Source organism: Alligator mississippiensis, chromosome 5, assembly GCF_030867095.1.
Source record: "Alligator mississippiensis isolate rAllMis1 chromosome 5, rAllMis1, whole genome shotgun sequence".
Lineage (NCBI taxonomy): Eukaryota > Metazoa > Chordata > Crocodylia > Alligatoridae > Alligator > Alligator mississippiensis.
The window spans coordinates 70,151,212-70,295,390 of NC_081828.1; the positions used below are offsets into that span (position 1 = coordinate 70,151,212).

General features: G+C 42.1%; 1 non-coding gene across 1 annotated transcript; it reads left to right on the forward strand.

The window, feature by feature from the left end:
• The first annotated feature begins 99,107 nt into the window (after nucleotides 1-99,107).
• TRNAE-CUC (transfer RNA glutamic acid (anticodon CUC)) lies at nucleotides 99,108-99,179 on the forward strand. The gene has a single exon. It is a non-coding gene; the product is annotated as a tRNA-Glu (tRNA).
• The last annotated feature ends 45,000 nt before the right edge of the window (nucleotides 99,180-144,179 follow it).

Consider the following 144,179-nt stretch of genomic DNA (forward strand, 5'->3'; position numbering starts at 1 on the left):
AATCCTTTGTCTAATGGCAAATTCCTTACTGGTGTGTACTTTGATGATGATGATGAAAGGAAGTGCCTTTTATCATATTATAATACCCTGCACATCTAGAGCAGTGAAAGCTAACCTGTATGGGTTGTAATTATAATAGATTTTTTCCCTCTTGATTGTGTATGCATTAGAGTCAGATTAGAATATAATATCTGTCTGATTTGGGCTTTTTTTGTACATTATGAAAGGAGGAAGGTCAAACGTACCCAATAACATTTCCTCTGTGAAAAGAATATACCACTATTTGGTAATTACTTCAATGAAATAATGGTGTGGGTGTAAAATCATAACAAAAACTTTTAAAGCCTAACATAACTTCCACAGTAATGGCTCTTATCAATGGTGGCTTACAGTAAGTATCAAAATGACCTGACTTGTGGTTTGTGGTGTGGAATAAGGTCAGCTGATAATGAAGATTATAGCCTGCCTGAAAGGGTTCCTTCTTTTAACAAAATTAATAATTCCTTTAAATGAAAATAATCTTGTGAAGAGGATGGGTAGTTTATTGCATATAGATGCATAATGGAATTTGAAAGAAGATGTGGCAGTTAGCCCCACAATTCAAATTCTTTGAATTGTATATTTGGCTAGAATAATTAAGGTTCTTTGTATAGTGGACTGTGAAATCCAGTAAGATAGTGTGACAGACCATGGGTTTTGCTGTGATGGCTCTGTGCTAATTGTGTTCTATGTTAACAGTGTTCATGCATCTATAGTATTGTGTGACTCAGTTAATCTCATTGGATTGTGCACAGAGAATTACGGGTTGAATGCAACATCTGGCTAGCTGCAGGACAAGACAAGATGGCTTTTTATTATCAAGGTGCCAACCTCTTCAGGAACCACCTGGAGGAAAAATTTCTAAACAACTGCACCACCAAACCTACACTACTCCTGGACTGAACACCTGGGCTCATTTATCAACTTCCACCACAGGTTTAACATCCATCACCCATTGATTAAACTTTCTCTGGAACACTCTCACACTAATATCGCCTTTCTAGATGCCACAGTCCACAACCAGGATGGCACCCTACAAATACTTACATACAGAACCCCAAAGTCCACAAGAACAGCAGCCACCCCAAGCACACCAAAAAAATTATTATCTACAGCTAGAATCTCTGGTACCACTGCATCTGCCCAGAGGAGAACACTTACAATGCCCCCCAGACCAGCCTAAAATCTGTCTTTATACAGCATGGACACCCATGTAGAGAAATAGACAGTGCAGCCCTGCCCCATATCCATACCAGTGCCAGGACATGTGGCCCCAGCCTTGTGTGTGTGGGTGGGCCTCCAAGAGCCACTTGGGTGGTGTGATGGGCGAGGGGGAAGGGGCAGAGGTGGCATTGGGGGTGGGTGATGGGCAGGGGGGAATTGTGGCATCAGGGTCTATGTCTGTATGTGATGGGCTAGGGGTGGCAGGGGGGTGTGAGAGAGAGAGAGAGGGATGGGGGGGGGGAGGCACTAGGTGAGGCCAGCCTTGAAAGGAAGGGGCTTGTCTAGCCCGTTCTCTGAGCCCCAGTAAAGGAGGAAGGGCATGGGGATCATTGGGCTTGGGCACAGGTGCAGGGAGCAGAACAGCAAGAGCTTGCACTGCTCAGAGCTACAAAACTGTGGGTTGGACACCTGCAGCTGAGCCTCTGTCCTGGTGCAGGGAGGGAGCTGCTGCTGGGAAGGAGCAAATAAGGGGGAAGGCAGGGGCCGGAGGTCAGGAGTGAGGGGCACTGGCAGGGCTGTGGGGGCTGTAGGTTGGGAGTAAGGGGCAAGGGCATGGGTAGGGAAGGGCACTGACATATCAGCGCATAGCAGCACCACAAAGAAGCTTTGGGGACAGCTGCAGCTGGACCTGGATCCTGCTGTGTGAAGAGGGTAGGGGAAGGTCTGATTTCCTATGAGGAAAAACCCAAAAGCAAACACCAAAATATATAGATATTCAGAATGTATTTTATTATAATGACTGCGGCACTGGTAGGCTCCCAAATTGCATTAAAATTGTAAATATATCAATAAAACATTGTGCTCAACTGATAATATATAGTGATGTTTCATTCTAATTGTGGAAAAATACAGATTTGGTGGTTTTTAATTAGAGAATTGGTTGGAGTTTTTTTTTTTTTAATCAGAGAATTTGTGATTTTTAAACAGAGAAAACTAGGTAAGCAAGTAGGGGGACCTGGGCACAGGAGCCTGCCCAGGGCCAGAACCAGGGACCCACCTGGAGGGCAGATAAGGTGGCTGACTTCCTGGCCACTCAGGGCCCGGAGGATGTGCTCCAAGAGTTTTAAGCAGGCCACTGAAATGACCACATCTTCCAGGTGATAGCTGCACAGATGACAGAGCAGGGGCACTGGAAGACATAGCAGCAGTACCACACAAAAGCTAACTGTACAGCCACAGCCCACTGGCAGCTGGCCCAGAGGTGCAGGCAACTCTGCTGTAATTTCTGTGCCACAGCCCAGGCAGCTGTGCAGTCCCCATCCAGGTCTGGCAGTCACGGAGCCATGGGGCCATAAGTCCAAGGGGGCAGATGCTGTTGCAGGTGTGCAGCAGGTCACAGCCAGGCAGAAGCCCCTGATACCAGACTGCTGCAGTGGGTAGAGGATGCAGGGGCTGCTCTAGGCTGGGCTCCTGCTGCTGCAGTCCAGTTGGCACAGGGGGCTAGCATCTCCAGATACCAACTGGCAGGGCCTCAGAAAGTTCTGAGTGCAAGTAGTCCTGAGTTGCGTGGTAGGGCAGTTTTTTATACTGTTGGGGCTAGTGCAGGTGCTGGCCTTGGCCTCCAGCTCCCCCTGGCTGAAGATCTGGGAGGAGCTGTGCAGAGTCAATTTGCCCCAAGCAGCACAATTAGCCCCACACTAAAGTACACATTTAGGCTGCATCCAGATGTGTGTGGATGCTTGGTTAGCCGGGGACAACTAGCAGTGGTACATCTTGTGCTGCCCCTAGTTGTCCCCACGGAACACCTGTGCCATGTGCGCTCTGGTGCGTGGTGAGTCACCCAGGGGTCAAAAAACCCCTCTGCACTGCTCCCTTGCAGCATGGAGAACAATGGAATATGCGATATGTGGCACCGCAGACATGTCTGTGGCACTGCATACCGCATGGCCATGCTCATTTGGATGTGGCCTTAGGCACGTGTGCTGAGCCACAAATCTGCGGCACAAATTTGTGCTGCTGCTATTTGAGTTGCTGCCAGCATGTATGCCTGCATGTGTGGATGTGCCTTGTGGGGCAAATGGCTGTATGCACCCCTGTTGTCTCTTGTATTTCCAGTTTTAGCTCCAGAGGACTTGCCAGGTGCTGAAGATCCTCAACACTTATTGACTTTAGTGATTGGGAAAGGTCATCAAAAATGGAGCCTAAATTTAGAAAGCACTTAAGTTTATACTTAAATTCCATTTAGCAAGTAGAGCTGGAAGGGACCTCAAGGAGTCATCTAGTCCAATCCCTGCTCAAGGCAGGATTACTCTCATCTAAACTATCCTGGTCAACTTGTTTGTCTAACTTGCGTGTTGCGTGTACCGACTTCGAAGGATAGAGATCCCACAACCCATCTAGGTAATCTATTACAATGCTTAATGACATACATAATTAGACAGTTCTTTCCAATATCCAATCTAAATTTCCTTTATTAGAATGTAAGACTATTGGTTCTTGCCCTGTTCTCTGTAGCCAGAGAAAATAGTTTATCACCATCTTTTTGATACTTTCAGGTATTTGAATATTGTTATCAAATGCCAAACAGGGTCTACAAGTCTGATCCAAATGCAATTATAGTTAATGTCCTCCCACTGATTTTAATGCATGTTCAATAAGGACTTAGACATAGAGGACAAAAAATAGAAGAATATAGTCTGTAAAGACATAAATGGCACTAACTATTCAATTATATTAAATAATAATAGTGAAAAGGATACCAGAGCATTTCATCTTTATTTGATTTTTATCTTCTTTGTTCAACTTTTATTTGGTAACTTTTATACCGAAAGGTCCTAGCTTAGAATTTTCTACCTATTTAATGCCTGGTTAAGCACCATTTAATCACTTGGCACTGGCAAAATGTGTTCCCATTAGTCAGATATTATTCTTTTAACTCTACCAAATGAATAGCAGATATTACCACTCACTGTCATTAAGTTAAAAGACACCCTGGGAGATGTCCCAATAAATGTTTGAATGGTTGTGCTCTAAGTATGTGCCATTTACTGTATATTACTAATGATACAGAAAAAACCTGTATCTATCCATTGACAAAAGTACAGAAGTTTTAAATGTATTTTTTAGGCATTTGAGAGTCTACTGATACTGAACTACAGAACAGTATGTTAAATATGACCTGACACTTTTTTCAGTAATTTGAGTAAGATCAAATAAGATAGGTCCCGTATCTTATTCTATCAAGGCAAACATGATTTATGATTTCTATACCTTTACCTGAGCCCACAGAAAAAGAAAATGGTATATGCTTGGCAATTTTTTAAAAACTTGTAATCTTACTGTGACAGATTGACTTTAATCTGTTAATAATTCATGTTTCAGATAGACTTGAATTAATGTTAAGAGAATTATCAGAATAGCTGAACCATGTCTCTTTAAACTCCAGATGCTGGGACAGAGCAGGAAGAAAGTTGGTTACCTCCAACTAGGGCAATTTATTTACAAAAGTATGGTCCTTAGGTTAGAACCAAAGATCAGATGCTCTTGGGGTAAAGAACAGCAATTTATTTGAAAATATGTGTAAAAGTATAAAGAAAAACAAAACCAAGATCCAAATATGGTTGCTTAGAAGAAAAATTATTGCAATAAAGAGTGGCCAGGAAAATATGCAATTGGCATGAACAGAGTTAGAGTCTATAGACATATGTATGTTGCTGCTTTTGGGCTGATAGTTAACTATGCTTATCAAAGAGCCAAAAATGTGTAATTCTTTAATGGAAAGTACCTCTTTAGGAGTTTCTCTGAAATACTACCTGACCAAGGTAAAAGAAAAACATGTGAGCCGACGAGGAAATATGCTCTTTTAACAGATTAAGTCATGAGCCTGTGCCCTTTGAAGTCCATGAAAATGTTCCTTTTAACCTTAATGCTGTAAACTCAGACTTTAAAGCAGCTGCGAAGAGTTTAATATGTGCTATGGAATGCATATATTTTGTTTATTTTTACATAAAATGATCTTTCTAAATTATCTTAATTTGATTACAACTTGGTTGATTTACACTGTTGGAGTATTTCATACAGACCATTTAGACACTATTTAGTATTTCATACAGACCATTTACAAACTTGCAGCCTGTAAGAAACATAGTTCATAGATTCATAGATTCATAGATGTTAGGATCGGAAGGGACCTCACTAGATCATCGAGTCCGACCCCCTGCATAAGCAGGAAAGAGTGCTGGGTCTAGATGACCCCAGCTAGATGCCTATCTAACCTCCTCTTGAAGACCCCCAGGGTAGGGGAGAGCACCACCTCCCTTGGGAGCCCGTTCCAGACCTTGGCCCCTCGAACTGTGAAGAAGTTCTTCCTAATGTCCAATGTAAATCTGCTCTCTGCTAGCTTGTGGCCATTGTTTCTTGTAACCCCTGGGGGCGCCTTGGTGAATAAATACTCACCAATTCCCTTCTGTGCCCCTGTGATGAACTTATAGGCAGCCACAAGGTCGCCTCTCAACCTTCTCTTGCGGAGCCTGAAAAGGTCCAGTTTCTCTAGTCTCTCCTCGTAGGACTTGGTCTGCAGGCCCTTAACCATATAGAAGGGGGTCTGAACTCTTCCAGCCAAAATAAGTTCCTCCCAGTAAAATCTGTTGCAAACTTAGCTGGAACACTATTGGTGAAAAACTCTTGCTCAGTTAAACTCCCACTTGGCTAAATTCTGAAGAGCCTCAATAAAGTTATACTCACTTTTTGTGATCTTTCCCTGAATAGTAACTTCAGGATTAGGATTGTTTTGTCTTAGAATGAGTTCACTGGCTATACTGATTTTAGTAATATTTGGAGGTTTAATTCAATACTAGGAAACAAGTGGGTTCATTTCTCATGTGTTTTTTAAGAAAATGCTCTAATTTCCAAAAAGAAATTTATTATTTAAAAAAAAATCTGGAAATAATTCTTTTTTCGCATCTGTTCTGATGTCCTGGTTGACAAAAACCTGAGAACATCAGAATAAAAGTCAGTTTCAGCACGAGGTAATGTAATCCAATACCACTTTTCTTTGTACCAGTCATGACCAGTAAGTTCAAAAACACATCTGTGAAGGTTTTTGTACACTTGACTTAAACGTAAAGGTTAATGTAGAAGCAATCACATAGCACTGGTTAAGCTGCTTCTTGTCAAATCACATATAACTAATGAGTTTTTGACTACAAGTCAGGTTATTTAAATCACCAGATTCTTACTGTATTTATTCAATATGAGTAAGTACCTAGATAAAAATACCTACACTATGGTATTTGCTTGCTTGAGGCAAAATAAATGAGGCTTTTTTCTTTTCGGCTGGAAAAAGAACCCCCAAAATAAGCAATGCTAATAAAATTAGACAAAACCAAACCTGATAACTAACTAAAGAACAAACAAAAATAATAAGAAAAACCCATACTCTAGAAGAAGGTATATTTTAACTTCTATATGCTAAATATTTGGCATTACTGGCTTTTTTCAAAGTTTTAAATATAATCAAAGAATATCCACAAATTGCTTCCCAGAGATTTTTTTATTTTGCAACTTTTTCTCTGAAAAAAGGAGCCAGGTTAGATTTGTATCACAGCATATAATACATTTTAGACTAAAAATTGATTTTTTTTTAATTTAAAAAATGCAAACACACTCTATTTTTTCAAATATTGGGGGAATGAAAATATTTCTGCATTTTTACAGGTATAAATTTTCCAAGAAGGTACAATGAAGAGCTTAAGCAAAAGAAATTATGTGCTGATCAATTTCAGGATGTTATGAAGCAACGTTGGAAATTAGGTGTCATTCCTCATAATTTTATTTTAGAAATCTAGTATAGCCATTCTATGTTTTCCCCCAATACACTTAAAGGAACCATTACGAGAAAAATATTCCTTTTAAGAAAAGGAAGTGATTTTTTTTATGACTTTCACAAGTGCCAAATGCTTATACTTAACTCTTTACAAATATCTCCATATTACTACAGATATCACATATTTTTTCATTTTAGCTCAATCTCTAAGCACTGTAAAGAACTACTGAATAAGAACTTTGAAAAAAAAATTACACTGTTGAAACATTTCAAATCAGGTAAATTACAAAGACTAAGATGGAAAGTGGAAAATGATCAGTGGTTAGGAAGAAAACTAGAAAATAGCAGTATAAAGACATAGTATATTAAACCCTTAGGCTACTCACCTTATTTATGCAACAAAGAATGTCTACAGAATAAGAAACCAGTTCAACAAACAGAGGTATGACTAAGAGATAGGTATGAATTACTAGTTTTGTATTCCTCTCACATCTTCTCTTTCCCCAGAGCAGACAAAATGAAAGAAAAAACCCTCCTGAGCTTTCTTGCCCACTCATCCCTCTCAAATCTAGTGCTCAATGTTATAATAGTTATATTTTAGCCTCAAGCAGCATAAGGTACTGCTCTTAGGTGACCCCTTCCAAATTAAATCACATACTCATAATACATTTACTTTTCTTGTTTTTTTCTAGAAGGGACTGGAGGGAAGGTCCTTCGTAACTAATAAAAGTCTAGAACTTCCTTTTTGTTCCCATCAAACTCCTGGAGACAGAATGATCTTGTAGGCCAGGTCTGCAGGTCTGGGGATTTGGACTCTAGTTCTAGGGTCATAGACTTCCTGTTTGAGTTTATACATATGGGACCCATTTTTCAAAAATGAGTTGTAATTTCAGCATTTCCAATTTTTGGGATAATGAACTTGAAGCACTCTTTTGACAATCTGGCCTTTAAATTCTCTATACCTCAGGTTCCATCTACAAAGTGATGAGAAAGGTGTAACATACTCCCTTGAAAGAGAGTCTCCAACTGGGATGTTGTGAAACTCAGTGTTTATCAAGTGATTTGAGATCCTCAGATGGAAGATACTATGACAATGCAAAGTATTACCATTAGAGTCAGTGATTAAAAAGTCCCAGTAAGATAGGTCAGCAGCAAAGGTGGATCCAGAAGAGGTGCACTGGTGTGGTTGCGCCCACCATCCAGACCACATTCCAGGAGCAACAGCTGGAGGTTTTTCTAAAATCCCTGAATCAGGTAAGAATACTCCGCTTCCTTTTCCTCTGTGCTCAGTGACATATTCCCTCTCTTCCTTTTATTTCCCACCACCCCTGCCACTGCCGCTACTGTCCCCATTATCTCTGGCTGCCTTGGGGGTCAGAGAAACTCCAGAGCTCCTTTTCCCCCACTCCAGATGGACAGTATGGGGACCCAGGCTCAGCCTGGGACAACAGCAGCAGTAGCAATGAGCAGGTTTCTCTGCCCTGTGTGATTCCTTTGGGTTTTCTCCACAAGCCTGGGAGCAGGCTTAGGGAGGGGGAATTTGCCTATTGCCCTACTGCCATTGCTGCTGCTTTCTCCAGCTGAGCCCAGCTCTGCCTATTATCCATCTGGAGTGGGGCAGGAGTGACTCTGAAGCCCCCTCTGCCCCTGAGGATGCTGGCGGCAGTGGCCAGGAATGGGAAGGGAGAAGAAAAGATGTGTTACTGAGCACCAAAGGGAGGGAGGTGGGGACCTGATTCAGGAACTTAAATATAATTCCTGGCTGCTGCTCCTGCAGCATGGTCTGCCCTTCTTAGTGTTGTAGGGGGGAGGGGGAGCAGAGCTAAGACCAGGAGTGCAGCCAACCTGGCAGCACTGGTTGCTGCTTCCACGCTCCAGTCCCCCATTATAAAATCCTGGATTTGCCCACAGTCAACACAAGCTAAGAGTAGCAGAAGAACAAACAGTCTAGCAAGTGTAGTACTCTTTCACTAAAATCCTTTTGTGTGCTTTATTATGTATTATTAACATTGGGTCTGATCCTAATAAATACACATAGCACCTATTCAGTTTCTTGGGGATACATTCTTGCCCAATGTCTGTAGAACTGAGACTTTCACAAATGTTATATTGAAGTTAATGGAAAAAAGGTATTCTATATTCTTCCTTTTAAGTTACATTATTTTATTCAATTTGTAGTTATACCTTCAAATATTATTTTCTGGCCAGCTGTTTTGCAGTCTTAAAAAGGAAGAGTTAAAATTTAAGTAAACCAGTCAATGATGGGGAATGTCAGCTCTGTGCAGAGAGCCCATGTCTCATATTGGACTAAGGTAGTTGAAGCCTTGAGCAGGACATAAATGGCACACAGGCTTTGTTCACAAGGGCAAAAAGAATACATGTACAAGCTAGGCCTTAGGATCATAGAGTCATAGAAAATTAGGATTGAAAGGCACCTCAGGAGGTCTTCTAGTCCAAACCCCTGCTCAAAGCAGGACTATCCTCAACCGTGTCATCCCAGCCTTGATCTTGTAAACACTTATGCAGCTGCTTGTGAGAGTGTGAGTAGTTGCACTGATTATTCTATAGAAACATATTTGGTAGTCTTTATTTTGCACAAGCAATAATGCCAGGTATCATGTATTCTGCTAACAATTTCTGCTTCTTTCCACGATACAAAAATATTGGAATAGTTGTGAGCACTACTGAGGGTGGAGGGAAGGGATCTTGTACATAACATTTGCATTTAACAACCTTCCTTTTGTCAAATTATCTTTCCTGCCTTGAAATTAATAGTAGTGTGGTTTGCTCATGGTGCATATCTGTAATTTGGTAATGACAGAAACATATGCTATGTCTGATGAACCTGAGAGTGAGACGAGGTGGGAGCAAATTTGCTAAAAGGCTTATTCCAGTTGACAATCTGCCCCTTGTGATGATAATAATGCTTCAAGTATTTCGATAGAAATCAAAATATAGCCAGAAGTAAGTCATAGACATTGCAGGGGAAACTGTAGACTCTGCTGTTTTAATATCCCTGGAGCTGATGAAGCAACATTGCAGCTTTTAGTAGAGAAGATAGCACCATCCCCGTAAGGCAGGAACTCTTAAAACAACATTCAGCATCTGGGAATGTATAGTGATTCAAGCCAAGAGTTTCGAGGGCAAAATGAACCTAATTTAAAGACTGATCCAAAGACTAGTGATGCCTACTGGTTCCTGTTGACCTTAGTAGGCTTGAGATCAAGATTGTACTGTGACTTACTTCTCAGCTTAGTTTTGTGTCTTGTGAAAAATTCTTGAATTTCTTTGACCCAACGTAGCAGCTTGATCCTGCAGTCAACACACAGGCAAAACACCTGGTAAAATGTAGTGAATGGGAGTTTTAACTGGGATTAAGAGATTTAAATGGCGTGGATTTAAAGCCTTATACTTTTCCTATAAGGACAAGTGAATTTCAGGCTCTTTGGGTGTGTCTACACATGCAATTAAAAAGCCTAAATTTTCTTCGCAGAAAATTCAAACTTATTAAAGTGCTTCAGGTTGCATATCTACATGTATGCTTCTGTCAGGAGAAAATTGAGCCTGACAGGAGCATCCCAGTCCAGGGCTGCTCCTGCTCTGCTCTGCCATGCTGCAGCAGCCAGGGGACACTCCAGGCTACCCTTGGTGCCAGGCTCAGGGCTGACAAGGGGCACAGGGGTGGTCCCAATCCCCACATGGGTGGCAGGCATTATCCCCACTGAGGAGGAACAGCTCTCCTGTCTATGTGGAAATCGTGTTTCAACCTGAGCTCCACATGGCTGGGATGCAGCAGTCCCAGCTGCTGGGACAGCTGTGCTGGCCACATCTGGATCAGGTTGGGACCCAATCACCACATGACAGGGATACAGCAGTCTTGGCTGCCAGCATAGCTCTCTTAGCCACAAGGGGATCAGGATGAGTTCCAATCCCCACGTGGTAGGGAGATAGCTGCCCCTGCAGTAGCTAATGAGTTGCTGACTCAGTACTGATGGGCGTTTCCATAAGTGTACTTTAATGAGTATTAGCCTATTTTAATGTGCATGAAAGCATTATAAAAAAAAATGCGCTTTTGCTAATGTGCATTAAAATAGGCTAATGCATATTTTTCTAGTACTTTACAATGAAGGGCACATCTACACAGGTGCTTTAAAGCATCACTAAAAAAAGCACTTTTTAGCTAATGCACATTAAAATAAGCTAATGTGCATTAAGCATCATTTAAAAACCATGGGCACTTTTACACATGCTATCTGCACTCATGTATAGGTGCCCTATGCTCTTTGGTTAATGTGCATTAAGGCAGCTAATGCGCATTTTTCTAGTACCTCACAAGGGAGGTACTAGATTTAATGTGCATGCACTAAGGCCTGTTAATGCACATGTAGATGCACCCACAGGGCATTTTTACACATGCATGTGCTGCAGTACCAGGTGGTCTAAAAAGCTCCTGGCACTACAACAGTTGTATAAGTGGCAAAATATGCTTCAGCATGCAGAAAATGGTGGCAGTCCACTTTTGAACTAAAGCACATTGAGGGTGTTTTAGTTCAAAAGTGGACCGGTGCCATTTTCTCTCTGCTGCCGTGCATTTCGCCACTTCTACACCTTTAAGCGATGCAGCACAGTGTGTGTCAGCTTGTATGCAGAGCAGACTCGATTAATTGAGTCTCCTCCAATGCGCCAGATCTCCAGTGTGTTGCAGCGTGAAAAAGTATTTGTATAAATGTCCAGAGGTGCTACATTTAATACACGTTACCTAAAGCACGTTAATGAATGTGTAGATGTGCCTTGTATTTCCTTGTACTAGCAAATGGTGGATTAGCCTAATTTACTGCACAGTAAATCCCACGCACATGTAGATGGTGACACTTTACTGTGCATTAGATTAGTCTAATGCTCAGTAAAGCATCTCATGTAGACGTTCCCTTTGATTATTGCAGTCCGCCTCATCTTACTGATAAAGAAGGGTATAGCCCTTGAGCTAAAGGACTTGGATAGGGATGCTTAACATGGCCCCAAAGTGGGCTTTTTCATTTTGTGCCTAAGTCTCTGCCTAAGAGTGAAAGGGGCTATTATTATAAGGGAAATATTCTTGTCCTAAATATGGCAATGGCTTGTATTTACTTAGATATCAGTGTCAACAGAGTCACCTGCTTTTCTAGCATCTCACTTGTGGGACTTCGAGTACTTTTGGCTAGTACTCTGGAGGGATAAATTCCATTCCCTTTCTAACCCAACAGCAAATCCTGCTCCCAAACTTATTTCCCTGAAATATGCTACATGCAGCAAAGTTTGGAAAAAAGAATAAAGGAAAAGGTCATGAGACAAGATATCAGTTACATTTTTTTAGTGATATGCTGAGTGTGAAAGAAGCACTCAGCAAATCTATATTGTTTAGGTTCTGTGCACCAATAAACATATAGTTTAACTAAGTATTTTTCTCTTTCAGCCAGAAATCTGGAAAGTCCTAGGGTCACCTAAACTAAAAATACTCAGTCTTATGTATAATGGATGAAACTCTTCAAGTTGTTGCTTCTGGCAATATTTATAATCCATCTTTAGCTTTTCCATTTAAACCCACATTTTATTAACACCTTTATCACTAACTACTACACTTCTTTTAAATTCAGATTCAAACAAAAATTGCAAGACAAGCACTTGTACCACAGTCTTGAATACAGGCAAAAGTGGAGTATACACTGATAGCCCATTTAAACTTTTAAAGCAGCCTTATTCAGCCCAATGAACCTTGCTACCTTGCTATTCATTCTAAAGGAGTGAATTCTCCCTCTGATGCAATGTCCCTGAAAGACAGCATCAGTCAGGTGCATATACCAATGAAGGATGAGACCCTAAATATCAATAAACACCCTTTTGACTGAGGACACAACATGATCAGGAAGAATGTCCACATTGGAGTTTGAATTTCATAGAATCTTGTCATATCTGCTAAGTTGTAGTTTGAGGAAAGAAAACCAACCAGCTAAGGTAATTAAGAGGCTCCTTACAATCTACTCCATCTTAATTGACAAATGTATTACAGTTCTTGAGTACAACTAAGGATAGCTAATGCAGCAGGTACAGTTAGTTGATTTAAGGATCTGGCACAACAACTGATCAGACAGAAGACTGTAAGCTTAACATATAACATGATGGAACTGGAAAAGAAAAGCTCTTCATGGAAAAATACAGGAGTCTTCAGGTAATTGAGAAGATACATTTTGGCATCTTTGCATAAGGCAAATGAAAATAGAATTTCTAATTATCCTTCCCTAGCTCTCTTGATAGGGCAGCTAATTGACAAATATTAGATGTGAAACATCCTTCCTCAAATTGATTCTCCACATGCAAGCCTTTTTTGAGGGCCCAAGACTTAAACACTGCATTTGGACTAATGTAAGGAGCATGTGTGCCACCCAGGGATCATGCGCGTAGTCCTCTGTTTTTGGTTCCCAGAACCATTCTGAAGTGACTTAATTACACCCATCAGATTATGGCATGCATGGAGCAGGTGTGCCCTGCTTCCCAAGACTGCTTCCTCAGTGGTGAATCTTACTTTGACAGTACACCCATTATTTTTGCTGCTTTGTACTGAGATTAATATTTTAAAACATATTGATTTACATACCTTTTGCTGATTTGGTCAAGAATCTCCTTCAATAATTTCATTCTATGTTGTACCCTCTTCCTTTATCTTTCTTTGTATGCCTGTCCTTCAGTATCTGGGGAAGGAACCACATTTACGTCTGTCGGTCTAAAGAGCTCTTAGCACATTGTGTACTGGAACAGAGCATGCTTGCCCTTAAAGAAAGGCTACAGGCCCAGCAGGAGAATCTTGAGACTTGCAGCCAGTTCTATATAACACCATTAATGAACAGCAAAAGATAATGGCATAAACAAACCCAAGTCACAATTCAATCATTTTGAATCGCTGCTTTTAAAATCATCATTAAAATAATCTTGATCCTTTGCATACTCTGCCCCCTCAAACAGCAGCATGTTATTTTTCTTAATAAGTTTCTTCCCTTATATTCAGATGGTGTTCAACTGTGCCCCTGTCTTGTACTATTAATTCCTCTTTTTTTCCTTTACAGTTCAGTTATCCCTATAACACTTTTGGATGGACTTTCTATCTTGCCTTCCCTTTCCTGAGGTGCCTGTCCTACAAGGAGCTGTAAGGCCCCAAGAGTTCTCATATTTCTTGTAATAAAGAGCTGTGGACATCAGGCACATTGATATCTTGACCTGCTGGTCTTGTTCATAGAACATTAACAAGATCCCTCAGGTAAAAACATGGTGGTTTACAGTTTTATGACTATAAAATAGGATCCCATTTTGTTTTAAAAGTTGCAGCAATTTTTCAAAGTATTCTCACTTTATTGTTTGTGAGTTATGAGTCTGTTTCTTTCATCCCTTGAGTGTGAGCCCACAGTTTTGAGAAGCATCTTTTCTTTCTCCAAAAATTATCTTAATTTCTGAAAGACTCTCTTGTAAGAGGCAGTCTAAATGTATTCACCTTTCCCTTTCCCATCATTTTCCTTCTATTTAAGGAATTACATTATTTTCTTTCTTTGAAAAGGGCTTTGTGTGTTTTATACTATTATGTTCTCTCTTGGTTTGGGGAGCCTGTAGTGTTTTGGATGCTTAGTATCAGGTCTTCACTGCTCAGCCCACAGACATAATAAATATGATGTTAAGTCTCTCTCTAACAAAGTGAGCCAAATGCGCTGCTCTTATTAAGAATACAGTGATGAAAACTCATGTAATTTACTTCTTCTACTGCAGCTTGTTAAGAGAAATGGAAAACTGATTTTGCAGTCTGAAGAGGTACCTAGACAATATAATATCATGTGTCTCATTGATAAAACACAATAAGATATATTTCATTGATACAACATCCCAGTCTCATTTTTAATAAGCAAACAGCTCATGGTATTATTCCACACAGTTCTTTCTGAGATCAAAGTATTGGCAAACTCTTTTTAAAAACCCTGACTGTTGGATACATTCTCCTTCATTTCTCCACAGCACATATAGCATTTAGGACTAATTATCACAGTTTCTTTTAGAAACTATTGCTTCGAAACTGGAAACAGAATAATTTAAATTCCACCATAGCTACTACATGACAATGATTTCTTTAAGCCAGTAGGCAACAGCATGTCTTCAGCAGTTCAGAATCGTTCTGTATCTCCAAGGAGAATGACCCCAACTCAGCATGACAGAAATCTCACTGCGAGTTTGTGAGAGTCAATGCACTAAGCAGGGAGCTTGGCATGTCAAGCTAATATTCTGGTGAAATCTACTTGTTAGAAAGTATTGTTTTCTTTGTAAAGGGATAGAAATTTTCAGGATGTATATACAGTCATGATGCTCATGTATCTCTATATTTAACACAAATACACAGGAAAAAGCCCGAGGACCTGAAAAGCTTGGAAACTATAATTTGGGAAATTAGTTCAAGTTAATGAATTACAATTTCAAAAACTCAAGGGATTTTAAAGAGAATATTTTAGCTGAAGTGAAACCAATTTGGGCTGCTGCAGCAGTCAAAACTTCAAAAAGTGAACTTGGCATAACCTGATGGTTGTGTAAGTAATTTCTGAGTAAAATATATTAGAATTTTTTATTCCCCTCCTCCTTTCAGAGAATACTCTCTCCACTCCATTTTCCCCTTATTTTGGGTGGATTTTCTATCTATCCCCTTAATGATCCTTCATTCATAGTCTCTTCTCAGCAGAAAAGCAATCAAATGTTGTTCATTTTTTCACCAGCCTTTCCAACCCATGATGTTCAAGTTTTGAAATTAATCAGTCTGAATATACCATTCTGAAATACATACATAGTTGTGTACAAAGATGGACCACAGCTAAAAACACTTACGGCATGATAAAAAATAACCCCAGAAAATACATATGGCCTTGCAAATATTAGATCTTGATCCTCAGTACAATAATGTATAGATTAGCACATACAACTACCATATTTACTTAAAAAGAAGACAATCCTGATTATAAGATGACTCCCCAATACTTAGATTTTATATATGGGAAATTTATAAATTAGTTATAATTTTTCAGGTATAGATTATTGGAGTTTACCTTGAATGTATCCCCCTCCCATGGCACGGAAAATAAAAACAGGTGGTGGGTGGGAGGAGGAGGTCAGGTAGACCTTTGCTTTCTGCTTCCCCTCAACTTTTTGCCCTGACAGCTTCTTTCTCCTTTCCTTACTGTCAGAACCTGCTCTCCCTGACCACATGGAAGTAAGGAGCAATTCAAAAACAATAATCTTGAAATTAAACGTGGCTGTAGCACTTAGTTTATTCAGAATTGATGCACATTACCTTTTTTGCACCTGCGGCAAGTTTTAGCACAGGTACTTCATAAATACAATTTTAAGCAGCACTTTGACTCTTACTTATTATATGTAGTAAAGACTTTTTGCCCTATGTATATATAGGTATAGATATATATATGTCTTTTTTCTTGTATGTATATATGTGTATATATCTATAACTCTACCAACCTGTCTTGTGACTGATATGGTTCACTTGATGGTCTAATACCCACCTTTACAGTTATACTATACTCGTTCCCATTACAATAACTGCCCCACATATCCATGCTTCTGCATGCCTATTACCATCACCAAAATGAAGTGGAGCAGCTAGCAACAGAGGAGAGAAAAGAAGGAAAGATAAGTGGAACAAGTAACTTTGAGACTGAGGAGAGTGAAGGGAAAGAGGAGAGAATGATACAGGAAGAAGAAGTGAGGCTAGAGGAAGAGAAAGGTGAAAGAGCCAAATTGGGAAAAGAAAGAAAGAAATCCCATGCTGTGAATCTTAGAAAGAAGGTAGACAAAGAGAGAGAGGGGGAGGGAGATGGGTTGATGAAAAGCGCACCCGTGGTAATATGGTCTGGGTCCAATGAAGAGAGGATAGGGAGTGGTGGGGAAAGGTGTGGGGGAGAGGAAATGAAAACCTTTCTTAAATGTTAAAGCAATAAAACAACTGGAAAAGACTACAGGGACATGAGAAGGGGGCAGGTTAGAGCAGCAGCATAGAAGATTTGTAAAGTGGTAGAGATGTGAAATTTAAGTGGAGAAGCATGACTTCATGTATTGCAGCTATAAATGTCTTAAGTATGTTATTGAGGAAGAGGTGGGATAAGATTATGCCACTGTTGAGTGGTGTCAAAGTGGATATATATTAACAGGAGTGTAGAATCCCATGGGAGAGGGACTACCATCTGTAAAGAGATGGGGATGGGGACCATTGTGGTGGGTGGGATCAAACAAAGTGGCTTGAATCACAATTCTGCTCAAGAATGAGGAAGTGGAAGTGTGGCAAGAGCAAGTGATTGTGGAAGGGAGACTGCAATGGATGGCAGTGAAGTTTGAAAAGGAAGGGTTAGAGATTTTTAATATATATGCACTGGCTGAAAGAGAAGGAAGGATCATCCTATTTAAGACATTGGAGTGTTATGTAGGCAGAGTTAGGCAGCAAATTCTGTTGGGGGATTTCAATTGCATTCTTAAGGAAAAGGATAAGAGAGGGGATTGGGGAGAGCTAGACATCTCATCAAAAATACTGATTAATGTAATAAAAGAAGGAAGTCTAAAGGATGTATGGGGTGTTTAGAAGGTGATTATAAGGTTGGAAACAAATGGGAGACAGGTGCTGAGGAATGATTTTATATTAATGACAAATGGGCTAGGGATTGGAAAAAAGGAGATCTTAGATGTGACTTTCAGTGATCACTGGAGGTTGAGAATGGGACTGAGTGTAGATAAAAGTGAAGGTAGGGGAAAAGACATATGGAAGTTAAAGGTTCCATTTTTACAAGATGAGGAGGCCTGTCAAGAATATTTGGATCAGTATAAAGAATGGAGAATGCTGAAGAGATACTACAAAAGTGTCTGGGAGTGGTGGACATTGATCAAGAGAAGAACAAGATAATTTTTCAGAAATTGGTTGAAGAGAAGTGAGGAAGAGGTTGGAAGAGTTAGAACAACTACAGCCAAGGAAGCAGGAATTGTTAAAGGAGGCAGTAAGATGAGTATGAGTGAAAGAACTGGAAGACATAAAAATGGAACTGGAAGAAGAATGGTTCAAAAAGAAAATGGATGATAAAATCTTTCTGACCAGAGCACCTTGGGTGGAGAAGGGGGAAGGATGGTGCAAGTATTTTTCAGTGGAACTGAGGAAAGAAGGAAAGAATTGAAAGCAGTGAGAACTGAAGAAAGAATCTGAATAGAAGAGAGTGCAAAGGTGTCAGATGCCATGGCAGCATTTTATAGAGTTGTACAAAAGAAGAGGAGTAGATAGTGGAAAAATGAAGGTGTTCCTTGAGGGGATAAAGAAGGAATAGAAGATGGAAATAAACAAAAATTGGAGGAGAAGTTAAGTATGAGAGAGGTAGAGGACTACTTAAAAACTTTCAAGAGAGGGGAGGCGCTGGTAAGAGATGAACTTCTGGTGGAATTCTATGAAAAAATTTGCAATGTCTAGGGACAGAGATAATGGAGACATTCTGGGAAATAATGGAGGATGGGGAGATAGGGGAAGATTTTGCAGAAGGTGAAGTAATATTGATATTCAAGAAGGGAAAGGAAGACATATTAGGCAACTGGAGGTCAATAACCCTTTTATTTTAGTTGTATGCAAATTGATGACAAAAGTATTGGCCAAAAGAATGAATGACTGTTTAATATATGTGATACAAAAAGGACAAATGTGTCGTTCTTGAGAGAAGAATATACCAGACCCTATGGTTAATGGAAGATGCCATATCTGATACAGAAGAGAGGAAAAGAATCATGGTAATAATGAATTTAGACTTGGAAAAAAACTTATGATAGGGTTGAACATGATTTCGTGTTTGAAGTATTGCAGAGGATGGGGTTTCCAGTGAAGATGATCAGGTGAGTCAAAGTTCTATACAGTAAAGCAGAAAGCTGAGTACTGGTAAATAATTACTTTAGCGAAGCCTTCCCCTTACAAAGAGGGGTAAGACAGGGATGCTTGCTGTTCTCCTATCATTTTGTGTGCATGATGGAGCCATTGGCTCAGAGATTATAATGATAAACTGATAATTGCTGTGAAGATACCAGGAAGAAGAGAAGTTAAACAGACATTATACATGAATGATGTGAACATAGTGGCTCAGGACAATGTATTAGTCGAGAGTGTATTGATGCATACTTAGGATTATAGTGAAGTGTCAGAAGCGATATTAAATAAGATGAAAAGTACATTGATGGGTATGAGGAATTGGGAGATTTTACAGAAGTTTGGGCTGCAGGTAGTAGAGAGTGTAATCAAGATCTTGGGAATCTTAATAGATGCAGAAGGGAAAGGAACAAAGGCATGGGAAAAATTAGAGTTGAGTAAAACACATATTGGGAACATGGAGTGGTAGAAGGTTATCTTTCAACTGTCAAGTGGCTGGGGTGAAAACAGTGCTTTGGCTGATCATCCTTTTTACAGGAGTGGTGTATTCATCATCATGGCAACAGATTAGCAGGGTACAGAGGGAGATGTATATTTTTTGGTGGAGAAGTAAAAAAGAAAGGGTAGCTAGAACACAGCTAAAACTAGGGAATTAGGAGCTTGGGGAATTGGAAAGCTTTGTGTATACTTACTTTATATTTATGTTCTGTAAAGAGATAACAGAGGGGGCAAAAAAGATGGCACATTTCTGACATTACTTGGCAGGAAGAATGCTAAGAAGATGGGGCATGTACAGAAGAGAATTGAAAAAACAATAGGTGTGGCAGCCACCAGCCCAGTATGTGAAGATGGAGAGCTTTGCAAGGGTAAATAAACTTGAGAGAGTGGGATTAGAGTGTTTAAAAGACCATAAGAAGGTGATTAATATGATATGAAAGAAAGATAATATAATATAACAGTAGTTGGGGATCTGACAGAAAGACAGATGGAAAATGTGTGGAAAGAAATGACAGATAATAGAGTGAAAGGAAAACATATAGGTTTCATAAGGATGATTATATGGAATATTCTTCCTAGGAGGGGTATTTAGCATAAATGGGGCTTGGTAAGATTGGTGGTGTGCCCAGGAGATGGACGTGAAGCTGAAGAATCAGTACAGCATGTATTTTGGGACTGCCCTTTTGTGTAAGGGGTATGGTACAGAGTGCATCATTTTTTAGGGCAATCTATATGAACTATGACTTAACATGTGAAATGGTGTTGTATAGGTTAACTCCCAAAGGACTGGAGACACGGAGACTGAGAACCATACTACTTTGTGCAACAATAGCGATATGGAAGGTGAGAAAACTACTGTTGGTCAAGGGACTGGCTTTCACCAAAAGAAAATGTTTGGAGTTGGTAATTTATGAATTGAAATACTCTGTAGATTAAGATGCAGAGAAGATGGGAAAAGAGAAGGCAGAGAAGAGATGGAAGAAAGAAGAAAGGTGGTGTTTATTTCAAAAGGACAAAGGGACCGAGTGAAAGTTGTTTCTTCCTCAGTTGGGGGTGGTTTGTGAGAGGTTAGCATGTTAATAGTGAAAAGGAGTGTAAGAAGAATATGATATTGTTGTAGGGCATATGTTATTAAGGTTTTTTTTGTGTTAATGTAGTTTCTTTTAGTTGTTTTGTATTAAAAAATGTTCTCATCAGTATATAAAATGTAGCAATTTTGACACAAAAGGGAGGGTGTCAGGGCTAGCTCTGGGCCTCTCAGTGATATCCTGGTATTGCAGTAGCTCTAGGTCTGGTGCCAGTACCCTGAAGAGGGAACATCCACTCGTTTATTTTTTAAGGGTCACAAAAAGGTTCCCATCTGCATGTTTGCTCAATATAATGCTGGCTGCATTTAATCAACTTCATAGTTTGTTTCCATTGCTGAGCACATGCTGCTTTTGGCAGCAGTTTGATAGACAATGTATTTAGTGAGATTCCATTGTATAGGATTATAAAACAAGGGGGCTTGTTTCCCTGTGACAATTGGGGGAAAAAAACCTCATCTTGCATTCAGATAAATATGCTAGTTCCCCAAGCAGTATTGTCCAACCGGAGGCCTGTGGTCCCCTGCAGCTACCTCTTCCATGGCTGGGTTGCTAGTGAGAGTCCAGAAGGATGTGCTGTTTGCTCATCACTGCGGGGGAAAAGGCCATACACCCCTATGGCTGGTGTGGTGGGGCATGAAGAGTGCCTGCCCACAGGCAGCCTGCACAGTGGGGAGGCACATGCTGCCAGTGGTGCCCATGCTACTTGAAGGAGGGCATCCTTGGGAGGGGGTGGTGCCCCCACAGTATATGGCCCATGTGGTTTATAGCCCAGTGGCCACATGGTGGCACTGTGTTGTAGGCCTCTAGGTGACATATCCCTTGGCCTGCTTGGTAGATGTACATAAAAGTTAAGTCATCTGAGTAGTGGTTCAGCAAAGAACATATTGCTGCACATGCCCAATAAGTTAAAAGAACCAGAAGATTCCAGAAAGGATGAACTTTGTACCTTAACGAGGAACTGACCCACTTTAGAGGTCTGGGCATGCACAGTTAGTCATCAGATGTTCGTGCCAAAACTAGTATAGAGCTACTGTGTATTTAATACCTTTTTTCTGAGGTGATCAAAGTTATGACTGGAGTGGCTGATGATTGACAGGAGAGTGACAGCAACTCTGGCGGAGTGATTGGTTAAGTGATTGACAGAGGTGGTGTGATTGGAACCTATAAAAAGAGCTTGCACCTTTCACAGTGAGTCTGGGTGTATGCACACTTTGGTTCATTGTGTGTGTGAGGGGTGTGAGTGTAAGGCGAGTGGGGTTTGATTGTGTTAGTATTGTGGTTGTGTTTGTAAGGAGCTTGGATCTGCATGAGTTTTGCATGGAACTCCAAGGACAGAGTTGATTGTGGAGTGTGTATGTCCATCTGGGTGGAGCAAGACTCCCCAGTAACACAAGCATAGGAGCCAATGTAGTAGACCAGTGCCAGTACCAAGTGCCCATTACCCCCCTTGGATGCGTGATGGAGCAGCTTCAGTGCTCCATCACTTTAAGAGCTGGAGCAGGCAGCTGGCAGGTGCCTGATTATGGCATTTTAATACCCAGCTCTCAAGGCTGACGCAGCAGTTTGTTGCTAGCCAGCATGGGAGGAACATCACCCTGCTGAGCTACTACTCCAGGAACATCTTGGAGGTAAGGGAAGGGGCTATGGGGAAGGAGGAGGCCCCTGGCTCTGGGCATGACTGAAAACTGCACCCTGCTGGGGTGGGAGGCCTGGTGGGACAGCCAGTGGTGGGGCAGTGCCACTTAAATGCTGGGATCACAAACTTCCCCAGTGAAAGGTGGGTACGGGTGCCTAAACTCCAGCCCCCACCTTCAAGTGTGTTGCCATTGGGTTTAGGGGGACCAGGCTTGCATGCCAAGATGCACCTGAGCCCATGCAGGTGTAAGACCCAGGAGTTGGGTTCAGGCATGCTCAGAGAGGAGCACCTGAGCCTGTAGGGGTAGAAGACCCTGACCCCCCATGTAGGGGTGGAGAGTTGGCCTGAGAAAGAGGCAAATTGGCCCTGGTTAGAGGTGAGGGGAATAGTTGGTCCAGAGTTGAATAATTGCCCAGATCTGTGGAAATGAGGGCCATGGGAGAGGCCCAAATGGCTGCGCCAGAACTGGCCAAGGCATGCAGAGCAAAGTCTGATGGTCCTAAGGGGTCACTCAAGGGAGCAGGGTGGTATGAATGTGACTCCGGAGTGAATGATAGAGACCCTGTGAGAGAGGGCGGAGAGCAAGAGGCCCAAGTGAGAGGGGGGTGGGGTGTGTGGCCCACGAGGGCAGTGTGAGACATCCAACTGTGTGCCCAGTTTGGCCCGGCCTTGAACCGGAGATTTAACATACAGTGAGACATCTGTGATGCATGGGACATGTATAAGGAGAGGTTGGAGCATGTATGTACCACCCATGTTACAGCTGGGCACTCAAAGGACAGCCTCCCTCCTAATTAACATCTTAATTAAATTACAACGAGGCATGGCAGGAGAGTGAGGTGGGTGGTTTGCCCAAAGACAGGAGGTGGGCCGATATTGAGATTGGGCCTGGGAGTTTGCTCCTGTCACAGGATGGTAAAATATCACCCTCCCTTTTCAAAAAGGAGATGGAGTACCCAAGGAGGGGGAAAAGCTCCTGGGGAAGTATGATGTTTTGACAGAGCTCACTGTGAATACAGTGCTTGAGGGTTTGTTCCAGTTAAGCTGTTTGTACCAGCAACACTACCATCTTTGCAAGTGGGCAGAGGGTCTGCTCTCTGCAGATTCTTTTCTGTTTCTGTTTTTTCTCCCACCATTGTAACATAGCTCTTGTTGTTCTTGTCTGTTGTTATCATAATACAGTCCAGTATTTTTCATAAATAAATGAGCCTGCCTGTGTTGTACTAATTAATTTAGCATTGAGGTAGATCCAGGCTGTAGGTTTTGGCCTTAACGAGAGTAAGCCACTGCCATTAAATATCTTTTTCTGTGCTGAGCTTTGGAGGGGTAATGCCCTCAACTTTGCATAATTAACAAAATAAGTGTTTAGCCTAAAGGCTTTACTGAACTGGGGTGTGCTGGCTGGATCATTGGAATTTTTCTTATTGACTTTAATGATCTCAGAATTAGGTAGTAGGACAGTATTAAGGGCTGGAAAAATGGGCCTTGATTTGTACAGGTAAATCCAGTTTTCATCCAAATTGCACATGCAATTTGAGAGAATGCTTCAGAAAAGGTGTCCCTTAAACTATCATTTGCTTAACAGCATGCAATAGGATGACAATCAGCTACTTTATTTCATGTGCATGATAATCCAAAATATGCATCTTCTTGAATTACTGTTATGTAAATGAAAAGGATTGGAATTGTTATAACAGCAATGTCTGAGGATCTCAAAACACTTTACAACTGCTAATTAAATCCTCAGCATCTCTATGAAGTAGATAACTAGCAGTAAAGACGGAGAAACTCCTCATACATGTTCTTCCTTCTGCAGCTGATTTGCTCTGATTAAAACTACCTCCACAGGAAAAAGAAAGAAAAATCTTTCTAGATAATCATTTAGACTGTCATACAAAATAAGTAATAAAATTCTACCTACTTGCACCAAATTCAAATCTCTATTGATGACATGGTTAATTTTTAATGATTTTTCTCAAGAACTAGCCTAACTTTTTAAAACTAAAGCTGATATTAGTTCATGACTGAATGACATCAATTGAAATGTACTTTTTTCTTCAAGGTGATTGATGTAATTTTCTATTAAAGTGACCTTTGCTAGAAATGTTTTGACTGTAATGATTTCCTGTCCTTTTTGCTCAGCAATCAGAACAGCAGAACTGGCATAAGCCTGTTTCAGCTACTTGATGTTAATGTGTAAAGGGAAGCGAGCTGTAAAGTATGCATGTCTGTATGACAATGAGGGCTGTGAGTACAGGTGAGTTCCAATGTTAGATTGCTGTAGTAACTTAAAGTCACATCCTGTGGAGTGCTTCCACTGAGCTGAATGTGATAAAGACGACTCAGAACCTTGCAGGATCGAGACATCAGGTTGAACATACAGTGGGGTTGCTATTTAAGCTTATCACATTGAATTTCTGAGCAGGAGCTTGTGAAGAATTGCACTTATAATATGGAAACAGCACAACTCAGAAACAGTCATATATGCTGAATGTTCATACTAGCTGGACACTAGTAGAAATAATTATACTAGCTGGACACTTTCTAGAAATAAATTTTATCGTTTACAAACTTTATTGGGTCTTCCTTTCATATAGTGATTCCATAATGAGTCAGCTGAGCCATCACAGATGCAAGAAATATCAAAGGAATCAAAACTCATGGCAGAGGTGATATCTTTTACATTATAAGATCAACTAGATATTTGCAAAAACAAAAATTATTTATTTGCAAGCTTTTGGGCACAGGCACCCTTCAGTCAGGCATAGGAGATTGCAAAGATTGTAAAAGTTCTCCTAGGTAGAAATGAAAATTCATATTTCACAAGAGAGCTGAAGGTGTGGTAAAGTCTCCTGTTTGGAACAGTTCATTTTGTGCAGATTAAGCTCAAAGAAAAGGGGGAAAGTCTTTTAACCTCAAAGTTGTTTGGTGGTAAGCAGGATGTAGAATCATATTTTCTTCTGGATACCTGACACATGGAAGATATCGAATTCTGCTGGTTTTTAAAATGAAAACTTCATATTTTTAAAAGACTGAAGCAAAATTAACCACCAGAAACCTGAGACCCTGCTCTTGCCTTTGTACGAGCTAATTTGCATTCGAACAGAGCACAGAGCTTCCTCTCCACAAGTGAGATTTCTGCCCAGAAGAGCATTCCATCTTTCTACTCTTCTGTGAAATATGAAACATCATAACCAGAAGGAAATATAATTCTACATCCTGCTTACCACCAGAAAACTTTGAGGTAAAGAAGACTTTTCCAACTTTTCTCCGAGCCTAATCTGCACAAAATGAACTGTTCCAAACAGGAGGCTTTATCACACTTTTAGCTCTCTTATGAAATAGGAATTTTCATTTCTTCCTAGGAGAACTTTTACAATCTTTGCAATCACTTGTGCCCGATGAAGGGTGCCTGTGCCTGAAAGCTTGCAAATAAAGAAAAGGTTTTTTGCAAATATCTAGCTGGTCTAATAAAAGATATCACCTCTGCTATGAGATTTTATTCCTTTTGCCTCTAGACCAATATGGCTACAACCTGGATACCTGAGAAATGTCAAAGGTTGCATTAAACTTCTAAAATCTATGATATCAGAGCGTGTTGCATTTTGGGAAAGAAGGGGAAGGGAAATTAATTATTAAAAAGATAAGGTCAAAACTCTGTTCTATGTAGGATGATAGCATCACCTACTGTATTAAAATGTATAATAAATTTATGATTACCCTAGTTTTCACTATAAAGAAGAAACCCACCTTTAAAATGTAAGACCATGTTTATCATCATCTTGTTTCAAGATGGTGGTGAGGGTAGAAAAAAATAGGCCCTTATAACACTCTTTAAATAATGAAGTCCTTATTAACACCGACCCCCCCAGATATTATTTTTCTTATTATTCTTAGTAAATAAATCTGAAATACAGAATGGAAGAGACATGATAAGATCTGGTCAGAAAATAAGATTGTATTTACAAGCCATCCTACTACCAGGATTTATTCCATATACCATATGGCTTATCTAATTAGGAAGAACACTTCTATTCTTCTATCTTTTAATCTTTTAAGCCAGATATAATACTTTAAGTTCCGTTGCACATATTATCATATTTGTCAGTTGTGCCTGATTTTATATCAGAATTCTTCCTGTCTTCCTTAGCATGTTTAAGTCCTCTTGTAAAAGGCTAGGATTAGAAAAATAGATTCCTAAAATAATTTTTGTCTTTTGAATTACATTGGAACGCTCCTTAAAAATTCTTCCTTGATTCTAACTCTCTTTAATTTATTATTTTGAGGCTACAGTTCTCTATTTTAGAAACTGCTCCTAAGTTTGGCTTCTGCCCCTAATTTAGAGTTGCTGTCTCCAACCTCCTACGGTTTCCAGAAGATGCATCTATGACATATAATTATTGCTGTGCTTGGGTATTTTGACTTAAACTGGAATTACCTTAAGAGTAGATATGTTATCATATTACTACTTATTTGTTTCCTAATATATTTGCTAGAGTAGAGATACTTTTAAAGTCTTTTAGGTACATATTTTATATAGTAGTCCAGATTCTTTTCATTTTTTTATATGCCAGTCACCTTGTTGATTTCAACTGGGCTATTTAACATGAAGAATTAGTACAGGATTTGACCCAGAATTTCAGTCTTTACCTCTCTATGCTTCTGTGCTAGTAGACCCCAATAGTGCAAAATAGTAATTATGTGAAAATATTGTAACCTGGTTATAGCTTGGCTTTATGTGGGGGTTTTAGAGAGAAAACTGTTAAAGGGATTATTTTGCTCAAATCCACACAGAGTTGGAAAAGTGAGAGGCTAGGCCAACCCTGATCTCTTGTCTCTTTTGTTACTGAGCAGACTGAGTGTAACCGTGGTAGAAAATCATTCAATACTTCCTCACCCACTAGGCTCATTCAGGAAGGATTCATAAATCTTCATACTTTTCTCAATGGTGGTAATGGTTTTCCACCACAGTGGGCGCATCTACACATGAAATTAATTTTACACAATAAACTCTAGCTCAGTTTGTGCTGGGGTTTATTGCTCCCAGGTGCACCATTTGTATGTGCACCCAGGACCACAGCACACTGAGCTGCGGTAGTGCAGCCCCAGCTGGCAGGTAGCACAGGAAGTCAGCTGCCAGCCCAGAGCTGCTCCCCAAAGCTCAAAGTGCTGCAGAGGGGCTGGCTAGGGGATGAGGGTGCTATAGTGCAGGGCTAACTGGCAGGTAGCCCCTGAACTGAAGCACCCTTATGCCCCAGCCACCCACATCAATGTCTACATGTGAGGTGATGCAGAGTAAAAAAACTCTGCAGCAGTATAGTACTTGAATTTAGTTTACTTCAGCCTTATAGCACTGCATGTACAGTTTGTGCTGGAGTTTATTGCTTCTGGGCATGGTGTTTACATGTGCTCCCAGGACTGCCGCATGTTGAGCCCAGGGCTGCTGCTGCTCAATGTGCTGCAGAGAGTCTGGCTGTGGCCTTATTATCTTGAGGCTGCAGTTCTCTGTTTTAGAAACTGTTTCTAACTTTGGTGTCTGCCCCTAATTCAGGGTTGCTGTCTCCAACCTCTTATGGTTTCAAAAGGATGCATCTATTTCATAATTATTGCTGCGCCAGTGTCAAGTAGAATGAAGGTGCTTCAGTGTGGGGTTAACCGGCTGGCAGCCCCAAACTGAAGCACCCGCATGCCCCAGCCAGCCACTGTATATACATGTGTTGCAGCAGAGTAAATAACTGTTGTAGTACTGTATTTGTGTTGGGCAATACTATCCCATAGTGGAGTTAATTAGTTTAATCTGGCTGAATAGCACTGCTTGTGTAGATAGTGATGCTTTACTGCCAAGCTATTTAGGCAACTTGGCAGTAAGCGTCTTGTGTAGATGTACATACACAGTTGTAGACAAGCATATCAATGGTAAACTTCAGCATCAAAGGACTGAGGATGGCTTACATCTGTAGAGCAGGGCCTGGAATTTTTTATATGCTTTCTTTGCCCTGATCCTGTGAGAGTGTGAGTGACTTCAATCCCTATTTAGCTATGTAGACTAAAGAGTTCAGATCATGTCCCAGGAGATGTTTACATCCATATATATGCAAGCTGCTGAGAATTGATGGCACCTTCCAGAAATAAGTTTAGCTTTTTCATAGAGCTAGTAATGCATTTCTGTTTGCCTTTTTTCCCTTTTTCAGAATACTGTTATTATGTAACAAATGGATACATCAAGTAATAACTGTTTACTATGTGACCGGCCTGCCACCCTTCCATTAAGGAGCACTTTCTGCACAAGTCACCCCATTGATTTCAGTGGAATTATTTGTGTAAGTACAATTGAATGTTGAGAAAGGTGGCAGAGCAGCCTTCTAATTTGGCCACAATTCTGAGTTGGAAATAATTGTGGTGTCTCAAATTACGGTTTAATGCAGGATCAAGTGAAAGGATAAGAAAGAGGCAGTACACAAAACTTCTGTTTGTACTCAAACATTTTTCCAGTTAGCAAAACTGAACAAACAGAACAGAGACACAAAAAAAGAGCCCCCCTCCCCTCCCCCCCCCAAAAAAATCCGGCTAAACAAACAGAAAAACAACCCAGAGTTGGGCAGGGGGAAAGAGATTGCAGAAAAAAATCATGGAACTTTCAGCCCCATGACTGAATATGATCAATAGTGAAAGTTTTTTCTATCTTGAGATCTCCTCTGTAAGGTGAAGCAACCCCACCCGTACTATTTTTTTATTTATGAATTCATAACAATGTCAGACATCCTTGGAATCAACTTATTTTTTAATAACAAAAAGTCCAGCCTGTCCTCTTTGAACTACCTCTGTACATTGGCTTATCAATAAATCATTCAAATGATCTTAGTCATCCACTGCAAAGCCGAGAAGCTTAGCTTTGTCTTCACTGACAAATCTGCTTCGAAAGTTACCTATTCATGGATATATGAATATTTATACCGATGACATTTTCAGAGTTCCTTTGGCCCTAACTCCTTAAAGCAGAATTGTATTTCTATTGAAGTAAAGGTAAAATTGGTCTCTTTCAGTTTAGCATTCACAATGATTGCCACTTATAATTTGATGCTTATTTAGAAAGGCAGAATCAAGGATTTTTTTATTTATTTGTACACCTGTGCCCAAATTAAAACTTTAGAGAGGTTTTCCAAAAATGACAAAAAGCCTACCAAACAACCCCCCCACCCCCAACTCCATGTAACTTCATCCCCACTCTATCAATCCTGGCTAAATTCAAAAGACTTATTACACAGACGTATATTCCTTTATGTCTTAAAGGCGATCAAACTCTGTTCTGGTGAACTCCAAGTGGGAACAAGTTTAACAAGGAGTCCTCAAGTGCCAAACACCTCCTGGTGTTTAACTTTAGATGAAATAACATTTCATCTAGAGTTACACCGAAGTCAAATATTACCTTCATGGAAGATCAAGCATATTTGTCAGTGCTACCACGCAGAGCATAGAATAGGTAATGGGTCAGATTCTCAGCTGGTAAAAAGTTACACCACTGGGCCTATATCAATTGGCACAACTGGAATGCACTCATTAAGGAGCTCCCTTGTTGTCTACTGGTTTAAAGCGGGGGGGGGGCTGAGAATGAGACATTTTTATTCAAAGAGTGTCTCTACCATGGCTCACTTGGACTTCTCAAGTTCTCCATCAGGGAAAAAGTTTGCAATAAGACCTGCTTCCCCCCAGAGTTGTTGCAGCAAGGCTTAATTGATTGAATGTTTGTAAAGCACATGGAAATCCAGAGATGAATGGCACTAAGGCAGTGTGCAACATCTTCTGAATGAAATCGTCTTCAAAAGAAATATGTAGCAAGCAGTGTTCCCAATGTGTTATCCATTCTCTGCAGCATCTTGAAAGTCTATGCTCAGGGTCATCTTCAAAAGCTGCATTTGTGAGTAAGCATGAAACAGATTTTCCATGCTATTGTCCAAAGTACTTAACTCTCTACATGGTGAGGGGGGAGGGGGAAGGGGAGGCAAGTGGTTTTGATTTGTACATATATTACATTTGCCTTAGCAATTTGTTTAAAAGGGGATTATACTGTTTAAATAAGGCAACATGTAATCTATATTAGACTTTGTAATCTTTTTATTATATCATTTTAAAATATTACAGATATACTATTTTATCGTGTGTGTGTGTCATATATGTATATATATTTCAGCAAAATACCTGCAAATAATGCAGTGGCTGAAATTGATGGGATTATCTAGCGTCACAGCCCCTGCTGCGTGAACTCCCTCAAAAGAAGTCTTTGTTTCCATAGGCAACAGAGCTACTGTGGCACTATGGATCAAACACATCCGGATTTACTTTCATGCCCCCGAGGTAAACAGTTGCCTGCTGCACTACATAAATACTGAAAGAAAAACTCTCTTGGTAAAAGACCTGACCAGCATGAACTGAGGGTAACTACAGGCTGCTCTGAAAAGCTGAGCTCAAGCAGCTCAGTGATAAAGGTTCCCTAGGAGAGTGCTACATCCACTGCCATTTTTGCCATTTCTGTCATTTAGTGCTGTAACTTTTCGTCTGGTGTTCACAGTTTTTATATCAGCTTGGAGACATGATAGAAAATCATTAATATGATCACTTCTTCCCACGACTATCTCCAATGAGAACATCTTTTTTTCAGGAAAGAAAAGGATGTCCTGTTATATCAGTGTTTGAATGGAGGATTTTGAAACATTTCAGCATCTAGCTATTTGATTAAGCACCCCATAAAACCATTATGGCTGAATCTAGAACAGGACTTAGATGCCTTGCCTGCAGAGTAAAATCTAAAGTCCTGAGCTAGGCTCCCTGTATGATACATGGGAGAGCCTGCATCTCATGGGTGCATCCCAACAAGCACACACATGTGGTTCGTGGAGCCTCAGGCCCATTTGAGGTGCTGCAAACTGCACGTGATGCATGTACATCCATTTGCTGCACTGCTAATTTGCAGCACTGGCTTTTTTGCCACTGGGAGATCTTGGTGGCAAAAAAGTCCACCACTAAGAAAAGCAGTGTGGTGCATGCGGCAGCAGTGTGTGCCCCCTGAAAGGGAGCCTGGCTGGTGAGAGCCATGCTTTGGCTGCTAGCCCAGCTCTGAGCAGCTGGCTTGGTGCCACTGCTTCCCTGGGAAGCCCTCAGGACCTCAGGTAAGGCTGCTGGGGTTAGCACAGGTGCTGGCCCCAGCCTCCCTTACCCCACCTGGGTCAATTTGCCATGCATCAGAGTGTGTGTGCAGGGGTGTGCCCAGGGACAAATAGCAGTGGCAAAAATATGTGCCACTGCTATTTGTCCCATGGGAAACATGTGCCCCTACACATGTACACTTGTCAGGATGTGCCCCACAAAGGCAATCAAAAAGCCCATATGTCTTTTAGAGTTAGTGAATAGGAGACAATAAAAGCAGGGCTGTCTCTGAACTCCTGCATCTCCCTAGAGCTAAATGCCCAGTTTAGGGCTCCAAGAGAGATGCCTCCACCCATTTGGGATTCAGAGCCTGGATTCAATTTATGAGGGCACCTGCAAATATTGTTTTTTTTAAAGAAGAGGGCTCATTTTTTAAAACAGAGTTGGAAAGAGGAGTTGCTGATGTTGCCTGCATTATAGTGCAGAGTGTTTAGAGAGCTTACCCAGGAAATGAGAAGCCTATGGTCAGGTCCCTCTTCAGTGTAACAGGAACCTAGATGTTCCTCAAAAGAGTGCTATACCAGCCAGGATATAGTCTACTCTGATGTGCTAGTGTATGAGGAAGGAGGCACATTCCACCCCTCCTTTTGACATTGGGACTCCATGCATCCAAGAATGAAAGATTCACGAGGCCAGGAGGAAAGGAAGCAAAGAGGAACCTTGACCCATATTTTAGTGGTAAGGACACACAGCTAGAAAGAGGTAGCCTTGGGTCCTGGTCCATGTTCCCAGGACTGTTTACTTGAAAATAGTTTGTGAATAAGAAAAAAAGAAGAAATAATCCTGAGAACAGGAACCAGTATCCAGGTTCCTGCTATAAGGAACCTGGCTATAAAGCTGTGCTCTTTCCTGTTGTCTCTTTCTGGCCCCATGAATCTTGTACACAGTGGGCCTAGAGGATGGGCAGTTTGGGTGCCTATATGTGTGCAGGGAGGCTGCTCCAATGCACTGTAATTACAGAGTCTGAGCAGACTTGATTAATTGAGTTTGCTGGAGCATGCTAATTGCGGTGCTCCAGCAGACTCCAGAGTCATGTGTATCAGTGTCCCTGTACTGAAAAATGGTGGTGGGGTGCTTTAACTAAAGCTTGTTGTACATAGAATGAGTCTTAGTTAAGGCACCCCTACTGCCATTTTTCAGCAGGGGAATGCTGGTATACATGACACTCTAGGTGCTTTAATTAGGGCAGCTCTTGGAGCCACTCTAATTAAAGGCCCTTCCCCTCCACCCCCCACACTCGTGGAGCATGTCTATAAATGCCCAATATTACCTGGTAGCTAGGGCAGCTTTCTAGGTGGGAAGGTATAAGCTGAGAAGCGTATTGGACCAAGAAATTCCAGGTGCTAGAACCTCTGGGTGTTTATACATGTGCTCCAAGAGTTGGGAGGTGGGGGGTGCTTTAGTTAGAGTGGCTCTGAGAGCTTCTCTAATTAAAGTGCTTGGAGCATCTCCTGTATCAGTGTCTCCACGTTGAAAAATGGTGGCTGGGGTGCCTTAACAAAAGCTTGTTCAATGAGCTCTAGTTTAAGCATCCCCACTGCCATTTTTGAGTGTGGGGACATTGATACACGAGATGATGGAGTCTGCTGAAGCACAGTAATTATGATTAATCAAGTTAACCAAGCCTGGTAATTGCGATTAATTGATTAATCGAATCTGCTCCAACATGCTGCAATTACAGTGTGTCGGAGCAGCCTTGCTGCTTGTCTATAGGCACCCTCGAGTTCTATTTTTTCCTCTCCTGAAACTAGCTGTCAGTGCTATGTCTTGTGCTGTCTGGTTGGTTTGTGTTAGGCATGTTGTTTCAGTTGTATGGACACAGGTTTCCAAACAAGTTTGGGGACAGATTTTTAAAAGTACAGTCTGTCTGAAAAATCAGATCTGCTGTTTAGGCTACCAAACTGTTGAGCTCTTTTAAATCTTAACACTTATTATGGTACCTCCGTGGGAACTGCACTCCTCTGAAAATCTGGCTCCAATCCTAGCTGTTAGCCCTCCTAAAATTCCTATTGCATCTATGTTTGCAGTGGCAAGAGAATTCACTATAGGCTCAGATTTTGATTACTCTGATTTGAGACTACAAATAAACTGTATATATTAAGAGAAGGGTATGAATTGTGACTCTTATTTGAAAACATCCCCTTCAGGTTCAACCAAAAAGAAAATAAATTCAAACAATGCATTATAAGTGTATGCACAGGAACAATGACCTTTGAATAAAAAACACGGTTGTCTTATGATTGTTATTATACAAGAAATATGAACTCTGCAGATTGTAGGGAAATGTTGACTTCTGACAAGTTAAATTTGAATTTGCTGAGTTTGCTTATTCATCCGATTAAAAATATGTCATTCTGCACAATCTATGTTTATAGTATTTTGCATTTTCTATTTATCTTGCTTATGGTTATGTTCACTTTATGTTAGATTTTCACAGGTGCAAGCCACAGAGGTACCACATGCTCCAGTGATTCAGTACAGCAAAGCCTAATCCTGAGTTAAGTACACAAAATTATGCAGCTGTTGCCATAAGAATCTTATTGATTGATTGATTTTTAATGGCCCCATTGCCAGAGTACCTGAACATTTCACCCCTGCTAAAAATAATCAAAAACATCAGACAACATCTGTCTCCTAAATATTAAAGTGTGGTAAAATAAATATACAGCCAACTGGTGAAAATATTCTGTGCTTTCTTGGATACTTAGAAAATTCAGAGCTCACAGTTTGTCCTGAACCTTGTAAAGAACCTCTTTAATTAGAGTGAAGTTACAGATTAAACTTAGGCCATAGTAAATCTGTGGAATCTTAAGAAGTATTAAAGTTAGAATGCACCGTGGTCAGTTGTATTTAATAGTATTCCTTGCCTGTACAGTTCTGACTTATCACTAGAGGGCTGGTGAGCAGGGGCATGGCTAAGAGCTAGGGTATGTGGGGTATATTCCTGCTTGGGGTAGGTAAGGGGCTAGGAGTAATGCATCCTGGGGTGCTGGAGCAAAGATCAAGATGACTCAAAAAGTTGTCTTTCTGAACAGTTCTTCAGGTAACTGAGTTTATACTACACTGGTCCTGGATGTGAAATTCTAGACTAAGCAACATGCTACAACCGCCATGAAAACAGCATCGATGCCATTCTAAAGACATTCGAGCTGCAATTTCTATAAGACTAACTTCTTTTCAAAATACCTTCTGGTGATGTCTACACATGCTAGTAAGGCAAAATGATAAACTCCAGCACAGTTCGTGCTGGAGTTTATTGCTCCCTGGCACCATGTTTACACAGCAGGTCAGCCTGACAACCTGGGGCTGCTGAATGTGCTGCAGAAGTGGCTGGCTGGGGCAAGAAGGTGCAGAGCTAGCTGGTAGGCAGCCTCATGCCCCAGCCTTGTGCCTGAAGCACCCTCGTGCCCCAGCTAGCTGCATCATCATTTACATGCATGGTGCTGTGCAGTAAAACACTCTGTAACAGAACAGTACTTGTATTTACAAGTACTACCCTGCTGTAGTGTTAAGTAGTTTCCTGAACCCTAATAGGGCTTTACTGTGGAGCTAATTAGTCTACTCTGCAGTAAAGGCCTCATGTAGATGCACCCTCTGGGCACATCTACATGAGACGCTTACTGTGCAGTAGCCTAATAACAGTGTGCAGTAGTGTGCTGGGCAAAAAAACATGATAATATGTTACTGTGCAGTAGTATTAAGCTACTGAGCAGTAACCAACCATCACTAAAAACCTGTGCGCCAGCACTACTGTTCAGTAGTCTGAGTTACTGCACATTGATTTAATACCTGGTTAACCAAGCACTAAACTGAATTCCCCATAACTATGGTGCATTAATGAACATGTAGATGCTTCCTTTGAGTAGTAAGAAGCACCCCTTTCTGCTTTTATGGAACACTGATGGAAAGCAAGGTGGAAGGAGTTATCCTTTTTTTCAGGAGGACCCATTAAACTAATTAAAATGATCCTATGTCTGGAAAAAGGGGAAGGAAGAAATCAGCTAGGTGAAAAGCAGAAACTACATATTAAAGCAGAAACCCACAGATAATTTCTGATTAATAGAGTTCATTGCAATGTGAGTCTGGTATCCTAGTTTATTCTACCTCTTTTAAATAGTATTAAAGCATTTCAAGGTCAGGAATGACATACTGGTAATGATGAGCCAGAGGCAGGCTTATGTTAAACTTGTCCTCAATGGTCAGGTTAATCTTTTCATTTATGTTTTCTCCATAAATAAATACATAAAAAGACATTACCTGTGTCACAGAAGTAATCTTTGTTTTTTTTAAATACCCTGCATAGTCTATTTTTCTTAGAAGAACTTGACCCCTACATTAAAACTATAAAATGTATTGGATGTGCTGCAACCACCTTATGTCAAGTACTCTGTTTAACAAAAGTTAAAACCCTGGTTACATAGGTTTCAGATTCTCTGGGTATAAAAGTTGTAGAAGGAATAATAAATTGAATCCATTTCTCTGCCCTTTACAATTAATCCAAAGTTAAACATTATTTTTTCTTCAGCTTGATGGATGCAAAGACAAAAGTTAATGAATCAGCCTAATTATAAGTATGTAATACATCAAGGAAATGGAAGCCCTATATAAATACACAATTTTACTGGGCAGTCCTTATTCAGTCCTGTGGAATACAGAAAGCAGTTGGGCACCTTTAATTCTTTATAAAGTTTGGAATGGTTTAGGCAAGCATAAAAAACTGCAGAAATGTCTTTGTGTGATTTTTGCATATATTACCATATTTACTCAAAAGAAGATGAAGCTTTTTTCCCCTCAATCAGCTTGTGAGAAAAAAACCCTCATCTTATATTTGCATACAAGAAAACCTCATTAAACACATTGTCTACCATTAAACTATAATTCAAAATTATTGAAATCATATTTGTGGGAGTCCAGTAGGAAAAATAATGCTGAAGGCAATCAGCATGGCTTCATAGCAACTAGATCCTGCCTAACTAATCTTGTTTCTTTTTATGACCAGGTCACAAAATGCTTAGATGCAGGAGTTGAGGTAGATGTCATCTACCTGGATTTTAAAAAGGCCTTTAATACAGTGTTGCATCCCATTCTTATAAATAAATTAGGCAGTTTTGGCGTAGATTACTACACAATCAGGTGGGCAGAGAATTGGCTTATGGGGTGTGCACAGTGTGTGGTGGTAGATGGGTCATTGTTGAACTAGAAAAATGTGAGCAGTGGACTTCCTCAAGATCTGGTCCTTGGACCAGTGCTGTTCAATATCTTCATCAGTGACTTGGATGAGGGTGTGGAAAGCACTCTGTCCAAATTTGTGGACAACACCAAATTATGGGGAAAAGTAAACTCTGGAGGGCAGGGAGCAGATTTAGGTGGATTTGGACAGGTTGGGAATGCGGGCAGAACAGAATAGGATGCAGTTTAACAAGGATAAGTGCAAAGTGGTATATCTAGGGAGAAAGAATCACCAACACACCTACAGGCTGGGAGGTGACCTTCTGAGGAGCACAGCAGCAGAAAGGGATCTCGGAGTTATAGCTGACTTCAAAATGAACATGAGTCGTCAATGTGACAAAGTGATAAGTAAAAGCCAACTGCACTTTTTCATGCATTAGAAGGTGCATCATGAGCAGGTCTAAGGAGGTGATACTTCCCCTCTTTGTGGCATTGGTAAGACCACAGCTGGAGTACTGCTTCCAGTTCTGGGCACTGCACTTCAAGAGGGATATGGATAACCTTGAGAGGGTTTAGAGGAGGGCTACTCGTATGGTTATGGACCTACAGGTAAGATCCTACGAGGAGAGATTGAAGGACCTGAATCTCTTCAGCCTCTGCAAAAAAAGGCTGAGAGGGGATCTTGTAGCCATCTACAAAGTCATCAGGGTGGGCAGCAAGAAAAAGGGGATACTCTGTTTACCAGGGCACCCCTTGTGGTCACTAGGAACAACGGCCATAAACTGATGGAGAGCAGATTTAGATTCGACATTAGGAAAAATTTCTTTACAGTGAGGGTTGCCAAAATCTGGAATGGGCTTCCAAGACAGGTGGTGCTCTACCCTAACTTGGAGGTCTTTCAGAGGAGACTAGACAAGCACCTAGTTGGGGTCTCCTGACGCCAGCGCTCTTTCCTGCTCAGGGCAGAGGATTGGATTCGATGACCTACTGAGGTCCCTTCCAACCCTAAAAATCTATGAAATCTATTAAGTCTAAAAACTGTTGCCAAAACCAGCATGTGTTCAGTAATGGAAACCAGATATAAATTTATTAAATGTAACCACCACTAAGCATGACTATATATCACATAGCCCACACTGAGCAAACATACTGATGGGAACCTATTTTTTTTTTTTTGGCAAAAATATTTTTTATTTTATATAGATGTCACTGTACCTCTAACAACCTGTCAAGTGACCACTGTGGTTCACTTGGTAGATCAAAACATACTTTGACAGTTAAATTATTTTAGTCCCATTACATAGTTTGCCCAATGCACCCACACACCTATCACCATTCCAGTACTATTACTCATTGTTCTTTCAGAGGGTTTGCCTCTGAAAAAGTCTCTGCCAGTCTCCTCTCCACTGTATGAGGTCTGCCATTTCTTTCCATCATCCTCTTCTGTCTTCCTGTAGTACCAGTACATTTCACTCAGCCTCATTTTAATACAGTCCTTGACTGTGGGGTCCAAGTGTCTGTTTATGAGCAGGTTCCTGGTTTTCTACAGTGCAGACCTGAAGCAGGAGATGAACTGCTTGAAGCATGCTGTTGGGGCCCCTTGCTATTTGGTCAAGTGCCCATAAAGGACTGCTTCTCTGGTCAGGGTTTTGAAGCCTGTCACCACCAGGAGGAGTGCACAGACTTTCTTCCACATCTTTCTGTCATATGGGCAGTTCTAGAAGAGGTGGTTGATTGTTTCTGCCTGCCCTGTCTCAAGCAGTTAGATGTACCTCTCTGCCCTGTGCTGTTTTTTCATGCCCATACAGGAAGTGTTGCATAGGCTGCCTGCCAATTAAGGTCTCTCTGCTCCTTCTGCAGGCCCTTGTGGAAGATTTGCTCACATACAGCCTGGCAGCTGTCACCAGGTAGAAAGTCCATGGGTGATATGATGTTTCTTGCCCTTACCACCTCCCATATCTTGCAGTCATTCACCAGGGTCACTAGGGTAGCATTGTGAAGCTTGTATTTCTTCCAGAAGTTTTCCAGGACCTTGTAGAACCATAGGACCCCATGGTCCACAGTCTCCCATTGGTTATTGTATACACCTGCCACTATCGCAGCAGTTTCCCTGCAAAATACTTGACAAAACTGGCTGTTTTGGCTCTTTGGATTCTGTGAATGACTTGCTCTGAAGGGGGGTGGGGGCAGGAAGCAGGCAGGGAGGGAACTAGGGTAGTGCGTAGAAGTACTGGTAGTAGCACCAACTTCATCAGTGCCATGCTGCCTCCTCACCATTGGCAGGCAGCATGATGGCCATAGCCCCAGTTTCTATCTGACCTTAGCCTCCATCTTTTTTCATGGCCTCTGCCCTGTCAGCTCTGATGGGAACCTACCATGAAATTAGGTTAAAGTCAAGCTGTCTGAATAAGGTATATGGTAGTGCAGTGCTCCTGATCAGTAACTCTTTTTAAAGTCATGGTGAGCCTCTACATTGCATATATTTCTACTACTTCAGTCCCATAGCTGAGCTGCACCTTTCTTTCCCATTTTCAATGATTCCTGTTTCTTCACAAGCCTTACGTGTCTGGCAAACCTCACCAAAAAGGCCCCAGATAGTTCACCCAGAATCCCCCTGTCACCCCCTCTATTACCCTGTTGCATATGATTAATATGGCCTTACCCTCTATGAGGCAGACCCGGATCACGTTGCCCTGAACCTCATCGGCATATAAATTTTTGGAGTATCCCAGGATTCATAACAAGAACACCTACCTCCAGTCATGAATCAGAAGCTAATTAGCACACGGAGCCTATATGGCAAGGTTTTCTGGAGTACACAGACATACTGAACAGTGCTGAGCTGTGGGGTCACCATGGCTTGAAATGCTGTTGACTCTGCTGGCGTTCAGCCCAATGAACTACATAGTAAATCATGAGCCTGTTGGCTTTGGACTAACATAATTCATGGTGGCCATTTCTATGTGAGATGTTGACATTGTAATAGCTTGTTACTACTACGCATCACATGGTCTCAAATGTAGTGTAATGCTACTGTGCAGTAATAATGAGCTACTGTGCAGTCAGTCTCACATAAGAGTCATTCAGCAATACCACTACTCAGTAGCTCCAGTTACTGCACAATTATTTATGACTTGTGCATCCAAGTACTAAATGATTGCTCAGTAACAACTGTGTAGCCAGCATCTCATGTACATGCAGTCAGTTTGTATTTTATATAAGTAGATACAAAAGTGCTCCTTAAAAGTGTGTTTAGGAAGTACCTGTGTTAGAACTTGCAGCAGTTTAAAAAATGGCAAAATGCATCAATTCTGGATGTAATAAATCCATAGATACTATATGCAAATCACTACAGGTATTTTTTTAAGGTCAGCATTTCCAAATTTGCTCTTCTGTGTGTCCATGGAGAGGAGATTCTGACAGTAAGGATGGGGGAATGGGGCCACAGAGGGGAAGAAGTTGGAGGGAGTTAGAGGACAAGAGGATCCTTGACCCCCTAGTTTTATTTTCCCTGCTGTAGCAGTGGGAAGGGGACAAATTCAATGAGAACATCCCATAATTAGATTGTATACCTGTAAAATTACAATAAATGAATATATTTTCCCTATGTAGAATCTAATTATTAGGGGGGTCATTTTATATTCAGGGTTGTGTTATATTTGAATAAAAGAGGTGTTTCATAATGATCTATGTGATTTAGACTATTACAATATTAAATTTCAGCCAACTACTTTATGCTTATTCTGTCCAAAGAGATTTTCTAAAAGGTTATGATACAGTCTGACCAGTTGCATGGCATTGTTCATCGTATCACTATTCACTGAAAATGCACTCATTATAGACAACCTAAAAATCACATATTTCTTTCTGTGTGACATTGACAATGTAAACAAATGCATTTTTATAACTACATAGCATTGTTCTATTATCTTATGGTATCTCAGCTCTAATTTTAAAAGAAAATTGTGCATTTTTATCAGTTTTATTGTTTTCATAATTTTTACACTTAAAGCCTGTTTTAATCTTTTAATGAGTTCTGAAAAGTTATTGTGTGATGGAGCATTCCAAGCAATGATTTCCAAAAGTGTTACTCAGTGCAAAAAAAAATATTAGAGAGGGAAAGGAAAGGAGAGAGAGCAGGGACTGCAGATTATTAGGGCAACTTGCATGCATATTAGTGAAGTGACAGTCATGTCACACATCTGCACTCTGATATGCTACTGCCAGTTTATGGTATGCTACACCCTAAGTGGCATGGTGAGTGACATGTTGTCACTCACTTCAGTGACATGCAATGCAGTATGCCCTGAAGTATTAAAGCCTTCTCAGTAACTAGATGAACAATTTAATTTTGCTGTGTTTATGCTGCACGTTCCCAAAAAAAAAGACAAGAACTGCACTTAGAGCATACAAGATAAGACTCTCACTGTTTCTATAACAAGTGGCCTTTATTCTAGCCCAGTAAACATACCATGAATATCTTTTCAGTACACTATGTTCCCCTTTCTTATTTGGAAAGCCATATCTGAGATACTGAAACTAAATAGGGGAGATAATGAAATTCTGTCAGTTGGAATTGTATATACATAACTTAGCACTTCATCTGCAGGCAGTTCTGTGGAGGTAACTTCAGGTTTCTCAGCTTGTTCACCAAGTTGTTTGCTTTGGTCCAGCTGTCAAAAAGGTAAACTATGCAATGTATACTGGTGGCTTATGTTTGCTGGTTATTCCTACTGTCGGAAAGAAGTCAGGGTGACTAAAATAGTCTTTAGCACAAGCCACAAGCTGGGAGCTAAATTCTGAAATGGTCAATCCAATGAGTTTGCTGGAAAGAAATTCCTTGTAGCTATGCTTCCAGTTTTTACAGGTCTTTTTCCAAGATAAGCATGCGTGTTATTTTATGTCATTAAACAGCAAAGCAAAGTATTTCTAACCCACTCAAGTAAACTACTTCTAACCCAAGAAATCAAGAGAGTCTCCATGCCATTGCAAAGATCTTATCTCCCCTCTTTTTAGAATCCTTAGTATTAGAGACCCTCTTACTCCATTCTTTGTTCCCTAGGCCTGCTTCTCTTTCAGCAGCACTCCATACCTCAGCAGTCATTATTAGTTGTTATTGTATTAACATAGATTCCTCTTTTCATTCATTCATTAACAAGGATAGGTAGTGGGTGTGACTATGTGTTCATTAGTGTGCTTTTTCTACTGCACATTAAATTTAGTACCTCTAATGTGAGTTATTAACTAAATGTGCATTAGCCTGCCCTAATGTGCAGTAACCAAAGTGCATGTTTTTTATAGTGACGCTTAATGTGCAGTAGCCTAATTTCACTGTGCCTTAGCATATTAGCACAGTTTTTGCCATGACTCTCTAATGTGCAGTAAAATAGGCTACTGGGAGCATCTACATGAGACGTGTTAATGCGTATTAGCCTAAGTTAGTGTACATTATGGGTGTGTGTCTACATGTGTTTGCCCTCAATACACATTAATTTAGGCTAATCACACCAAAATTTGATACCTGCAAATGCAGCTATCAAATTTTAGGCGTGATTAGTTAATAGATGTTAAAGGAACATCCAAGGGCTTAGGTGCTGGGCACTTGCCCTGGGGCACTGCCCACTAGCCGCTCTGCCCCCCTCAAACAATGACCCTGTGCAACACTCATGCTAATGAGTGACTGCATTAGTAATTGCTACTAAAAGATAAATAGTTGTAATTTTAGCTATAGTCATTTGATGCTTCAACATTAACAGCATTTCAGCCAGAATCCCATTCCTAGCAGGCAAGCTAGCTTAATCTTAAAACACTGCTTAACTTAAGTTGGAGACATTTGCAAATGGATGGGAGTTGGGTTAAAATGAGTTATTGATTCAGCTAACAATGAAAGCCTTTCAATGGTGGTTATGTTTGTTCAAAACATATTGCTTTGGGCTATTGGTGTCCAGCCCTACATTGGGACAGGCTTACTGGAGCTGAAGGCCCTTTTAGAAGCCATGTATAAGACTGAGAGAAGAGAACTCCGGTTGCAGTTCAGGGAGGGAGAGGGATTTGTAACTTCTGAGCTGCTCTGATATGCCTGTCTATAGGTATGTCTACATTTCAGTCTGAAGGTTTGTATTGTGGCTCATGTAGAAAGATGCAAACTAAAGCAAAAGAGTTGTTATTGGTACCCAAATTAGTGCCAGGATGTTTCCACAAGCAGCCCTTCATAGAATTGCAATGTGGATTCACTTTGGGTGGGTCTACAAAAGACACTAAATGCACAGGAGACTAAAATTCTCCTGAGCATTACCGCGTCACAGCAAAAGCGATGCTAAGGCACTAATGTGCAGTACAATTAATCTACTGCACATCAAATATCACAGAAAGACCATGTGCCAGTTCTACTGTACAGTAGTGCTGGTTACTGTGCGTTTAGCTTGTTTACCTCATATTAGAGGTACTAAACTTAATGTGCACTAACAGTGGTGCATTAATGCACATGTAGATGCGCCCCATGGGATTTCCCATTCAGTGTGGATTTTCAGAATATGTCTAACTTGAAGCATGTCACAAGTTTAATTAAGCTGGGACTACTGGTATGTTTAAAGCATGGATTCCCAATGGGGGTGCTGCATCTTTGCCCACTGCTCCTCTTCCTTCCCTACCCAGTGGCCCCTGTGTGAAATAGTATGTACAGGCTCATCCCTGTCCAGCTGCTCCTCTGACCCAGTTTGTTTTAGACATGGGGTACCATTCAATTCACAAGTTATAGAGGGGTGCCTGGAGTCTAAAACAGATTGAGAACCAGTGGCTTAAAGTCACTTGGCCAGATGCACAAGGACTCATACTCAATGAGTCATTTACTTCCAAATATTTCTTCTTGCATGCACCTACTGTCTTTTCCTCAGCTGTGTTAAATGCATTGCACTTCACTATAATGGTGCTGTGAAATGTTTATGGCTTCTTTTCTACTTATTCTGTTGTACAGAAGATACGGGTTTGTTACATCAGCGGATGACTATAGCTCTTCAGTCCTGGACTACATGTGTTTGTATGCTGCAATGCATGAATGACAAGGAATAACACACATTTGTAGATTGAAAATATTTTATTTGATGCTTAGTATAAGGAATAGCTGAAAGGGACTTAAACAGAAGCACTTATTTTGCCATCTTCCCTAAACATCACACTGGAAGTATTTATAATAACAGTGCCTGACTGTGACCCCTCAATTTGGGAACCATCAAGGAGGAGAATCTCCCTTGAAGCCAAGAGCTTCCAGAAAGAGTGTGGGTGATGCTAATACTATTGACTGCTTGCAGTTGCTAAAAAAAACCCAACCCCTACCCTCCCTCCCCCCCAAAAAACCCAAAAAACCTCAAACCCCAGTGCTTTACTTTAAACTCAGCATGCTCCAGCACAGAGCCCAGCACATACCCAGAGAGGCAGTGCCTTAGCTGGACCCAGCTAGCCCAATGTTTGTATAATTCAGCCACTTTAGTGGGCTTTTTTGGCACTTCTATCTAATACTTGATTGAATCAGCTTTAGCTAAAAGTGCCAAAAAGCCCCACTGAAGTGCCCGATCTATATAGACTTTGTGGAGTTGGGTCAAAGTAATGGGTTGCTTCTTTTGGTAAAGCGTGTTATATGCCTGAAACATCCTACCCTTCTATTATGATAGATCCTCATTCTGCATTCAGAAATATCCTAAATCCTTCTTGTCTTGTGAGAATCAAATGGAAATGGAATGAATAAAATAAAATGTCTGTTCCAGCTCTTGCCTCAGGGTCTTTTTTTGTACCTTCCTTTATGTCTGTTCAGCATCCCCTCCTGCAATCTGATCCATGCAAATGAGGCCCTCATGGGGCACTAATAAATTCAGAGGGACACTGAGTGGGAATACAGGTACATCACATTGATCAGGTTGCAGCACTGGTGTTTATGTCCCTCTCATGCACTCATTCATCCAGAAAACAATTCTCCATGTGTATAGAGTAGACCCCCCAAAATGCTTTTGAGCTTTGTAAATAACCATCTGTAAAATACCACCCTTTATGAATGTCCAAAACTTCTGACATCGTATATGCTTATTTCTGAAATATATTGACTTGATTTGTTTATTTCTGGTACAGTTAATGGTGAAGATAAATGGGTCTTATAATGGACAACTATCTTCCCTCTTAACGTTGGAGAAAATAGATTTTATCCATAATAGAAACACATCAATAAGTACAGATTAGTCTGTTCCCTGCCCCATACATGTGACTTTCATATTGGGATATAAACAAGTGCAATATGGGGAAACAGCTTTTTATATTGACAGCTAAGTGTATAAAATTCACTTTCTAACATCGTATTTCTTTGCTTGGGAGAGAATAATATTATTGCCTTAATTTTTTTCCCCAAACCTTATTATACTTCACGTCCCTTTTCTCTGCATTCAGTTTATTTATCCTTGACAGAAATTCTCCCTATCCTGGGGGATTATGGTAGCCTAACTTGACTCTCTTTTCATTTCTTTTAATGTCAACATGTTTCATCTCTCTGTGAGGAGAAGAGGAAAAAAACTACCTGAAGAGTTGGGATAGATTAGTAGCATTTTAAATACTAAAAGTTTAACTTCTTTAAAACAAGTCACTAACTGTTTTGTTGTTGTTGTTAAAGGTATTTGAAATAAAATGAACACTTTCTTTTTCTGTCTTATTTTTTAAAGGACCAAACATCAAGAAACTATCCTTCTTCTGCCTTGAATAATATTTCATGCATTGAATATTATCATTACAACTTAGTAAGGTAAAAAAAAACACACAGCAGGATTGTGTAGGCGATGTGAGCATCAGGCTCTGGCAGAAACAATTTGAAAGCATAAGGGTAGGTATGTGGAACCAGTAGTATTAGGATGTGAAATGGTTCCTGCATATAATGAATAATTTATTCAGTAGGGTATATATGTCAACTGACTTGGTTCATTAGTTATGCTTTCTTTTGGCTGACCAAACGTTTTCTGATCACAAAAGGAAATCAAATCATTCCTTAATTTGTTAAAATATATTTAAACTATTGGTCTTTCAAATTTGAAATAAAAACTTCACATGTTTTAAATATATTTTATTTCTTTTCAGCTGCTGACTTTTTGATCTGGAGGTATCCAAGCTGTGTATTACAGGTAAGAGATTCAACTTGGTCTATCTATTTTACAATTGTACAAACTACTGTATCACTTTTTCAATGACACTGTGTTATTTAACTTGAAGCAGCTATATCATTTGGAAGCCTATTGTCAGTCCTATTTTTCTGTGTCACAAGATAACATCCTTTTTAATAAAACACTACCATAATTGTCCTTTTACATAGCCAAAACTACAATATTAGAATACAAATTTTCTAGCTCTCTATTCTTTTATATGGCCCACATCCATATTGTTCAAGAAGTAAATATTGTTTTGATGTCAGATAATATCCTCACTAGAAAGGGAAGATATAGGGATTGATTCATAGAACTGTTGAGTGCTTACAACTGCAGGAAAAGACAATGCAAGTGCTTGTCAGTTTTGTAAATACAGGCTTAAAAGAGTGCGACCATGGTCACATAGACATCTTTATTAGAGGTGGGATTAGATCACAGGTCCATTAAGAGACAGCATTTTTACCCATTCCAGCACAACCTTTTTCACAAGAGTGTTTCTGCTAGTGCTCAAGGAAATAAGATTTAAGTTAGGTGCATCTTCTCAAATTCCATCTATGGTCTGTTGAGACTGAGCCGTCCCAAATAGCCCAAAACTGCCATTCACCATCTGCCAATTTCCCTTGAATATGAAGTGAGGCTTTGGTGGAATCAATTTTCTCTGAAATTTCTTGTGTAATTCTGCCAAGGACCCTGGGCCTCACTAAAAAATGCCCAGTTGGAAGCGTATTCACAGCAACAGTAGATTAACAGTGTTTAGACATTGTGATGATGTGTACTATGGCGATCTTCAATATGAAACACAGTTGAGTATGGACCTAGAGGGATTCTTAGCAATCCTTATGACAGTTGGATTTGAAAGTAGAATGCATTACTGATGAACATGCTCTCCAGCAAACCATCCACTAAGATGAAAAACCTGCTAGCCTGACCTGTTGGGATGTCCACATATTAGGGGATGGGCCTCTGAATAAAAGAACTACTGTGAACTTTTGACCCAAACTTAAAACGAACAAAACACTTTAAGAAAAAAACAACTACTTTTTGGAGAGGAAATACTAGTACTAACTTTTTGGGAGGAAACATTCTTTGTCCCAGTTTTGCATGAAAGAATTCACAGACAAGCCCATAAACTGGATTTGACACTGTTTTCACTCTGCTCTGGCTAGTCCTACACACAGGGTGTATCAACACATGCAATTAATGCACCTGAATTTTCTTTGCAGAAAATTCAGGCTCATTAAAGTGCTCCTGGGGGCATGTCTACATGTGCTCCCATCAGAAGCAAATTTGCTCCCTACAGGAGAAGTTCAGTTCAGGGCTGCTTCTGTGCCCCTGCCTTGCTATACCTCCCTGCAGCAGCCAGGGGACTCCCCCAGACTGACAGAGAGCACAGGGGTCAAGCTTGGGCTCTGGGGAGTGGGAGAAAGCTGTGGGTGGAGGACATCTTCCAGCAGTGCAGAGCTTTGGATCACAGCCCAGCTCAGGGTGGGCTTGGGGTGATGCCCTGTGGCCAAGTGTGGGGGTAAGCAGTTTTGGGACCAGTGGGAGACAGTGGTGGGGGATGGGGGGAAGCAGTGTCAGGACCATGGGGGAGATGTGTGTGTTTGTGTTGGGGAACAGCTTCCCCCCAGGTCCCAGCGCTGCTTCTCCCCCCACATTTTCCTCCCCCTGCTCCCAGTGTTGCTTTGTCTCCTGTGTCTCTACCCCCTACCCCTGGCCCAGTATGATACTTTGCTCCCTGCATATCTCCCCCGCCAGTCCCAGCTCTGCTTCTCTCCCTGTGTCTGCCCCTCAAATCTTCCCCTCCTCCCCCACCCATTCTGATGCTGCTTCCTCCCCTGCACCCTGCATTTCCCCACACAGTTCTGGTGCTTCTTCGCCCCTGTGTCTGCCCCCCTTGTCCCTGGTACTGCTTCTTCCCCCACATCTTCTCCCAGGTCACAATGCTGCTCCCCCTCTCTTGTCTCCCCTGGTCCCCATCACTGCTTCCCCCATGTGACTCTCTTCCAATCCCGGTGCTGCTTCTCCTCATGCCAGTCCCACTTGGCCCAATAGCATTCCTGCACAAGTCCCTAGCTGCCCATGGCAGTAGCATGCAGGGCCATCCCCATCTGGGCACATAAGATGCAGCTGTCTGCACTCCCACCTGAGTCTCTGGCCACATGTGGTGGTAGCGTGTGGGGCCAGTCCAGTCTGACCCCATAGCACATGGCTCCCCACACTCCTGGCCCCCTTTTCCCCAATGGGAGTCCCTGGCCCCCATTGGGGCATTCAAGTAAGTGGGGGCCTTACTTGAATTCCCATGCTCACAGGCAGGGAGGGCTGGGAACAGCCATGGGGCTCTTATCTCTAGCCCCTCTAGCCTCAGGGTGGGGACAGGTCAGTCCAGGCTGGGGTGGAGTAGGCACTCTGGGAAGTCTGAGGATCCCCCCCACACAATCCCACCCCCCACTATAACCCCACAACCCCCACACACTCCTTCTCCCTTCTGCCTCCTCCACCATACCCCCAAACACACCCACACCCTCCCGTGGCCCCCACATACACTCCCACACCACACATACCCATACACACCCCAAACCCTCCCACACATCCCCACCAACCATATATCCCACAACCATACCCCTTCATACCCACCCCCCTACCCTGCCCTACACACCCTACCAACCATACCCACAACCACCTGTCACAACCCAAAGTTGTGGATTTTGTTTGTGTGTGCGCTTCGGCACCGCTAAATTATTTCCCGCCAATTTGTCGCTTTCTTTGCACGGTAGAGTTCTCTGCTGCAAGAGAGAACTCTGGTGCAACGGGGGATTTCCCGCCAGATTACAGCTTCTTTGCAGTGTGCATCTCTTTTGCATCGTAGTGATACACGCTGTAAAGAAGTTCCCGCCATTTGTATTAGGATTCGTGCCACGTTATTGGCCCATTCCTAATGTAGGCACACGTGGCGGCTAGCGATTGGCTTGCTAGCCATACAAAAGGCTTGGGTAGTTTCCGCCCAAGTCGGAGGAGGGAGGATGAGAGAGATTCTGTGTGAAGATCTCCAAGCGCTGCGGACCCTTGCGGACCCAACGCGCCTCCCCTAAGCAGGCAATAGAGGCAATAGAACCGAACCTACGGAGCTTTCACTTCTCGCCTCTCCCCGTCGCCGAGCACAATCCTAGACGTATCCCTTTCCTGTAACTTCGGACCCGCGGAGCCTAAGTAACTCTGGGGAAACTTTTCGAACCCAACTTAACCTGACCCACGGAGCCTAGCAAACTCCGTGGGAGCAATCGATTTGTCAGAGTCCTCCAACGAGGATTCAAGCGGGAGCTGTGCCTGGAAACCTGTCCAGCCTACACCAATACCATCTTTGGGTGTAAGTAAACAATCTTTTCAATTAACCATTACGCCTCCGTAACTAATTCTAACTCGCATGTGCTAAACCGCCCCGCGGTTCTCTCCAGCCCCGTGTGCCCGGGCTGCTGGCCACAGCCCGTGTGCAACGAAGACGGGTCCGGTATGACCCCGGTTCGCCCCCGGCTTGCCCATGGCGGCCAGAATGGGATCGGAATCACTGCCGCACATGGCGACGAGGGCGGGATCGGGGCCCAGCCCGCACACCACCCACACATCCAATTCCTAAACACACACCTCTACCCTCCTTCCACAATATACAAGAGTAAGATTTCTTTTTGAGCTATTATGCAATCACCTCTAGATATGCTATGCAAACACATATAGTTTCATAGTTGGTAGGGTTGGAAGGGGCCTGAGCAGATCATCAAGTCCGACCCCCTGCCATGGCAGGAAAGAGTACTGGGGTCAAACGACCCCGGCGACATGTTCATCCAGCCTCCTCTTAAAGACCCCCAGGGTGGAAGCCAGCACCACTTCTCTTGAAAGTTGGTTCCAGATCCTAGCCACTCTGACTGTGAAGTAGCGCCTCCTGATGCCTAGTCTGAATCTACCCTCTGCCAGCTTGTGACCATTATTTCTAGTCACTCTTGGTAGTGCTTAGGGAAATAGGGACTCCTCCAATGCTTGCTGGTCCCCTCTGACTAGTTTGTAAATGGCTACTAGATCCCCCCTCAGCCTTCTCTTGTGGAGGCTGAACAGGTTAAGGTCCCTTAGCCTCTCCTCATAGGGCCTGTCCTGCTGCCCCCTGATCATGTGAGTGGCCCTCCTCTGGACTCTTTCCATGTTGTCCACATCCCTCCTGAAGTGTGGCGCCCAGAACTGGATGCAGTACTCCAACTGCGACCTGACCAGTGTCGCATAGAGGGGGAGGATCACCTCCTTGGACCTGCTTGAGATGTATATGTGGATGCATGACAAGGTATGGTTGGCCTTCCTGACCGCGTCCCCACACTGTCAGCCCATGTTCATTTTGGCATCAATAATGACTCCAAGATCCTTTTCTGCCTCTGCACTGACGAGACAGGAGTTCCCCAGCCTGTAGGTATGCTGCTGGTTCTTCCCCCCCAGGTGCAGTACCTTGCACTTGTCAGTGTTGAAACCCATCCTGTTCTCATCCGCCCACCCCTGTAACCTGTCTAGGTCTGATTGTAGCCTATTCCTCCCTTCTAGCATGCCCACTTCCCCTCACATCTTAGTGTCATCTGCGAATTTGAACAGGGTGCATTTTACCCCCTCGATCAAGTCGCTGATGAAGATGTTGAGCAGTGCAGGCCCGAGGACCGAGCCCTGCAGAACCCCACTGCCCACATCCCTCCAGGCTGAATAGGACCCGTCTACCACCACTCTCTGGGTGTGGCCCTCCAGCCAGTTAGTGACCCAATTGACTGTGTAGGTGTCAACGCCACAGTCTCCTAATTTTTAAATGAGAATGGGGTGAGAGACAGTGTTGAAGGCCTTCCTAAAGTCCAGAAATACTATGTCCACTGCTACACCTGCATCTAAGGATTTTGTGGCCTGGTCATAGAAGGCCACCAAGTTGGTCTGACAGGACCTGCCTCTAATGAACCCATGTTGGTTGCCCTTAAGCATAATCTCCCCTGCTGGCCCCTCACAGACATGTGCCAGGATAATTCTCATATATATCATGAAAAAATATTAAAAAAAAAAATTATAGTAGATGTTTGATTTTTTTAGTATATGATTTGTTTTTTTTTCTGGTTTCAAGATGGCAGCCTTCCCCGTCAAAAGGAGTACTTCTGGGACAAGGGGAGGGACTTCCAGTGGCAAAGGCCAGGGGTTAGGGGCAGGATTTCTGGTCCCAAGGTGGTGACCAGGGGGTAGGGCACTTGTCAAGGATTGGGGCTACCTTTGTGGCCCTCGATAGCACACCAAAAACTCATTAAGCAGCCCTCCAATGAGAATAATTGCCCACCCCTGTCACAGATGGACCTTTTATGGCTGGCAGAGTCAGACTGTGCCCTTAGATTTTGTGAAATCTCATGGAAAGCTATTGGTTTATATGGGTAAAAATATACATCAATTTAGTCTTTGAGCAGGGATTCTGGTTTTCTCTGATAAAAAAAATCCCCAATTTTCAGATTTAAAAAAGTAACCTAAAATCCACATTTTTCTGTTATTAAAATGAAACACCAGTAATATATAGATTATTAATGAACAATTCTTACAATGCCATTCTTAGTGCCTTTTTTCCCAGCTTTGAACTATATTTTTGTGCTATTTAAAAATTTGCCATTGTTAAAAAATTATACAAAACAACTGCAAACTGCTGGAATCACACATTTAATTTTCCAATATTCTAGTCCACCACCGCAGCCCTTTGTTGATGTTTCTTGTCAGGTAATATTTGTGATTACTTTATTCTATGTGCTATACTGCAGCTAAGAAAAGTGCATATCAAAAGATACACTTTTCTCTTTCTGCACATGGAGCAAGGAGTACACATAGGAAAAACTGCTCATTGCTAACTTTTTATAAGATTTCTAGTGGTACCATAAATATAGAAACCATGAATAATATGGAGGCAAGGAGCAGAAAGTAAAGGGACCTGCGGAAGGGTATGGTGGTATCCAAAAGCTAGTTTATGGCCTTCTCAACTGTACAGTTGGTCCAATAGAATCCCACAAAGGTCCTTGCCTCTTGCATTTTTTCTCTACCATTAGGGCTACAACATCATTCCAACACTACCATAATCATTAGGGGACGAGTTTTCCAGGTAAAATTATCTCTGTGAAATCAATGAGAGTTTTTCTCTTGAGAAAAGGCTATGGAATCAAGTCTTAAGCCTGTGAAAGAACTGTACATATTCAGCTATTCACATATCACAGCAATAAAGTTAAGCAGATGCAGAAGCACACAGACTCTTCAAGTAAATTTAGAATCTTGTGGTTTATTTCTGATACTTCAGTAATCAGAATATGATCCCAAAATGAAAAAATGTAGCAGGAAATATTTCCCCATCTATTAACTTCTGTTTTTCTTGGTAAAACATTGTTATTTGTGGTGTTTATATAATTATGTTCTGGTGTAACTCAAGTATGTAATGACATTTCTCCAATGAAAGCATTTAAATAACTCAGGAAATTGCTTTACTGTTCTGTTTCCTGACTTAAAAACCATTTTGTCATGTTCATTTTATTATTCAATCTGTCTGAACTCATCTAGACAGATTCCACACTATATAGAGCAAAATAAAATATTTACCAGATAATTGCCTCATATGTTTAATTGTACATAAATGTATGCTATATAGAATGCAGCCTCATATGTAGAAAAAATGCATTTTATAAAATATGGATTCCCAGCCTTTAAGCAGTTTTTAAATAGTATTAAACACAGAAAGCTTGCTAACTGAGATAACACCACAGTGTGGTTAGAAAAAGAAATAAAGGAATCTCATTAAAATAAGAGATAGTTACAGAATATTAATTAAAGGCACACAAAAATGAAAACATTTTTATTTTTGTTATAAAACTAACAAAGCAAAATGAACCTAGTGTTCTGCCCTTCCTCGTGAATGAGTTTTTGAGGGTTTTTTTTTAAGACAACACAAAAGTCCTATTTTTTTTTTTTAATAGATTAATGAAATAAAATAATCTGATACAGGAACAAAATTTTCCAGAAAGAAAAAGGGCAGTTTACTAAACCTGTTGCAAGATAGGTGCTTTCTTTAACAAAGACAGAGCTTTTTGAAAAAAGAGATGGGTAAATATGATTTATTTTGATTCAAACCTGTTCCAATTTAGTAAGATTAAAAGAGCAAGTCCAAGATGAACATCACAGGTAGACTTTGGGTTTTTAATCTGCTTGATTCTGAAGCTATTTTTGACAGTGAAGAGGGTTCCTCATAAAATATTTCTAAAAATAAAATAGGAAACTTTGCTAATTTCAGTACTTTTATTTTTCTCCAAATAAGTCAGTGGAAAACATAGGACATTTAAGCCAGTCTAGTTTGAACCTCATCTTTACTGCAACAATAATTTAATTTTTAGTTTATAGCTTCAACTATAGTTGAAATTGAGGGAAGCAGATTGTACAGGAGGAGGTTAAACCCAGTAAATGACAAACCTCTATGCTGGATTACTGCCATTTGCACTGATATTGATGGTGTAGGCATCAGGGCAGAATTTAGCTTTAAATCTATATTTTATCAAGTAAGTAATGGATTTTATCCAACAGGGGTTTCCCATGTTACATACTGTAACACAGACCCATTAGGTTGTGATTCCTATCTCTGTAGATAACTTCCATTGGAAAAGATATTTTTACATTTGAAAACAATAAAAGAAAAGCAGTAAAAGGAAAATTTAAAATGAATCCTGATCCATGACAACTGTTTGATTGGCAGTAAGACATATTTGTAAAGACTTTTTCCTAAAGCACTTACTATGTAATTAAGGCCATTTTTTTGCCTACAAAAGAACAAAACACCAATTGTTTACAGTTAGAAATCTGGTAAAAAACCTGTAGAATTTTTGCTTTCAGTTAAGCAGAGGTTTTGGGACAAATGCTTTACTGTTTTTAAGACATTTTACAGAAAGGAGACTATGTACTTTTCTACAGTTTCATTAAAACATCCCCTCAATTCCCATCTGAAATAAAGGCACCATCAAGCTCTGTCAGAGCAGTCCAAGAAGGAGTAATCCTTCTAACCTCCCTGGCCAGAGATGGAACTGGCAATCAAAAAACAACTTCTACAAAAGACAGCTGGAGTGAAGGTGGTTTTATAGGTGTGAGTTGAGGGAAAGTGCGGGAAGAGCAATATGAAGAATAAGAGTAGTAAGAGGCAGCCATCGATCCTTCTGGGTCACGGTATATGTGTAAAAGGTTACCGGGACCTTGGATGCATATGCCTATGCAGGAGTATAGAGTAGTGGAGGCTGCCCAGACCTTCCATCTGCCCTTCAGACCATTGAGACAGATTTCAGAGGCCAGACCAAGTCCAGATGTTCAATGCCTTAATGGATGTAGTTATATGCATGTTCAAGAACTGAACCCAACTGCCCCACATGCTGGACAACAATTCTACCACTGAACCACAACAGCAGATTATAATATGGATAGCAAGATTGCTAAATAGGGAAAATAGGTACTAGTGATAGAGAGAAAGGAAATAATGGTCCTTTGGACTTTAAGAAAGAGTCTCTGTACTAGCAGGGAACTCAGAGGACTGGGTGAGTCTGGGTTCATTGCCTTTCTGCCTTGCTTCTCAACCTTTGCTTGAGAAATGATGTTTCTGAAGGCAAAGGGGTCAATCTGGGAAAACCCTAGATTAAGGAAAGCCAAAAGGCTGTGAATATAACTCCCTGGCTTTATGATTCTAAGCTTTATGTTACCTTATCCCACAAAGGTGGGGGAGTGGGCATGTAGAAGCTAACTTTAGTCCCAAGTCAGTCCACATTAATGCGCATAAGCATGTGCATGTGTAGACACGTGCCTAAATTATCTTAATGTGCATTAGGCTAATGTGCATTAAGTTTAGGCACCCATGAAAGCACATGTAGACATGCCAATTTTGTTCTTATTATATATGCTAGTACAATGTGCCTCATATTAATATTTTGAATACAGAAGGGGTTTTCAGATTTTTTTAACTAGTAATAGTCCAAGATTATCCTAATAAGTAGAAGTTTCATCATTTAATAATGGTTTCCTGAAACGCCATAGTTCCAAAAAGTAATCCTGAAGACTAATTCAGAACTCAGAATCTTAGAAGGTATTTAGTATAGAGAGTCTCTTTTGGGATTCTTTCATTGCAAGTTGATAATTTTGTAGATAATGGTAATTATTTCCTGTTAGAGAATTGTAGTAAATGCCATTGAAAGTAAAGGCAAGGTTCTTTGGTTAATGTGATATCTTTTATTAGACCAATTGAAAGTAAATGCACTTCTTCTGACTCCCAAATAATGTGCCATGGCTAAAATATTGTGTTTTGTTTAAATATTGTGTTTGTAGGTGTAGCTGCATGTGCGTTTTACTGGGAGTTGAATAATTAGCTCTGCAGTGAAGGGTCACCATCTGCATGTGCACCCATATTAGGGCTTAGTAAATTAATTAACTCAGCTGTAGGATAGTACTATCCAGGGCAAGTACCATAGTTTCATAGTTTCATAGTAGCTAGGGTCAGGAAGGACCTGAACAGATCATCTAGCCTGACCCCCTGCCACAGGCAGGAATGAATGCTGGGTTCACAAGACCCCAGACAGGTGATCATCCAACCTCCTCTTTAATTTGCCCAAGGTAGGGGCGAGGACCACCTCCCTGGGAAGTTGGTGCCAGATTTTGGCCACCCTAACTGTAAAATATTGCCATCTGACCTCCAACATAAACCTATTCTCCATCAGCTTATGACCATTGTGCCTTGTCACGCCAGGTGGTGCTGGGGAGAAAAGAGCTCTGCTTATTTGCTGTTGATCCCCCCTGATGAGCTTGTAGGCAGCCACCATGTCCCCCCTCAGCCTGCTCTTGCTGAGGCTGAACAGGTTCAGGTCCTTCAGTCTCTCCTCGTAGGGCCTGTCCTTCTGCCCTCTCACCAAGTGGGTGGCCCTCCTCTGAACCCTCTCCAGGCTGGCTGCATCCCTTTTGAAGTGCGGCACCCAGTATTGGACTCAGTACTCCAACTGCTGCCTGACCAAAGTCGCATAGAGGGGAAGTATCACCTCTCTGGACCGGCTTGAGATGCACCTTTGGATGCATGACAAGGTACGGCTGGCCTTGCTGGCTGTGGTCTGGCATTGTCGGCTCATGTTCATCTTGGAGTCAATAATGACTCCAAGATCCCTCTCCGCCTCTGTGCTTTCAAGAAGGGAATTCCCCGGCCTGTATGCATGCTGTGGATTCCTTCTCCCAAGGTGCAGCACCCTGCATTTGTCTACATTGAACCCCATCCTATTCTCGTCTGCCCACTTTTGTAGTCTGTCTAAATCTAGTTGCAGCCTCTCTCTCCCTTCAAGTGTGTCCACCTCGCCCCACATCTTAATGTCATCAGCAAACTTGGACAGCGTGCTTTCCACCCCCTCGTCCAAGTTGCTGATGAAGATGTTAAACAGTGCGGGCCCGAGGACCGAGCCCTGGGGTACCCCACTGCTCACATCTCGCCAGGTTGAGTACAACCCATCCGCCACTATTGTTTGGGTGTGCCCCATCAGCCAATTTTTTACCCATCCAACTGTGCAGACATCAATGCCGCAGTCACTTAATTTATTGATGAGGATGGGGTGAGAGACAGTGTCAAAGGCCTTCTTAAAGTCTAGAAAGACTATGTCCATGGCGACACCATCATCCAAGGATTTAGTTACTTGGTCATAAAAGGCAATCAGGTTGGTCAGGTAGGACCTACCTTTGAACCCATGCTGATTGCCCCTGAGCATGATCTCCCCTGCTGGCCCCCCACAGATGTGCTCCTTGATGATCCTCTCCAAGAGCTTCCCAAGCACAGAGGTGAGGCTTACAGGCCTATAATTACTTGGGTCCTCCTTCCTCCCCTTTTTAAAAATAGGGACCACATTAGCCAGTTTCCAATCCCCCGGCACCTGGCTGATGATCACAAATGCTCATAGAGCCGGGCCAAAGGCTCTGCGTTGACCCCTGCCAGCTCCCTCAACACCCTTGGGTGGAGGGCATCTGGACCTGCAGATTTAAAAATGTCTAGCCCTTTCAGAAGATCCCGAACTACATCTGCGCTGACTGAAGGCTTGATAGAGCTATCCCCAAGATTGTCCCTACCTCTGGTAGGTGGGATATCCTGGTCCCTGTTCAGGAAAACAGAGGCAAAGAAACTGTTAAAAATATCAGCTTTCTTGTCTGGCGTGGCCACCAGATTACTGTTTGTGTCTTGCAGGCGCCCTACATTGCCTGGTGCCCTCTTCTTGCTCCCAATGTACTTGAAAAATAACTTTTTGTTGTCTTTAATCCTGGATGCTAGCCTGAGTTCCATCTCTGCCTTGGCCTTCCTAATAGCCCTCCTACGCTGCCTGGCTGAGGAGGAGTACTCTTCCTTGGTGATAATTCCTCCCTTCCACTGGTTGTATGCCTCCCTTTTAGTCCTCAGGCATTGCTGAATGCCCTTTCTGAGCCAAGGGGGTTTCTGAGCACTCTTACCTCCCTTGCTTTTCTCAGGGACTGTTATCCTTTGGGCCTGGACGATTGCCCCCTTAAGGTACAGTGGAGTAATTTATGCTGTCACAGTGCATGTGTAGATGGTGATTGGGGCTGGCTGGGGCTTGGGGGTGCTATAGTGGAGGGGCTGCCTGCCAGCTAGCCCTGGACTGTAGTATTGTCATGCTCCAGTCAGCTCCTCTGCTGCCTGACACTGCCACCTGGAGGCCTGGGCTGAAGCCCTGGGCCCCCTGCCAGCCCAGGGCTGCTCCACTCCAGCTCGAACAGTTGTGGTCCTGTGTGCACATGTAAATGCCATTCCTAGGGAAAATAAACTCTGGCATGAACTGCACCAGAGTTTATTTCTTCATCCTAATTGCATGTATAAATGCACCAATAGCATCTAATTAACTATTGATCAAATAAACAAAAAGTGTACATTGTTACTTTACTTAATTTTAAAAAATGTAGGAAATGAATCAACGCTAATTTTCCATGTCCTAGTCCTATCTGAGTGAAAAATGAATAAATCCTACCCATACAATACACCTGGCATATATTTATTACAACAGTCTCTAGATGCAATTTCCATTTAGATGTGTTCTTTCACAGACTGTATTAAAAAAAGTTAAGGTGAAGAGAGGATCAAGATTAGATCTTTCACAGATGAAACTGAAAAAAAAAAAATAATGGCACCCTGTTATATACTCAAAGCCATAAGGAAATAGCCCCAACTTTTATAGGTGTTGTACAAAAGGTGCCAGTGGCCATTGATGAATTTATCTGGGCTCAGTTTCTGCAATATGCATGCCTGAGGCTTTTATGATTATCTTCAACTATGCTGTAACCAAACTTGTTAGAATACTGTTCACTTTTGGGGCATAATGTTAAGATCCATTTTTAAGGACACAGAGCACATAGTCACCTTGTGGGTTATGAGAGAGGGATTTTGAAGTCCTTGATGTTAGTAACTAAATCTATGAAACTGAATCTATATCCATCCAGGAAAAAGAGTTGGAAGAACTATAACCTCTTTTATTTCTACCCATCTGGGGGTCAAAATGCCAAATTAGAGATATGTGTATAAGACTGTCAGTGATTCTGACATTGAGGTTCAGTATGGACACTGCATTTCCCCCTTAAAAATGTAATTTGATCCCTTCTTTCAAAATATTAACACTATTTTGCAAGGTTTGATAGATCTTGCGTGCACAATCAGTGACAGCTAAATCTACCAAATTCAAAGACAAGCATTGACTGCCATGGACTACTGGGGATTATACAGCAGTTTATTTTAGATGAAGCATCTTCTATCACAATAAGGAACTGTGTCATCTTCAGGGATCCTGGTTTTCTCTGATAAAAAAAAATCCTCAATTTTTGGATTAAAAAAAAGTAACGCAAAATCCACATTTTTCCATGATTAAAATGAAACACCACTAATCTATCTATCTATCTATCTATCTATCTATCTATCTATCTATCTATTGGGGATTTTTTTTATCAGAGAAAACCAGGATCCCTGGTCATCTTGCATCCAGCAAATAGCTGAAAGCTTTTAGAAATGCTTTTCAGATCCTTAAGTTCTCAGTGGGTCTTTGGAGACATAGAGCCATTAATATGATCCCATTGTACTTAGTTAAGTCTGGGATAATGTCAGCCTATTCATTAAGTATCCAGGTTGTATCTGTATTGTTCTAGAGGCAAAAGGAATCAGAACTTGGGGTTAAAGTGACATCTTTTATTAGACCAACTAGAGTTGTGCAAAAAAAATTCTTTAATTGCAGGCTTTTGTGCACAAGCACCCTTCTTCAGGCATAGAAGAAAAGATTGTAAAAGTTCTCCTTGGTAGAAATGAAAGTTTGTATTTTATAGGAGAATTGAAGATGTAAAATCTCCTGCTTGGAGCTGTTCATTTTATATGCAGATTTGGCTCAGAGAAAAGTTGGAATAGTCTGTTTACCTCGAAGTTGTTTGGTGGTAAGCAGGGTGTAGTAATATTTCCTTCTGGTTATGGTGTTTCATATTGCACAGAGGAGTAAGAAGATGTAATGCTCTTCTGGGCAGACATTTCTTATGTGATAAGGTGTCCCTGAGCTCTGTGATGAGGCTCTGTGGTGATGCAAATAACCTGGAACAAAAGCAGTAGCATGGTCTCAGGCTTCAGGTGGTCAAACTTGCTTTCTCCTTGTAAAATGATGAAGATTTCATGTTAAAAATCGGCTAAAATTTGATATCTTCCATGTGCCAGGTATCCATATTGTAGCCATATTGATCTAGAGGCAAAAGGAATCAGAATGCGTGGTAGAAGTGATATCTTTTATTACACCCTGCTTACCACCAAACAACTTTGAGGTAAACAGACAACTTAGACCCAAATCTGCATATAAAATGAACTGCTCCAAACAAGAGATTTTACTACAACTTCAACTCTCCTATGAAATATGAACTTCCATTTCTACCTAGGAGAACTTTTACAATCTTTTCTCCTATGCCTGAAGAAGGGTGTTTGTACCCAAAAGCTTTCAATTAAATATTTTTTCCCCCGATTCATTAAGAAGAAACAGCATTGGAATAATGTCTCAGTTTCTCTTCCTGTTGACTGCTGACCAGGCTGGCGACTATGCCTCCTGTTCTCTGCGTCACTTCATTTGATTTATGAAACTTGCATGTGCTCAAGATCAAGCCTCTGAATAGAAGGAAGATTTAAAGACAAAGATGTAACATAAACCAGCAGGAATGCTGCACTGAGAATCTGCATAGTTTTAACAAATGGTTAATGTGTACTTCAACGTGGATCAGAACAAATGTGCAAAGACCAATTTTATTTTTTCTTTGTGTAAGCTGCTGCACAAATAGGAGGTTTGTGTTATAGCACTGAAAGGAGAACTTAGCCCTCTGTAGACCCTCTAAGGACAAACATCATAACAGAGAGATGACTTAAAGATAGACATTAGGGTCCCACTCCCTACACCTTACGTCATCCACTTTGGAATATCCTTATGAGAATTGCTTTGATAATAGTAACCCATATTTCATTTATGGAAGGCACTGAGTATTTGAGATACAATGAAACTGCTGAGGCATGAAGTTGTCAATGGATTATGATAATGTTGCTCCAATAACAGCAAGTCCAACCTGAATGCAATGGCTTAACTACTTTAAAAGATTTATGTTGATTTACCCAACCTACCTGTCAACTCACTCAGCTGTGAAACAATTATAATTATATATTTGAAATCTCTGACTCCAAAATTTATCAATATTTTTTGAGTACTATCCTATTCAGGTTACATTTTATAGAAGTTACTAATCATCCTCCTGAGCACGTGCCTCTATCAACAGATAGAGCTCCAGAGAAAGTACTTCATGATGGAGAAAAGAAGGGTTTCCCCCTGTGTGGAAACTACTTTGCTGTCCAATACAGGCTTATGCAATACTTGATACAAAATGACGCATATAGCCAATAAACCTAGTGTAACCACAAGGTAGATATACTATATTGCTTGGAGTATGAAGGTCTCTTATCTGTACTCTACACAGGAATGAGGTATGGCTGTTTCCACGGTATGAAGTATGCTGCTGCATTTTATGTAGGCTTCCAGCATACCCGAGGGCTATTTCAGGCAGCCAGGTATGAACTAGGGGAGAGAACATGTGTTGTGTTTCATCTCCTAGGCTTAACTTCATTTGTCCAGTCGGAGGGAGGTGCCATTACTGTAGTTCTACCACCCCATCTCCCTCCAAACCCCAAATGCTGTATTGTATCTATGCTCAACAAGTATGGTCTGACAGGTATGTTTTATTGATGCCATAAAACATCCATTTTTGTAGAGTTAAATGTTAAAAAATACATAAATAATATAAAAGTAAGCTTTGACATTCACTTTGGATCTGAGGTCAAATGTATGCCAAATTTCACCTCTGAGAGAATGCCAACAACTGAATTTGTCCTCAATGATGTCCAAAGTACACAGATGGGCTGTACTCACCATCTCTTAAACTAGAGAGCCTGACTCCAGAAACTGAAGTGAGAATCAGGCAGTTTTGCATTGGTTTTATTAAACAACAAGATGATCGAGATTCCATCACACAGACATAGGCTACCATTTAGGATGAGAGATTAATAAAAGCTTTTCATAAATCTATAAAGAGAAACTGGAGTCAAAGCCAAATCAAAACACCAGCTCTCTTGCAAATTAGAAGCCAAATCCTAATCTATTTGAGAGTTATGTTTTTTTGTTATTTTCCAAATAGGGTCCTTGTGAGCTTTGACAGCATTGGGAATTAGTATTTCCCCTCCCGGCTCCTGCCAACATATTTCCTTTTCCTAAATGTATTTACAAACTTTCTATGAACCCTATACTGAGAATGTTAAAATCTATACCTTCCCTATAATTGAATGTAGTATGTACATGTGATATCATTTTTATTTCTAAAGTAAAAGTTATACTTATTTACTAGGAAATAGTCTTTTCCTGTCTTTTCTCCATTAGGGACCTCAAGCTCATTAATCTGATGCAAACTAAATTGGAATGCTTCTAACTTTATATTCATTATCCTTGATATTTAGAATTTAATATTGAACTTGTATTTTGCATTAATTCAATATATGCTATAAAATATACAATGCCTATTGCTGGCGAACGTGTTAGCTGCACTAGTATGCATCTTCTCCATATAGTGTTGTATCAGTTATTTGCAGGTCATCCAGTCCTTCAGATAGGGTTGGTCTAGGGGGAAAGGAAGGGAGTGGAGGACCAGCTTTAAATTCTGAGTAAAACACTGATACCTGAGGTTGTTTAGGAAATATGCTAAATTCAGATGATGAGAAATTGATTTAGCTCAGACTATATTCTGGAGGAAATACTGAGAAATTCCCATATATGCTGCTTGTCAGGGGAGGGGAAGAGCTGGCTCCGCGCTGCCGCACACACTTCTAAGGAGAAGGGGCAGATGCATGGGTGCAATGGGCCTTGGCCCTGATCCTGGGCCTGGCTCAGCTCTCCCTGCATGGTCCCAGCGCCTTGTACCCCACTGCCCTGGCCATGCACCTCCTGGGACATGGGGTTGCGCCTCTCAAAGAGCAGCAGGCACAGGAAGCGCATCCCCAGGGCAGCACAGGATGAGCAGCTGCCATTCCCTGCTGCCTTGCTTCCCTGTCCCGGGTGCCTCTCTGGCCTGGCAGGTGCAGCCCAGTATGGGTGGGAACAGCAGGGCTGCACGGAGAGGCTACGAGCTCCCTCCTGCACTGGGTCATGCCTGCCAGGCTGGAGAGGCACCTGGGGAAGGGAAACAGGTCAGAGCCAGGAGCAGCGAGCAGCCGGCATTCCCTACTGCCCTGCTTCCTTCCCCTGGGTGCCTCTCCAGGCCACCCCATGCTGCCTTGGTGATGCACCCCCTACATGTATTGCTGCTTGCAGCGCAGAGCTCACAGCCTCTCCACACAGCAGTTATCGTATTGTGTAATTACTGTATGAATTCATTGTGGTTTGTGGGGCAGTAGAGTGAGGCTGGTATGTATCCCTATTAATAACATGTAATAAGGGATTTGCTTTATATGAATTTGCTTTATACGAGGTTTTTTTGGAACATAACCCTCACATAAAGAGAGACCCGAGCATAATCAGGACATTGAGTGACTCCATTGCTCCTTCTACTTACACAGATTAACCTCTTCCCCCTCCTTCTGCAGGCTATTCTTTCCCTGCAGTTTGAAGTATGTTCTCAATGGGAGGAGGGCAGTATTTCTTTAACTTTGTGAGATAATTTAATGCTCACAAAGCTGAGGGACTAAATAACATTGGGCTTAAGGGGAGCAAGCAGGAAGGTTAAGGAACCTGGAGAAGTAGTGCTCTCATTGATCCTGCCCATGGAAGGCAAGGGCCCAGGCAGGCACTGTCATATCCTTGAAGTAAATGCATGGCTGAGATAGTGTTGTTGACACGAAGGCTTCACATTCTTCAACAATATGCAGATGTTCTGTGGAGAATAGCTGCTATCAAGATATGGCATCCGTTTGATCATAACAGGAAAGAGCATCTTTGGCCTCTGTCTGGCTGACTGAGTAAGGACAACTTTAAGCTAGGTTCCATGAAGGATGGTGAACAGAACCCTTCAGCAGCAGAGCAAACAGTTCAGAGGCGGAAGGACTGGGAGGAGCAACTCAAGTCTTGGAAATGGCTAGAGAGCCATAAGACAGCAACAAGCAATACAAAAGGGAAGTGAGTAGGTCAAAATTCAAAATACATCCGAAGTATGCATACCAATGTGAGAAGTATGGGGAATAAACAAAATAAGCTGGAAGCTGTGGCCTGTGAAAAGAGTTATGACCTGACTGGTATCATAGACACCTGGTGGGATAGTTCTTATGACTAAAATGTAAGAATTGAGGGTTTCACTTTGTTTCAGAAGGACAGGGTTGGCAGAAAAATTGATGTCACCTTGCATGCCAAAAACATGTATTTTTTTCCCTGTTTCAGGAGAAAGAAGATAGGAGAGTAGATTACATCTGGGTGAAGATAAAAGGTTGAAGATGCAGCACTGACATAATCATGAGGATTTATTATAGGCCACCAAATTCAGGAAGAGGAGGTGGATGAGACATTCTTCAAAGAGATGACAAATTTATCCAAAAAGTTATGGGGTGCTGCTGATGGGAGACTTCAATTTTCTAGACATCTGTTATAAAATGTCTGTTACACAGGTTACAGGTTCCTATGAACCCAAGGAGGAGAATCCAGGGAACTACATCAGTCATCCTCAGCTCAGTCCCCAGAAAAATCATAGAGCAGGTCCTCAAAGGATCTATTTGTAAGTACTTGGAGGAGAAGGTGGTGGTTAGGAACAGTTAGCATGGATTCACCAAGGGCAAGTCATGCATGACCAACCTGACTGCCTTTTATGATGAGATAACTGGCTCTGCATGTGGGAAAAGCAGTGAATATGATATACCTTGACCTGTGCAAGGCTTTTGATACTATCTCCCACAACATTCTTGCAAGCAAGCTGAGGAAGTATGGGTTGAATGAATGGACTGTAATGTGGAGAGAAAGCTGTCTGGATCATCAGACTCAACAGGTAGTAATCAATGTCTAGCTGGCATCAGTATTACGTAGAGTGTCCCAGGGGTCAGTCCTGGGGCCAGTTTTGTTCAATATCTTCATTAATGATCTGGAAGATGAAATGGGTCGCACACTCAGCAAGTTTGCAAGGGATATAATAGATACACTGGAGAGTAGGGCTAGAATTCAGAGTGACCTAGACAAATCAGAGGATTGGGCCAAAAGAAATCTCACGAGGTTCAACAAAGACAAGTGTAAAGTCCTGTATTTAAGACGGAACAATCTCATGCACTGATGCAGGCTGGGGACTGAGTGGCTGGGAAGCAGCTCTGCAGAAAAGGGCCTGGGGGTTACAGTGGACAGTAAGATGAATGAATGAGCAGTATGCCCTTGTAGCCAAGAAGGCTAACAGCATACTGGGCTGCATTAGTAGGACCTTTGCCAGCTGATTGAGGTAAGTAATTTTTCCACTCTATTCTGCACTGGTGAGGCCATATCTGAAGTACGGTGTTCAGTTTTGGGCCCCCCACTATAGAAAGGATGTGGACAAGTTGGAGAGAGTCCAGTGGAGGGCAACAAAAATGGTGAGGTGGCCGGGGCACATGAGTGATGAGGGGAGGCTGAGGGAACTGGGTTTATTTAGTCTGCAGAAGAGAAAACTGAGGGGGAATTCGATAGCAGCCTTTAACTACCTGAAGGGTGGTTCCAAAGAGGATGGAACTAGACTGTTCTCAGGGATGACAGATGACAGAAGAAGGAGCAATGATCTCAAGCTGCAGCAAGGGAGGTTTAAATTGGATATTAGGAAAAACTCTCACTAGGAGGGTGGTGAAGCACTGGGACAAGTTACTTGGTGGTGGAAAGTTTTCAAGGTTTGGCTTGACAAAGCCCTGGCTGGAATGATCTAGTTTGGGATGGTCCTGCTTTGAGCAGGAGGTCGGAATAGATGACCTCCTGAGATCCCTTCCAACTAGGCTCAACTGTTGAACTCAGACTGGTGGGGTGGGTGAGGCCTCATGGGAGTGTAGGCTGTGGGGGGAGGGTTTGCGGCTGGCCAAGAGCAGGGGGGGTTTGCAGCCTACCTGTTCCCAGCTGGAGTACCTGGCTGGTTGCAACCCCCTCCCCTGCTCCTGGCCAGCTGCAAACCCCATCCCACTGTCAGCTGGCTGCAACCCCCCCACCCCTGCTCCCATGCGGTGCTCCACCTGCCCCATTAGTCTGAATTCACCAGCCACACCTGCTTCCAACCCTAATTTTCTATGATTCTAAAAGTGATACAAGCAAACATAAAAAGTTAAGTTGGTTCTCAACTTGAGCAAAGGACAGCTTTCTGTTCCAGAAGCTTGAGGTTACAACTAGGGGATCATCTATCTTGGATCTTGTCTTGACCAATAAGAAAGAACTGGTAAAGGATGTGTGAAGGGGATGGGCAATTTGGAATCACAGTATGAGAGAATTCCAGATTCTGACAGGGAAAGCATGAGGTCAGCAAAACTAGGATATTAGATTTGCAAAAAGTCAGATTTCATGTGACTCAAGGAGTTAATAGGCATGGTGCTATGGGAAGAGAGACTGAAGGATAAAAACACCCAGGAGAGCTGGGAGCTTGGAAAGGGCGCAGTATTGGAAGCCTAACAAGAATCCATTCTGACATAGTGGAAGCACAAGGAGAGGCCATTGTGGCTGCGTAAGGAACTTCTAGGATGCCTCAAATATAAAAGAATAGTGTACAGGCAATGGAAAAAATGAGCAGGTCACTGAGGAAACTTACCAGGGAGTAACACGAGCCGGCAGGGACAAAATCAGGAAGACAAAGATAAAGAGTGAGCTGCATTTGATGGGTGAGGTTAAAGACAACAACAGAAGTTCTATAAGTATGTAGATCAGAAAAGAAAGACCAAGGAATCTGGGGGTTTATTGTTAACTAGACAGGGGGAACTCTTAATAGAAGATACGAATAAGACAATGCTACTCAATAAGGCTACTACTTTGTCTCCTCCTTCACAAAAAAATTTAAGCTGCAGCTAGAGACCTAATAAGGATTATTTGGATCAGGAAGGGGCCAAGCTGAGGGATGAAATAAGGAAAGAGACAGTCAGAAAGCAGGGTGTAGCAGGGCACTAAGATGTGCCTGCTTCTTAAGGCTGAAGAAGCCTGGCCAGGGAGAGGGGCAGGCTAAGCAGAGCTCCCCAGCTGCAGGTTGTCAGGGTAACCTGCTAAACCCTGGTGCATTAAATCAATTGGTCACACCTGCTGACATCACCTGAATGGCAGGAGGCAGGGTTCTGGGAGATATAAGCCCAGGCTGCAACTAGCAGATACACTCTTTTTCTGGCAATGGATGGGGGAAGGAGCTCCTGCCTGTTGAAGCTAGTTGAGGCCTTGTGCTTCCTGCCTAGCTCCCAGTACTTCCTGCTCTGTTATCAAGGTGCTACATGACTACAGGGAGTCTCCTCAATACCTGGGAAGTTACTGGAACATATCCTAAGGAAGGGTGTTGTGTCAGGACTGGCTGTAGTTTTACTAAGAGGATAGCAAATGAAATTGTATTGGATGGTTTGGACAGGGATGGTTTTGCCTCAGGCAGGTTGGACTAGATGACCTATGGAGGTCTCTTCCAGCCCTACTTCTGTATAATTCTGTGACTTTTCTTCACATAAGTCTGAAAATAAATTACAACCCTGACTTCATTACTTTTTGCTAATACTCCTGGTTACCACTTGAATAGATATTATAGGTTGTGGTAAGCCATAGGTTTTTGTGCATTTACTTTGTTTCCTTCTTGTTTTGTAAATCCTGAACAGTGTTCAGTGATTGCAATTTTATTCTAGTCTTTATAATTATTTCAATTTTCATATCATGCCTACTACTCTACTGTAAAATTCAAGGGCCTAACAGTAACAGCTACTTCATTCCTATAAATAGAATGTGTTCCATGGTAAGACATTTCTAGTCCAATGAAAAAAAATATTAGAAATGGCTTTGCGCACGAAGTGGAGAGTTTTCTTCTGGCAGGTTTTGGAGCCATAGGTGTGGCCCTACATACCTTGCCTGGCTCAGGATCTAGTATAACCCTCCTTTGTTCACTTGCCTTACATTCTCTCTAATAAAAACAAGGCTTGGAAGGGAGGCTGCCTGTGGGCTGAATCTGCAAAAGTCTCCATGGGACCTGTCCTGGACCCTCTTCATCTTGGCTTGGCCCTTAAACCGAGAAGGGCCTACTAGTCTTGCCTATGCCACTGCAGGGTACCTGCAGCCTTAAAGGCAACCTGTGTGGCTCCATTCCTTCCTCTACACCACACCTTTCATCACACTTCTTCACAGTAAGGGTTGCCAGAATCTGGAATGGGCTTATAAGGGGGGTGGTGCTTTCCCTTACCTTAAGAGAAGACTGAACAAGCACCTAGCTGGGGTCATCTGACCCCAGAGCTCTTTCCTGCCCAGGTCAGGAGGTTGGACTTGATGACCTACTGAGGTCCCTCTGACCCTAACGTCTATGAACTCCAAGCCTTGTGGGTGTTTATCTCATTGATGTCACTCATTTACACTCTCAGCCCCTTTGGGCCCTTGAACCTCCCGGTCCCTTTACTTAGCCTCTTCCTGAGCTCTTGGGCCCCTGGTCCCACACACTCTCTGGGCCCATGGACCTTTAAGTCTGGCTTTCAGCCCCCCTCTGGGCTCGGGGACCCTCTGGTCTGGCTCAGCCCCTTCTCCCCCAGGCTCATGGATGCTTTGGTCTGGCTTGGCCTCCCCTGGGCTCATGGACCCTCTGGTCTGGGTCTCTAAGTGGACCTTAAGCCTGACCAAGCAGAACTCACAGCTGAACCCTGGTGCATTAAATCAAAGGACTTGCATCTTCAGTCAGTTCAGGAGCCCTGCTGCTCTACTGTCTGGAGTCCCTCCTTTTGTAGCTGCCTTGGCAAGACTGCCTAAACAATACAGACTCTGGGCTTATAGCTCAAGCCTGAGCCCTCTTCCAGTCAGGTGAGTGTCTCATTAACCCCTTTCATCAGCTGCAACCTACAAGCAGCCACACTGGCTGCTTGCTCCCTTAAAGGAGCACACACACTCCTGTGCCCTGCTATAATTCTAAGGAGCATCAGCTTTAGTCTCCCTATTTGTACCTGCAATTTTGTTGCAAATGGAACTTTGTATGTAGCTGATGTAGTTAGCTAACTGTCCCATAAGTACATGCCAGTAGTGCTTGCCAGTGCAAATTAAGGACTTTTTGTGAATAAAGTATTGCAGGTGCGTGTAGAGATGGCTTTTAAAATGTAGCCCCAGGTATTAATCTAAAAGTTTTGAGACATGGGTAAAGGATGATGTCAGGGTAAGGCAATTATCTTTAATCTCAATTGTGACCTACAGCATGTAGAACTTTAACCCAGTTATGCAGGGGAATAAAGCTGTTTCACTGACCCAATAGACTGTCTCATCCCAATTCACTTATATTCTACAATTCTTAATTAACAAGAAAGAACTTCCCTAATGCTACTTTTTTCCTGTTAGTTTTTGATATTGCTTATATTCAACAGTTTGCAAACAGAAATTTAGATTAGTGACTTAGGGAATGTTTGTGTTAACATTTGTTTTTTAATGTGGACGTCCCAAATGACTTTGCTACTCACACTCTAAAACACGAAAACTCATTTTTCAGAGAAAATTCATATTACTGGATGTGCATTCTGATTTTAAGATGTTTCACACATCTTTGAATTAAAGGCTAAGCAAAAAACCCTAATTTTAACTCAGGAAATGACTTTTTATTTAAAAGAGTACTGTTTATATAGTGATACAACAGCATTGTATCAAAGAGAGGCATATTTTGCTAGGAGCACTTTTTCAAAAATGTTTCCAAAGCAATCCTGTTGACTTTAATGATTGTTAAATATTTAGAATTTTAATGTATAAAACCAAATAGAATAATGCATGAAAGCAATAAATAAATAATTAGACAAATAGAAATGGTAGATGGCTAAATAGTGGAGCTTTTACTTAAAGAGCAACTGATTGGCTTGGACAAAAATTTTGGTTCCTTTGAAAATAAAGATGAGTTAAGGCATTTGCTTGGCTTGCATTATATAATCGTCAATGATGGCTCAAAGAAGAAGAGTTTACTGAATCTAAAAATATCTCCAGTTTATATATTGTTTTTCATCAGTAGATCTCCATGCACTATACAGAGATGGTAACTAACATAAATTCACCCTCCCTTGTCAGAGACAGGACGATACAAAGTAACTTGTATAGACTTGCAGGTAAAACAGTCTACCTGAATCAGTATGCAGAGCTGTCCCTAGGGGTGTGTGGGCCCTGGGGTATATCAGCCTGTGTGGGGCTGAGGCAGAGGGGAAGGTGGCGAGCAGCTGGACAGTGGGGTAGGGGGGAGGGTGGCACTGTCCACAGGGCCCCCCAAAGCACAGGGCCCAGGGTAGCTGCCCAACTTGACCACCCCTAGGGACGGCCCTGCCAGTATATCTGACGGCCTTGCTACAAATTAAAGCTGGGTAGAAACCAGCTATAGAGTTGTTACACAATTTCAAGCACTAACTTTGTAGTTGGTTGGTTCCTTTTTTGGCTGGGTAGTGCTTTTTATGGTGTGATAATTACTTTGCATATATGGCTGATCTAAATTTATTGTACAGTTAATTGCATAACATATATAATGCATAATAGGGACTTTAATGGTAGACTGGGGCCTTAATGAGACAGCATAAAGTGAAGAGGGGATTTCCCTCTTTGAGTGGGGTGGCCCAATGGCCTAGGCACACACCTGGGGAATAGAGATCTGGACTCTAGATACTTCTCACCCTGATGGTATTTTGAATCCAGACCTCCCAGTTCTCAGGACAGGGGCCTAAACGCTACATAAGGCATGTAAGGCTGAGGTCATTGTCCATCCCCTCATGTTGAAAGTGGCCCACTTAGGAGGCAAAAGTGAAACATTTATGATGGCTGGTTCTGCAGAGTGGGTATTGGCTGTGGAGGAAGGGGCCACTGTATTCCAGTCCCTGTTCGCAGTGCTGTTTTACATAATTTTACCCTATGAGTATTAAATGTAATCTGAGAGAACTTTGAACCCAGGTCCCCATGTCCTAGAAAAATACTTTAAAACAGTCAGGTGCAGGATAAAGGGTGTGTTGTGGCAGCACCTTCCCCACTCCCATTTATGTTTCTTCTTTAACTTAGGGTTTAGGAACATATGTAAAGGTTGAGAGTTCTGTCATCGAACTGGATTGTGACAGAGTGTAAAAGGAGTTAGATGGCTCTTTTGCAAGGGTGTCAAACTTGCTTGGCCCGCTGGGAGACTGCAGGGCTCTTCATGGGCTGGTTCCAGATCCATCTCCAATAGTGGGCCAACAGGTGGTGGCATTATGTGAGTAGGGACATGGTGAGCAGTGCTGTGTCAGGTCAGGGGGCCACAGGGATTAACACAGTTGGAACTTGCTATGACATTACCCAGATGCATTTCCAACAGGGCTCTATATCCTGGAATTTGTCAACCTCCTTGCTTCTACTTGTCCCACTCCAAATTCTCTTAAGGAGTCTCACAGGACATATAAGAAATCTGGGCATATTAGCAAAATTTTGTGCAGGGAGGAAGAAGACTATGTTAAATGACTCAGATGCTTAAATACTAGGCAAGTACCATGTTATAGTTGCATTTATTCAGGGAATTATGCAAGGGGCGTAATTGGCCTCTTGTATAACTTTTGGACCGCCATGATTGAAACATCATTTCAACACTACCAAAACATGGAAGATAAAATCTGCTACTTACAATGAAGCATGCAGTCATTCCAATAAAACACATCACTCAGAAAAATCCTTGCCTCTCACATTAAGTTGCAACAATCAGTTACATCATAAAATAAATGTAATTTTAATAGCAATTTTAGAGAATTTTAAACACACAAATACTACAGTTTTTTGAAAGAGCATATAGGAGAAATGTGAGAAGCTGATGAAATAAGGCCATCACTTACAATATGATTATATTGGGGGAGAAAGCATTAGGGACGGGAATTATAAATGGAAAGGCAATTAAATGCTTGACTCTGGCTTGCTAATGACTGGGTCTCAAGTTACCTATGGGAGTGCTGGACTTCAGAGGTTACAGTGTTCTCTCTTTACTTAGGGAAGTGTTGTCTCAATGTTATCTTGGACATACTACTCTGAAACATGTTTCCTAGTTAAGGGGATGGTCTGCAGCAAGCCTAAACCAAATATGCTGGAGGCAGGTGAGGAACTCAAATATCTGGCTAATTCAGAGACTTCAGTTTCACCATGTTTATAAGGAGTTTTTTAGATTTCTAGAGAGCTGATGCTTATCAAAACTAATTGTCATTTTTAAAGGGCTTTTTCTTTTCGGTTAACTTGTTCTCATTTTGGATGATTCTCCCTGTTATGACAAACAGCTGATCTTCATTTTCTGAGCACAGATTTGACTAAAAGCAAACAGAATATAAGGACGACAGGAAGATGGATTGGATGATAAGTCTTTCTTCAGTAATGTGTATAATTCTAGGTTACCATGGCCTGTGGATAGCAAATCTGACCCACATCTTCCATTTTTTTACTTAACCTCCATCAACTTTGTAATATAGCTTCTCATGTTTGTCATATGAATTAGTAATTAATTCTATCCTATTCCTCATGTTAATATGTTCATTGAAAATGACATAGAAGGAAGGGCATTTAGATCTACAGAGAATTAATTAGTATGTAATTTTCAGTATATCATCTAGTGTTAATTAGCAGTTAAACCATCTTCTTGTGCATGACCTGCTGATTTAAATACAGTGTTCTGTTACAGTGACCCTGGGGGAAAATAACTTGAAAGGGTATTCTCTTCTTGAAAATGGAACTTTGTACATCAGCTTTCTTAATGCTCCATGGTTTTTTAGTATCAGATTTTTTTCTCTGCCTTTTCACAGTAGCAGCTTCTATATATCAAATCAAGCAAACAGTAACAGTAGTACTAATCAGATAACATAATGTTATAAATGTGAATTTCAGAGCAAGCTATACATAAGAATGGCATATCACCAATAAATCTGCCTAAGAACATAACAGGCCATGTTCTTACCTGAAATGAACTGATGCTGCGTATACCTAGGGTGACCATGTGTCTGGGGTTAACTGGGATGGTCCCAGATGGACTACTGAGTATTATATTGGGCATCCTGGAAACACAGGGGTATGAGGTTCAGTCTGACCAGGAGTCAGAATGAGGTGGAGCCTCTTGCAGGTGAGTGAGCAGGAAGGCACTGCTGCCTGCCTGGAATGCAGTGCCACCCCTGATGACTTGAGAGCATGTCCCAGATTTTCAGGATTTCCATGTAGTCAGCCTAGTTATGCCTCAAAGACTTCTAGATCTAGAAGGCAGGGGTATTATAATCTCTTTAACGATTTAATGTGGCAATTTCAGGGATTCCTTTGGTTATTGATTATCTAGAATACAGGGCCTGGGCTCAATGGCTCAGGAGGTCCATTCCAGTCCTATGTTCTCTTGGAGCTCTGGAGGCACGCTTTATCTTTTGCCTTTAATTGTCCTAGGTGACTGTTTATTCTACTTCCCATCTACTTAATAAAGAAAGTAATTCTGCCTATTTCTCTAATATCTCCAAAATTTTTATTTGCCCATGTAGAAATAATGCTAACTTTGCTAATAATGCTAATGTTAACTTTTCCCTTGATGTTTACCTTTAAGATTATTCAAATCTGGTATCTTCTTTGTTGCCTCACGTTGAGTACATTCTTCCTCTGGCCTTATGGAAATAATATTTCAGTGAAGCAGTAATTTAACAGGTTGCTATGTATTAGTCTGGGCTGGTTTACATTTGCTTATATGCCAGGACATTATGTCTGCTTACAGATGAAAAAAAATAATAAAACAAAAAACAAAAAAAACCCCAAAAGGTGCTTTACTTTAAACTCAGCATGCCCCCATGCTGAGCCCAGCACATGCCCACAAGAAGCATCACATTAGTTGGAACTGACTTGCCCAGTGTCTGTATAGATTGGGCGCTTCAGCAAGGTGTTTTTTGATATTTTTATCTAATAGCTGAATCAGTTGGCTATTAAAGTGCCAAAAAGCCCTGCTGAAACACCTGATCTATACAGACGCCGTGGAGCCAGGTTGAAGTAATGTGCTGCCTCTTCCAGTAAAGTGTGGTGGTGGATGTTGTTTGGGGAGTTTTTTTGGTTTCGTTTTGTTTTGTTTTTTCCATGGCTATCAGCAGCCTATGAGACAAAACATACTGAACAGTATTTCTAAATGTTTTCATTAACTTCCTTGGGGTGAGGAAATATAACAACAAATCAAGATTGCTGTATGACTAAAAGAGGAAATACAATAACTTATACATAGATTTTGCTTGGGACACTTTAATTGCCCTCTCACCTATGAGGTTTGTGAGTCAAGGACCTTCTTAACCAGGATTTTTTGCTGAACCTGGAGGGTTTTGATGAAGAAGACATCTTAGCAGAAAATTAAGATGCAAGACTGCCTCAGCTATATCTAACAGTATGCTGTGACTGTTCCTGCTTTTCCTGGTGTATGCTGTGTTTGAATATGCAAATTTACTGAATGCCCAGCAAATGATCCTGATAATATGGCATTTTGATCATTCTGGATGTCTAGGACTAGTTATGCAGAAGGCAGGGTAGATATGCATTGTTTATACAGTAACTAAATCAGAGATTAGTCAGTGGCTTAGTTCATCAGGTGCTAAGCCATTGCTTACAAAACTGTGTGTAGACAAAACGGGGGCCGTAAATTGAAGCAGTGGGTTTTAAAAAACACTGCTTCAATTTAGGGCTGATTAAACCTCCATGTTGTGCACTCACCCTGCTGACTTGTCTGCCTCTCTGGCAGGGAGGGGAGGGCGAGCTGCCAGCGGGCAGAGCAGTCCTTTTTGCTGTGGAGGGCTGGGGCTGGTGCTTCCATCTGTGGTAGCGGTGCCCCACCCCAGGCAGCAGCTGGTTCAGGTGGTCCCAGAGGACATCGCAGCTGCAGAGGGAAACACTGGACAGGCAGGCTCAGGGCAGGGGGGGAATCAGGCTCACTGATTTTGGGTGGAGCCTGCTCTCCCAGGCTGCTGCCAGGCTGCCTGCAGGGCTTCTTTCAGAGCCATGGAGGTGCTTTTAGAGCCTGGTGCTTCACTCTGTGGCTATAGGGGCAGCAAACTAAAACTCCTTGGAGGAGTTTTAGCTTGCTGTGCCCCAAGTCATTTAAGGCGCATTATGCCGCTGAATTTCCTACAGTGGCTGGAATTAATGCACAATATGCCTCCGAGGCATGCAAACACTGACACCATTAAAGCAGTGCAAAAGCATTTAGCCAACTTTAAAGTGTTGTGCACACATGCCTGTCATTTCATCTACACACGGCCTTATTGAAACCAGAGGAATAAGGTACAAACCTATTCAGACTTCTGCCTGACTTCAGACTAACATGGTTAACTACCTTTCTTAGAACCAGTTAATACACTGATCTCACCAATCCTTTTCTTTTGATAGTTTCAAATAAAACTAGGTAGACTTGTTGAGACAAACAGCCTTTTTCTATTACTAAAATTCCTTGTTTTTCCTTTAAACTGAGTGAGCAATTTGCAGTGAACACTGACTGAACGAATTTAGCTTCTTTCTGCTTGTGTATTGTGTGAGCAGATTGCAATTTCTTCTAACATATTTTAATTTAGTCAACAATCTGTTTTTAACTCTGTGGTTGGATTGCAAATGTGAATTCAGTACCTAGATTCTTGGTTATTTATTACTGGTCTCTTCTCTAATGTTTAAACTCTGGATATCTGTATTAGAATTTAGAATTTTAATATAAACTATCCTCTAGAGTATTTCTAAGCTGGGGACCATTCTAAATCTTCTCAGGCTACTCAAAAATCAGGACTTGGGTCTCCCTACAGTACATATAGTTTTCAGGGGAGAGCAGGTAAAGCTTTGGAACTGGGTTTGTGTTTAGCTGTAAACACATTGTTGGATATTGAGATTTGAAGGCAAAAGATCGCAACATTCTTCGAGCTAGTAACATGAAAATTTTGCTCCTACTTCTGGTAGGTTCATAAACTTGAGCTAGATTCAAACTAGATCTGAAAAAATAGGTCTCTCTCTGTTTAAGACCAAGTGCCAATTTAAATTCAAATTATAGGTCTTAAGTTCAAAGTCCTGCAATATTCACTGGGTTTTGATTTGAAATTTTGGTTATCCAAATATATTTATTAGAAGTCAGCATTCTAAGCAGGGGAGAATCCTTTTAAATACTGTGTACCAATGCTAGATGTACTCACATTTATGAGGGCTGCTGCCTTTGGAGCAAAGGCAGCTAAAAGCATGCACTTGTATAATCCTCGGCTTGGTAAGGTGTCTAAGAGAGTACTTCAGAGAAAGCCATCTTAAGGCAGGGTTTGAGATGGTAGGTTCTTCTGGAGGGAATTTGTGTTATCATAAAATGCTGTTTAAACATGAAAATGAACTGGGTAGCTGTATCTTTATTTGTAGTTTAGAACTTTAATATGAATGAGCCTCTGGAGTATTTCTGAAGTTGGGGCCTGCATTCTCGGGTAAATGAAAAACCAGGCTGCAGTCCTATCTACAGTACATATTTAAATGTATGCATTGTAGGAATGTACAAAGTGGGCCCTATTCAATTTGGATTTGGCCTGAATTGGGGACAGTGATTCAATTTTTTGATTCAGATCACTGTCCCTAATGTGATTTGGCCAAATCCAAATCTGAAGATTTGATGCTGATTCAGAGAATCAGCGATTTGAACATAGACACAGCTTTAAAAGATTTTTCTACATAACTTGAGGTAGCAGGCACGGCTCGTGATTGGTGCAATGCTGGGGTGCGTGGAGCATCCCACAGGAGTGCAGGGGGGCCCTCCACGTGCTCAGCAGCAAACCTGGAAGTACTTCTGGTCCACTTCTGGGTCTTCTGGGGAACATGCTTTGGGGGCCCCCTGTGCCTCCCAGCTCGGTGATTGGCTGTGGCATGATGCTGGGTGCCCCTCCCAGGCCCAGGAGGCACCAGAGTGTGGGGGAGCCCCCCAGTGCACTCCCTGGTGGACCCAGAAGTGGACTGGAAATGCTTCTGGTCCACTTCTGGGTCTGCTGCCGAGCATGCTGGGGAGACCCCCATGCTTCTGTGGGACACTCCATGCACCCCAGCATTTCAGTCTTCATAAGTGCCTGCTACCTAGAGGTATGTAGAAAAAACATTTAAAGCTGTCTATATCCAAATCATTTCGGAGGGTTCCAATTTGTTTCAGAAAGATTAAAGGGCCCTCTGATTCCATTTGGTTTCAGAGATTTGGCCACCTAATTGGGCCAAATCTCCACCGAATCAAATTGGGGACTGAAGCTTCGCACAGCCCTAATGCAATGGTATGATGAAAGAAATAGAATAAAATATAAGACAGATGTGGAAAATAGACAATATTTGAAATGCTCTTTACATCAATTCTTGTGGCACTTTTTGAAGATTGGGTCAGATTAGGTTTAAATTGTAATTTGTATATCCGATTCTGTCCTACCGTATAATTTGTGAGGAGACATAAAGAGGTTGAGGCATGCTGTTCCAACTCTAGAAACATCTTTCAAAAGCTAAGCAGTGGGGAGCCTTCCATACGTCTTATGAGTTCTTCATTAGCATATCAAGTGACATTGGATCCAGTAACACGTCATTCAAAAATTATTTTTGTACATAGTAAGAATGTTAAAAAGCATGTTCATGTACTTTGTGCTCATTTCTCTTTCTTGTTTGTACATCAGCATGGGGAAGGAGATTATTTGCAAGGTTGTAATCTATACTTTTTTAAATATTTTGGTTATGAAACCTATTATCTCCAAAAGGCTTAGCCTTAGGTTTATCAAGATGGGGTCCTTACATTGTTCTTTGATACTCCTTCCCCTTGAAGAAACCACAGTAAAAATGCATTGCAATTATTTTCTCCCCCAAAGCCCTAGTCACTCTTTGTCTGGTGCTTGGAGACCATATTACAGAACATATGATTGCAGAATCTTGACACAGTCATCGGCAGTGGGAATTAAACTCAGTTTCTAGGTCAAGCAATACGATAATGTGTAAAGATACAGCAGTAGTGGCTTTTATTCATGTCTAACTTCCCTTCTTTGTGTCTTGTATTTCAACGGTTCTCCTTCCATAGGTTCCTGGTACAATTGCCCACAGTGAAATTTATTACTGTTTTTGTGTGAAAATGACATAAATACAGACTGCCTTGAAGAATCCTTCAGGATCCTAAACAATAATCTGGTATATGATGAACAGGTAAAATAGAACAACTGGTCTAGTATCCTTTATTCATTACCATGGGATGGAGTGTGAACAGAAGAGGAATATTTTTTTTTAAAATACAGCAGCAAAAAATAAAAATAAAATCCTTCCTTTGCTAGATGCCTAATGCTCCAACCCCCTTTCCCAATGGCCCTACTATCAAATTGTTAAGAATTAAGCTGTGGTTTCTATGGGAGAAAGATTGAACTATCCCTGTACCTTTGTGGCTGGTCTCTTCAGAACAAGTTTGAATATATTTGCAGGCTAACCCATGGCATGTGTGCTAGGGTTGTGTGAAGCGTTGGTCCCTGTTTGATTCAATAGAGATTTGGCCCAATTAGGTGGCTGACACTCCAAATTGAATTGGGAGATCCTTTAATCTCTCTGAATTAAATCGTAACCCTTGGAATTGATATGGAGATATTCGGAAAGATTCGGCGATTCAGACATAGACACAGCTTTAAATGGTTTTTCTACATACCTCGAGGTAGTAGGTGGCTCATGAATGCTGTGATGCTGGGGTGCATGGAGTGCCCCACAGAAGCTCAGGGGCCCCCCAGCATGCTCCCCAGAAGACCCAGAAGTACTTCTGGTCTGTTTTGGGGTTCAGCGCTGAGCATGTGGAGGCCCCCCCTGCACTCCTGTGGGATGCTCCATATGCCCCACCATTGCAGCACCATCACAGCCATGCTAGTACCTTAAGTTATGTAGAAAAAATATTTAAAGCTGTGTCTATGTCCAAATCACTGATTCTCCAAATCAGCATCGAATCTTTAGATTCGGATTTGGCCAAATCGAATTGGGGACAGTGATCAGAATCAACAAATCAAATTACTGACCCTGATTTGGGCCAAATCTGAATCGAAGAAGGCCTGCTTCACACACCCCTAATGTGTGCCACAAATAGCATGACAACAGCTTTGTGTGGCATGCAGGAGATCCAGTAGAAAGCGGGGAGAATGGCAGCAAATAGGGCAGGAAGGAGAGAGCAGAGGAAGTGGACTGGGATAGCACTTGGAGTGGGCAGGGCTTACTTTGTGTTACACCTATGAAAAAGGTTGGCCCCCAGAGCTCTAGGGATGTTTTACATTGCCTTTTCTACATGCAAAGTGCAGATACAGAAGTATGTAATATAATGAAAACACAATATATTATCAAAAAAGGGAGGGGAAAAAGGCAACATGCAGATTTTATAGACTATGGTCAGGATAGTTCTGAAACATTTGCTAGGTTAGAAACTAATATGAGTCTTGGAACCCCAAATAACAGTAAATTATAAATATAATACATTTTCAAGCAGGGGATCAGAGATGATCAGGAGTTTTCACCAACAGTGGTGGCTTCTTGGATTTCATAGAAAAAATGCTGAAAGAATAATTATTGAATGTTAAGATAGAAAATGTTCTTTTATATGAGGGGTTTAAACCTAAGCATTTTGGTAGGATGCTGACTGGATCTAATTGTAATGTATTGACTATGCAGTTGAATATGGCAGCTGTTATTCACTCATAAATGAAGTCTTGGTGCTGACATGTTTTCTCAGAAATTAAGGTCAGTATTCACATGAACGTTAAGCTCTACTCCTTAATAAGGAAGCTCTACTCCTTTATAAGGAAGTGCAGTGATTTTTAACTTGAACCTGAACAGTCACTAGAGAGGAGAGGAGGTACCACAACATAACGTCTTCACTGACAGTCAAAGTGCCATTTATTAATAACGTACAATCTGAGAACAAACTGCCTTGTTGTGGTTAAAGACTTAACTACATGGACAACTGAATTTTTTGCATTAGTTAGTTGAAGTTTATAAGGGCACACGTTAATAGAGATGATGATGGGGACTAAACAGGGGTTAGAATGGGCCCTGATGTGGTCCCTGATGTCCCTAATCAACTATCCAGGGCTTGAACCTGTCTGGTGGGTCTCTGGGGCCAGCTGGTTGTCAGGAACATTTCCTGGTTCAGAGGAAGCCTGGGTTCATGATCTTGGGCTGGCAAGTAGGCTGTGATTGGGGTCTGATCAGAAAAATCACAGATTCTGCCATACACATGTAGCATGGCAAGAGGCACAATTATTGGGGATCACAGTTCAGTCTATTGTGCCTTTAACTGTATATCTGTAAGAGGCATTAGTTTCTTTCCAGTCCCTAAAGACTGTCCAGAAGGCTCTAACCAGAAGGCTCTAACCAACCTAAAAACAACCCCCCCCCTTTTTTTTTAAAGTGATTTGAAATGGCAGTTATTAATTTCTTATGGAGGAAGGAGTTTATATGCCTTGCTGAAATGGTATCACAAGCCAGTGTTATAAAACTAGTGTTTTAAAATTTAACCAGTGTTATAAAAATTTGCAAGTGTGAGTTTAACCCCCACCCCCCTTGTACTGTCTGAGGGAACTTTTCAAAATGTAATCTGACTCTGCCAAAGTGAAACGTGATGGGTAGATACTGCATCCATCTTGGGAATGTTAGTGAGACTGTCTTGAACATGCTTAGTGGTGGGAAATGGTGATCACTGATAACTAGTAGCCATATTGGATGTGCCACACATCCAGTGGCAAAAATACAGCCCTAGCCAACTAGTTTCTATAAGTATAGAGAGTCCACAATATGTTTAGCTCTGTTAGAGCCCCATGTGAAGAGGGGAACAGCTTTTTGCCAGGGAGTGACCACAGTAGAAAGCTTATCTGTTCACTCTTTGCTGTTTATAAGCTGGTAACAGAAACCACTGTGGAACTGAGTATTATTTTTGGTTAGATAGTGATGCTGTAGTTGTGATGATCCAGAACTTATGTGATCTTTTATTGGACCAATCGCATAGTTGGGATAGAGGCAGACAAGCTTTCAAATGAAAGATATTCTTCATTAGGTCAACTTCAATAATTTTATGGTAGGAGTGAAATTTTGCTCATTTTTTAACTAAACTAATTCTTCATACATTTTAGCCCCCAATCTTAGCTGGGGCCTAAAGAGTCACTTTAGAACAAACGATACATATAATAATGTAATGACAACAGAGAAGAACACGAATGATGGAAGGAAGAGGAAGAGGAATGGTACATGCCACTCTAGGGACATTATAGTTTTAAATTAAAATCTCCTGAAAATTTCTGTAACTTGAGGCCTGGTTCTTTAGCTGATCTAGATGAAGGTACAAACGTGGCTTTTGCATTCTCTCTTAGAAATGTCTCATTGCTAGTCATATTCCTAGATTTGTAATCATGGGTGACTGGTGCCACGGGAGCATGTGCCCCCCTCAGTGACTGGGGGGGGGGGCTCCCTGAGGCCAATCTCCCTGATGGGAGGGGGCACAGGGGGGAGTCCCCTGTGGCCAATTGTGCCAACCTGGAAGTAGCCATGGTGCTTCATCCGGCGCTCCCACTCCCCGGCCGGCACTCGCGGGGAGGGCACCAGTGCTCCCAACTGCCCCCCTCCATCACCTAAGCAGGGAGTGCAGCCTGTCAGGGGGTGCACCAGAGCTCTGAGGGGGTGCACATGCACCCCTGTGCACCCCCTACATGTTGCCACTGTTTGTAATCTACACATCCAGAGACCTAGTCCAACACCTGGAGTTCAGTGGGACAGAGACAAACTGAGCAATAACTCTCTTACACTGACAGCAGTCAGGGAACAGGGCAGTCAGGGAAAGAGGGATATTGCCCTCATTATACAGGGTCAGTGTCAGTTCTGGGATGTGGGCAGCTATGCCTGGTGACCGATTGGGGCAAAGGACACAATTAGAAACCCAAGTGCAATCTAATATGAGAGAGTGCCCAGACAGACACTTCTTGTTTTTCTCTCTGGTTTATACAGTGGAGGGACAAGTGACAGGAGCCAACCACCAATGTTTCAGGGAGTGGACAAAGACTGGGGCAGTGATAGAGGCTTTAGTCAGGCCCCATCCCACCTCTGAAAACAGTAATAATGTTGTGGGTTAGGGTTGGTGGCTGTGTTGCTTAAGCTAAGGCCCTGGGTTCAATGCTGCAAGCTTGACAGCGATGGTAATTGCCCTAAACTGATTAAATCCTTTGTTCAGATGATCTGTTATTATTTCATAGATTTCATAGATTTCATAGACATTAGGGCTGGAAGGGACCTCGGAAGATCATCGAGTCCAGCCCCCCGCCCAAAGGGCAGGACGTCAGCTGGGGTCATAGGATCCCAGCGAGATAAGCATCCAGTTTCATCTTGAAGGTGTTCAATGAAGGCGCTTGAACAACCTCCGGCGGCAGGCTGTTCCAGACCTTGGGGGCTCGGACAGTAAAGAAATTCTTCCTTATGTCCAGCCTGAAACGATCTTGTAGTAGTTTGTGACCATTCGTCCTCGTCATCCCTTGGGGCGCTCTGGTGAACAAACGTTCGCCTAGATACTGGTGATCACCCCTGATAAACTTGTAGGTGGCCATCAGATCACCCCTGAGCCTGCGCTTTTCCAGGCTAAAGAGCCCCAGGGCTCTCAGCCTGTCATCGTAGGGTCTGCTTCCCTGACCCCTGATCATGCGCGTGGCTCTTCTCTGGACTCTCTCAAGCTTCTCCACATCCTTTTTGAATTGTGGAGCCCAAAACTGGATGCAGTACTCCAGCTGCGGCCTCACTAAGGCCGAGTACAGGGGGAGAATGACGTCCCGGGATTTGCTTGAGAAGCATCTATGGATGCAAGCCAGCGTTTTGGTCGCTTTACTAGCCGCAGCATCGCATTGCAGGCTCATGTTCATCTTGTGGTCAATGATGACCCCCAAGTCTCTTTCTTCCATAGTGCTAACCAACATAGCACTGCCGAGCCTATAAGGATGCTGCGGGTTTTTCTTCCCAAGGTGGAGAACCTTGCATTTATCGGCGTTGAACACCATCAGATTCTCATCCGCCCACTTGCTGAGCCTGTCCAGGTCAGCCTGGATCACCCGCCTGTCTTCTGGCGTGGATGCTTTGCCCCAAAGTTTGGTGTCATCGGCGAACTTGGCCAGTCCGCTTCTGACTCCAGTGTCCACATCGTTAATGAAGATGTTGAACAGTATGGGTCCAAGGACAGAGCCCTGGGGGACCCCACTGGTCACAGGACACCACGATGAGTGACTTCCATCAATTACTACCCTCTGGGTCTGACCCCGGAGCCAATTTTCCAGCCAGTGGATCGTGGGGGACCCAAGGCGACAATTGGCCAGTTTCTCCAAGAGACGATCATGGGACACCAGATCGAAGGCTTTTTTGAAGTCAAGATATATGACATCAATCTCATCTCCCTTGTCCAGGTGATAGGTCACCTGGTCGTAGAAGGAAATGAGATTGGTCAAGCAAGACCTACCCGCAACAAACCCGTGCTGGCTATCCCTTAAGATGTTGGCGTCGGCCAGTCCATTAAGGATGGCCTCCTTAATAAACTTTTCTAAGATCTTCCCCGGGATAGAAGTCAGGCTGATGGGCCTATAGTTAGCCGGATCCACTTTCCTCCCTTTCTTGAAGATAGGCACCACGTTGGCCTTCTTCCAGTCTTCGGGCACTACACCAGAGCACCAAGAGTTTTCAAAGATCCACGCTAGAGGCTGGGCTATGATGCTCGCCAGCTCCTTGAGTACCCTGGGGTGAAGATTGTCAGGGCCGGCTGACTTGAAGGTATCCAGCTTCTCAAGATGTTCCTTCACAAAGTCAGCATTAATGGAGGGCAGGGGATCACCCTCACCCGGACTTCCCGGCCCTGTAGCAGGCACGGGCGTCCCATGGGGCTGATGAAAGACCGACGCAAAGTACCTATTTAATAGGTTGGCTTTTTCCTGGGCGTCAGTTGTCAGTTGCCCCATCTGGTTCAGCAGGGGTCCAACGTTGCCCCTGCTTTTCCTCCGGCTCCCCACATACCTGAAAAAGGACTTTTTATTGTCCTTGATGCTCAAAGCTAGCTGGAGTTCAGTTGCAGCCTTGGCTTTCCTGGTCTGCTCCCTACAGGACCGGACCAGTGCAGAATAATCCTCCTTGGAGGTGACTCCCATCCTCCATCCTTTGTAGGCCTTTCTTTTTAGCCTCAGGAGGTCTGCTAGGTCCCTGGAGAGCCAGGGGGGCTGCTGTGCCCTCTTGCTGCCTTTCCTCCGAGATGGAATAGACTTAGTTTGTGCATTGAGGATCGCTCCCTTGAGGAGCAACCACTCTTCTTGAACTCCCCTCTCCGTGCGGTCACAGTCCCTTAGGGCCTCACTGACAAGCCTCCTGAGCTTGTCAAAGTCGGCTTTCCTGAAGTCAAGGACTTGCGTGTTGCTGACTGACTTGCCAGCTTTTCGGCGGATGGTGAAGGTGATCAGCTCATGGTCGCTGTCACCCAGCTTCCCATCGATCATTAGGTCGCCGACTAGGTCCTCCCCAGTAGCCAGCACCAGGTCGAGCAGCGCTTTGCCTTTCGTTGGCCCATAGACTTCTTGAGTCAGGTAGAGGTCATCCACGCACGAGAGGAAGCTCTGCGACCGCTCAGATTTTGCTGAGCGATCCTCCCACGAGATGTCTGGGTAATTGAAGCCACCCATGACAACCATGGTCCTGGAGCAAGCTGCCTCAGCCAGTTCCTGGGCAAACTCCTGGTCTAGCTCAGGACTTTGGGTGGGAGGTCTGTAATAGACTCCCACCATTGTGTCCCCTGTGCCGTGTTCCCCATGGATTTTAACCCAGAGGGTCTCCAGCCGTCCACCCTGGTCACCAATATCGGCTTGCAGGGACGCGTAGCTTTCCTTAACATAGAGAGCTACACCCCCGTCCCTTTTCTCTACACAATCCCTCCTGTACAGGGTATAGCCATCTATCCCCGTGGTCCAGTCATGGGTGGAGTCCCACCAGGTCTCCGTGATCCCTATGACATCGTAATTGTTTGCACTGAGCAGGAGGATGAGCTCCTCCTGCTTATTCCCCAAGCTCCTGGCATTTGTGTACAGGCAGGCAAGCGCCCCCTGGGGGGCTCCTTCCTTGCCCACAGATTTTACCAGGGCTGGGGCTGGGGCGGGCTCCCTTGAGTGCCATGATCCGCTGGCTTTGCAAGATTTGCTCAGCGGGCCAGCAGTGGTGGTCGTGCCCCCGTCCCCCAGCGGGCTTAGTTTAAAGCCCGGTGGAGCAGGTCAACCAGTCTGGCTGAGAAGAGCCTCCTCCCTAGGGGAGAGAGGTGGAGACCATCTCTTCCCAGCAGCTTGCTGCCTCTCTCGCCAAAGAGCGGGCTGTGGTCATGAAAGCCAAAGCCTTCCTGACGACACCAGCGCCGCAGTCTTTGGTTGACCACATAGATCCTCCTGTCCCTTCTCAGCCCATAGCCTGAGACTGGGAGGATCGACGAGAACACCACCTGTGCCCCCAGACCCTTAAGCCCCGCTCCCAAATCCCTGTAGCGCCTCATGACCTGGCTGGGAGTGCTCCAAGCCGTGTCATTGGTGCCCACATGAATAAGGAGCATGGGATAGCGGTCTGTGGATTTGAGGAGCTTGGGGATCCTCTCCACAATGTCCCGGATGTGGGCCCCTGGGAAGCAGCAGACTTGCCGGGCTAAGGGGTCAGGGTGGCAGATTGGCCCCTCCGTCCCCCTCAGGAGGGAGTCTCCCACAACAAACACCTTACGTTTTGTCTTGGGGAGAGCAGGGGCGGGAGTTGCAGTTGGGCCCATGTTGCCTGTGGGGGCCGGCAACTCAGCAGGCTCTGCTGGGGCAGCAAGAGGTGCATACCTGTTGCTCAGTTGTGGCGGGGGTGGGGCCTTGGTGCGGCGGGCCTTAGGGCCCTTGACCACCTTGGTCCATGCCCCTGGCTGGACACAGCAGGAGGTCCCAGAGTCCTCCTCTGGCCTGGAGGGAGACTGTGATCTACCCTCTGCCTCCCAGGGGAGAAGGGCCTGGCAGTAGGAGTCTATCTCCTGCTCGCAGTCCCTGATGGCACGCAGTCTGTGGACTGTGGCCTGGAGCTCCTCCAGCTGGCGTGCCAGAGACCCCAAAAGGGAGCAGACCCCGCAAGGGGAGGTTGCCATGCTCCCAGGCCCCAGAGCCTGAAAAAGGGACAGGCAGCCCCCGCAGCTGAGAGCCAGGGGCTCCGTCTGCGTGGAGCCCGGAACCCGGGGCTCCGTCTGGGTGGCTGTCTCTGAGGTGCCAGAGGGGGGGGCAGCGGAGCCCGAGGGGACCCTCGGGGTGCGGCGCGTGCCCATCCGTGTCATGCCTCCGGTAGGCTGGCTACAGCTGGGACTGTCTACCCTGGGGGGTGCGCAGGCAGGGTCTGGCCCTCCCGCACGCCCTCCCGCGCGAACTCCGCGCTAACTCACGCGCCGGCAGAGAAGCGTGCCTGTTTGTGCAGCCTGTTCACGCGGCTCCAGTCGCGTGGCTCCCTGGGGGGCTGGGCCAAGTAGGGGCCTGGGCAGGGCTTGACCCGGCCCGGCTCCACTCAGCTGCCGCCTCCCACACACACGCTAAGGGGTTAGCCCCTTCTCTCCACGGGCCCCGCTTACCCCGGCTGCACTGGGGGTCAGCGGGGGGCTCCGCAGCTGCTGGAGGGTTTCTGGGGGGCTTCGGGGGAGCGGGGGCGCAGCGAGCTTTCACCCGCGCGTCTCTCGCCGCTCCCACATCTGAAACTGTAATGCAAAACTGTCCCATTTCGGGGAAAGATCTGTGTCAATATTTTCTGGATCTCTCAGCCCTAGTATACTTTAAGACTATTCACTACTTTTAAGATCTAAGTAATGCCCTTCTCAGTATTTGACAAACTTTTGAATGTAGCAATTACTTTGCATGAAACCTAATGTCATGGCCTATTGCACAGTATGTAATCAGAGTTTACATGATAATAGCAAAATGTACATTGTTTAAATTTATATGGAGAGGGGTTCATGCTGTTGGATGATACACATACACTTTAAAGCCATTAAGGCATCATAACAAATTTTAGGAAAATAAGTGGTTGTGTATGCCATACATTTTTAATTAGCCTTTTGGCAGTAAAAGCTGATTTCATATCATATAATTATTTCATTCAAAACACGAGCTTTCAAATGGAGGCAGCTTCCATTGATAACCATTGGGTGAGTCTGGGAGCAGGGTGCCTGTGCCTGCTTTCCTTCTCCCCTGGCAAATAGTTGCTGAACTAGAGGATCTGTCCTGAGTGTAGCTGATGCAGATGTATAAATCAGCAGTGGGTACAAAGTGGTGCTGTATCATGTGCTCATACCACTTTAGGCTTTGTTTGTCCTTGTTAGGTCATGAAGCAGGACTAGTCCTGATTAGTTCTTAATCTTCCCTTTAGGGAGTATTTAGTGTTGTATAGAAAATAATTTGTGTTAATGGTATTTTATCAATAATATTAAACTGAAGATCATCCAGTTGTATTCCAAGGTGTATGTGAACAAATCTACAGCGTGTTTACAGGGTCAGGGTCTAACAAATGATATATGACATAGTTATACATAATTTCATTGACTTCAGTGGTCCTACTTGCTTTGCACTTATTTAAGTGGCAATAGAAGAAATCCAATTTAAATGTTAGATTCCTGCTAAACATTATTTGCAATGACACTAATAGTGGACATAGCCCATTAGTGTGAGCTCATATTTAGATGCAGTTAATAATCAAGACAGATCTTTTTTTTTTTAAGTTATGGGAATATCACTGTAGCATATAATTAAATGTGTATATTATCTATTAATGGTTATAATTAAGATGCATGATCTTTGTTGTTTGCTATAACATTAGCAAGTACAATAATCACGCTGGAAAACACAGCTTGTCACATCCTATTGCTTAATTATGGAAAAGTATTATACGACTTCAGGTTATGCTTATTAAAGTAATTACTACAAAATTATAACCAGATGCTATTAAAAAGTGTCTAACGTTATTTACAAACCTCTATATGAGTGTGAGAATCAGACCTTAGACCCTTTTAAAAAAAGATTACACTGATTATTTTAGCTTGGCTTTCAATTAAAAAAAGATGGCAGGTATCCATTCACCATTTATTAGGTTATGATGTTGCAAAGAAAGTAGTTTTATGCATTTCTATTTAAAATGAGAACATTCTTAAGTGGGCACTATCAAGTCTTTTGTAAATCGTAAAGATTAATCTTCTCATTCTCAAAAGATTTACCTGTGTACTCTTCACTGACTTCAGCAGAGTGAATCCTGATTTTCACCAGTGTCAAATCTAAACAGACCTGTTTATACTATGAACCTGAAATCCTATTCCTTTGTGCCCTTTGCCTTTTTCCATTTAGAAAACATTGACTGAAAGCCTTTTTCAACAGTGACAAGTATTATTTAATAGTGCAAATGGCTGAGTATTATTTCAACAGTGACAAGACAACAGTGAAAAGTATTATTTAATAGTGCAAATGGCTGAGTGCCAGTATTTTTCTTCAGTTACTACATAGGCAAAACTCCAGATTCGATTTGGCGTCTGAATCTTTGAATCCAAATCGAATCAGGAGATCAATAAAAAGGTCCAAATCAATTAGAAGCTCTCTGGATCTATTTGGAGATTCGGGCAGTACCTGCTCACCACTGCAGGGAGCTGGACCCGGACTCTGTGCTGGTAAATAGCGGGTGCGGGGGGCTGGAGGAGGTGGAGGAGAGGACCATGGGGGGGGACCCCCACCAAGCCACATCCTCTGCCAGCTCCCCCAGCCCCCCTGAGTGACCCCTGACCCCCATGCAGCCCCGGTTCCTGATTCTTTAAAAAACAAACAAACCCTGCACTCATTGGCTGCTACAGCAGACGTTGGGGCTTCTGGCAGCTTGTGGCAGAGCCACCAATGCAGAATGGGGATGTGAGGAGGGGCAGCGGGGATTGCCCCCCCCCCCACTTCCTGGCAGTAGCTGGTGAGTGCTGGGCTTTTTTTTTTTTAAAGAGCTGGAGGAATGGGGTGGGCAGGGGATGTGACCTGTTGGATTCAGAGATTCGTCCGATTTGGTGGTCGCCAAATCTCCGAATTGGATTCAGCCAAATTGATTTGGGACAGTAATTAGAATCACCGAATTGAATCACTGTCCCCCCCACCTGCCAAATCGAAAGCAAATACTAGCTGCTTCGCACAGGCCTACAATATATTCACCCCAAATATTCAGAAATTGCAAGAAATGCCTCTTTCAATTGAAAGAGATTAAAAAAATGTTAGAGATTTCTTTTAGGCTTCTTCTGCCTTCTGGGTTTTGAGCCTTTAAAGTTTTTCTGTAACTATAAGGCTAAGAACTTTTTATTTTAAATTCAAATGAAAATTCTCATGACTCTAAGGAACAAGAGCATTAAATGCTCCAAGACACTAGTGAAATCATGAACTTCAACAATACCAGGGGTACTTTTTTTCCCAATTTTCAATCCTCAGAAAAGTTCTAAGCTACTACAGCAGTAAGTAAGTTCCAAGCTACTATGACAGGACTTTAACTGTGGTAGGTTTGAGCTCATGCTGACATGTTCAGCAGAGACATATGGTTTGGACTTCTGATAGGGGATAAGCTTGACAGAGTAGATCATTGGCTGTGATGACATCCTTAAAGTCAATCCCAACTATTGATCTACAGGTCAATTAATAAAAGAAAGGTGGCTCCATATTTCTTCTGCAAAAAATCATTATAGTGTAGTGGTGCCCAACTTTTGGCCCCATGAGCCGGATGACTGATACCAAGTTGGTCCACAAGCTGGATCTGGTCTGTGTGCCTGAACTGGCATGTGATGGTAGTTTAGCCAGGGCTCTATCTAGCTGGAATGGCCTGGACAAGGCCTGATCCAGCTGTGCAGGGCTGATACAGCTGGGACCCAATTCCTCCATGCAGGTCTGACCCAGCCATGCAGGGCTTGGAAATTTGGCAGGCAGGGAAGTGGTGGCAGTGTTAATTGCAACTGCTCTCCCACCCCCACATTTATGGACCACCGATCAGATAACATGGCTCCATGGGACAGATGTGGCCCAAGGGTGGGGGGTGATGTTAAGCACCCCTGTAATAGTGAATGGGACAGCTTACAAGTGGTAGATCAAGCATGTATACATCTTCCTCTCGAATTTTAATATTAAGTTTAGCTTGTGTAAGGTCATCTATAGGAATCCAAGATGCAATCTTCTTCCTGCCAGTCATTATGGCAGGAAGAACTAAATTCCACTCCTATTAAATTCTAAGGTTGAACTAAATTCCACTCCTATTTTTTTAACTCCACTCATGTCAGTAGCCACGATACTTGCAGACATTAAAAAAACCAAAACAAAAATGGCACATTATTTTAAATTCTGCACACTCCTGCACTGAGCCCAGTGCATACTTAGAGGCAGTGTGTTAGTTGGACCCAGCTCACCCAATAGCTGTATAAATCAGGCACTTTAGTGGGTCTTTTTTGGTGCCTTTATATAATAGCTGATTCAATCAGCTTTAGCTAAAAGCACCAAAAAGCCCCACTGAAGTGCCTGATCCATACAGATGCTACGGAGCTGGTTTGAAGTAACACACTGCTTCTTCCAATAAAGCCCCCTTTTTTTTTTTACATCTGCAAGCAGCCTAAATATCTACAGTAGCAAACTGTTTGCCCTATCTTATCTCGCATGCCCCTCCCCCTTCCCCCAGTATTGCACAACATAAACCCAATAAACAAAGTCAAACTACTTTCATACGCTCCACAAATATTTTCTTTTGCATTGTGCTAGGTCTGAGAGCTTTCTACGGCGATGGAAATAAGCTCAGGATTTGACCCTAACATAATATTATTAATCTGTATGCATATACATGTATAGTCTGGAAGTGTAAAAGGTGTGTGAACACTATCAATAAATCTACCAATGTGTAGTTCATGATTTAGCCATAACACTGGGTGCATCCACATGTTCATTAATATGATTTTGCTACTGTGCACTAAATTTAGTACATCTAATGTGAGGTATTAATTAAATATGCATTAGGTTACCCTAATGAAGTGCACACTTTTTTAGTGATGCTTAATATGTAGTAGCCTAATTTTACTGTGCATTAGCATATTAGCATGGTTTTTGTTGTGACGCTCTAAGACGCAGTAAAATAGGCTACTGCATATTAAAGCACACATGTCGACGCACTTACTGAGTCTAAATTTTGATTTAAAGTAGTCTCATTAGCCAGTCAGTAATTTGATTTTTCTCCCCACTTCATGTTTTTGTTTTGTTTTTTTAAAGAAAAGATTACTGCCATTCCATAATGTAATTATATTTTAAAGAGATGAGCCCACCAAGAAACAGATGTGGTACAAACAGTTGTAAACTTTATGGGCAAAGCACCGTTTTATGCCTGTGACCTTTCACCCAAATTGGGGTCAGAGCTGCCGTCTTTTAAGTTTACATATGACTTCTGAAACTTAAATAGCCCTACTATAGCTCCTATCTGCTTCCATGTCTAAATCTGTCACGAACCTCTCTTGTAATCCTGCTGCCATGATTCCTTTTATCTGTCTGTAAATATATAGTCTAGCAATAATATATAAGGCTGTAAATACTAAATAGCCAGTGGTTTGATCTTGCACGGAGTTATGTCTTCAAATCTTATGGAATTGAAGTATTTGCTGCCACTACAATGATATTCTAAATTAATTTCTTTCACTTTCTCCAAACCACATCTTCTTCCCTAAGTACAAAACCACAATTGAGATAACCACAGAGTCTTATACGAATGAATGAATTTGTGGTTATCAGCCATTTTGTGGTAAGACATAAGCTTCAGACTAGGGGAATATAAATTCAATTCCCATATCTGCCCTACTTTCATTTGTGTTCAAGGTATGCTGCTTACCTCAGTTCCCCATCTCTAAAACCAGAATAGCACATTTAATTTTTGCTGCTTTTTTTGCCCCTCCTTTCTATGGTCTGTGAACCCTTTCTAGGGACTGTCTCTTACAAATGTGTGTGTGGTCCCCAGTGTGTTTGAATTTTGGTCAGTGCTGTCTGGTGATACTTGTTGAAATTGGATTGCTGGGAGGGGGAAGAAACATTTTGGTTCCTAATGGAAATGCAGTTTCTGAAACATTTAATTTTTCTAATTTTCTGTTCATCCACTGTTTTGCCAAAATGCTTTGATCTTCCCATAGAAAAAAAACAGAAACAAGATTTTTTTTCGGACTAACCTAAAAACAAATGGTTAATTTTGAGTCAATATTAATCTATGCTGAGATTTGTGGCTGTAAGGGGGTCTCATGCCCACACTTTTCTCTAGCTGAAGTTCCTGGCTGGCCTATGTTTCCCAAGATATCTCCCCTCCAACCAAACAGCTGCACTGTCTCTGGGGAGGCCCATGACCATAGTTTTATTACAAGAGATTCAGACTGGTTCATCTAGAATAAGAGTGCCACAAGTGGCAAGGGCAGCTTCTATGTGACACATGACAGATCAGGGAGGGGAAAGAAGCACAGCAACAGGTAGGGCAGGAATCAGGAGGCAGAGCAGGAGATCAGGGATGGGCACAGAGTAGGATGGAGAAAGCCGAGCAGCATATTAGGCTGACACTTGGGGAGGGTGAAGGGCTAATTTGTGACACCTGCCAAAAAGGTTGGTCCCCAACAGTAGTTCAGCAGGATGCAGCTTGATGTCAAGCTGAGCTGGAATTAAACACTTTGATTCAGAAATATTGAAATAATTCACGGTAATGGAAAAAGGTAGTATTTACCAGTACAAATTCACCAGGAATTTCCAACGCGCGCGCGCGCGCACACACACACACACACACACACAAGCTATTACTAGTTTTTGTTCCTATTTTGAATGGAAACAAATGCTGATGCATCAGAATTTTCCAGGGGAAAGACATTCTGATTTTCAACCAGCTCTAGCTAATATCAGCTCTATCCAATATCCATAACAATAACAACCGAAAAAAAAATGGACGCTGAATCATTTCGCATTTATATGACAGGTGATTGTTTTTAAGCTTGCAACGAACCAGTCATTATGATCAAGAAAGTTTATGCGTTATTTATTTATAAGTTTATATATTTTCCTTATTCTTTGTGATTTTGTTGGTGAATTGGAAGAGTTTGTGGAAACGCTGTGCTGTATGACCTAGCAATGATAGATTATTGCTTCATGGCCTCTGCATGTAAAGGATTTTAGTCATTGTATGTAAAGAATTTTAGTCATTGTACGTGTATGAACAACCAAGGTTTAGCCATCAAGGAGACGCAAGAAACTGAGCTCTTTAAAGTATGTGGGGTTTTCTTTGTTTTTGCTTTAGTTTTTGGCTGTTTGTTTGTTTTTCTTAAGCAGCAGAATGAAGATGAAGAAGGACTGGTACAGAGAGACCCAAAAAGAGCATTTTAAGTAATATTTTTTCCTCGAGTGTCAGAGAGACTGAGAAATGAAGTGAAGGCATGTGTCCCTAATGACTTTAATCAAGCGCTTTTCCAAGCTAGAAAGCATTCTGGGCTTTTTGTAAAGCAAATAACAACAACAAAAAAATCCAAACACGTTTGTGTCCCCAGTGGGATCTTCCAGTTCATTCAACTCTAATTTTTAAGTGTCTGGAAAATGTTGCTGGAGTCTAAGAAAATTTATATTTCAAAACATAGGGCAATTGGTATTTCTTTTAGGGATGGATGGCTGAGCTACTTCAGAAAAACTAGAAATGCCCTGGAGCCATCAATCATTTGTAGAATCAAACTAGAAATGTGCACATAAGTCCTGAAATGCTAAAATAAATTCCTTTTGCTCTGTAGCATAACTAGGGTGGGGTGACTGGGGCAGCCACCCTGGCGCTGACCTGCGGGGATGAGGTAAGGGGCGGGAAAATATTGGCTGCTGTGTCAGGTGCACAATCGCACTGGTGGCACAGAAGCAGCCAGAAGTTGTCACCTCCATGTGTCTCTGCTCCAGGCGCCTGGCTGCTTTGTTACATATCGACTTTACTTTTCAGAGATAACATGATCCCAAACCACTAAAATATTGAGAGGGTGTTGTCAAAGTATTTTCAGTGAGAGCCATGAAGCTGAAGTACCAAAACTCTCATAAGTCTTTTCCTGTCTAAGAGATTTTTGGTGGATGTGTTAAGTTGAAGAGGCAGCTACAGTTTTAGAGGCTTAGTCAAGTTGAATGTGAACTCTGAATATTTAGAGGTTCACACATTGCTCACCACTTTAATGTGAGTAGTATGAGGTAAGTCTTAGGGGTAGAGTAGGAGGGAATTAAAAAAATACCCCTGGCCTTTGGAGTTATATTCTACCAGCAGGCAGTTTAGTGGTGAGAGGTATGATTGCTTAATGCAAGTATGAGATAAGAAATGAGACAGAAGCCATGGTAAGGTGTTTTGCTTCTCCTGTGATCCTGGACATAGCAGCAAGTACAAGGTAGTAACATGCCCTTCCAGCTTGGTGACAGCTAATCGAGCCACGGGGAGCAGGACACGCTTGCTATATAACTGACTATATTATTGCAATGTTCCCTTTTTTACTATGCCTTATTTTATTTTACCCCCTTTCTTTTGGTTGTGGAGTCTGCTGGCCTCACTCACTGCTGACAAACTGATGCACCGTATTTGTTGTCAGTAGAGTTGAACCCCTTTATTTCAATATTAGTTAACCTTAGAAGTGCAAAAAGGTCAGAAAATTAAAAAAAAAAATCAAAATTTGACCAGAAATAGAGAGCTTTTTAAAAATGTTTAGTGTTTTTAGCTGTTTAAAAAAAAAAAAAATTCAGACTTTTTTGGCTGTCTCACACGGTGTGCGAGACAACTACTGTTACCATTTTTAGTGAAAAATGTGTTGGCTATTGCACCATACCATGAATGAAATCTTTGTTGCAGGCCCCATATTAACTGTGTACCTTCAAAGCAATTAATGTTATGCCGCATGATCCTCATTACCACATCAGCCCTGCACCCCTAGCCACATAGCAGTCCTGCACCTCCCTGGATCTCATATCTGCCCTTTGTTCACGAAGTTCACTTTTGGTCTTCATGAAGCTGTTGAGGCTTTTCCTCACCTCCAGGGCCTGGGCCTAGAAGGGATCAGCTGCAGAGAATCTTCACATTCAAGAAGAAGTGAGGAGCAGAGAGCAACCAATCTATTTTTATGCAAGATTTGAGCCCAGGTACCATGAGCTGGCCTGTTTTCTACATTGTCTCTGTAGTGAAGTTGCTACTAAGTTCCCACATTTCTAGTCTTGGGCAATCTGAGATCCCCGCTCACTAATCAAGGAGCAAAAACAGGAACATTGATTTCCAAATCTATTAGAGTAATACAATCAATTTTTGTCAGTTTGGCTCTAGATTGGGTTTGATTGATGGTCACTCATAATGCTTGTTGTTTTGATGATCAGGCATCAAAGGATTACTCCTGAGATAGTCAAGGCCTTTTAATGGGAAGACTAAGAGGAAATTGTCTATAATGGGTTTTAGTGAGAGGGGTTATTATTTCTACTCTTATAATGGATGATTTAAGTTGCAATGGTGGCCAGCAGCCAGCAGAACAAAGCAAGAACATTGTCTGCTGCAAACATGCACTTTTTGTTTAAATGGCAAAACACTGAATACGAAGGAAAAAAATTCTGATAGGCAGTTGAGACTAGTTTGTACTATAGGCAAGTGTTGCCTTGAGTAAAATCTCTGTTGTATCCACACAGTGTACAGATGGAATGTGTAGACTAAATTATCTTGTTATTCAATACAGCCTCTGCATCCTGGTGTCATGTAGGCAAGGCACCACATCCCCATCTGCTGTTCAGATCTCTATTCCATGCTGTGATGTGTACTCGCATAAGAACATGGAGGAACCAATTTCTATGCTTTAAGTGCAGGGGTTGTGGCTGATCCTTGTTGGGGGCACACCTCATAGAAGCAGTCCCTGTTGGTTTGAGTATAGAGCTCTGTGGCCCACTAATATCACTGGCTCAAAACCAAGATGATAATCTGTGTAGACAGGAGCAGGCTATTTAAGATGTAAAAAAATAGTGTTAATATTCAAATTTTAGTATAAATTGTTAATTGAATGTTTCAATGCATATATTATATTTTTTGTATGGAGTGGGCTTATAGTTCTAAAGTGTCATTGCATATATTGATAAAGAAAATTTGTTTTAATTCACAAAAATGTTCATTTTGATTTTAGATTGTTTACCTGGTCTTTCCTGGTTTCACCCCTTGCTTCCTGCTTTTTATTTCACTAAAAAATTAGGGGATAATGATGAAGGGAAAACCCTCATCACTAAAAAACAAAATTAAGCAGTTTTTTCCCTTTTAATTAAATGAAGAATAAATACATTTTGTTTGGGGGGTTTTTTGCAAAAAAAATAAAAAAATAAAATATATATATATATATATATATATATATATATATATATATCTCATTTCTTTTATAAATTATGATGAAAATCATTACCAGCTTTTTACAGAGGCAAATGGGAAATGAGAAAAATATTCTTTCTGATCCTTGGCAGTATTTCAAGATTGAAACTTATGAACCAAACCTGCTGGGTTAGTCAAACTGAAGATTGAAGGCCTGATTTTCCAGTATGCAGGATAATTATTATGCTGGTAGAAACCCATGAAACTCAACAGATTCCCTTACTTGAGTTTTACACTAATGTAACCACTTGAAAGTCAATGTAGTTGTAAAGCTAAGAGTAACCATGCAAGTTCTTCTGTGCCCAGCTATTGTAATGTAAAAATTATTAAATTATTTGAATACAAATGAATAAAAGTAATGATATGTATTATTGATAAATAAATAAGTGTTTGGAACTGCTAATAAAATCACTCGCTTATTAATATATTATATTATTGAATGATTGTAGGTAATAGATGCATAATATTAAAGTCTGTAAGCCTGTTTCTTGCTTTTTGGGGTTCAAATGCAAATCTGAAATGAAACAGTTTAAAGTAGAAGTGGAGATTCAGGTTTAGTGGTTTGATTAGACCTATTTAGGAGTTGCAAAGTAGAATTATGAATAAATCTTTTTGTTTCCTTAAAGGTTGGGATGGCAAGGTTTGGATCTGCTATTCAGGTTCAGCCATTTGTCTCTGGACCAACAAAAGTTCAAGACTGTTCAGATTTACAGCTACAGATGAGCTTGAAACCTTTGTCCACACCTTTTGAAAAGTTTATACATGAACTTTTATAGCTATAAACACGTTCCACATTGGTTTAACATACACAAAGCCCCATGGTCCTGGATTTTTCAGCCTTGCTTGAACTTTTTTATATAACCCGTAACATTTTCTCATATATGATTGTTCATTTTTTCCCCATCTCGCTGTTGTGAGACGAATATTAAAGTATTCTCTTTCCAGTGGTCTGATACTTTTACTAAGTTAACTGGCAATCAATAATTAAATACATGCTGGTTTCATCAAGATACTTTTCAACACCAACATTCTGTTTGTGTTTCAGTTCCTGATTTAAGGCAACAGCCTCTTCACTTGATTTTTGATTAATTGTTTATGTAAAATAGAGCATCTTTACTCAAAACAGAATGGTCTTGCGTAGAGATTTGTGGAACATTGCTCCTGAGTGAGAGAACTGTAAACAAATTGGGATGTTCCAAATGGCTTCTATGCCGTTTGCTGGTCCTGTGAATGTTTTTTTGCTTCCACTAAATGTTTGCCAAAGTTGAACAGGTGACTTTTGCATGCATCTGAATGCCAAAGATCAAGAGACAATTTTCACTTTCAAGTTTAAGGTAAGTTTTTTATTTTATTTTATTTTATTTTATTTATTTTTTTACAATTGTGATAATATGGAGGATGTCCAATGATTGATGTCTCATTGTAGTTCTCTTGGTTCCTCAACTCGTATAATTTGAAGCAGGCATGGCCAACATGTGGCACATATGTCACAAGTGGTATGGGCAGCCTCTGGTGTGTAGCACAAGGCAGACCAGGTAGGGAACAGGCACCAGATGGGAAAGGAAGCAGAAGGCAGAGTAATAGATCAGGCAGGGAGCACAGGGCAGGAAGCAGACTGGGCAGGGGAAGGTGATAGGAGTGGCACTCGGGGAGTACAGGGTTAACTTATGGAACATGTGCCAAAAAGGTTGTTCCTCACTGGTCTGGAGGGGCAGAAGCAACTTTGGTCTCAAAGGGGGAAGTGCTTTTAATGGTATGTATGAATCTTACTGAGAGCCACATTTAAAAAAAATACATTTTTTTCATATATACACACATACCTTTCCCCCACAACATCAGTCTCCCAAAATTGATTTATTAAGAAGGGCAGCTGTTTTCTTTATTGGAAAAGCAGCAAGCCTAGAGACACTGGGTGCATGCCATACAGCTGCCAAGATGTTGGCATCCTTAATTAACCCTTTCACAGCCATAGCTATTGGCAGAGCACCATAGCTTGTGTCTGAAGCAGCAAGTGAGCTGCTGGTATTTTCTTGAGGAGGCTTGTGGTGTGGAAAAAAAAACATTATTTACATGAACTTATGTTAAGAACTGTTTACCATAAGGAAATGGTAGTCCTGCTATGCACTTGCAAGGGTCCACAGTCTAACATTGTATGACATACAGTAAGGCCTCCTAGAAATAGATAGATAGATAGTGTCCAGGAAGCGTGGCATCCCAGGAGACTGTGAAGCAGCTGGCACCAGGAACTTCCTGTTTCCATGCTTCTTGGACATTCCCATGAGTGCATGTATAGGGGCATGTGGTTTCTTCCGGACAAATAGCAGCAGTACATAATTGTGCCACTGTTATTTGTCCCCAGGCATGTCCCCACATGCACACTCTGGTGTGCAGCAAAGTGATTAAGGGGAGGCAGGGGTGCACCTGTGCTGGCTCCAGCAGCCTTACCTGGGGTCCTGAAGGCCTCCCAGGATTGCTGCAGTACCAAGCTGGCTGCTTGGAGCTTGGCTCACAGCCCGAGTGTGGCCAGGCTCCCTTTCTGGAAATGCACACTGCTGTCATGTGCACCGTACCACTTTTCCAGTGCCTTTTTTTGACACCGCGATCTCTGTGTGTTTAAAACAAGCAAACAACCACCAAAACAAAACAAAAAAACCCTCACTGTGCTGCAAATTGCAACATGGCAAATGGGTGCATGTGCACTGTGTGCAGTTGGCAGTGCCTCAAACTTTTGAGTTGCCACAAACTGCACATGCACACTCGTTGGGACATGTCCTTTATGTTCCCAAGAGGGCTTACTCTGTGTCTCATGGTTGGTCATTATTCTGAATTGTTTTCTTCACATTTTACCTTACAAAAATCAGGTGTGCATTTTATTTGGTGGCATGTTGTATATGAGAAAATATGGACACTAATAGCTTCTGCTAGGCCTCGCTTAAAATTATGCATTTGTTGGAAGTTACAGCCTTAGTACATTTTGACCAAAGTTTTAAAACAGGTTCATACAATACCATGTTATGGCCTATGCAAACCTAGGGTTCCTGTGCTTTGACACTATAATGTACCTGTATAATCCTGGCTTGAGTACGAGACACAACAAATTTGCAGGTGGTCTCACTTCTGTTTTTCTGTTTGCCCTAGACATGGGACTGTACATACCTGAAAGCTATGTGTGTATGTATAACTCAAATGCTTCCCTGGTGGTCTAGTGGCTAGGATTTGGTGTTCTCATTACCATGGCCCAGGTTCAATTCCTGGTCAGGGAAGTACATTTTTTTGCGGATGGACCCAGGGGAGGCACCACCATGCCTAGGTTCAGGGACGACCTAGTTAGGGAACTTTTGGAGGGGTTGGACATGTTTAAATCAGTAGTCCAGATGCTCTTCACCTGAGGGTGCTGAGGGAATTGGCAGGGGTCATAGTGGGGACCCTGGCACGGCTCTATGAGTGCTTGTGGGGCACTGGCCAGGTACCAGAGGATTGGAAAAGGGCCAATGTGGTCCCCATTTACAAGAAGGAGAGAAAGGAGGACACTGGCAATTATAGGCCAGTCAGTCTTACCTCGGTCCTTGGGAAGACCTTTGAGAAAATTATCAAGGAGCACATCACCAAGGGCCCAGCAGGGGAGGTAATGCTCAAGGGCAACCAACATGGGTTCACTGAGGGCAGGTCCTGCCTGACTAACATGGCTTCTTTTTATGATCAGGTCACAAAGTCCCTGGACGAGGGTGTCGGGGTGAATGTTGTCTTCCTGGACTTTGATACTGTTTCCCACCACATTCTCTTACAAAAACTTGGTGACTGTGGCATTGATGCCTGCACAGTCAGATGGGTAGCAAATTGACTAAATGGTTGCTCCCAGAGAGTGGTTGTGGATGGGTCATTTTTGACCTGAAGCGATGTGGGCAGTGGAGTTACCCCAGGGCTCGGTCCTGTACCGTTCAACATCTTTATCAGCGATCTGGATGGGGATGTGGAATGCACGCTGCCCACATTCGCTGACGACACCAAGTTGTGGGGTGAGGAGGGCATGCTGGAGGGGAGGGACAGAATCCAGCTAGATCTAGACAAATTACAGAGGTGGGCGAATGAGAATAGGATGAAATTCAATGCAGACAAGTACAAGGTACTGCCTCTAGGGAGAAGGAACCAGCAACACACCTATAGGCTGGGGAACACTTTTCTTGTCAACATAGAAAGGGATCTTGGAGTCATTGTTGACTCTAGGATGAACAGAAGCCACCAATGCAAGGAAGCGGTCAGTAAGGCTAACCGCACCTTGTCGTGCATCTACAGATGCATCACAAGCAGGCCCAGGGAGGTGATCCTTCCCCTCTATGCAGCATTGGTCAGGCCACAGTTGGAGTACTGTGTCCAGTTCTGGGCGCCACACTTCAAGAGGGGTGTGGCTAGCATTGAGAGGGTCCAGAGGAGGGCCACATGCATGGTCAGGGGGCAGCAGGGCAGGCCCTACGAGGAGAGGCTAAAGGGCCTGAACCTATTCAGCCTCCACAAGAGAAGGCTGAGAGGGGATCTAGTGGCCTTTTACAAACTCACCAGGGGAGACGAGTGGGAATTGAGGGAGGCTCTGTTTCCCTGGGCACCACCCGGGGTTACTAGGAATAACGGCCACAAATTGTTAGAGAGAAGGTTCAGGCTGGACATCAGGAGACATTACTTTACAGTTAGGGCTGCCAGGCTCTGGAATAGGCTTCTGAGTGAGGCGGTACTCTCTCCTACCTTGGGGGTCTTCAAGAGGAGGCTGGACAGATATTTGGCTGGGGTGATATGACCCCGGGACCTGTTCCTGCCCGGGGCAGGGGGTCAGACCTGATGATCTGTTTAGGTCCCTTCCGACTCTAAGTACTATGATACTATCCCTTTGAAAGTTCAGACTTTTCTGAACCTTACTTTGCTTACTTCACTGTCACTTTCTATTTCTTTTCACATTATATTTGACTAAGTTTTAAAAGGAAATTTCAGGCCTGTATTTTTGGCAGAGGATTCCCCCAGGCTTGTAGTCTTACATTCTGGAATTCTCTGAGTTACTGCAGCAAGGAAACTGATTCAATTTTAATTTTTTTTAGCTTTGAGACTCTTAAGAACAGATTTTTAGTGTTGCAAGAAAACTCACTGAAATTGGACCAGATGGGACATTTCCACTTCTGAGAGAGATCAGAGTTTGGTTCAGCTAGTATGAGAACCTACTGTCTGTTGCTCGTGCATTTCTGGCCTGGGAGAAAGAGGTTTGTGTTGCTACAAAATGATTCTGTGCTCATAGTGATACCTTCCAGGATTTTTAAAAGTACTCTTAAGACCTACTTTAATTTTATATAGTGTAACCTTATATTACCTTATATTTTATATTTTCATTTTAACAGCTGGAGCTATCCCCACTCCCATCAAAAACGGGACAAAATAATATGTACCAAGATTCAGAAAAAAAATGCCCGTGGTATAAAGAGTCTGTGTGTGTTGCTATTTTTTAAAACTGAATCACCACAATTTAGATAAAGACTAGTTTATTTTGTATCTTAGATCAAACATGAATATACTTCCCCAAAACTAATTAGCCAGTCTGCTGATCATTCAAGGAACATTATGAAGTCATAGTTTGGACTCTTTGTAGCTATTGTGGTAGTACTGAACTTTCTAAATCATTAGTCTAGTCATTCAAAGTGTCACTACCAAAAGACAGCTGATAAATTCTGAACATTTGTTATAGTAGTACAGAAGAGCAAAATTATTAATTTTAGGTTGATAAGTATTTTAGAGAGAAAATGCTGAGATTTTTCAGGAGAATTTGTCTGATTTCTGAGACACAATAAAATTTCAACTCTTGAACATGATGTGACATCTAGCCTAAAGCAATATAGCAATTTGTAACAAATTTGTCCCAGGGAAAACTTTGTGCTGCTTTCACTAAGAAATGTCACCATTTTCAGTGTGCAATATCTTTTGCTAGTTCACAGGTTAAAAAAAAAAAAATCTCATCTTCCTAAACTGCCTTTACATTTAAGCAAAGCAGCAAAAATTCAAAGTAAAACTGCTCTGGTTTTTATATAAAAGTCCCCTTGATTTCCTAGATAGTTAGCTTCTCATTTCCCCAGCTGTATACATTGGTTTATGGAGCACTGTATGATTGTGCCATATATGCAAAACATATCATACATTTTTTTACCAGTATGTGGCTCACACACATACACATTTTGATAGGGAGAAAGCTGATGCTCAAATCAGATGAGGTCATAATTCAGGGCCAACTGAATTCTGAATATAAATCAGAAGAGTCCACTGAAGTAAATACAGCCTAGTTAATTTACAGCAACCGAGGATTTGCCCCTGTCTCTTTGGGAAAAATTATTATTAGATTTGAAAGGGCCTGGAACTAAGAGGTGCTTTGTTGTCATCTTAATAGTTATTCAGAGTGGTCACCAGCTAATTACTTTAAATCATGCTGAAGATAGAAACCCTCGCACTAGGAACATAAATCAGAACCGTATAACTCTGTACTGAAGTATCTATACTTGGTATCATTTTTTAAATGTTTTGTGATTTGTGCTTGCCAGGAGGCTCAAAACGCACATGAGCACTACATACTTTCAACCAAAAAAAAGTCCCCCCTTTAATTATATAAATACCTGAGTAAAATAATGCATACTGTCAAAACAAAATGGAAAAAAAAAATGCATTTTTAGCCTTTAGTTCCTTTTACTGTTGCTTGTATTTAGCACCTGCTTCTGGGTAATAAGAATCCTTACAAACACACCAAAATACATTATAACCCCTCTCCTTTTCAAACTTTTGATACTAAATTGTTCGAGAGTCCTAGTTTGAGTACATACATGATTTTTCCCCCTAATCCTATAGTGTATTTATCTCCCATTCTTTTTTGTTCCCAGGGTCTTAGTCTATTCCTGAATTTGAATCTCAGGTATATTTTTTTTCTATATCAAATATCCAGTCACCATAGGCATTTACAGATATACTCTGGGAGGCTGGGAGGAAGGGGTGCTTTAATTAGCACAGCTCTTTGAATTAAAGCTCATTGAATAAGCTTTAGGTTAAAGCATTCCGCTGCCACTTTTCAGCACGGAGATGCTGATACACGTGATGCTGGAGTCTGCTGGAGTGTGGTAATTGCCACATTCCAGCAGACTCAATTAATCAAGTCTGATCCAGCTTGCTGTAATCACAGTGTGTTGGAGCAGCTTCCCTGCACATGTATAGGAACCCCATAGTATTGCTTATTTCTGTAAAGAAAAATCTTTTCCCATATGACAAAATCTGAAATTGCTCAAATATTCTGGTAAATGGTGATAGAGAACAAAGAGGGGCTGTAATGATGATCATTTCTGTGGAGATTGATCAAAAATACATTTTGTATCATCATGAATAGAACTACTGGATCTCTAGGACCAATGTCAAAATCCACCAGCATTTACACCTACATTGCGTAATCATTTCTGACAAAAATGTGTGTAGTGTTCAGATCTTCACGGAAGGAAGAATAAAAAGAAAATCCAGTGCCTGAACCTGTTTGCAGCAGGTATTGGTCTCCGGTTGCTCATTGTAAATTCAAAGTAACTCTGTTGAAGTCAGTGGTATTGAGTCCTACAGTGGTGTAGCTAACTTAGGTGTATCACCATTATTTGGTAATTAACTCATTTACCTGAAGAGTTCATCCAGTTTGTCTACAGGTGCTTGACCCTGGTGCTTGACCTCAAAATATCTATAGTTGGAGCCAGGGGGTGCTGTGGACTGAAGCAGATATAAATCTAACAGGCTTCTGCTATTTTGTGACATTTCCTGTGAGATTTAGTGGTTAAAATTCTTCAAACCCGTATAAAATTCTACTTGAGACAAAACCTCACAGGTGCAAGCAGAAGAGCTGGCAGTGGCAGTGGCTCTGGCATTGTGTCATCTTTCAACCATTTATCTGGGACTCTTAATCCACTGCCTCTCTCTACCTGCCCCTCTTTCAAAGCAGACCTTCCCAAGGAAACTGCACTGTAAGCTGCTCCTTGGTCCCAAAAGGTTCCCTTTTCCTTGCTTCCACTTACCAAGCTTACAGTGAAGAAGGTGAGAGAAAATTTCTAGGTAACTCGCTAGTGAACTCCCCTTTCCTTGGGATTATATTTTAAGCAAGGGGCTTAAGTATTGGTTTAACTGGGCATGTCTACATGAGATGTTTAATGAGCAATAGCTTAATAACACTGCACAGTACCAGGCAAAAACTGTGCAAATATGCCACTGGACAGTAGTATTAGCCTACTGTGGAGTAAGCATCACTTAAAGTCCGTGTGCCAGTGCTACTGCACAGTAACTGTAGTTACTGTGCATTTAGTTAAAACTTCATTAATCAAGCACTAAACTAAATGTGCAGTAACTACTGCACATTAATGAATGTGTAGACACTCCCACTGCTGAGTTTTAGTTACTTACACTAAATATATGTAGGTTAACCACTCTTAATTAAGGAAAAAGTTTACCTAAAAAGGCTTCCCTGCAACAGTGGGGGTTGGAAACTGACTTGTGAACTATCCTGTTTGCTCCCCCTGCTCCCTCACTCCCTAGTTGATCAGGGAGTGTCCTTTTATACCAGGAATGGACGAAGTCCAGCCCACGGGCCGGATCCAGTTGGTAGTGGACTCCATTTTCCAGCTGCCCCTGTGCATAGCTGGGGCCTGTCTCCATGGAGACTCCAGCTGCAGCTGCACATGAACGCTCAAGGCTGGGGTTGCTGTGGAGACCAGTCCCAGCTGCACTGGCAGGGTGTGCGGCAGAGCAGGGCAGGTGGCTGCTTTGGAGCTGCTGGGATCTTGTGATGGGGGCAACTTGCTCTGGACCCAGGGCAGAGCCGTGATCTGTAGCCTGCTCTAGATAGGGGCACACAAGCAGGGGATCGTGGCTCTGCCATAGCTCCTTGCAGTGGTAATAGCCTGGTCTGGAGCAGGGAGAAAGCCACAATCCCCTGCCTGTGCTTCCCTGCCTGGACTGTGCAGGGTACAGATGCCCTGGCTCTGGAGTAAGCTGCCCCCACTGAAAGATCCCAGTGGATCTGGAGCAGCCGCCTGCCTTGCTCTGCTACATGCCCTGCCAGCGCAGTTGGGGCTGGTCTCCATGGCAATTCCAGCCTTGAGCTTTCACAGCACAGCTGTGGCTGGGGTCTCCATGGAGATTGCCCCAGCCATGAGCACCAGGGCTGCTGGGAAATGGAGTCTGGCTGCTGGCCTGATCGGTCATTTTGCCCATCCCTGTTTTATACTCTACTGGGCCTGGTTCTGTCCCCTTGTAAGGGCTTTTGTCAGACAAAATCAATCACTCAGCTAGCATCATTCCCAGCTGCTTGGAGCACCCACCCAAAACACATACAGACCACCAAACAATACTCAGCCAGCTGAACACACAGGCAGCCCTGGCTCACTTACCTTCAAAAAGCAGGGTCTGGTGTCTGGTGCCTGGTTTCTGTTACTCCTCTCCTTCCTCGTCTTGCTTCCTGTGAATTGCTTGCAAACTCCCATTTGCTCCCCGTGTGTGTGTGTGCATGTGTGTGTGTGTGTGTACATGTGCGTATGAGTATCCAGGATACCTGGTTTTGTGTATGTGGAGGGAGGAGCACGCACATACATACCCACACAGAACCCAGGCATCCAACATATACACACACACACTTGGTGGGCACAGGGTGCACTGAGTGGGCATGCAGGTGGCTCATGGCCATGAAGACACATGCCATGATGAGCTGCTTCCACATGAGGTCCAGGTGGGTGGCTGTGATGTCCCTGCCAGCCAATCAGGTGCACCTCAGCTGTTCATCTCCTCCCTGGAGTCTTTGGCAGCCCAGGGAGCCTACAGGGCATGTTGGGAGGTGTGTGGGAGTCCCCTCTACCTGTTGCACTCAGCCCATGCAGGCAGGCTCTGAGCCCTCTGCCCCATCTGCCCATAAGGGCTAATGTGTGTTTCGCTTCCTTCTGACTCAAACAGGGGCACTTAGATTGCAGCTCAACATTTAGAGCAATTTTGTTACAGGCTTCTTGAATGCTTGTATTTAGTCAGAGTTTTTGCCTGAGGATTGGACTGTGGAAATGTCCAGGCAGATGGGCTGTCACAGCTAGGAGCTGCAGATTCTGGGGACAAAGTGCTGGTCTTGGAAGGCAAATCCAAGAGATACAACATCCACATTGTTAGAGTGCCCAAGGGGTCCACAAAAGGTAATCCCACTGAGTTTGTGAAAAACTCCTTACTCAATGATTTGGAGATAGAGGGGAAAACCAATCCTTCTGTTGTTTAGCACCAAAGAGAGAGTGCTCAAATCTGCCATAGAACTAGGAAAGATGACATGGGATGAGTTTGGCATTCGTATAATGCCATTTCCTGATTTTTCCCATGAGGTGACTGAAAAGCAGGCTCTGTTTAAAACAGCAAAAGTATGGGCCAGATACAAGCAGTTGAGATACTTTGTGAAGTATCCTGCCATCTGAACCTGATTCACTATGGGAAAGCCTTCAGTTTTACTGACCCTAAAATGTAGAAGCCTTTATTACATCAATATGATCTGGAAAGGATAATTTTATGGAATAATCTGGGTTGTACAAAAAAGGAGAAAAAAAAAGTGAGGGTCTTTACATTGTTTAACACTGCTTATCAATGCATGGCATTCATATGATTTTTGTTAATGTCTTTTGTCTTTATTTTTGCAGAGTGGGAGAGAGTTTTGTGCTATATCTGCCCAAACCTTTCTGGTGGACATGGTACATCTTAGAGTAAGTTTGGTTTTAGTATTTCTTGTACGTAATTTTGTTTTTCTTTTCCTTTCCCTCCTCATGATTTTTTCAAGTGTGCTCTTGGAGCATATGCTATAAGCTTTAAATATATGAGAGAATGTTGATATTGCAAACAAAGGAAGTATAACGATAAAGGTTGCACATTTAAATTAAGGAAACTGGCAAATTGCCAGTTACATACAAAATTGAATATAGAAGATGAAGTCATTGAGAATGGCCAGTCTTATTAAGTGTATATCTTGGAATGTTAAGGGCTTTAACAGCCTATGAAAAAGAAGAACATATTTTCTTTTCTTAAAAAGCAGAGGACTGATATTTGTATGCTCTAAGAAACTTATTTGTCAGGACAGGAATCTCAAAAAATTGTAGCATGGCTGGGTGGGGTTAGTAATCTCTTGTGGCCAATGCCTCTATTGGTTCTGTGGCTGTTTCAGACCACGCTGAGGTGGAGCTTCAGCTCTTCATTGTAGGCAGACCAGTTGTAAATAATTACTGGTGAATCAGCACCTTCTTGTTGAAAGATTATACATTTGAAGCATTCACTTTAGAGGAATTTAAAAAAAAATATGTAATTTAATCCAATTTACTGCTTCTTCAACTTCAGTATTATGGGAAACTACTAGTCTTTTTATGAGGGCGTATAATTTCATATGTTTCTTCAAAAAGGGGGGAAGGTACAGAAATAGATACTTTAATAAGAAAAAAAATAAATTTTTAGATGAGGATTATGTCACAAATCCTTTGATAAACTATGCGTTTTTACCAATGTGAGATACGAACTGAATAAAGTACTGTCCCAAAAAGTGGAGCATGCTTTATACAGGGATCAGGGAAATGTGCAGGAAGGTTACTAGCATATAGATTAAAGAGTAAATCTAGGCATAATAAAATAGCAGCTATAAGAGAGTCTCCATGGAATATGCATATGATGCAGAGACAAATCAGTCAGCTTGTATTCTGATTTGTAAACCAAGAATCTGAATGTTATTAGTGAGTAACTAGGTACAGTTGTGAAGTTTATACATATTCAACAAATTAGCAATGAAAGAGGAAGTTTTAGAGGCTTCTTTATCATTAGATGGAATTATTTTAGTCTTAAAACACATACACAGAAATAAATCTCTGGGCAGGTGGTTTCCTGTGGAGTTTTATATAAAAAAAAGATATATTGTTATGTCAATTATTGAATGAGTATAATGATATGAAAAGCCAAGGTTCAGTACCAACCACTTTATGAAAAACTATTATTTCTGTAAATCCTAAAACAGGCAAGGATTTGATAAATTATTATAACTGTAGAACATTTAAAAAAAATGAATGCAGTTAAAATCTTAGCCAAAATGTTATTGCATAGATTAGAATATAAAATCATAGAAAGTTGGGGTTGGAAGGGACCTCAGGAGGTCATCTAGTCCAACCCCCTGCTCAAAGCAGGATGAGCCCCAACTAGATCACCCCAGCCAAAGTTTTGTCTAGTTGGGTTTTGAAAATCCCCAATGATGGAGCTTCCACCACCTCTATGGGTAACCTGTTCCAGTGTTTTACTATCTTCCTAGTGAGAAAGTTCTTCCTGATATCTAACCCAAACTTCCCTTGCTGCAACTTGAGACCATTGCTCGTTGTTCTGTCTTCTGTCGCCACTGAGAATAGCCTAGCTCCATCCCCTTTGGAACCACCCTTCAGGTAGTTAAAGGCTGCTATTAAATCCCCCCTCAGTCTTCTCTTCTGCAGACTAAATAAACCCAGTTCCCTCAGCCTCTCCTCATAACTCATGTGCCCCGGCCACCTCACCATTTTTGTTGCCCTCCACTGGACTCTCTCCAACTTGTCCATGTCCTTTCTATAGTGGGGGGCCCAAAACTGAACACAGTACTTCAGATATGGCCTCACCAGTGCAGAATTGAGTGGAATAATTATTTCCTTTAATCTGCTGGCAAAGGTCCTACTAATGTAGAGCTCAGTATGCTGTTAGACTTCTTGGCAACAAGGGAATACTGCTGGCTTATATTCAGTTTATTGTCCACCATAACCCCCAGGTCCTTCTCTGCAGAGCTGCTGCCCAGCCGGTCAGTCCCCAGCCTGTATCAGTGCATGGGATTGTTTCATCCTAAGTACAGGACTTTGCACTCATCCTTGTTGAACTTCATGAGATTTCTTTTGGCCCAATCCTCCAATTTGTCTAGGAACAGATCCACCAGAAGTTAATTCATAACAGTCAAGTAGGATTTATCAAAAAAGGCATGGTTCAGAAAATGTATGTCAGGTTACTGATCCAGTAGCAGTGATACAAAATTCTGAAGTCCCTATGGTTCTTTTACCACTTGAGGCAGAGAAGACCTTTGATTGTGTTTCTTTTTCTGTATTACAAAAGTTGAGCTTTGATAAAGAATTTATAAGGAATTTATAAGCTGCTGTATAGAAATCCCACATTAAGAGTTGGGACCAATAATATGTCATTTGATCCATTTCCTTTATAAAGGGGGGCTCAACAAGGTTGCCCATTATCCACCTTTCTGTTTGATTTAGCATATGGAACCATTGGCTACAGCTGTAAGGAATAAAGCATTGAGGTAGCAGATAGTGAATGCAGTTTCTTGTTGTATGCAGATGATACAATAATACTTTTGTCACAATCTGAGAGATCAGGTTCTGCCCTCTTATTATTAATCAATAATTTTAGCTATCTATCTGATTATAAAATTAATTGGGACTAAATCTGAGTTACTTGGACTACCTCAGCATATCACAAAGGTATGTTTAGCAAGTGGAAATTTCAATAGCTAATACCCGAACTTATTTGGGTATTAAAATATCCAATAATATTAATATTATTGTCTGCCAAAACTTTCAGAAGCCTATTGATGTTATAGTAAAGGATCTGAACTAATGGAACAGTTTAGCAACATCCTTATGGGGGGTGTGTTATTTTAAAATTTAATTTTAATATTTTAAAAATGACAGTCTTAGCTCATCTAATTTACCTATTATGTAACGTACCCATTGTAATCTCCCAATCCTATGTTAAAATCAAAAAAATATTCAACAGATTTCTGGGCTTTCATGAAAAAAGTTTTCAGGACTTGATTTTCATCAAAAAGTTGCAACTATTAATTGAAATGGATGGTTTTCATCTTCCAAACCTTCAACAATATCACAGTGCTTTCTTAGAAGTCAAGCTATATAGTGGGTTACTGAAATAACTGTTAACTCTTTTGTATGTATGGGAATGGAACAGATGCTTTTGTTCCTGTTCTATTATCTACCATCACAAGCTCTACTTTTCATCATCTTTCAAACTTCCAAATTCCTACAATTTTGGCATCCTGACAAGCTTGGAAAAATTTGGCAAACTTGCCGAAGTTCCATCCTTTGCTACATCAGAAAACTTCAATTTGGGGCAATCCCTTTTTGAAGTATGTGGCCTACAAACTGATGTGGAGAAGGTGGAAAGATAAAAGTATTGTGTATGTAGGGCATTTTCTAGTAAGGAATCATATTAAATCCTTTTCTGAGTTATGTGATGAATTTGACCTTCCAAAAATAATTGAATAGCAACATATGTGGTTGTAGGATTCAAATTGAATCCTTTGCAGTTTGTGCTCTTATAGAGGGTCTTATTAGTGACATGCAGAATTATATTACTGACTTGGAAGAGTAGGTCATTTCTAAAGGTTGAAATCTGTTGTGATGAGATGGCACAGCTACATTTGTGGTGTGAGTCATGTTTAGCAGGCTTAACTGTTTTGAAAAGTTTAGTAGAATTTGGAAGGGGTGTTGGTTCTAGCTGTGTTGATTTAAGGACATAGGCAGACAAGGTTCTTTGGGTAAATCTGATATATTTTATTAGACCAACTCAAATAGCTGGAAAAAATCTTCTTTGCAAGCTTTCAGGTACAAACACCCTTCTTCAGGCAGAGGGAGCATCTGCAGTTGTTTTGTGCTCTCCTGGATGGGATCAAAGCCAGTATGCATGAATGCAGGCCAGTGAAGCTGAAAATGTGTGGCAGTGATGGTCAGAGGGGTTGAGAGACAATGGGTGAAAGACAGGTGGGTGGTGGGGAATGAAATAGTGACCCAGTGATAGAATGTAGCTAGTAAATTGTAGAGAGGTTACTTGGGGTATCAAATGGTAGGCAGGTCATAATGTGCCATAAATCCAATGTCTATATTTAGTCCATGATTTTTGTATCCAATAGATTGATGAAGGTGAAGTTAATAGGCTTGTCTGTGAAAAGTATTTTGTAAATTCCCTTTAAGGATTAGAACTGAGAGATTGGAGAGGGCGTGGTTATCTTGTGAGAAATGTGTACCCACAGGTAATTGGATATTTCTGTCTTTGATAGATTTTCAGTGTGCGTTGATTCTGGTATTCAATGGTTATTTGGTTTCTACTACATATTTTCCACTAGGCATTTAGTGAATTGGATGAGGTATATTACATTTCTGGAAGTGCAGGTGTAGAGACCCAGGAATGGTGATGGTTCTGTTGTGGGGTTGTAGTGACTGTGTGAGTGGTGGAGATATGTTAGCAGGTATTACATTTATTGTCATGGCATGGTCTTGATACATTCAGTGTGTTTTGGGCCATAGGAAGTTTGCTTTTAGTGCTTCTCACCAACCTCATTAGCAGAAGCAAACTTCCTATGGCTCAAAACACACCCCATGGATCCAGACTCCTTCCTAGTTGTTTGTCCAAGATTCTACTTCTTGTAAGCTTCTTTTCTTCTGTTTTAGCTCACTGAAGAGCTCCCTGATAAGCTCAGGTGGTCTTCTGCTGTGCTTGCTAGTCTTTCAGTGGTTGGCGATGGTTCATTCTTGTGCCTTCAATAAACTTTCTTTAAAATACAACCAGCTCTCCTGCACTCCTGTCCTTTCATACAGCCTTCTCAGGGGATCCTGCCCATCAGTTCCCGAAGCGAGTCAAAGTCTGCTTTTCTGAAGTCCAGGGACCTTACTCTGCTACTCTCCTTCCTTTCTTTCCTCAGGATCCTGAACTTAATCATCCCATGGTTGCTGCTGCCCATGCATTACAACATTCCCCACCAATGTCTCTAGCACTTTCCAAAAGCTTCCTGGATCACCTGTGCACTGCTGTGTTGTCCTCCCAGCAGATGTCAGGGTAATTTAAATCCCTCATGAGAACCAGAGCCTGTGATCAGTAAACTTCTGCTAGCTGTTTGAAGAAAGCCACATCCACCTCATTCTCCTGGTCTTCTGGTCTATAGCAGACCTCTACCGCAACTTCACCTTTGGCGCTCTCCCCTCTGGCCCTAACCCAGATACTTTGACCAGGCCTATATTTAGTTTCATACTGGAGCTCTGAGTAATCATGCAGATCTTTTACATAAAGCACAACTCCTACTCCTGTTCTCTCCTGCCTGTCCTTCCTGAACAGTTTGCACCTATCCATGACAGTGCTCCAGTCACGTAAGCTATCCCAGCTAAGTCTCTGTTATTCCAGTCACATCATAGTTCCTTGACTGGGCGAGGACTTCCAATTCTTCCTGCTTGTTTCCCAGACTCCCTGCATCCATGTGCAGACACCTGAGATAACTATCTGATTGCCCTACTTTCTCAGGAAGAATGAGAAGGCCCACCCCCTGTTGCCTCCTCCTGCTTGTGCTTCCTCCATGTCACCCACTTCCCCACTTACCTCAGGGCTTTGGTTTCCATCCCTGGCAAACCTAGTTTAAAGCCCTCTTTACTATGTTAGTGAGCCTGTCCATGAAGGTACTCTTCCCTCTCTTTGTAAGGTGGACCCCATCTCTTCCTGGCAAACCTTTTTCTTTTTAAAACAACATTCCATGGTTGAAGAAGCCAAAGCCCTGCTGGTGACAGCATCTGCACAGCCATGCATTGATCTGCAGGATGCTCCTACCCGGGCCCTTCCCCTTGACTGCCAGTATCGAGAAGGATGCCACATGAGACCCTGTGTCCTTCACCCTTGCACCCAGAGACCTGTACTCACTTTTTTCTGCTCAGCATCACCCCTACAAGTAATATTGCTGCCCACATGGATAAGCAGCATGGGGTTGTAGTCAGAGGGCTGGATGAACCTGTGTAATCCTTCCATGATGTCTCAACTCCGTGCTTTTGGTGAGCAGCAGACCCCCAAGACAATAGGTCAGCCCAGTAGATGGATGCCTCTGTCCCCTGCAGAAGGGAGTCCCCAACTACCACCACCAATCACTTCCTCTTACTGGCAGTGGAACGTGCTCTTTTTCCTTTGTTGCTAGGGTTCCATATCTGTTCTTTAGGCAAGCCACTGCAAGGTGGGGATGAAGACTTCTGCTTGCTGCTAGAGGTTTTCCAGTTTGTAGCTTCCAATTTCCACCTTCCTGGGAGTCCATGACCTCTCTCTACTCTAGCGTATCCTTTGGCAGTCCTTCCTCTGCAATCCTAGAAGTCTTTTTTAGGACTGAATTGACGAAGTCCTCATGGCAGAGGATGCGTTCCAGCCTTGCTACCTCCTCCTGTAGCTCTCAAGCCTGCTCCCTGAGGGACAACCCCAGGAGGCACTGCTCACATTGTAGGCATATTGAAAGCACATTGTTTTCTACCTGAACTGTTGCCTAATGCCCCCAAAAGCTCTTAATCAAGAAATTAAAATACATGTGTTAAGAAAATATGAAAATATTAAGACTGGAAATGGAAGAGTTACCTTGATTCAATCATTTTCCACTTGCCATATTAACCCTCCATCACTGCTGTTACCCAAGCTGATTTAGGCAATGCATTTAACCTCAGCACTGCCCCCTTATGTCCTCCTTTAAGGGAAATATGCTACTGGTTTTGTCATATTGATTTGATTATTATGGTATGATATTTAGTAAAAATGTTAAATGGGCTAGAAAGGAGGAGTACATGAAGTTTATTTGTGCTATGCATTTCCTGTTCATGTGGTGTGCTGATGAATATTTCTATTAACTAAAATGATTAATTTTTAGATGTTATGAACTATGAGGATTATATTACAATATATGCTTATATAGAATGTTAAACTTTTAAGTTTAATTATAACACTATGAACTAACTAACATGTGAGGTAGTTATTCTATATTGAGAATAGATTTCTTAATTACAAAGAGATTATAAAAAAATTATTTCCCAGGACTTTGCTTTTTAATCTTAGTGCATACCTATGAAAATTGTGGGAGGTTGAAAAGTAGGATGAATTGACCTGCTGTCATGTTCTGTGACTAAATTGTCTTTTTTACTTCATCTAGCTTATTTCAAAGCTAATTCAGGTACTTCTACACTATAATGCAGTTTGCAGTGAGGGATGTAAAATCAATTAAGTACCTGTTTAAACTCCCCTAATGTTACTGGTTAACCAAAAACATGTATGCACTGGAGACTGGTCCCCACTCCTTCTCTGGGTTGTAGCTGTGTGCTGTGACAGCCCCTTGCTCACTGCTGCTGACTGCAACTTTATGGGGCTGTGGCAGGGCTCACTGCTGCTGCTTGTAGCCAGCCTTGGCCCCTGGGAAGCTACATGCCAGTGGCAGCGGTGAACTGGGAAAGCTTCTTGCTCACTGCTGCTGCTGCATGCTCACTGCTGCATGACTGCCTTGGGCCCAGGGCTGCAATGGGCTGCACCAGGTTCTGCAGAGCCCTGGCTTTGCTTGTTGCTGGCAGCAGTTGCACATTTGCCTCAGGGTGGATGGCTGGGAAGGGGGGTTGCACTGCCACAAGCAGGATTGAGCCTCTTCTGGCTCCCCCTCTGCTTCCCTGCTGTACTAGGTACTGGTCCCCTCTCCTCCCCTCTTTCCCTCCTCGAACTCCTCCCTCCCTCCTCCCTACCCTGTTGACTTCAGGAGAATTTCAGTGCTTCCTTTCCCCTCTTCCCTGCCAGACTGCTCCCCACCGCATGCTAAACAGTAACTGATAAAATATTACCAGTTATCAATATGTGAATGGTTAAACTTTTCAAAGTTTAACTATATACATCCCTATTTGCAGTAGATATAGCCTGTAAGACAGACAAATCTAATAGGACTTGGGCAGCCAAGTGGTTGGATAGGAGAGCTGGGATTAGAAGTTGGGAGCTATGGTTTATACTCCATTTCTAGAGCAGACATTTTCTGCTGAAGGATGTATATGATAAACTTCAAAATTAGAGTATAACTGAAATGCACAAGGGCTTTCTCAGTTTTAAAGAGCAACATCCCTCCTTGTGTATGTACCTCTATGCTAAGAAAACATGAATTGCTCAGGCATAAATCTTTGGAATCATATAGCCCTTTATCAAAATGTATACTTAGTAGTTTTGTTTTATTTTTCTCTAGTACATTGGTTGAAGGTAAATCTCTCTCCTTTTACAAGTGGAATACTTCCCCTAAGGAGTTAACTAATATCTTTCTGAAACATTCTGAGGGTAAAATTGAAAAGTCCTCAATATGTGTCCCTGATTTTCTGACTTTATTGCTTATTTGTTTAGTCTGATGGGAATAAGCTTTGTCTATTGTACTTGAAGAATAAAAGAAGATTTTGTGCTCCCATGGGGCAAAAGCAGTTTTCACTGGCATTTTAGTGAAATATTAAAGGTAAAGTAGATTTAGAGGGACATACTGTAAAGGCTGTCACAGTGATCAGAGAAGCACTGGAGTGAGGAAAAGGGACAGCTAAGTGTGTAGGTGGAAAGACGGCACATTTGTATACAGGTATGAGTAACCAAAGTTATGAATTGGTTGCAGATGGAAGCTGGCAAGCAAGAAAAGTGGAACAAAATTATATTGACATCCCTGTGTTGTCTAAAGACCACTACAAGGCCATTAGTATTGTTGCATAACCAGCAGGGAGGTGCTGTCAGGGTGAGATTTTACTTAGGCAAGTGGTATTGATTTTTGGTCTGCCAACAGGACGTAAGAAGGAAAAGATTATTTTTGCCATGTTCATATTCATGGGGCACAAAGTGGGGTGCTTGATGCTGAAATGCAGATTGTGTGGTGTGTTTTTCTTTATTTTACTTGAGGGAACAAAATAATTTCTTTGAATTGCCCTTCATACTTAAGGTGCCTGTAGAAGCACAGTGATGCTGCTCTGATGTGCTGTAATTAAAGCACATTGGAGCAGACTCAATCACTCTACCGGAGTGTGCTAATTAGCATGCTCCAGCAGCCTCTGCATGTTGTGTATTCAGCTTCCCCACATTTCATAATGGCGGTGGGGTTGCTTTAACTAAAGCTTGTTGAATGAGCTTTAGTTAAAACATCACCATCTCCATTTTGAAGCAGGGACCCTCAATACATGAGACACATACTCGGAGCCACCCCAATTAAAGTGTCCCTCTCCCACTCCCGGAGCTCATGTAGTGATTCTTGCTAACTTTTCTTTCGGCACCACCCTTTTAAATCCTCTTATCAGGGCACTCTGATATACATATTTAAGAATCCAACATGTTTGGCAATAGATTGATGTGTCACATTCAGATCACTGTTTTCTGTTTTTCATGTTGCAGGATTAATTTTGAGTGACTTGTTAGTGCTCTTGATATCTCCAGATTGATAACCCTTGAAACTCATTGCCCTCTGTGTATCCATAAAACATGTACCGCATGCAATCAGGCTTCTCTTTGCTGATCTGAAGCTAACACAAAAGGTTTGATCCAGAGCTCATGGAAGTTCAAAGGAAGAACCCTAAGTGATTTTCTCTATGACCTTCAGTCTTTTGGGTCTTGATTTTGATATAGCCAACAAGTCTGGTAGCAGATGTTTTCTGATGAGGACACTTGACTAGAAAGGATTAGTTATAGACTATAATGTCATTTCAAATGGGCCATGAAACTCCAATCAAATTGTTAGCAACTTGCATTTACAGGTTTGGATTTGAATTTGACAATCTAGTGATTGAGTACTTGGTGTCCTGTTTATCAATCCTTTTCACTTTACAATGTATTCTCCAAGTTGTGTCTGTAATTCAGTTTTCTGTTTATTTATTATTGCCCATTTAAAGGATTTATGACTTGGATTTTTTTTCTGGGGGAAAAACCTGCGCTTGACAAAGGGAAGCTTTAGTTTGGAAAAAATAGGTATTTGGTAAATATATTTTATCATAATTTTTAATATAAACAAGCATGGTGATTGAACTAGCTGTGAATTATCTAGGGTCTTTGTAGATGGGTATGAAATTTCTAGGCAAAAATATGGAAGAAAAAGGCTTTTTATTTATTTTTTACTGTTTGACTAATACCTATCCTATTTTGAGTACATCTCATTATAGATGTTTGATTAAAAAAAACAACCCTAGCTGAGAGTCCCTTTCAATTAAAAAAATGCTACAGTTTTAGAAAAATATATGTGATAATTAAAACAATAATTCACCAATAATAAATATCCTTAGCTAGCCATCCATTTTCTTCCACATGTTTATTCTTTTTTGTTGGTGAAGCCTGCTTAAATGTCATCCTGCTGTTCATTCGATCAGAGATTATTACTATGGAGGAGAGATTGGAAAAGCCTGCTGTTTCCAAGGGGACAAAATGAAAATGTTCCTTTGGGAATTTGTCCCTTTAATTATGGGTAATTTTATTACAAATTGGTTTCGATCACTAAAACACCAGATTAAACCTCAGCATTTACTGTGGTCAGTTTTATTAGCACAGCAGATTACATGTGGCTTTCTTTGTCCTGTCCTGAGTATGTGCTTCATTACTTATTCTCACTCTTAATATGATTGCAAAATATCTGAGGGGAAGAGTACCATTTGAACTATTGCAAGAATGATATGTTTTGTACAATTTTAAATTTGGTATATTTCTCTATTAGGTGGCAGTTGTGAACAGGTTGAGTCTATTGCAGCTCTCAAATCAGCACACAGGAGCATGGACTAGGTACAGACATTCAAAAAGCCTGATGCAGAATTGATCTAAGTTTCATGGTTTTCTATAAACTGTGTAGTTCAGATTGGTAACAAACAGAACACACATTCGCCCGGTGGTGGTGGTGGGGCAAATCTTAGACTAGGTTGTGCCATTTTTAAACCCATCTATGTGAGCCGAATTTCTGTTCTTTTATGGATATAGACCCATTTTACATGCCAAACTTCTGTTCTATAGACTGGTTTCTGACCACTTATACCAGTAAAACTGTAATGTCAGTACCTGGTCTTGAGATTTGTATATGAGGTTCCAAGTGGTTTGAATGTTTTCCATCCCACGTTGTTTCTTGGCTAAAGGACAACAGAAATCAAGCCTCATCTTAAGCCTTCCTCTAGCTTCTTCCAGAGTCCTTCTCTATTTCCTGAAGTTCCCTCTGCCCTGCATGCGGAGGTGCCAAACCTTTCTTTACTACTCAGATATGGAATCATCCAATTTTGAGGCAGTTTCAGTCAGCAGAAATGTCTCTACTTGTCTGTATTACTTGCAGGTTGAAAAGAGGTCTGTACCTTCTGATGAATTATTTGTTATGGATTATTCACTGACATCTGTAATTGGAACAATTATGCAATTTGTAGGATTGAACCCAATTTTGCCATTCACTCAGTTCTTTGCATAATAACTCATCCTCTACCTGAGCTTTGTCTAATCAGACTAAGAACTCCTTAGGGGTGCCACACTGTTTTCTTTTTTCTGTAGAGTTTAAACATTATATAAATAATAAGTACTAATTCTGTAATGATCCAGGTGCATTGCACACAATAACTTTATAAGACCTAAATATGAAGCTAGCTTTATAAAGTAATTGGTAGGCTTTTTTTCTATTATCATTTAATCAGTAGGAACATAAAATTTTGCAAGAGAATGGATGAGAAGAGTGATATCTATTTAGCTGTAAGCTCTGTAGGATGAGGACCATCTCTTACTATGGGCTTGTATAATACCTCTGGTACTAGTTTCTCTGAAGGCTGTAGTGTAACATAAATAACAATGTTAATTTTGCATTATAAATATTTTGCAAAAATATTGAACTTTCATGGTAATTTTATGTTTGCTGGGAATATTTGACAAAGTTAAAATCTAGAAATTTTCTAACTCAACACTCCCTTTTTTGCATGTTAATATCCAGCTAAATTTTCATTTTAATGCTTTACAGACAGTTTAGAGGCTAAAGATCTTGAATTCTTGAACTTGAATTTCCTTAGAAATGAGACTATAATCTCTTACTATTATGTAGACTGAGCTTTTAAGTATAGAAATATGTGCAATGTTACTGGTAAATTCTGTGATGAATTTCTGCTTTACAATAACAGCTGACAAGCACCTGTTCACAATTCAATACAATAGACATTGTTTCCTCCTATGCTAGTTGATAGTAAATGTTTAGAGATAAGCTGTAGAATATCCGTTTATTCATGACAACTTTTTTGTCTTAGAAATGAAGGAAATGTTAACAATTCAGAACACTGCCTAGGAATGGCAATTAATTTAATTCTCCCTCTCTGGTGACAATGGAAATTTTTGTCTCTGTCTGATGCAAGCTTTCTTGTCTGAGCTTTCTGAGCTTGAATCATAGTCATATAAGGTACTTTATAATAATAGGTGATACCTTCAGGCCAGCAAATAGAAAGGAATAAACACACAGTTCTGTAGAAATATATGGAGTGTCTCAATTGTAACTTCATGTATATGAGATAATAGGGTTTACAGTTTCTTGGAAAAACCTCAATTAACAAACATATGAGCAAATTCTGTAGCATATATGTTAAGGTGTAACTGTATCTGCAATTTGACTAACTGCTCTTTCATTATTTATCACCTTGGACAGCCTGGTTTTGGGATGGACCATGGTCATGTTCATGTTTCATAACCAAACTGTAGTAGTATGGAGAGAAGACAATTACAGGACTCCAAATAAAGGAGAATTTCCTATAGGGTTGGCAAATTTCTTGGGGTTTGTATGCCAGTTAATGCAGGGTGAATTAAACATGAGCAGGTTCATCCACTAGAGCCTACTGGCACTCTATATTGACAGCACATTTATATGTGATAAGCTGCATTTATTATGCCTTGAATAAGGCCTTTAAGAGAGTCCTTTCCTTTGCAGAATCTATATTCTACAACAGCTCTTCCATTTTTCCTGTAGCAAATGCTTTTCTAATACCATCTCCTTGCCATTAGGGGAACAAATGAATGGCTCAAGCCACTTACCACTAAATTATCAATGGATCATACCTAGAAGGTGACTAAAATACTGATGCAGTCAGAACAATCTCAGAGAAACTGAATGTTAATCATTCAATGAGAGACCTGCATTTTCCCCATGCAACAGGATCTATCAGTGAGGAGCAGGGGACTGACGCATTAATGTTATCAGACTGCTGAATAAAGTGTTTTATCCTGCTGAGTAAAACAAATAATGCACAACAAAAATATTTTAAATAAAGTTTAGTCAGTCTAAACCTTTATTAACAAAAATAAATCATTATAATGTTTTAACTATTATATTATAAAATGTTTTAATTTAAGGGGGAAATTGCATTTGTTCTTTTCTAACTTAAGTTAGAATTGGATATATTTATTCTTTCAATAATAAGTGTAATAAGAAAGAGTAGCTGTAAAAGCTGTTCATGCTTTGCAGATATTTTTGCTTTGAAATGAAAATGTAATACAATCCATCTAGGTTTAATATATTTTAAATGTATTGCTTTATGTGAAATTACTAACTTTTCAGGTAAGAATTGTATGCCAGTCACAAAAGATTTTTAAATGATTTTTTTCGTATAAATTAAAGACTAATGAAGCATATTAGGGATCTGCTTCAGAAGTCCCCTTCCAAAATGGGATTGTAATTATGGAAAACCCTGCTAATTTACTGTGTGGTCAAATAATATTGTTGGACTTATGACACTTAATTGACCCTATTGTGGTGAACATAAAGAGGAATTGGCTTACAAGGTATATTAAATATTGACATTGGCTGAAATACCAAGTCGTCATCTTTATTGTTACATACATTCTCAATGTCTTTATCAGAACTCTATGCATGTCAAAGATAAAAGTGATTTTTTTTTAAAGAAAGCAGCTTTAAGTCTCTTAAAATTCTGATTTAAAATCTCCAGTCCAACTCTCTATAAATTTTCTTACTAGTGTCATGTAATAACAACAGAAATAGACATAGGATTCTGATCTCCTGATTCCCAGGAGTGTGAGTCTTTTTCCTTTTTCAAAACTAAGATTTTACAATGTTTTAGTTCACCGATTTCCATACCCCTATAAGCTTAAAGACACTTCATTTGTTTCTGTTTACTACCTAAAATACCATATTATTTTTGCATACAATGCACGCCTTTTTCCCCCAAAGTCAGCTTCTGGAAATTGAGTTATGCATTATAAGTGAGGAAATGTGGTAATAGCAGAGTGACCATATGACCTTGTTTGGGCAGGACAATCCTGGATTTAAGAGACTGGTCCCAGCCAGCTGGTAAAAATCAAATGTGTGTCCTGGGCACAGGACATGGGGTCCAGTCCAACAGGGAGGTGGAAGGTTGAAGGGTGAAGTTACATGGTCCATAATAAATGTTAAATGGTGTTAATAGAACATGTTATGAGCAGTCACACATTAAAGGCTAAAACTGTTTTCTGCATGGGCAGATCTGACTTGCCACTATAGGGCTGGCAAGGAGGGGCATGGCTAGGAGCCGGGATACCTGGGCTCTGTTTCTGTTCGGGTAGGGGAGATGGACCTGGAAATAGTCTATCGTGGGATGCTGGAGGACTGCAAATTGCTCATTTTCTTTGTGAAGCAGACTGAAGTTTATCATCTTATTCTGGGATATGTTGTATGCAAGAAAATATGGTATTAAACCAAGAACAGCTTTTCTATTAAGGCCTCAATCAAGAATTCTATATCTAATTTCATTAGGAACCCATATCTATGGATCTATAACACCTCTGAAGACTTTTATACAGTTCACAAGTTACAGTTTGTGAATTACTTTTCAATGGGCAGGCAAAGTTCTTAGACCAACTGAGTAGTTGGAAAAAAGTTCTTGGCAAGCTTTCAGCGCAGTCACATTTCTTCAGGCATGGGGACCTCTTCTCAATGGGACTTCTTCTTAATGGGTGCTTTAACATATGAAATTAAGGTGAAGCAATACATTCTGGAGCAGTATGAGCCAAACTAAACTGCTTCCAGGTACAATGCCTGCACGTGCACCTGGGACAGCAGCAATTTGAGCCGGGGCGGAGCAGGCCCAGGCTCGCAGGGAGCATGATGGTTCAGCCCTGGACTCTGAGTGGTGGCGTTGGGCAGCAGATGGGCTGGCTGGGGTAGGAGGGTGCTGAGCCTGCAGAGATGTGTGGCTAGGTGGCAGGCAGGAGTCTGGCCCAGTCACCATCTACATGTGTATTCCAGTGCAGTTAATTAGTCCACCATAAGATAGTGCTGTCCCTTACTGATGCCCTTCGCAATTAGGAAATGGGGGCTGGGAGATCCTTATTCCCAAGGTAAACCCTGCAGTTGCAGGCTCCAGGCTGGGAGATTTTACCTTAATCTCCAGTTTATGGAGCTGAGCATGGCCTGGGGTAGAAGTATACCAATAGATGTAATGTAGAATGTGTGAAATTAATGTAGAGTAGGAAGGTGTCCAAGCTATAAAAGCCAACAGAAAAGCTATCACTATGTTAAGTGCATTGGCTGTAGCTGTTATGAAAGCCAATGTTCTTCCCTCCAATGACGTACTGAAAGATACTGACTGATCCATAGATTCAGATTTGATGAAGCCACTTACGAGTTTGCAGATATAAGTATTTCAGCCTGTAACGAGAGAGCAGATTTTATAATATTTATTTTTCATTCAAATCAGGCTCCAAGGAATCATGTAACTTAATAAAATGTTCAAAGATTGATTTATAGGAAGATCAGACATCATTTTGTTGAAGCCATTAAGGAAAAATGACCCCTATATATTCAAGTATCTGTTATTACCAGACATACAGCAATGTTTCAAATTAATTGTATATAATGCTTGCTAATTTTTGACACCTGATTACTAGATAAGAATTCATTTTTCATTGATAGACAAGTTTTTTCCACAGAGTTATATGTGGTTTATATATATAATAGTTATATGTGGTTTGAATAATTTCTCCATTATAATAACTTCTAGAGAGGAAAAGACCTTATTATGCTATCTGATCCATCTCCTATCAAAGTGAGACTCTGCCTAATCTAGTTTTAAATGTCCCAATTCTGGGTGAAAATTCAGCATCCTGTGGATAGCTCATTATCAGTAAGACTTTCCTGATAGTCTAGTGAACTTTTCTGTTTCTGATTTTTTATCTTACTATTTTTAACATCCCCTTTAACTCTTTAAAATATTTCTGTTGCCAGATTATGTATGATTATGTCCTTTCCCTATTTGTAGACATTTATGTGCCCTTTTAGACATATCATTTAACTCCATTAAAATACTGAAGAATACTCTTCAAAGAGTGTCCTGTCCTGCATGTTTCTGCCATACCTTTTTCTTTCCTTTCTATTAATGTTCTATCAAGAATTTCCTTGATTAGGAAATATCTTACTATTTGTGAACGCTTGAAATAATACCTTTCTATGTTCTATTACATGGTATTGCACTTTAACAATGTAAAGTCTGGCTATGGACAGATATAACTTTTAATCATTTCAAAGGGAGAGGGGAAATTGTCACTCATCACTATCACCGTTCCCTCTGCATGCTCCTCTAGTGAACCAAAAGATGTAGATTGCTTTAATTGTAATCCTTCACGAAATACAGTTAAAGTTACAATGGTTTTGCTATACTTATATCACTACAGCAGCATGTACATGTAATACTTACCTTGTCCAGTTACTGAGCAGCTGCACAGGGATTGGTCACAATTAGCATGGTTGTTTGGCTCTCTGCTATTTATGTATCTTTACAACTCTTTACAAATCAATCACTTTACCTTCTCTCATAATTATTTTGCTCTTTGATGACATATCCCTAACTTGGTAATACCTTTCTGGTAATTTCTAAAGAAAATATAATTTGACGTAGGTACACCAGAGCCATTTAAATAAGGCAGGTCTATAGGTATATATAAACAGGTATATAGTTTTCTCTCTGCTCTACTGAATTATTCCTTTTGTCTATGTAACAAACTGCTATATGCCTTTGTTGCTGCCATATTTAATCATAAACTCATGCCTAGTTTTTCTATGTACAATCATTCCTAAATTTCTTAGTGCATTATATGATGCTACTACCCACGTTCTCGCTCAGCAAACATCAAATATCTGTTTTGGACTGTTTTTCACCAGACATTTTAGCTTGCATTTTTTCACCGTGAGTCTCATTCTATTATCTTCTAATCCATCTTTGTTCTTTGTAATTATTCTTTGTCATCTTGTTTTCAACACTTCCCAATTTAGCATCTTCTGCCAATTTAATTAACAAGTTTGTCATATCCTTTCTCAGGTCATGAATGAAAATATTAGGACAGTACTGAACACTGGTCCACTTGATACTCCATTAAACACTTCCTCTCTGTTTGCTAGTATGCATTGACATTTTTTGCTTGTTAAACCTTTATTTATGATTTCTTAGCTAGTATCAAACCACCTAGTGGTTCAGTGTTATTCAGCTCCAAGACATTTTGAATTAATTTACGGACCAGGAGTTCTTTCCAATAATTAGCATCAAGTGATTTCTTCTAGCCATTAAGCCAAAGCTTAATAATTTAAAAAAATATCAATTATATATGTGAGATTTGAACTTTGGTAACCTGTGTTGGTTGTTGTTTGGGGTACTGTCACCTCTAAAATTTTACAGATTTCTTTTCCATAATTGTACTACTTTACTTTCATGTCACGGCGGGGTCCTCACGGAGGGCCGTGACCTCCTTGAGGCCCTCTCACCGCGCTACTCTGGCCCGAGGGCACCCTCCATTCTCGCCCGCCACGTCTTGATGGAATATATGTAATAGGGAGGCTGCCTTGTGTTTCCTCGGGCCTGTCAGCTCCTGGACCCCTCGTGGGTCTCCCTGTATAATGGGCGCTACCCAAGCACCCTAGCCTTATGGGCTATGCGTGGCTCCTACCAGCCCCTAATACCATGCCCCAAGCCTCGCAGATGTAATGGACGTTGTTCGGTCTATACGCCTGCTTCCCGGGCCTCCTCTCTCATGCCCAGCTTCTTGCTGGGACTCTCGCCTGGCCCACTCTGGGCCTCCCCTGCTGATGTGGTTCCGCTCCGGGACACTCCAGCGGGCCTCCGGTCCTATGGGCCAATCGCACGGACACCCTCCCTGACTCTGGCTCCCTGGGCTGCTACTCCCTGTCTTCTCAGGGGCAACTGCAGCGCCCTGCCTTGGTCTGAGGGGTATTACCGCACTAGCCTGCGGCCGGGCTCGCTATGCCCGTGCGCCCACACTGGGCTACTCAACAAAGCACAATGGCGTTCCCCCTTTCTGGGGCTTGCCGCACCCACACTGGGCTACTCAATAACGTACAAGGGCGTTCCCCCTCTCTGGGGGGCTCGCCGCGCCCACACTGGGCTACTCAGTATGTCCCCACTCTCTAGGGCTGCTCAGTATGGCACTCCCCCCTTCTCTGGGGCTCGCCGTGCCCACACTGGGCTACTCAGTAATACCGCCTTTTTCCTGGGGCCGGGGGCTATGTTCCCCCCCACACGCAATCCGGGGTCTCGGTCCCCGTCCGCAACCTACGGGTTGTGCCCGCGACCCACTGGCCGCGCTCCTTGCCGCCAGCTGCTCACGCAGTGGCGTGCGAGCTGCGCCTTCGGGGTCTATGCTCCCCCACCCGCAATCCGGGGTCTAGGTCCCCGTCTGCAACCTACAGGTTGCGCCCGCGACCTACTGGCCGCGCTCCTCGCCGCCAGTTGCTCACGCACTGGCGTGCGAGTAATTGAGGCCTCCTCCAACCCCTACAGCCTCGCCCAAGCCTCCGGATGTAATAATACAAACGCAAAGCAAAACCACAAGCCCCTAGGCTGTAACACAAATGCAAGCCACATGGCCATAACTCCTCAACATAGCTCAAGCCTCCAGGGCTATCATGAGCTATACTTGCAACTTAGGCTCCTTCCCATATTTCGGCCGAGGGAGCTCCTGCCTCTCCGGCTGCTGGCAGAGAACTGCCAGCCTGGCCTCAGCCCTGAGCTTTATAAGGGCCAGGCCCTGCCCCCTACAGGCAGCTGGCTCCGCTTGGTTGCTCCGGCAACCCGCAGCTGCGCTCATTGCCTGAGCAACCCTCAGCTGGGCTCGTTATGTCCGGCCAGGGCATGCTCCCTCACTCCCTGGCAGTTTCTCCTCCATAGGAGCAGGGGCACCGAGGTGCCCTGCGACATTTCACTAAGGACTGAAGTTATGTTGAGTGTAGGAAAAGAGCTGTGATCACTTTTCATTCCTTTTTAATTTTGTTTGAACAAGAGATACTATACTATGTTAACCTTTTTCGGTATCTTAATATCTTCCAGGTTGACTGTGACTTGTTAAGATTATATTAGACCACAGCTTTGAACTTGGGGCCAGTGGCCTGGCCAACATGACTGCTTATCATGGTCTGTCACCCTATACCCAACCTTCAGAAAGGGCAAGGCTGCTCTAAACTTTCCATCAGGGCCTACCCCTCCTCCTAGTCCCTGTCATTGGAGTGACCAGTCAGAGTCAGCTGACTCTCTACTTCCCCCATCTAAACTCCTGAGCAGGAAGTGTCTGGGCAACAGGACGCAGCTTTACCCAAGATTGTTTTGCTGTTCCCTCTAACTCAGCTGTCTGCTTGATCTCCTGTCTTCTTGACCTGGTTTGCCCTCTGACTCGAGTCTTATCTCCTGACTTCTTCGCTCAGCCTGTCCCTAGTTTCCACTCTTAGATTGACCTTCTGGCTTCCTGACCCAGTTTGTCCTCGCATCCTGCTCACCCATCCTGCCCTTTTGCCTTGGTCCCCTAGTGGCGCGCGCGCACACACACACACACCCACCCACTTTCTTGGACATGCCATTAATAAACAGTGAAACAACTCATTCAATCCTATTTTCTTACATTTATCTTGGAGTTGGTGATCCATTAAGGATCTCACATGATTTTAAAGGAGAGCTGCAGTATCAGAAGCATTCTTTTTAGAGGTAAAACCTAGTTGCCAATCACTGTGTACAACTAAAAAAAAAAATCAGACTATTTGTAAGATGTATAGTATTTTCTTTCAAAATGAAAACAGTAATTTGCTACGTGGTTACCTAACTTCCCATTGAGCTTCAAAATGACATAGTATTCTTTTGTTTCTTTACCTAAGCTGTTGTATAATATTGTTGTGTGCTGTCAAGCAGCTGTTTTGTTTCATCTGGTGGATAAGTAAAGTGGTTTTATCTGTAATTAGAAAAGCATTTAGTGGCAGTACAAAATTATAGTGATTCATACCAATTATATGTGTAGCTAGATTCCTTACATCTACCAGTACTTTGATGAACATGGAAATCTGCTACATTAATCAAGTTGTACAATGGCCAAAACATACAGTGTAATGATTTTTTTTTAGATGAAGAAGAAAGCTATCTTGGTTAATTTAATCTTTAAAATGGGGAAAATAAAACATATAGTCAAGTAACTTAGCTTTTAAAGAATTCTTAGATTTCTTTAAAATCTAGGATTTATTTGAAACAATTTGGTTTCATTCACTTGACATTTTTAATGGCAATTTTTTGTGGTAGGTTTTTTGTTTTTTTTTTACTAAAGTTTCTAGGAAACAAAAATGCTACATGTAATATTAAAACTGAGTTTGCTTTTCTGTGGGATATTTTGCTAGCATGTAGCCTTATGTAGCTCTTTTTAAAAGTCAATGCAAGGGGAAAACTGTGTCCATCTTTAAAGAGGGTACTCAAGTAAGCATTTAAGTCAAACCTAGACAGATATTGGTGAATGCATATTTTAGACGATCTTTTCCAGGATATTAGACTGCCTGAGCATCTGTCCTGCAAAATAAAGATATCACATAGAAATTAAATTGCCTTTACATAAGAGTTCCTTCCACACTTCTATTTAAGAAAATCCTAAATGTGAATTAACAAAGCAACATGCATGGCATATGAAACATGTAACACTGTCCACAGATAAAATAGCTTTTTCTGCTGATATCCACATCAGTAATTTCCAGTCTATATCCTTAGCTACTACTATGAGAGAGCTTTCAGCTGGGTTCAAGGCCTCCGGATGTGTAGCACATGTTCTCTATTAAATCTCTACGGTGATTGTTGACTGAGACTTCTAACAACTCTTAGAACAAACAATCCAGAAAAGGTACCAGTTGATTTATTTTTCTGTGTTTTACTTACCTAGGCTAAGATCCCTTTCTCTTTCTACCCCCCCACCTTCTCCCCAGAGGGACTTGTGATATAATGGATTCATCTATATGATTCTACTTAACAGCATATGGCCACCTGTAGTCTACTAACAACTGTTGGCAAATTAGTAGGCTCCCTGTGAAAGCTGCAAATCAGCTCCTCTCCTCTTCCAAGGAGAAGTATAATAAACCAAAGGTAAGAGCCTGAGGAGAGCGTGAAAGGGACAGAAGAAAGATAGCATTTGGTATTTCCCTTGCAGCATTCCCTGAGAACAATAGCTAAGGAAACATTATTTCCTCTTTATTTAAGTTTAGGATCTGGCAGGGGAAACCTGTTAATAGAAGCTTGGGTCTTATGATAAAGAATATTTCTCATTTATTGGCTTTTATGATGTTGCCATCTGGTCATGCACCTTGCATCTATGGCAGCTGGACCTGCTGTTTGTGAATATATTACTTTACTATTTGACCATCAAAAAAAAAAGCCTTTCTACTTTTATTTACATTTTCACTCTGGTCCTATTAAATACTTAGGGCAGTGGCACTTTCTGACGGCTAACATTGGTTCAGAGCCTGAACCTTAGATGATGAAAAACTTTTTACTGGAGATTTCAGCTTCAGGGCTGTAAGGTGGAGGACACTCAAGTATTTCTGGGCATGTCTACACAAGATGTTTACTGTGAGGGTAGGGGAGGAGGGAAGTTGCCTAATTAGTTCTGCAGTAAATGTCTCAGCATCTACATGTGCAGCCCTATTAGGTTCCAGGAAACTAATAAACTCCACAGCAGGTTAGTACTTGTAACTTGGGGCTGCTCTGACCTGGCTCAATGTGATGCAGTCCGGGGTGCACTTTCAAATGGTGTGCCATGCACTGAAGTCGATTACTGTGAATTAATTGCACATGTAGACACTACCCTGCATTTCCCAGTCTGCTTGTACATACCTTTCAGTCCTTGAATACTTCAAACCCTCCCAAGTCAGGCAACATTCTGGGCACTGTTGCAACCATGCTAAGGTGCTTTTAAAAATCATTTGTAAGTATTAAAAAAATGAAAATGGTTGATTTTAGTAAATGTTTTTTTCCTCTTTAAGTTTCACAGAAGACTTTCATGTTTTTGCTGTATGTTATCCCTCTGCTCCCATTTTCTACTTTCTCCAGACAGTGAGTTTTAGCAAGCAAAAATAACCTGTTAACAAATTGCATCTCCTAGCAGCGATACAGTTGCTGTCACAGCAATCAGCATGGGAGCACCTAAATGCAGTGGATGGGCTTTCTTATTGATCCTTATAAAAACACACAAACAAAATGTAAACTCTGGAAATCCATTTACAGTCACAGATGTAATCTTTAAGTACAGCTGGTTGATACCAAGCTTGGTTTGAATGGACATTCAAAGACGTTCATTACATACCATACATATCAGATATTTGCCTAACAGTTCAAGTGCATAAACTTGTTTTAAGATATGAGCATTTATCTGTGCAGTATACCTAGTCATATATGATCCCTAGGAGCCACTATGCTCAAATTATTTGTCACACTAAGAAAGATATTACACAAGAGAATCTTCATCACTTTTCTTAAAGTTCTGGGTATAAAATTGAAACAAAAGGCAACCATGTTGTAATACCTTTAAGATATTTAGGAGTGGTTTTTTTTAATAACAGTAATCTTATTTTTCAGACAATACAGCCAACCATATATTTTATAATCATAATTTACCACATTAATTGGAACAAAATGTTTTAAGCATGAAGGTAAATTCCACATGAAAAAAAAATATTTGCTCATAATATATTCAGAGTGAAATAGCGATATTAGATTACAATGGTATGGTTTGCAAATAAATACATTAACCCATGTATCTTGCAAGTAACACATTATTAGAAGTAAAAAGTATTCCATAATGTTTCAAATCTTTTTCTTTTTATTAGCATTATTTCTGAAAAGCAAAGTTAACCAGATATAGTTTGATTTGCCTGATAGTATTGCAAAGGAATCTAATATATCCATTTAACCCTCCAGATTTAAAAAAAAAAAGAGGAGGAAAAATAAGTGTTGCGCTATGAATAATGTAAGATATATTATTGTGTAGAGAGTTTTTTTCCTGTGAATTTAAGGCATAATAGCTGTTTATTGAGAATATATATTTATTGGTGATGTTTTTACATTAGCATTTGTTAGGATAATTAGCTATTCAATAACTATTTTGCTTGAGCTATTTGTGTGAAGTTAATGCATTTTGAATGTAATTGAATTTGAGTGTAATCTGAATATAATATTCCTTCTCTGATGTATTACCTATGCAAAGTTTATTTCTTTAAATCAAAATAAAAGTGTGCCTGCCTAAATTTGAGTAACCGCTCCTGAGCGGCTTGAGGTCGGGTGATCCTGGCTTGACCAGTGCTGCATAGAGGGAAGCATCACTTCCCTGGACCTGTTCGTCATGCATCTGCTAATACATGATAAAGTGCAGTTAGCCTTGTTGATCACTTTGTCACATTGACAACTCATGTTCTTCTTGGAGGCAACTATGACTCCAAGATCCCTTTCCGCTGCTCTGCTGCTGTAAAGGTCATCCCCCAACCTGCAAGTGTGTTGGTGGTTCTTTTTGCCCCAGGTGCAGCACTTTGCACTTGCCTTTGTTGAACTGCATCCTATTTTGTTCTGCCCACTTTTCCAACCTATCCAGATCCACTTGGATCTGTTTCCTACACTCTGGAGTGTTAACTTTGCTTCATAATTTGTTATCATCTGTGAACTTGAACAGGGTGCTCTCCACGCCCTCATCCAAGTCACTGATGAAGACATTGAATAGCACTGGTTCAAGGACTGAGCCTTGTGGGACTCCACTGCCCACATCTTTCCAGGTCGATATTGACCCGTCTACTACTACTCTGTTGGTGTGACCCCCTAAGCCAATTTGCCACGCACCTGACTGTGTAATCATCTATATCACAGCCTATCAACTTATTTATGAGAACAGAATGAGATACTATATCGAAGGCTTCTTAAAGTATAGGTGGATGACATCTACCTTGACTCCTGCATCTAAGCATTTTGTGACCTGGTCATAAAAAGAAACAAGGTTAGTCAGGCAGGATCTGCCAGCAGTGAATTCATGCTGATTTCCTTTCAGCATTATTTCCCCTACTGGGCTCCCACAAATGTGATCCTTAATGATTTTTTTCAGAGTTTTCCCAAGGATAGAGGTGAGACTAACTGGCCTATAGTTTCCCGGTTCCTCCTTCCTCCCCTTTTTGAAAATAGAGACTACATTGGCCCTTTCCAGTCCTCTGAGACTTGACCGGAGCACCATGAGTGCTTGAACAGCCACGCCAGAGGCTCTGCTATGACACTGGCCAATTCCTTTAGCAACCTTGGATGACGTTCATCCGGGCCTGCTGATTTGAACACATCTAGCCCCTCCAAGTACCCATTGCTAAGTCTGCACTAACAGTTGGTGGACTGGTGTCCCTCCTGTGTCTGTCTATGATCCAATTGGGAGATTTGTCTTGGTCTGTGTCCAGGAATACAGATGCAAAGAACTCATTTAAGAGCTCAGCTTTGTCCCCCCTCTCCATCACCAGTTGCCCTAGTTTGTTCTGTATGGGTCCTATGCTACCCTGTACCTTCCTTTTGCTCCCTATATACCTGAAGAACTTTTTGTTGTCCTTCATTTTTGTCACCAGCCTAAGTCCTAATCCTGCTTTGGCCTTCCTAACTGATTCCCTGCAAGTGCAAGCCAGGGAGGTATACTCCTCCTTGGTTGCTACCCTCTGTTTCTATATTCTATAGCCTCTTTCTTTGCCCTTAGGCTTTCCTGGACTTCCCTGTTCAGCCAAGAGAGCTTCTTGGCCCCTTTGCCCACTTTTATGTGCAATATGATTGTCTCTTTCTGTGCCTGTAGGATAGCTCCCTTGAGGAATGACCACCCTTCCTGGACCCCCATTTCACCAATGCTCTTAAGCTTTAACACCTCACTAACTTATCTCCTGAGCACACTAAAGTTAGCCTTTCTGAAGTCTAGCACTTCAGTCCTGCTGGTTAGTTTACCCACCCTTCACCGGATAGTGCATTCAATCAGTCGATGGTCACTATCCTCTAGGTTACCTTGTACCTGCAGATTCCCCACTAGGTCATACCCTATAGCTAACACCAAGTCCAGCAAGACATTTCTCCTACTGGGATTGTATACCTCTTGCATTAGGTGGAGGTCCTGTATGCAGGTTAAGAACCTATGTGAGCAATTAGATTTGGCTGACTGCTCCTCCCAGCAGATGTCAGGGTAATTTAGGTCATCTATGACAACCATATCTCTCAACCATATCGCCTCTGAGAGCTGTCTGGAGAATTCCAGGTCTAGATCATCCTCCTGGTGTGGTAGTCTATAGTAGATCCCCACTACCAAGTCCCTTTCCCTCCAACCCCCTTGTATCCTGACCCACGGTACCTCGGTTTGGCCCTCCTCTGATCCCATCTTGATTTATAGAGGATGTATATTGTTCCTTAACATAGAGAGCAACACCCCTCCTTTTTCCCCTACTCTGTCCCATCTGTACAACCTGTAACCCTCAATATATACTGCCCAATCATGAGTAGGGTCTCACCAGGTTTCAGTTAGTTCAACCAGGTCAAAGCTGTTGCTTGCAATCAGGTACAGGCAGCTGGATCACTTACTTTTCCTGGGCAGGATCTGGTGCCTGCCCTGGCTTCTCTTGCCTCCAGCAACTGCCTGGAAACTGCTCCCGTGTTGGCAACCCCTGTTTGCTGGCCACTTGGTCTTTTATTCTGGCCTATTCTGTTTTATTCCACCCACTTGGTCTTCTTCCCTCACATTGGGCTCTCTCCTAGTGCAACTCTGGGACCCTAATTCCTCAGTTTTACCTTTGGTGAATGCCAACCACTCCTTGGGCTGCTGCCGTTCTCTGAGGAGATTCACATGATAAATCTGTCTTTCCTGGCAGTGTCTGGGTCAGTGTACTTCCTAATCCATGGGTTTGACCCACCGGATTATTTCAAAAGGGCCCTGCCACTTAGTGAGGAGTTTGCTCGTGGAGGTCAGTAACAGGACCAGGACCTTCTGCCCCTCTCTAAACTTCTGCAGCTTGGTTCAGGTGTCATATCTCTCTTTCTGGTGTTGCTGTGCTTCTACATTTTCACAGGCTGGATATTGGGCCACCTGCAAGTGACTCTGAAATTCCTGGTGGTAGGCATCCGCAGTCCCAACATCTTCCACCGGCTGCTCCCATTCCTTCCTTAAGGCTTGGAAGGGCCCATAAGGGTTATGCCCCAGCATTAGCTCAAAGGGACAATATTTCAATGAGTCCTGTGGTGTGTCCCTAATTGCAAAAAGTAACAAAGGGAGAAGGACATCTCACTTACATGGATCTTTTCGCATATTGCAGCATAACATCCTGTTCAGTGTGCCGTTTAGATGCTCCATGAGACTGTTCGTCTGTGGATGGTATACCAAAATTTTTAGGTGATTAATGCCTATGTCTGGCACATGGCCCACAGAACCCCCAACATAAAGTTTTATTTCTGATCCATCAGGACCTCCTTGGGGATACCAACTCACAAGATCCATTTTATCAGCTCCTCAGCTGTATGAGGGGCTGTGACTGTATGAAGGGGTACTGCCTCTGGGTACCAAGTGGCATAGTCAATAAATACCAGAATATACTGATGCCCTGCACTGCTCTTTGGGAACAGGCTTACAACATCCATGGAGATTCTAAAAAAAGGGAACATCAATAACGGGCAATGGCTGCAAAGAGGCCTGCATTGGGTGGGCATCCCTCATTTTCTGGCATTCAGAGCAGGTTGCACATGTGTGAGACTTTTTCTACTAAACTGGGCCAAAAGAACTACTGGGTTACCTGTGCTATTGTCTTATCATATTCTAAGTGTCCTCCTGTAGGTGTTGCATGGGTTAGCTGCCACGCCAACTGCCAAAATGGAGTGGGGACCATTAATTGTGCCCTCATCTGCCCCGCTTTCTGGTCCCCCCCTAACTCTGTATAGTAATTGTTTTTTTACCTCATATTGATGGGATCCTGCAGAGGGACCTGGCTGGGCATCCTCATGAACTGACACCCTCTTTCAAATAGTGTGGAGTTCTTCATCCTCCTCTTGGGCTTTTCAGAACAGCACCCTGCTCACCACATTCTGCAGGTCAATGCCTTCCATATCATCTGAGGAACCTTTGTCTTCCTCAAATTTCCCTATCCACCCTTCACTGCTTCTCAGGTGGTGCTGTTCAGCCTCAGTATCCCTAACTCGGTCAAGGATGTTATATATGGGTGTCCAATCCTATCCTAACAACATCTTGCATGCAAGTTGGGGGGTTATCCTGACTTGACGTTTAGTTCTATAACCCTTAGGCGAACCCAGTGCCGCTCAAATTGTTCCACTTCTCCATGAAGACAAGACATCCTCACTGGGGAAAACCTGTGGGCTTCTCATGAAGTTACTAGATCTGCCCAGACCAATGACTGAACACATCCAGAATCCAAGGTATCCTGGACAGGATGCCCTTTCACCCACTCCATAACCACTGGATGGCTCCATACACTGTTCCCCCCACTGGCCGCATAGCTACAATCCATTGCTTCTGTAATCTCACTGCTGGATGATGTCACCATCCTGTGCTGGCCCCAGCTGCACAGATAAATGGCTGATGAACTGCACGGGCAGCTCCTTCTGTAGCTTCTGGCTCTTTGCTACTGTGCCTGCACTGGGTAAGTATTTCCCCATCACAGGACTTTCGGGGCTGTTCCCCTGGGACCACAGGGTTCTCCTGCAACTATTCTGGCCCTGGGGGAACAGCTCCATGACAAAAAGAAAAACCTATTTTCCAATTATAATATTTTATTTTTGGATGTATCTTAGAAATGAAAATCAATCAAATCAATTTCCCCACTTATATCCAGATTCTAAGTGCTACAGTATCTGATTCCTCACTGGTGGAAAGAGGAGGGATTATGTATTTAAAAATAATTGTTTCACATGGGATTTGTTTTTAAATGGGCAAAACATTTCTACTGGAATTATATCTGAGGGGGGAAAGCTTTTTTCAATTAAAGTTTCAAAAGTCAAATTTAACACAAATGCTTTATTAGAAAAAGCCTAATTTCTATTGAAAGCACCTTGTTTTTCAAAAACCTTTGCAAGTTCAAAGTGATTTATGAAAGACTGAATATATCCATCAATTAGTGACTTCCCTGATGATTAGACTATTACATATAAGACAATGGAGTAACTTTCATGAAAACAAGAGCAAGAGAGAAGGGTTAGGTCAAAAGTTTAGAAGAGTTGTGCTTGCTAATTCTGGAGATAGGAACCTCCCTTTAGCCTAAAGTTATGCGGTTAATTACCTTTGAAGAATAATTATTAGCTCTCACTTAATTCCTCCCAACATTTTCTACACTAATTTAGGTGATAACTTGCTCAATATCTGAGGGTTGCCAATATTATAATTGGCAACATCTGCTAGCATCTGAGGATCTCATCAGTACATGACTCTTCCCAGGCATTGTAAAATGGCACTTCAGTCCCTGACTCAGGCCTTTGAATTCCATGGCAATGCCCAAACTCCTTTGTGAAACTAGGCTGTTTTGAAAATACTTCCTTTTGTTCAGATGCTAAACTTCCCCAGAATGGGGAGTTAAAGGTTCTACAGTACTGTTTTGATCCAGTGTCATCTCTAGCCAATACAAAGCACTTTCATGATGACATTTATCTATAAAACAGGGGTGTGCTGGGGACACCACCATGAGAACAGACTCACCAGCAGCACAGGAGCAATGAGAGAAACAACAGATAAAAAATGCCGCTGCAGATCAAGGGAGACTTCTGGTGCTAGCTTGGATGCATTTTATAAATGCTTGTCAGCAGCAATTTACTGGCCCACATCCTAGTAAAGGGTTAAACCTCACCTTGACCAAATCTGGGAAGGACTAGAAGCAGGTCCTCTGAGAAGCCTGGAGCAGCACAGAAGAACTATGTGCCCTGGAAGGGGTAATTGGTGGAAGCCTAGAGCATTACGGTATCCTACCAAAGCTGGCTCAGAGGAGCCAGGATACTTACCACTATAACTGCTGTGGATCCTGGATGACAAGGGTGGGGACTGGTACAATGGCGAACCTATGAAAAAAGGGAAATAGAGAAATGGTGACTTTGTGAGTACACTTGAGAAGGGTGCCTAAGGTAAGGTACTCCACCCCAGGATTTCAGAGGGTGAGAGTGGGGCAAACATTGAAGCCCAAGGACAAATAAGGACTTTAAAATAAGAGACTGTGTATGGACTTTAACTTTGTATGTTGCTAGGCACGAGCCGTTGCCCACCTGTGGCTGTTAGCCTGAAGTTAGACTGGACTGAACCTTAGCATCTTATTGGTTGGTGTTAGGTGGGGTGTAGGGGAGGCAGAGCCCTGGGACCAAGGCCGTCCTGTGAGAACCAAGAGGGGACCAAGAGAGGCAGGAGTTAAGAACTTCCTCCCATTAATAAGATTTACCAGCACAGTCATGGTAGGCAAGACTCCTTGGGTACCTTAAGGACTCACAGTGTCAGGCAAGCTGTTGTCTCAGAAGGTGACGGGGGAGCCTGACCAGTTTGAGAAGTCTAAATGCTGTAATAAGTGCCACAGTAAATTACAAGGGGTTTTCAACCTTTTAAAACAAATATACCCCTTCTGTCTCAAAGTTTCAGCTCATGTACCCCTTTATATTAAAATTATTGGGGGAGGGGGCTGAGCACATGCGTGCATATGCATGCAGCCCCCCCCAGCATTTAAGTTTGTGGGGGAGGGGAAAGAGCTGTAGGGCAGATCAAGACCCCTGCAGTGAGGGAGAGAGTGGGGCACAGACAGGGGCAGGGGTGAATGGGGCCCTGGCTGGGCCAGGTCATGGGACTATTGGAGGCCAGGTGGCTCATCCAGGGGTGCAGGGGGACTCCCGCTGCTCTGGCACTTTGGTAGAGGCCCAGGGGGCACATGTCACCCCTGATCTGTGCATAGGGTGGCTGCCAGTGCACACTGGGCTTTGTGTGCCACAGCAGCTGCCCTGGGAGTGGTGTGATGCCATGTGCAGGGGGCATAGCGCAGCCTGGCAGTGGCAGGCATGTGGCATCACACCACACCAGGGGCAGCTGCTGCAGCATGCAAAGCCCAGCACACAGCAGCAACTACCTCTACCCCGCACACAGATCAGCGGGGCATGTGCTCCCTGGGCCTCTGCAGGGGTGTGCACAGTGGCAGGATTCTCCCCAACCCCCATATCCCTTATGGCCTTTTTAAGTACCCCTAGGGGTATGCATACCCCTGGTTGACAACTACTGCAGTAGAGGAACATGTGCTAATTCCAAAGAGGTGCTTACGTGCCTACAGTATTGGGGTATCAGAGATGCAACTTACAGGTTACTTCTTACAACAAAGCTTGAAATAACTGGAAATACTATGGAAGTGGATAAATCTTCACCATCTACCACATGATGCAACGGCAGAGAACATTTTACTGAGAAATCTCCCCAATTTGGAAGTTATCCCTGATTATATACAGTCAGTACAATAATACTACTGGTCCTCTCAAGTAATTGGGGGACAAGTGTTTATGATTTAAAATTAATTCTACAATATCCATATTCACTCACACCAACAGACTCCAGGAAGAAAGAATGGCTTCAGATGTCAGCTGGATAGCAACAACTCTCTCTCCCTCTTTCTCTCTCTCTCTCTCTCTCTCTCTCTCATAAAAACAAGCAAACTAAATTTTATTAACAATTATAGAGCCAGTTCAGTAAGTCTGTGATGAATCTATTTGTTCAGAAATCCAGATATGAGAAAAAAAATGCTGGGGACTTACAGAAGCCTCAGTAATGACCAAGCTGAATACACATTTATTTACTTGAATTCTGCAAGGGTTGTATATCATGAGTGTGTAGTAAACCCTGATATTTTTCAGACTATAAGCAGTAAATATTTGTTTGAGTGTAAAAATACTTTAAGCATTATAACTCTCTCACCTTTTATTTAAGAGCCATGCTTTATTGCCATATCACTCAAATACACTTACTACCAGCAAACTATATATAACATAGTTCAGTTCAACAAATAAAGCACTTGTTGAGGTACTAAGTCTTTTGGGAGAAAAACATTCTAGTCCACCATCCCAGTCCGAAAGGAAATTCTTTTGCCAAATTAATAATAATGGGTGTGTGTCAAAACAAATTATAGATAGCAACTTGGTAACCTTCAGTTAAATGGATGTCCATTATGGAAATACACAACACATACAATACCATATCTGTTATATTAGAAGAAAAGACTGAGGCAGGGCTGCTCATTGCTTGTGAAGGAGGACTGGCAGAAGATCACAGGATATGGAGAGTCAAAGTTAGGACACTGGATGAAAGAAACTAGGAATTCTGTTTGTTTCTGCCTGTGTTTAACAGCTCACAGAACTCCTAAAAGTACTTGTATGGCTATGGATATGCATTACCAGGTCCTTTTTTCTCTCATTAATCCCTTCTTTTGGCTCACTAATAGGAATCACAGTAAGAAAAACTTCAAATTAATCTTTTCCTATTTTTCTTTCCTTTTCTTGTTGGTCAGACAGTGACCATCTCTTTTTATTACTAGGTTTTCTTTAACAATTGGTTGCTGTTAGAATATGAGAAATGCTTTGTGAGTTATTTATATTTTTTCTCTCAATCCTCAGTTTTGTTTAGAAGCTATAGGAACTGAGCTTGAGAGGACTTAAGAATCCAGGAATGTTGCAATTGATTGGCTTCATACTAAAGGAAAGAGAAACCATTATAAAGACTCATAGGCCACATCCACACGTGTAGGGACATGCAAGTGCACCACAGATAGTAGTGGCACAATCTATGTTGGTAATTTGTGCCTCAGTGCACACACCTGAATGTGCACTTTGTTGCACAACAAATTATGCTGTAGTGGCAAACTGCCTTTGCTCAGCTCTTCCCAGCTTTTCAGGCAGGGGAAGCTGGGGCTAGAACCTGTGCTGGCCCCAGCAGTATAAACTGGTGGCCTGGTTTGTAGCTCAGGGTTACTTGCCCCCAAGAGCATCTCAGGTCCTCCAGAGGTTCTGGTTGAATTTCTTCCTCACATTTTTGTTTTTGGTCACCCCATCCATGGCCCCACCAAGTCCCGGGAAATCCTGGTCAACCTCCTCCTGGCCCTGGCCCTGGCCAGGTAGGCCCTATACTTGACCAGGAAATAGGCTCTGGCTGGGAAGGTGCTCGGAGACTGTGGGGTTGCTTTCCTTTCACTTGTCCAGGCACGTTTCTGGGCAGAGCACCAGTGGGCAGTATCCGCCAGCTCCTTGGATGCCTTTGAGGACTGGTGAGTGTGGCCCGGGGGCTCTGCTTGGTGTCCCCCTCCAGAGAACTCATTTTCACATTTTGACACTTTGACCCCAAAGTCACTCCTATTCTGTTCTTGCTTTTGTTGTCCCAAGGAATTATTTGTGTCTTTCACCCTTTGGCCCCCACAAAGGGGCTATTAGTTAGCTGGGTGGGCCTTAAGGCCCACATTAATCTGGAAGATAAAAATAGACAGGAGCATCTCAGGCCTGGCTAGTTGGTGTCTGGGGACACTAGCTCCCTCTGCCAACTAGAATGCTGCAGCACCCTGACCTAGAGTGGCCCTTGCACCTTGTACCCACTGAAGAAGTCTGGCATAGCAGGGACTACTGCTTGCTACAGCATCCATCCTCTCAGACCTGCAGTCTTACGGTCCCAGGGACCACATGGCCACCTGGGTTGGGGTATGGACACTTCAGCAGATCCACTTGAATCTTAGGGCCAGCTGCCAGTGGGCTGTGGCTGCACAGCAGGGGCACTGCACTGAGGGAGCCTAGTCCAGGGCCAGAATCAGCCACCTGGCTCAGGCCTGTGAGCACCAGCTGCCCCTGCTGGGGAGGATGGAGCCTGTGCCACTGGCCTTTGTTGTGGCCATCTGCCCTATCGCTGCCAACCTGGACTCAACTGAGGAAGAGGACACTGATGAAGATCCTGATATCACTCTCCACCCCACATCTGCTGCTGCATCTGCACCTGGGCCACGTGTAAACATGGATGAGAGCATGTAGTCCTCTTCACCTGGGAAGATGGATGCTAGGTGCAGACATTCAGAGTGTTGAGGGGGAACATTGATGCACTTGGTGGCTCAGCTGGGTCACCTGGTTCCTGGTCTGGGCAGACTCCTGCATCTGGGTCCCCCCACCTGCCTCACCACTGTTGCTCATGCTGCTTTCGGTGGACTCTGGTGCCTCCTGACACGCAGTGCTGCCTGCAACTGTGTCTTGGGTGGCCCTCAGACAGAGGTCCTGGAGCTGCTTGTCAGGGCCCAGGCCTCAGTGGTTGGGCCTTTGGTATGGTAGCATGGCTGCCCTACGTGCCCAGTTTTCAGACAGCTCAGCTGGCCCTGGGTGACTCTGTGGGGCTAGGACAGACCCAGGATGCTCTGCAGGCTCAGCAGCAGGCAGCTGCTAGCCCTTCCATGCTTCTGGTTGCTTCCTGCAACATACTGGAGCAGCAGGGGCACAAATAGGCCAGTAGAAAGGCCTGGACAGCAGTCAGAACATTGCTCTGGAGGACCAGGCCTCCGTTTGTGCCAGTGCATGCTATTTTAGCATACTTTTCACTGCTGCTTTTGTTACATATTTTTTGCTACTGGGAAACTGCGGTAGCAAATTTTGCCCCCACACTCCAAATTAGCATTGCACTGAACATTTTAATATTCAACGAATGCAGTTTCTAGTGCCAGAAACCTCACATACTTGCATGTGTGAACATAGCTATAGGTACTCTGCAGGGGTCATGATATGGTGGCTTGATTATTGCTTGCTTGAGAAACAAAGCCAAGTGACTCTCGCTGCTGTAATGATTTACGGTAGCTTTTCAAATGTCTGAGAACCAGGCAAAATATTACCCTTGTCAACAGTATTTTTAGTCCATTGGTAAAAGCAAAGAGTTTTTTATATGTATAACCCTTCTGCTGAGCACCTGTCAGCAGCAGCAAGGCCTGGATTCAATTAAAATGAGAATTCTTCAAGCCCTGATCCGTGGATAGGACCTACATGTTTATTGCTTTAGAAGGTTTGTTACAATGTGTTTCTAAGGAAAGCATATATAATATAATGACGTAATTTGTTTGGCAGTTTAAAAATCAAATTTCAGACAGTTTTAAACTTGGATTTTTATATGACAATCTGAACAAATATGGAGAAGATTGTAATTTGTCCAATTTACATGAAAATTATATGAAGCTGTGTTGGTATTTATTGCACAGATACCTATTTATTTCATAAAGCTGCCTATTATGCTTATAGGTGAATGCCAGAGAAGTGGATTGATATTTTTCAATAAGCTAAAAAGAAAAATGAAGTTTAAAAATGAATTTTATCTCTGATAAAATATACTTATCATCCCAGCATTGTTTTACATTAAAATGAAGTGTCTTTAAATTCACTTACCTAATAACTGTCTTACCTATTTGGAAAATAGGAAATTAAAGGGGCGAGAAAGGGGAGGGAGAGGCAGCGTGATATAGTTTTTCAAGTATTTGAAAAGCTGCCATAAAGATAGAAAAACATTGTTTTCCCCTCCTACAGTTACTAGTACATATGCCTATGCAGATTTAGATCAAATTTCAGTAAACACTTCGTAACTGTAAGAAAAACAGAAGAATGGAAAACATTATCTAGAGAATCTTTTTAATCTCCTGCTCTGGAAGTTCTTAAGAAGGTAATGGATAAACATCCATCTGGGATGGTTAAGGAAGACTGCATCCAAGTAATTAATGAAATTGTTAAGCAATGCCAAACCTGAACAGACCTCTGTAGAACTCTGCTTAAGACCTTGTGCTATCTATCTATTTATAGCAACCTTTTCCTTATAGTGATTCAACCAATTATGTAGTCCTTCTTTCTCCAACTTATAACAATGACATATCAGACTGTGTCAAAAGCCTTATTAAATACCAGGTGTATTTTCTAATATATTCCCTTTATCCACTAAACTAATTACCTCATCAAAGAAGGAAATCAAGTTGGTTTGGCATGATTTGTCATAGCAAATCCATGTTAGCTGCTGGTAATTACCCCTTTATCATCTAGATAATTACAAATGGAATGTTTTATTATTTCCTCTGGTAACTGCTTAGATATCATATTTGGATTGGCCTGTCTCTAATTTCTTAGGTTCCCCTTTTCCCTCTTTTTCCTAAAAAGATGGGCATTTATATTAGCCCTTCTCTAGTCTTCTGAGGCTTCACCTGTCACCCCTGATTTTCCAAATATTGTTTGAGTGACACCAAGATTTCTTCAGCTAGTCCCTACAGCTCATTAGGGTGGATTGTTTTCAGGTCACAGTTTTTTTTTGTTGTTGAAAACTAGAGGAAGATAGGATTCTCTATGTCTTCTAACAGCTTATCTTGTCTGTGGAACAGTTTCCCTGGTCTTTGCTTTACACTTACATATTTATAGAATGCTTTCTTATTGCCTTTAGCATCCCTAACCAGTTGTATGTCATTTTTCACCTTTGCTTTCCTGATTTTGACCCAACTAGTTTGTGTTACACTTTTGCATAATTCCTTTAGTGACTACTCTTCTTTTAGTTGCCTATATGTATTTCTTTTGCACTTAAGATAAATAGTAAGCAACTTTTTGCAACTATATTGGTCTTAAGTAGTTCTTCATGGCTCTTACAGTTGCTTCCCTTTCACTATTTTGGAATAATTTGATGTTGAGCCTCCTCCTTGAAGAACTTCCAACCTTCTCAAACTCCTTTTCCTTTCAATTTGACCTTACCTATTACTTCAGAGTCTTTTGATATCTATCCTTTTGAAGTTTAGTGCCTTTGTTTTGTCACTCTATGCCCTCATCTCCTTAGAATCCACAACTATATAGTATCACAAACACTTCCTCCCAAGTTTCTTATCACTAGGGATCCTGGTTTTCTGTGATAAAAAAATCCCAAATTTTCCGATTAAAAAAATTAACCCCGAATCCACATTTTTCTGTGATTTAAAATGAAACACCATGAATATATATTTGACACCTATATATAATGACTGAAAAATATATCTATTTTTATATAAATAGATATCTATAAACCAGTTTTAGGTGCTGCACTTCAGCAAGGATGTGGAAAAACTTGAGAGGGTCCAGAGAAGAGCCACCCATGTGATCAGGGGCTTGTAAGACAAGCCATATGAGGAGAGGCTGAGGAAGTTGGGCCTCTTCAGCCTACAGAAGAGAAGGCTGAGAGGGGACTATTGACACTGGTTTTAGACCCAGCACCTATACCTTTGTTCCGGGTGAGCACAACCCTCAGACCGACCACAACACCTGCCAGTCAATAATAGGCAAATTTATTGATATATAGTAAGAACAAAAAAGCAACAATACAAACAATCAAACAATTTTATATCTACCAATCCTAGGGCTGTCATCAGAGTCAAAGTACATATGGTCAGGATGCAGGCTCCACTCTGAGGCTTTCTCTCTTAGGTGGGAGCAGTCTGGAGGATGCCGAGGCCCACAGACCAGCCCCCCTCCCCAGTGGGGTGCTGGCATGGGCTGCTGGTGTGTGCCCTTTGTTCATGGTGCCCTCATGGACCCTTCCTGGGGAGCAGGGATGGGGATGGGGACCTCTCTCAGGAAGCAAAATGGGGAGGGATGGGACAAAGGGAGGGATGAGAGGGAGCAGGAAGGGACAGGACAAAGAGAGGGATGGAAGGGACGCTTTGTCAATCTTAAGTCTCTGCTTTTATATTCTTCTTCCCCCTTGATAACTCCTGATGGCTCTTCATCCGTGGCTATTTCTGGTTGGTTGTCTCTCTGTGGTCACACATTCACGTAGCCTTCTGGACCTTGTCCTAATTTAGTCTGTTCCCTCAAAGCCAGGACTTAGGCCCCCCTGCTCTCTGAGGCCTTGTTGCTGGTGTCACTTATCTTGTGTTATGGGGCAGTATGGTACATTCCTCCTTTGTTTCCCAGGCTGTTTCCTAGACTATGTGTCCTTGTTGGCCTTGTTGTGTTAGACAACCCATCTACTTTCAGGGCCATGAGAAGCTGTGTGTGTGTTTCCCAAGCTCTTTAGAAATCCAGTTAACCCCTGCTGCCCATCTTGACCCCTTAGAATGCATATATCTATACCTGTAAGCCAATTCCCAAAAACCAGGCCTTTAAATACCGTTTCTAAGCCAGCAG